The sequence below is a fragment of the Engystomops pustulosus genome, chromosome 5 (assembly GCF_040894005.1).
Source record: "Engystomops pustulosus chromosome 5, aEngPut4.maternal, whole genome shotgun sequence".
NCBI lineage: Eukaryota > Metazoa > Chordata > Amphibia > Anura > Leptodactylidae > Engystomops > Engystomops pustulosus.
The window spans coordinates 79,416,932-79,561,110 of record NC_092415.1 but is presented as its reverse complement, the minus strand read 5'-3'; the positions used below and the strand labels follow the sequence as shown (position 1 = coordinate 79,561,110).

The 144,179-nt window shown below is 43.6% G+C and overlaps 2 protein-coding genes and 1 long non-coding RNA gene across 5 annotated transcripts; 1 reads left to right on the top strand and 2 right to left on the bottom strand.

The window, feature by feature from the left end:
• Positions 1-31,414: 31,414 nt before the first annotated feature.
• Positions 31,415-90,264, bottom strand: MBOAT1 (membrane bound glycerophospholipid O-acyltransferase 1). 2 transcript variants are annotated; one of them, XM_072152460.1, is made up of 13 exons: positions 90,041-90,264; positions 67,218-67,363; positions 65,910-65,987; positions 56,777-56,872; positions 53,021-53,076; positions 51,429-51,483; positions 48,599-48,776; positions 46,218-46,410; positions 45,124-45,227; positions 40,138-40,202; positions 36,932-37,064; positions 33,867-34,018; positions 31,415-31,754 (listed from the first exon to the last, which is right to left on the bottom strand). In XM_072152460.1, exons 1-13 carry the CDS (start codon positions 90,047-90,049, stop codon positions 31,595-31,597), a joined length of 1,425 nt encoding a protein of 474 aa, XP_072008561.1. In that variant the 5' UTR covers positions 90,050-90,264; the 3' UTR covers positions 31,415-31,594. The 2 variants fall into 2 exon arrangements, with proteins under 2 accessions (XP_072008561.1, XP_072008560.1); XM_072152459.1 differs by lacking the exon at positions 90,041-90,264 and adding an exon at positions 89,519-89,835.
• LOC140132969 (uncharacterized) lies at positions 89,471-118,907 on the top strand. Its single transcript, XR_011855758.1, has 3 exons — positions 89,471-89,822; positions 114,171-114,262; positions 118,396-118,907. It is a non-coding gene; the product is annotated as an uncharacterized lncRNA (long non-coding RNA).
• Positions 118,908-123,400: 4,493 nt separating this feature from the next.
• On the bottom strand, positions 123,401-138,407 carry E2F3 (E2F transcription factor 3). 2 transcript variants are annotated; one of them, XM_072152457.1, is made up of 7 exons: positions 137,729-138,407; positions 132,746-132,857; positions 131,724-131,943; positions 130,334-130,492; positions 126,615-126,729; positions 124,474-124,609; positions 123,401-124,364 (listed from the first exon to the last, which is right to left on the bottom strand). In XM_072152457.1, exons 1-7 carry the CDS (start codon positions 138,032-138,034, stop codon positions 124,108-124,110), a joined length of 1,305 nt encoding a protein of 434 aa, XP_072008558.1. In that variant the 5' UTR covers positions 138,035-138,407; the 3' UTR covers positions 123,401-124,107. The 2 variants fall into 2 exon arrangements, with proteins under 2 accessions (XP_072008558.1, XP_072008559.1); XM_072152458.1 differs by lacking the exon at positions 137,729-138,407 and adding an exon at positions 134,706-135,344.
• Positions 138,408-144,179: the final 5,772 nt, after the last annotated feature.

The window sequence follows — 144,179 nt, the reverse complement described above, 5'->3', positions numbered from 1 at the left end:
GTAGTACAAGAAACCAAAGTGGTGATAAACCACCCCATTGTCTGGAAAAGTATATAATTACTGTGCTGTGTTTATTACCAAAATACAGTAGTAGTACACAGTAGCACAGTTTTAGTGAATATTTCACAATTCCATATAAAGTATTACTAATTGGTTTGGAAGAATAAATATAGTGACTTAATGAATAGAAGAGTGAATTATTCCTTTTGAGACATAAACTGTAATAAACTGATGGGATGATCATGCTCTTAGACACCAATTCACATTAGGATTGTAAGATGCACTTTGCACATCTCAGCCTGCTCCTCTATCATTGTAATAAGAACATGCTATGCTTCTACTGTGGAAAATCCGGTCAACAGTGACCAGAGGCTGAGTCAGTGTTTGTAAAGAAGAGTTTAATAAACTTTCCAGTCTTGATTTTACCTCATTTGATTTTACCTTTTATTGTAGAGGGTGATATTTCAGAGGTTGGAGTGAAAGCTGAAAGTCCCATGGTCCTGGCTTCCTTACCAACTTACACCCTGTGGTCTTTTTCTCAAGGAAGTTTCCCTCCTTGGAGCGCAATTATAATGTGGGCAACCCACAACTCCTGGCCATAAAATGGTAATTTGAGGAATAGAGACACTTCCTACAAGGAGCAAAACACCCAATTACAGTAATTACTGACCATAAGGATTTGTTGTATCTGGATAATGCAAAATATTATCTCCCAGGCAGCTTGTTGGGCATTGTTTTTTAGTCATTTTAAATTTTGTCATTACTTATCGTCCTGGCACTAAAAATTTGAAAGGCTGATGTCCTCTCTCACAGTTTTTCCTGCAATGACCAAGAGGTGGCTTCTGAAAAAATCTTTTCCCGTAGTGTTGTTGTTGCTGTTGCAACACCCTCGCCGATGCAATGGCGAGGGAGGGTTTGCGAATACGTCCCACCTGCATGTAATCACCTTACACTACATGGTCCTGATAGGACATAGGGGTATTGCAGTGGTGAATCCTGCCTGGCAAGGCAGAGGTTAAGTATTTTGTATGATGTAAGATTCTGTCATCCAATGATTTGTGTTACATCCTGTGCTCTGTAAGCTGAGATGTGATTGGAGGAGCAGCCACCACCTGACCAAAGGGAGGTAATAAAACCCCTGGCCAGGAATGTTCTGGAGGAATTGGGGATTCTAGTTGAGAGAAGTCCCAGATCTCAGAGCAGTCTCTCTCAGGAGAGAGGAGAAGAGGAGAAGATCTTGTAGACTTAGAGATCAGTGAGTGAGTGAGCGAGCAATCTCTGTCTAGCCCATACCAGAGCAGGAAGAGCCTAGCCCCTGCCTCTGAAGAGTGGAGTATTAGACTAGAGTTAGTGTAGTGAGGAAAAGGGGTATCATCTTACCTTTAAAGGTGATACCTGAAGCCCTACAGGACAAGCTGAAGCTTCCTACCAGGACACAGCTGCCTCCCAGCCTGCCCTCTACATCCAGGCTGGTGAACTATCTCCTGAGGCTCCCTCCAACTCACATCTCAGCACTCCATCTACCTGTTAAAGGCACGTTGCTGCGGTTCCTGCCGGTTCAAATAAAGAACTGTAAGTTGTTTTCTTCAACTTCTGTCTCCGTCTGGTCCCTGCTAATACGGCTGCCTTCATCACCGGCACCCTGTCCATCACCCAGAGACTCACACTCGGGACATTAAGGGGTTGCCCCAGGGAGATCCGCTATAGCAGCCTCTCCCTCATCATTTCTTGCCAACACCACCCTGCTGGAGACCTGCCAGGCTGTAGGACAGCCCTCCGGTTCCCCCGTACCAAGCACCGTGACAATAGCGTGCTTAGGCCGCAACCGCCAGCCACTCCGGTACTGCGGGCCCCGGCTGACTCCAGGCCTCACCTCAAGGGCTAGGCCCCGGTGGGGGATGTTGCAAGTGGCGTCACGAACAGGATTGATACTTCTGTGCCTTATTACGGCATTAAAGACTTTCCTTTATTGAAAAGACTGTGCTGCCTAACCCTGCTGCCATCCGGGTTTAGGCCCAAGTGATTTTGTGTTTCACATTGAACTGTTATACTGCTGCCACGTGCTGTCGAGCGCCGCTCCAGCACTCAAGAGGTTAATTCCTGCAAGAACTGTTTCAGCTCTGCTACATCCGGCGCTGCTGCGCCTGAAGTATTTACCTCAGAGGCGTGTGGCGCAGCAAGTATTTCCAGCCCGCCAAATCCTCACTGGCGGGAACTCCAGAGGCGTCACTAGGCTCCGCCCCCTGCGCGAGTGGCGTGAAGCACCGTGGAGGAGGAGCTGGAGCGTGTGCGGCTGGCAACGAAGAGGGTTAATCGGCCATCTTGGATTTCGGCGCAGACCGCGCCTGAAGCCTGCCAGCAGTGTGCGCCTCATCCGGAGTTCCGGCGCACGTGTCCTGCGACTGGAGAACACCGCGGAGCATCACTGAGCCCTGCTGCCTGCCGGACATCGGGAACGGAGACCTTCGTGTACCGGAGCTGTCCTGTCACCGCGGCTGATCCTGAGTGAGTACCGCTGGGGAAGTTAAAGGGGGGTAGAGATTGTTTCCGACGCTAGGTTATTGGCTCACCTCCCAGGGAATAGTGACTGTGTCTTAAAGTGCCCACGTCCCATTCTAGCCATCGCCCATAGCAACGGACATTGTGTAACCCTACAGACTTCCCTCAGCTAGGCCAGTCATGTCCGCCCAGGACGAAGATACGGGACTGGAGCAAATCCCGTCCCCTGGTCCCTCCTCAGGGTATCGGAGCATGTTAAGTCCTCCAGAGAGTCCCTTCAGCCCTGCTACAGCTAGTGTCCCTGGGACTCCCACCATGATGCCTCTGACTATGCCCTACTATCTGGGGGCCCCCTGGTTACCCTACTACGAGGGAGAATCACATACTCTCCCTGAATTCAGGGACAAGTTGTTAGCCACCTTCGCCTTGCTCCCATTCACAGAGGAACAGAAAGTGGGCATCCTCATCGGGCAGTTGAAAGGACCCGCTCTCCGGGAAGTCAAGTCTTGGCCCCGAGAACAGTGTCAGAATGTGGTCCAAATTCTTGATAGGCTACGCAACACCTTTGACAAGTGTACCGTCTCCGAGTTGAAGCAGAAATTCTTCGGGAAAAGACAGAAGCCCCAAGAGTCCCTCCGAGACTTTGCCCTCTCCCTACAGGAGACATGGAAGGCCATCACCTGCCTTGAGCCCAAAGACGCTGAAACCTCTGATCAAACCTTAAGGGAACAATTTATTAATGGACTTGTTGATAGAAATCAAAGGTGTCAACTAAAGATCATCTCTTCTCAACATGCCCAGGCCTCTTTCCTTGAGTTTAAGGAAATTGCCATTGACATATTAGGAGACCGACCACCTACTGGACCGCAGAAAGAGCCTGAATCCGTGGAAATGGAAGAATCTGCTCTCGCTTGCCATCCCACGCAGTCAGCATCACCTACTCCTGCGGCTATGGAAGCTACTGGCATAACAGGACCGGTTCCTAATCTGGCGGACACCCTGCATCAAATCCTCGACCGGTTGACCCAGTTGGAAGTAACTGTCTCCGCTATGAGGAGGAAACCTCCAGAGAACCCGGTACGGTCAGCTACTCCTCGTGAATCTCCGACTAAACAGCGCCCAAAAGAAGCGAAGTCGTTAAGCACCTGGAGTCAGAAGAAACCCCGCCAGCGGTGCAGCTACTGCCATAAATATGGGCATGAAGAGAATGATTGTCGTCAGTTAAACGACAAACCCTTGGAGCTAAGGGACGACCTCCAAGGGAAGAACTTGTAAGTCCCCGAGATGCCAACTGGATGCCCAGGTTCGTGGGGACTCGCCCCATGGTTCATGTAACCATCAATGGAGTTACCCTACCGGCCTTAATTGATACCAGCTCTCAAGTGACCACCCTCCGGAGTGCTGCCTTCGAGAAATGCCGAGGAAGAGCATCCTTAGTCCAGCCTCCAAAGGCTTACTTGAACATTATTGCTACGAACGGAAAACCCATTCCCATCCGCGGCTACTGGGAGCCCACACTAACCATTGGAGACACTGAGTTAACCAGACAGGGCGTAGTGGTGACACGAGTGCCCGAAAACGGTAACTTCTCCCTGGTACTGGGTACCAATGTCCTCCGCAACTGCTACCCTGAAGTGCTGAAGGCTCTCCACGACTCCCTGCCAACAGTGCCCAACGGTTCCCGGAAGGTAATTCAGGAGACTATGCAGGTTCTAGCGGCGCAACAGAAGTTTGCTGGCCCTAATGGTGAAATCTGCAGAGCCCGGATCAAGGATCCCCAACCTGTCCGCCTTCAACCTGGGACTGAGACGTTAGTATGGTGTCGAGCCTGCATGGGAGTCCAAGGTCAAGACTACCAGGCGATAGTAGAACCTCTACCAGCTGATGAAGACCTGCCCATTCTAGCCGCCAGGAGCCTAGTCACTGTATCCCGAGGACAAGTACCCATTCGATTACTAAATGTGGGAGACTCCCCAGTGGATCTGAGAAAGTACCAAGCCGTAGCCACTCTCTTCAGTGTCCATCCTGAAGACTTGGTGGAAACCTCTCTGTCTGCCTCCCAACAGTTGGAAGTGAAGCAAGGTGCTGAAGATGAGCCGGCCGAGCAATCCTGGTGGCTTGAGCTCAATATTGGAGACGACGATTTTACTCCTGCAGACCAAGTACAAGGTGTCCTGGATGTCGTTATGAAGCACCACCGGGCCTTCAGCAAACACCCACTGGATTTTGGGCAGACTACTCTGATCCAACACACCATCCCTACTGGCTCTCATCCTCCTATCAAGGAACGATACCGGCCCATACCTCCAGCCCGCTACCAAGAGGTGAAAAAGCTGGTACAAGAGATGAAGACAGCCAACGTTATCCGGGAGAGCCACAGCCCATGGGCTGCCCCGCTGGTCCTTGTGAAGAAGAAGGATGGAACCCTTCGATTCTGTGTTGACTATAGGAAAATCAACAATATCACCCACAAGGATGCCTATCCTCTGCCTCGAATCGAGGAATCCCTCGCAGCCCTAGGGTCAGCTGCCTACTTCTCTACCCTGGACCTGACCAGTGGCTACTGGCAAGTGGCCATGGCGCCGGAAGACAGAGAGAAGACGGCTTTCACCACCCCAATGGGCTCTTTCGAGTTCAACAACATGCCGTTTGGGCTATGCAACGCCCCAGGCACATTTCAACGGCTGATGGAGAGATGTTTGGGTCATCGCAACTTCGAGACCGTCCTGCTATATTTGGACGACATCATCATCTACTCCAAGACTTATGAAGACCACCTCCACCATCTGGCTGAAGTCTTCCAAATCCTGACCCAACATGGGTTGAAGGTCAAGCCATCCAAGTGCCACCTGCTACAACCTAGCGTCAAGTACCTGGGACATGTGGTGAGCGCTCATGGAATTGAGCCAGATCCAGAGAAGATTGCAGCTGTCTACGACTGGCCTACCCCATCCACCGTACGGGACATCAAAAGCTTCCTGGGATTTGCCAGTTATTACAGGCGTTTCATCCCGAAGTTTGCCCAGCTGGCGGCTCCCCTGCAAGAGCTTCTAAGGGGCCTGCCAAAAGAGAGCCAACGTTCCCGAGTATCCATTGAGTGGACGGCCGAACGAGAAGCTGCCTTCCAGATGCTCAAGCAACGGCTGACTGAACCTCCGGTGTTGGGATATCCAGACTATAGTCTGCCTTTCACCCTATACACTGATGCCAGCAAGCAAGGTCTAGGGGCGGTATTATCCCAGCTCCAAAACGGAACTGAAAGGGTCATAGCCTACGCCAGCCGTTCCCTCCGAGAACCGGAGCAAAACGACCAGAACTATAGTTCCTTCAAGTTGGAGTTTCTGGCGTTAGTCTGGGCTGTGACCGAAAAGTTCAAGGACTATCTAGCTGCATCATCTTTCACTGTCTTCACAGACAATAATCCTTTGGCGCATCTGAACACCGCACGTCTTGGAGCACTGGAACAACGGTGGGCCTCCAGACTTGCCAATTTCAACTTTACCATCAAGTACCGGGCTGGTAAGACCAATGACAACGCCGACGCTCTGTCCCGTCTCCCTGACCAGTTGGAGGGACCCTCCACGGATGCTCAGTGGGAAGATGTGGAAATGCCAGCGTTCTATGCCCGGTTTGTGCGTCAAGATGCCCAGAGAGTTTACTCCCTACCGACAGAGGCAGAGCCAGCTACTCCTCAAGAAGAGTCAGAGCCCCCTGCGGAAAAGGACCTCTGGATGAGTCTTCAGGCTGATAGCCGTGCCATAGGAGAAGTAATGGACTATCTCTCTAGTGGGCGAGTGCCTGAAAGAATCCAGCGCAGAAGAGCTGATGGAGAACTGTCTCAATTGTGGCGCCAGAGAAAGACTCTGAGCATGCACCAGGGTCTGCTAAAGAGAAGAACTCTGGACCCTATCACTTATGACCGGCTATACCAGATTGTGATTCCCAGGAGGGACGCCAAGATAGTACTGGAAATGTACCATGACCAGTCTGGACACTTTGGCGCTCAGAAGACTGAAGCCACCCTCCGAAGGCGATTCTTCTGGGTCAACATGAAGTCCGACATTGAAGCCTGGTGTCGAGAATGCCCAGCCTGCGCCATCGCTCGAGGAGAGCGACACAATCAAAGGGCCCCTCTGCGTCCCATTGTGAGCCAACGGCCCTTGGAGATCCTGGCATTGGACCACGTGAAGTTGGAGCCCAGCAGATCCGGGCACAGTTATGCTCTTACGATCATCGACCACTATACCAAATTTGTGGTTGCAGTACCTGTCAGAGATTTGTCTGCAAGGACTACCGCAGCGGCCCTGTGGAAGAGCTTCATCCTCCCCTATGGCTGTCCGGACCAGATCCTTACAGACCAAGGAACAGCATTTGAGTCCCAAGTCTTCACGGAGCTGTGCACTCTATATGGCTGCAAGAAGCTGAGGACCACAGCTTATCATCCCCAAGGCAACGGGCTTTGTGAAAAGATGAACCAGACTCTAATCAATATGCTGAGGACTCTGACCCCTGCAAAAAGGGCTGACTGGCCAAAACTATTGCCCGAATTAGTGTACCTGTACAACAATACCACTCATTGCTCCACAGGGTACACCCCATATTATCTGATGTTCGGGAGACATGGCCATCTCCCTGCTGATATGACCTGGGACATGGAGTCCCCTGATTCCCAGTCTTTACTCCCCCAAACTGACTGGGTTCACGAACACCAGAGGCGCCTGGCGGATGCCAGAGAAGTTGTGGATCTGCGGTTGGAAGAGGCCCGAGAGAAACAAAAACGAGACTTTGATCGTAATGCCTGTGCTGAGCCTTTTTCCCCAGGAGATCGAGTGTGGCTGCGCAACAACCATCCCACCAGTAAGCTAGATGGGCGTTGGGAGCGTGAGCCATACCTAGTTAGGGACAGTCTCTCCCCTGAAGTCTACGAGATTTCAAGAGGAGACCGTCCACTACTCCGGGTACATAGGAACCGGCTGAAGAGATGTCTTCGTCCTTTTGCCCCTATGTCCATACCTCTCACCTCGACCCCCAACTTACAGACCTCCTTGTGTTCACCTACCCCCAGTTTCTTGGAACTTGTGACTGTGCCTCAATTCTGTTTTGTTTCCACTCCAGTAAGAGGTACCTCGGAGAGACCATCATCCCCGCCGCAGTCTCCAATACTGCTGCCTGTGGAGGATGATCCGGCTCCAGTGTCTGCAACCCCTGAAGCATCAGAGGCAGCTGAGACTCCGACTCCAGCGCCTGACTCAGAGGAGGACGATGAGGAGGTTGTTATCTTCTCCAGGCCGGAACTTCGAAGGTCTCAAAGGGAGACAAAAGGTAAAGCTCCTGCGTACCTGCAGGAGTACCAACTGGTGTCACACAGAAGGAGGAGGCAAGTACGCTTTTCTGACACCGAAGTACTTACCACCGAAGAAGATGCAGGGTAACCCCTGAAGGGCTGTAGCCCACTTCAGGTACTGTACATATTGTATATTTCTGTCCTTACCCCAAAGAGCCAGAGACTTTCCTGAGACTCTTACCCTTATTTATCTCAGTCCAGAGATTATACACTGTCATGTGCTATGATAGCACCCCTTCCTCTGCCACAGCAGAGATTTCTTCAAAGGACTCTGTCCCACTCCAAATAGAGGAGACCCTTTGCTTCTCAGTGCACTTTTCCCCACATCAAGGGCTGTACCCAGAAGATGGACTTGGTTACTAGAGACCTTCTGAGAGACTTTTTGCCAACCTCAAGGAAAAGTTGCTATTTAATTTACTATCATTTTGCACTTAATGCCTTCCTTTCTAGGTATGGACATTCTGCTTGCACTTTTTATGCCTTTCCTTTGTAGGAAAAGAGACATTTACTATCGTGCTACCCTGAGTAGCCTATCTACTTCTGTAACGTTTGTAACGTTTAAGATGTGTACCCATTGGGCTCCTAAGCCAATGAGAATTTACCAAATGTTTGCACACTGTCATATATGCCAGTAGTCTGCATTAACCCTTTCATAGGCTTTTCAGGTTGTAGTGTGGCTGTGTCGGACCGTCTTTTTGTGTAAAACACTGACCGCTACCTGATCCCTCAAACTGAGGTTTGCACATGGGGGTAGTCCGTAAACTGCGGGTCTTTCGGGGACCGGGGGTGTTACACAGTGAGCACCTGGATGCCACCCATACATGGGTAAGGATGCCAGTCAGGAGGTACTCGTGTCGCATATGCTAACGCAATGCAGATGGACACCTTATATAATTGCCGCCAGGGAAGAAGCGTTGATATAACAAATATACAGGCCTTGGTGCAAGGAGTGGATTACAGTACATGACACCACACCTTTCCTACTGTACAGTTCGGTTTAATGGCGTCAGCGACCAACTGTCATACAGCTACATGTTTTGTCTTAGTCCGACACCAACCCAGGTGCCTGTCTCCAGGACCATGGGCGGTTTGTCCCTACACCTCACATAGCCTGCACTTCCTAGAAGTGCCCTTAGCCCCCTCTGTGCCCCAAACCATCTGTAGTCGAGCCGAGGGCGGCTCTTTCAATTGCCCCCGGGGTATGCAACACCCTCGCCGATGCAATGGCGAGGGAGGGTTTGCGAATACGTCCCACCTGCATGTAATCACCTTACACTACATGGTCCTGATAGGACATAGGGGTATTGCAGTGGTGAATCCTGCCTGGCAAGGCAGAGGTTAAGTATTTTGTATGATGTAAGATTCTGTCATCCAATGATTTGTGTTACATCCTGTGCTCTGTAAGCTGAGATGTGATTGGAGGAGCAGCCACCACCTGACCAAAGGGAGGTAATAAAACCCCTGGCCAGGAATGTTCTGGAGGAATTGGGGATTCTAGTTGAGAGAAGTCCCAGATCTCAGAGCAGTCTCTCTCAGGAGAGAGGAGAAGAGGAGAAGATCTTGTAGACTTAGAGATCAGTGAGTGAGTGAGCGAGCAATCTCTGTCTAGCCCATACCAGAGCAGGAAGAGCCTAGCCCCTGCCTCTGAAGAGTGGAGTATTAGACTAGAGTTAGTGTAGTGAGGAAAAGGGGTATCATCTTACCTTTAAAGGTGATACCTGAAGCCCTACAGGACAAGCTGAAGCTTCCTACCAGGACACAGCTGCCTCCCAGCCTGCCCTCTACATCCAGGCTGGTGAACTATCTCCTGAGGCTCCCTCCAACTCACATCTCAGCACTCCATCTACCTGTTAAAGGCACGTTGCTGCGGTTCCTGCCGGTTCAAATAAAGAACTGTAAGTTGTTTTCTTCAACTTCTGTCTCCGTCTGGTCCCTGCTAATACGGCTGCCTTCATCACCGGCACCCTGTCCATCACCCAGAGACTCACACTCGGGACATTAAGGGGTTGCCCCAGGGAGATCCGCTATAGCAGCCTCTCCCTCATCATTTCTTGCCAACACCACCCTGCTGGAGACCTGCCAGGCTGTAGGACAGCCCTCCGGTTCCCCCGTACCAAGCACCGTGACAATAGCGTGCTTAGGCCGCAACCGCCAGCCACTCCGGTACTGCGGGCCCCGGCTGACTCCAGGCCTCACCTCAAGGGCTAGGCCCCGGTGGGGGATGTTGCACTGTCATTCATCAGGATTTGGCCACATCTATTGCTAGTGCTTAGGGTTCAGCTTCTGAAAAAAAATTCCACCTGGAAGGTTATTTGTTCCACCCAGTCTTGGTCTTTGTGTACTTGTAGAAATACATTGTTCAGTGTTAGCAGGGCACCTGGGCACCTGGGTATCCACTGCCCAGGTCACGTGATGAAGCTTTGTCAAAGGTTTGAAGCTCACCAGAGGGATCCTCCATTCACTCCCTCTTCCTAACAAACTTGTACCCATATTTCAATCGACTTTATTATGACCTACCCGAATCCCAGGGTAAAACTGTTATTTGACCCATATATGACATTTTTTCTAAAATGTGCCAATTGATACCATTGAAGAAGCTCCCCAGTGCCAAGGTTTTAGACTCTTGGTTATTAATTGCATTTTGCATCTGCATGGTACTCGAGAAAATATTGTTGTACAATTTGTGTGAAGGAACTGGAAGGAGGTCTGGTGTCATGTGGGTATCTCCACTACTTTTTACCCAGAGACAAATGGACAAACAGAAAAACAAAAACAAACTCTGGATTCTTAAGGTGTTATGTTTCCAACGCTCCAGAAAATTGCAGACAAAACCTTGTTCCACCAAAATCGTGATGTTGTATTGTATTTATGGGTTTAACCCAAAATACTCACCTTGTAGGGACACTGACTCGCTAAACCCCTCCGCCGAATTTACATACCAACATCTGAGCTCAGTTTGGGCCCAAACTCTCTTGAATCTTGTTAAAGCCCAGGACAAACAACAACTTTAGGCTAACAAAGGAGGGTCATCATAAATCCTGTTGCAGTTAGATCGTACACTCAGTATCCATAATGTATTCCACAAGTCACTATTTAAAAATGCATCTCTCCTGTCTTGCCTAACTCTAAACCAACAAATTCTGTTGTTGTCCAGGGTGAATAAAAATTTAAAGTTGAAAAAATTCTTGATTCTCGCAGGGTTCAGAAAGCTGTTGGGCTTCTGGTAAAGACTTTCATGCCCGCGTCTCCTCAGGTTGAATCATCACCAGAAGCCTTCCAAACTTGGTGGTCCTAACGAGGGTCCAGTGGCCCCACTAAGAGGGGGGTACTGTTGCAGCTGTGTTGCTTTTTTCTACTGTTTGGCACTGAATTCTGTTCAGTGCATTTCAGTCAGCAGTCTGAACTGCACTCTACTGCTGGACAGCTGCAAAGCTGCAACCTCTGCTCTGGAACAATAAGGGTTAAGGCTTGCACACTCAGAGTCCTGCCTTCAACTGGTGAAACTTTATTTAAGATCTGTGTGCAGCCATTTTCCTTTGCTGGACTAACAATTAGTCTGTCCAGCTCTGTTATACTCTGCTTTTTTAATTCTGTTTCTCTTGCTCCTTCTGGTTTCTGAATATTTGCCACATCCTCAACAATTATACAGTCTTTTCGATTCGGTACTGTATTTGCCATCTAGTTGTGAATCAGATTGTTGACCTCCCCTCTATGTTATTTGTTTGTCTTTTTACATGTTCACACTTGGTGTAGGAAGGGACTGGCGCCCAGTTATTGACCACCGTTTAGGGTGGACCCAATAAACAACGTATCAGTTTGGAGGACTCAGTATGAGGGCTCACTGTCCTTGTTTGTGTCTTCGTCCATTACAATTAGAACATGACCTTAATAATCCAAGTGTGATAAAATATTGAACATAATAGAGAAGGAAATGATATGGCAAAAGTAAAAAATGGGCCTCTCCTCACAATCCAGATCTTATTATATCTATCTTTCACATTGGAACATTTCATGGGAGAGGTAAAAGAACAAGCAGACGAGAAATTCCCCTTAAAGTAAATCTACCAGCAAATTAGTTTGATAAAGCCTTAATGCTGCTGGGTAGCTCCCTTCCTTAGACTACCTTCTTCATTACCCCTCCTGGGTTTTCCATGAACCCTCAGTTTACAGTCGTCTCACAAACCATCGTCTGATGCTTCCTTGCTATCTTGGCTTCCCCCAGAGCCAGGTCCTCTACGATGCCATGGTTCCAGCTGCAAAGGACCTTTATTATGACATATGCAGTGTTCCGCTGAAAACAAGCCCTTATTCAGCTCTGTACACAGAAAAAAAAAGTCATGAATTCTTGCAGGTGAGGTTCAACGATTAGAAATGTAAAATGTAAAAAGTTCATTGGAAGAAAGGCCCTTAATATGCCCCCTTATACCTCTTGATAAAAAACTTTACAAAATAGAGTAATTCTTTGGGGAGAATGGGTTTATGGTACCTCATGGCACCTGAAAGTTAAAATCAAAATCTGTCCTACAAAAGCTCAATAGTGCTCCTTCCCTTCTGTGTCCCGCCGTGTGCCCAGACAGCGGGTTACATCCACATGAGGAGTTTCCTTGTACTCGGATGAAGCTGCACTATATATTTGTAGATGCATTTTCTACTTTTATTCAGCTTAGTTGGGTAAATTTTAGAGCTAAATTAGAGTATTAATAACGAAATTAGAAAATTCCAAATAAAACCTTCATTTTGTTTGAATACTGTAAAATACTTAAATGGTTAACAAGTAGAGATGAGCGAACATACCTGTCCGAGCTTGCTGCTCATTCGAGCATTAGCATACTCGCAACTGCTCGGTGCTCAGACGCGTATTTCGCTCGTTCGAGAAAATGTCATCTCGCGGCGTTTAGATTTTTGGCGGCCAGAAACAGAGCCAATCACGAGCCAGGAGACTCTGCACTACACCCAGCATCACGTGGTACACTTACATGTCGATAGCAGTGGTTGGCTGGCCTGATCAGGTGACCCTGGAATAGACTAGCCCCTGCCCGCGCTGCTCGGATCATTCTCTGTCTGGATGACGTTGGGGAGAGAGCTGCTGCTGGTCAGGGAAAGCGTTAGGGTGTTCTATTAGAATAGTGTTAGGCAGGAGTGATTCTACAAGAACCCAACAGCCCTTCTTAGGGCTACAATAGCATTATATATTTTATTTTTTTTTTATTTGCTTGTGGCTGGGCTTGCTGGCACTAGTAGTGAAGCTAGTACCATATTGTGACAAATTTGCAGGGAGACTTGCGAACTTTCTATTTAGCTCTTAGTGACACACATATCCATCTCAAACACCTAAGTGGGACAATTTATTAGGGGTTTGATTGAATTAGGCACAGTCTGACGATTTTTTATTTTTTTCAAAACAGAAAGTCACAGGCACAGCACAAAATCCTGTTGTGTGCTGTCAGAGTAGGTCACAAACTAGCCATAGCAATCATCTTTTGGTTGCTGTGTGATTTCTTCTGCACGTTCTGTTCTATAAAAAAATAAAAAAACACAAAAAAAATATTAAAAAAAACAAAAAACACAAAAAATTAAAAAACATTAAAAAAACACAAAAAAATGTACAGTTTATATTACTGTTTTGTCTATATAATAGACTTTAATTTTGAAAATGTTGAACCCGAGGGCTAGGGGTAGAGGAAGAGGGCGTGGGCTTCCAACTACTGCAGGGGTCAGAGGCCGTGGTCCTGGGCCGGGTGAGACACCACCTGCTGATGAGGGAGCAGGGGAACGCCGCAGAGCTACACTCCCTAGTGTCACGATACTGGTGATATATTGCTGGAATCCAATAGCAGGGACTAGACAGGACACTGGAAGCACCAAGGAGACAGGAGGACACAGGAGGTGCAGTGAGCAGGCTGGGAACTGTAGTACTACAACAAGCAGGTAATCAGAACTTGCAAAAGCCAGGAGAACAATCTGGGAGGAGTAGTTCAGCAAGCAGAAGGGAGGAACAATCCGGAGAAGGAGTTCCAAGCAAGAGGACTGTCCAAGCAGGAGCTAAACACAATACTCAAGCAATGTCTACTGAGCAGGACAGGAAATATATACCAAACAGGAAGTAAGATGGCACCCGGTTGAGACAACATCCACCATCTTAACTGAGGGCAAACTTAAGGGCAAGGCAAACTAGATGGGGAATAGCAGAGCCATGCCTGACATTACTCCCACCTCAACAGCGGCCTCTGGACGGCACTTGACTCGGCCTATTAGGATGTCTTTGATGAAACTGTTTGATCAGTCGAGGAGCATTAACATTATTCACAGGTTCCCAGGAATTCTCTTCAGGTCCATAACCTTGCCACTTAATGAGATATTGTAGGCGGTTCCTAAAAATTCTTGAGTCCAAGATTTTCTCCACCACAAACTGTTCTTCTCCGTCTATCTCCACAGTATTGGGAGGAGGAAGTTCTCGTTCCGGAAAAGGATTGGGTATGACGGGCTTTAAAAGAGATACATGGAAAACAGGATGAATCTTCATAGATTGCGGGAGCTTGAGTCGAACAGCTACTGGACTAATTATCCCCATAATCTTGTAAGGTCCGACAAATTTCTGTCCCAGTTTTGATGAAGGAACCTTAAGTTTCAGATTTTTGGTGGACAGCCATACCTTATCCCCAATCTTAAAAACTGGTGCTGGTCTACGGTGCTTATCTGCAGTCTTCTTGTAATTGTCTTGGGCGGTCTCTAGTGTTTTTTTCAATAACTCCAAATTTTGCTGTAGCATAGAAATCCTTTCCTCTACCGCAGGAATAGATGCCATGGTGGGAAATCTTGGAAGGATATTTGGATGATAACCTACATTTGCAAAAAAAGGAGTTTGCTTGGTGGAAGCGTTTTGAGTGTTATTATAGGAAAACTCAGCAATCGGGAGCAGATCTATCCAGTCATCTTGCAAGTGGCAAATATAACACTGGAGATATTGTTCAAGAGTCTGATTTGTGCGTTCTGTCTGCCCGTTAGACTGAGGATGAAATGCGGTTGATAAATTGATTCTGATATCAAGTGCCTTGCAGAAACTTCGCCAAAATTTTGATGTGAATTGCACTCCACGATCCGAGACAACTTCATCAGGGACTCCATGAAGACGGAACACATTATGGACTACTAAATCAGCGGTGTGTTTAGCAGAAGGTAGACCCGTACATGGAATGAAATGTGCAGCTTTGGTGAGCCGGTCCACTACTACCAGGAGAGTATCTTTACCTTTAGATGGGGGTAGATCTACAATGAAGTCCATAGATATAGAACCCCAGGGACGAGAGGGGACTGCCAAAGGCTGTAATAAGCCTGTGGGTGAGGAACGTGGTGTCTTGCATCTCGCGCAAATATCACAGGACTTGACATATTTTCTTACATCCCCTTTATAACTGGGCCACCAGAAGAAACGGGCTAAGAATTCTTGCGTCTTCTGTACTCCTCTGTGACCAGCTAATTTTGAATCGTGGACTAATTGTAGAATCTTTAATCTTACTGTTTCGGGTACATACAGCTGTTGCCCATGTGTCCACATCTTGTTTTTAAGCATTAGATGTAAGTCATCTGGTGGTCGAGATAACAAAGTGTCGGTGTCATAGGCTACTCGTATTTCTTCAAGCAAGTCTTTATTATGAATTACTCCAACAAAATTAGATTCAGGAAGGATGGTCTTTGGTGGAACTGTAGAAGAGTCATTGGAAAATATTCTGGACAAAGCATCAGCTTTACCATTACGGGAACCAGGTCTATATGAGATCACAAAATTAAATTGATTGAGAAACAGACTCCAACGCGCTTGACGAGGGGACAAACACTTGGCAGATCTCATGAATTCCAAGTTACGGTGGTCAGTCAGAACTATTATTTGCTGTGAGGCTCCCTGAAGAAGATGTCTCCATTCCTTAAAGGCTGCAATGATGGCTAGCAATTCTTTGTTCCCCACATCATAATTCTTCTCAGCAGGTGATAAGCGTTGGGAAAAATAAGCACAGGGGTGCAATAAGCTTTTCTCTCCTCTTCTCTGTGACAGAATAGCTCCTATGGCGCAGTCTGAAGCATCTACTTCTACGATGAAAGCAAGTTCTGGATCGGGATGAACTAATATAGGAGCTGTCGTAAATTTGGATTTTAGCCAAGAAAATGATTCCTGTGCTTCAGAAGACCATGCAAAAACATTCTTTTTCTTAGTCAGCTGTGTGATAGGGGCGATTACTTCTGAGAAATTTTTAATAAAACGTCTATAAAAATTGGCAAAACCTATAAAACGTTGTACATCCTTCAAGTTCTTAGGAGTAGGCCATTCAATAATTGCTTTGATCTTGCTGGGGTCCATCTGTAATCCGTGAGGCGAAATTATGTAGCCGAGGAACTGGATCTCAGTCTGATGAAATTCACATTTTTCAATCTTAATGTAGAGATGATTCTTTCTTAATCTTTCTAAAATGAGCATCACATGACGTTGATGTTCTTCCACCGAGTTGGAAAAGATCAAGATATCGTCTAGGTAGATAACTACAAACTGGTCCAGGAGATCTCTGAAAATATCATTGACAAGATGTTGGAAGGTGGCTGGGGCATTACATAGGCCAAAGGGCATAACGAGATATTCAAAGTGTCCATAACGTGATCTGAAAGCTGTCTTCCATTCATCCCCGGGTCTTATGCGGACTAAATTATAGGCGCCACGTAGGTCTAATTTGGTGAAGATTTTTGCATGTCGTACTCTCTCTAGAAGCTCGGGGATCAGTGGTAAAGGATAACGGTTTTTAATAGTAATTTTATTTAGCTCACGGTAGTCGATGCACGGTCTTAGTGATCCATCTTTTTTCTTTACAAAGAATATGGGAGCCCCTGCTGGCGAGGAAGATGGACGGATGAACCCTTTAGCTCGATTCTCTTCTATATAGTCCTTAAGGGCCTGTAGTTCTGGGCCTGCCAAAGGGTAGATGTTTCCAAAAGGTATAGAAGCACCATGAAGCAACTCTATGGGGCAATCATATGGTCGATGTGGAGGGAGCTTATCTGCATTTTGTTTATCACAGACATCTGCAAATTCCTTGTATACAAGAGGTAATTCTTTTGTCTTGACATCCTGTACTGACTTCTCACGACTTTGTTCAGACTGGACTGCCAGAGGAGCATCACCTGTTGGGAAACTTACTTCCTTAGTTTCCCAGTTGATAACAGGATTCTGTTCCTGTAACCAGGGCAAACCTAGGATAACCGGAAAATGTGGAGATGAAATTAATAAGAATGGTAGAACTTCACGGTGATGGGGTGTTATAATGACTTCAAGGGGCTCTGTTTCTTGATCCACTGGCCCTGAACTCAGTGGAGAACCATCCACAGTCTCCATTACCATGGGCGAAAGTTTTTTACAACATTTTACCCCATGCTTCAAAGCAAAAGAGAGGTCCATGAAGTTGCCACTAGCTCCGGAGTCCACCATAGCAGAGGTGGGTATCCACTGAGAATTAATCAGAAGCTTGATTCGTAGAAAGCAATGGGAGTCTTTATTTTCTTTCTTAATATGAGGAGCCACTGAAGAAATGGAATGAATTACTGTCTTCTCAGGTAATTCAGCTTCGGAAGCAGTTGATTCCACCTTAGAAAAGTCAGGATCCGCAAGGGCTGCTACAAACTTCCGTGGGCGGCTAGGGCAGTTGATAAGGAAGTGGTCCGACTTCCCACAGTAAAGGCACAAGTTCTCCCGCAGCCTACGCTCCCTTCGGTCGCTGCTTTCCCTTCGAGATACGGAATCCACTTGCATAGGCTCACTCACTGGTTCCCGGGAAATTTTCCTTTGGGGTTCCCTGAAGATAGAGACAGGGAAAGAGGAAGGTTGATTAATATCAGGATTCCAGGTAGCCCATTTCTCTTGTCTTCGTTCAGACAGTCGGGTGTCAATTCGAATGCAATGGTTAATAAAGGCATCCAATTCTACGGGGGCCTCTGCACGAGCAAGTTCATCTTTTAAGGAGCTAGAGAGCCCTTTTCTGAAAAAAGATAATTTTGCTGCATCATTCCAATCAGTGTCGACAGCCCACCTCTTGAAATCCATTGCATATTCAGTGACTGGGCGTCTGCCCTGGCGTAAGACTAGTAATGATGCTTCAGCTGTGGCAGCACGATTGGGGTCATCAAACATCTGACTCATGGCATCGATGAAGTCCTTCAAGTTGTTCAGCCGGGCATCTTCAGTCTCAATTAACGGATTTGCCCAAGCGATGGCTTTATGTGTCAACAACATAATTATACACAAGACTTTAGATTTGTCCGTAGGAAACAGAGTAGGATTTGCAGCAAAGTATAAGCGACACTGGTTGAGGAATCCCCGGAATTTGTCGCGGTCTCCACCAAATCTGAATGGTGGCAATTTAGGCACTGTTGTAGCTGCTGGGATCTGTGGTGTAGTCTGATTCTCCAAATGGGCTATCCGATCAGACAGCGTCTGCACAGTATTGCGTAGATCTTGAATTGCTTGTCCATAAACCTGGGTGTTGTGATTGGACTGTCCTTTAAAGGCTTCATATGCATTTTTGAAAGTCTGCATCTCAGTATGCATATTAGTCACAGTAGTTTGGAGTTGTTTAATATGAACCTCCAAGTTTCCAGTCCCGGCGGACTCCATCTTTAAGGCTTGAGTATCCTGTCACGATACTGGTGATATATTGCTGGAATCCAATAGCAGGGACTAGACAGGACACTGGAAGCACCAAGGAGACAGGAGGACACAGGAGGTGCAGTGAGCAGGCTGGGAACTGTAGTACTACAACAAGCAGGTAATCAGAACTTGCAAAAGCCAGGAGAACAATCTGGGAGGAGTAGTTCAGCAAGCAGAAGGGAGGAACAATCCGGAGAAGGAGTTCCAAGCAAGAGGACTGTCCAAGCAGGAGCTAAACACAATACTCAAGCAATGTCTACTGAGCAGGACAGGAAATATATACCAAACAGGAAGTAAGATGGCACCCGGTTGAGACAACATCCACCATCTTAACTGAGGGCAAACTTAAGGGCAAGGCAAACTAGATGGGGAATAGCAGAGCCATGCCTGACACCTAGCTTCATGTCTCAAGTTACTGAGACTCATGGTAGACCACTGTTGAGGCCAGAACAGTGCGAACAGGTGATGTTGTGGATTGCGGACAATGCTTCTAGCCATTTGTCCACCAGTCAGTCTTCCACGCAGTCCACCCATGTTACCCAAGTGAGTACTCCTCCACCTCAACCTCCTTCCCCCCAGTCTGCCCCCTCCCAGTAAAATTTGGCATTTGAGCCGGCATACTCTGAGGACCTGTTTTCTGGTCCCTTCCCAGAGTCACAAACCACTTGAAAGGTTGCTGCTGAGCTCTTTCCCGATGCCCAGGTTTTCCACCGGTCCCAGTCTGTGGGTCATGATGACCTTCTTGACGTAGTGGAAAAAGTGTGTAAGGAGGTGTCGGACGATGAGGAGACACGGTTGTCAGACAGTGGTGAAGTTGTTGTCAGGGCAGGAAGTCTGAAGGGGGAGCAGACTGAGGGATCAGAGGATGATGAGGTGACAGACCCAAGCTGGGTTTATAGGCCGGATGAACACAGTGCTTGTAAGACTGAGGCGAGTCCTATACGAGAACAGGTTGGAAGAGGCAGTGGTGGGGCCAGACGGAGAGGCAGGGCCAGAGCTGGTGCACCAGCGCCAAATGTTTCACGTAGTGAGACTTCCGTGGCGAGGGCTGGATTTTCTGAGGTCTGGAGGTTCTTTAAAGAAACATCGGATGACCGACGGACTGTGGTGTGCAACCTATGCCACACCAGTATCAGCAGGGGTTCCACAACTACTAGCTTAACCACCACCAGTATGCGCAGGCATATGAATGCTAAATACCCCACTCAATGGAACCAAGGCCGTTCACCTCCGGCCGGGTCCACCACTGCTCCTTCCCCTGTGTCATTTGCTGCCTCTGCTAGTCAGCCCCCTGCCCAGACGAAAACCACACCTTCGCCTCCACGATCGTCCACAGCGTCCACCAATGTCTCCATGCGCAGCATCCAGCTCTCTATACCCCAGATGCTGGAGCGCAAGAGGAAATACAATGCAACCCACCCACACGGCCAAGCCCTCAATGTCCACATCTCCAAATTACTCAGCCTGGAGATGCTGCCCTATAGGTTGGTGGAGACCAAGGCCTTTCGCAACCTCATGGCGGCAGCCGCCCCTCGGTATTCGATCCCCAGCCGCCACTACTTTTCCCGATGTGCCGCCCCAGCCCTGCACCAGCACGTGTCAGACAACATCACCCGTGCCCTGACCAACGCCGTTTCTGACAAGTTCCACCTGACCATGCACAATCCTCCACAGCATCCACCAATGTCTCCATGCGCAGCGTTCAACTGTCTATACCCCAGACGCTGGAGCGCAAGAGGAAATACATCACATCGTCCCCTTAGCAACGAGCTGTGTCAGGCAGAATTTTTGTGTGTTTCACCAGATACATAATGGAACTTGGCCCATCTGTCGCCGCCATGCTGGAGACCTGAAGTTTCAATCATAGCAGTGCAATATGGATACCCCATACTGTCGCTCTTAATCATGGAACCATGTCCAAAAAAATAAAAAATAGAACCGCTATGCTATTCCATTATTCCTAGATGCAATATTCAAACGAACCCGCCTGCTTTGAAAATTATAATTTTTTCAAAGTAAACACTTCTGGCCCCCAGGCCCATTTTGGGTGGGGAGGAGCCAAGAGACAGGGGCTTGGACTGGTGAAAGCTCGTCTGGTACCGGAACGCCAGCTCCATCCCAAGATCCAACTAACATCGTTTGAACTGCAGCAACCGTCAACCCACAACCTATAACCTTTTACCTCTAAAATCTTTTCACTCCTCTTTTCTGACTTCCTTACGTCCACCTCGGGTGCCATAACCGTCCCCATTGCCTTCACACGTCGTCTCTACAGCTGCCTCCACACGCCGTCTCCATAGCTGCCTCCACACGTTGGCTCCATAGCAGGACCCAGACGTCGTCTCCATAGCTGCCTCCACATGTCGTCCCCTTAGCAAACAAGCTGTGTCAGGCTCATTTTTCGGTTGTTTCACCAGATACGTTATGGAACTTGGTCACTCTGTCGCCGCCATGCTGTGTTATCGATTCAACCTTTTGTTCACATAGGGAATCATTTCAGCGCTTCTTGCTCACCTCCTTTGGTTCCTCTCTGCAGCCATAACCAGGCCAAATACTGATACATACAGTGCTACACGTTATCCTCGCCAAAAGGAATTTTTTTAATTTGTTTGAAGCCCGAGTTATCCTCGCCAAAAGGAATTTTTTTAATTTGTTTGAAGCCCGAGTCCATTTGGGGCATGTCGCCATGCCACTCTCTAGCCTGCCGCTGCTGCCTCCGCATGCCGTCCTCTATAGTGTCAGGGTCAATTATTGGGCGTTTAGATGCTATCTCGCCTCACTCGGTCACTCTGTCATCACCATGCTGTAGCCCTATAATGGTGTGATTAGGCAGCCTCAGAGGCATCAATGCATGCTGCCCCTGCTGTTTCCTGTCCATTTCCGTGGTGTTTCCATCATTTTCTGAGGTTTCTAGGTGTTTGGCCAAGCTTCCCTGTGCAGAGCCTTGGTCCCCTTGAAAAATGATCGAGTCTCCCATTGACTTCAATGGGGTTCGTTATTCGAAACGAGCACTCGAGCATCGGGAAAAGTTCGACTCGAGTAACGAGCACTCGAGCATTTTAGTACTCGCTCATCTCTATTAACAAGCTTTCTTTGTGCTGTTTTGAATAGTTTGATGGGTAACGTTATTAGAATGGAGTGATTTGTGGGGGTTTCTATTAATAGGACTTCAAAAACCCCTATAGACATGAAATGGTCCCTAAAATAATTCATTCTTAAATTTTCTTGAAAATTTCAAAAAATGCTGTTCGATTTTCAACTTTTCTAGCATTACAATAAAACTAAAGGACACTTATAAAATTATGCCAACACAATGTTAATTAGTAACTTATTTGGGTAGTACTGTAAGACTATCAGTTTGAAAAACTGAACATTTTGAATTTTGAAAATAGCTATTTTTTTCAAAATGTTTGGCAAATTCAAATATTCAAAATATATAAACCAAAATTTCTCAATAACGTGAAGTACAACATGTCATGAAAAAACATTCTAAGAACCGATTAGGTAAGTTAAAGTATGCTTAAGATATTACCATACAAAGTGATGTATGGCAGTTTTTTAAAATAGGGCTTGGTCATCACAGCACAAATGAGCTTGGTCACGAAGAGGTTAATATGAAAACAACACTTTTATATTTTCAGTAGTTCTAGTGAAAGCTCATTGAGACCAGCTAAATCTACAGCACCATCAGGGGTATATCTAAGGGCTTGTGGGCCCTGCTACAAGTTCAGCTTGGCCCACCCCACCCATCGCTGCTATGTCTTGTCCACTGAAATAACCAAGATTTGTGGTATCCCATCACACCCTACAGCCACTAAACCATATTAAGAAGGCAGAATTGGCTCAGTGACGCACATGCTGGGGATTGTCTCACAACTGTAGAAGCCATTCTGGTGCAACAGATACAAATCATCACAACAGTAACACCACAACAACACAACAGTCTGTGAGTAAAGACAGCTGCAGAATAATGGCCACATTTACTTACCCATCCCGTTGCGATCCCCAAGGTGCGTTGTCCGATGAGGATTCGGGTCTGCCGCGATTCACCAAGATCGTGTGTCCAATTTCCTGCATGTGCCGTTTCCCCACTGAGGTCCACTGGAGTTCACCTTCTTCTTCCCAGTGCATCTAAGTGCATGGCTTGCGACACAATTTTGAGTATTAGGACGTTTAGTCCGAATCAGCCGGTTGTCCGACGGTTGTCACATGCCCCAAAAACCCCGGTTAAATGCGCCGCAAAACGGAAAGAGTCCCGATGAAAATGCGGTGTGCGGACCCTTAGTAAATAAGCCCAATATGTTTGACAAAGATATCCTTTACATTATTACTAGTTTTAAGAAAAGTATACAATTTGTGGATGTATACAAATTGTTAAACTCCTGTTTTTAAATAATATTGATAAAACAATTAGTAATATTCTTAATAAGAAATACCGTAATAAGATTAATATGAAATGCATCCTATGACAGCCTGTTTACTTCTGCTTACTAGGTTGCACATTTGTTTTGACTACCACCTGAGATACCCAGGGATTTAACAGATTAACATGGTTTTCTATGGGGAGATCAAGTCCTCATCTGTATTTAAATAATCATTTCTGAATTACATCAAAAGTAAATATTTTAGTTTAAACACAGAACATGAGAACCCCCACAGAACAGAGTGTATTGTAGATGTAGAAAATGGATATTATCTACATAGTATACATTGGGATAAACATGGTTCTTATGTGTGAGATGATTTTTCTGCGGCAGTGCTAATAATAGTCATAACCTGGTGCCTGCTGTCTACCTGTTCCTATCTGTTGTCTTAAAGCTACTCTCCCTTTTTAATACTGCATACTATTAAACAGCTGGGTTCATACTGTGCATGTATCCTGTTGTCAATATCTGTATGTTTTTGTATCACAGGTTTCTCAATACATGAAATGCACCGATTGCAAACTATTACAGATGACCTCCAATTAAAACAGAACTATCCATCCCTGATTATATAACTCACTGTAAACCACATTCTGCAATTCTTTAATATTACTGCACTCTTTTTTTTTCTTTACAGCCTTTCCTCTGCCTAAAGAAAATCTCCCATCAAATTACAGTTTAATTAACCATTTAAAAAAATTTACAAAATATACCAGTATGCCACTTACTTATACATAGATCCAGGCACTGTGACAGTAATAATCTCATATTTGTTATCCATGGCCTCCTTCCTTCTAATATCAACATTTATAATTATGCCAGCCCTTCTATGCTGTAGCTACACAGGCTGTTACACTGTGCAGGAGTACTTCCCCCTCCCACTGTGTGCTTAATGAAAATCTACCATCAAATTCAAGCATGATAAATTAGGGACACTTACTCATGGATCCAGCAACTGTAACTGGAAATCTAGTTATCCATGGCCCCCTTGCTTTTATAATTTTAAAATTATGCTAATAACCCTGAAGGGCTATGTGGGGAGTTAAAAGAGACCCTTAATGCTGCAGATTCACAGGCTGTTACAATGAGCAGAAAATGACTCACCCTCCTATTGCTCTCACCCCCTTCCTCTGAAATGAAATCTAGCAGCAGCAGGAAGTGCAGGAGGAGGGGAGACCTGCTCTGTTCATTGTAACAGCCTGGGAAAATAGCAGTGAGGGGCTCTGAAAACACCCCCAGAGCCCTTCAGGCTTATAAGCATAATTTTAAAAGTTGAGTTTAGAAGGAAGGAGGCCATGGATTACAAACATAAGATTACCACAGTCACGGTGCCTGGATCTATAAGTAAGTTCCCTGGTTTATCACGAAGAATTTTGATGTAAAAAACTTCCTCTGAGATTACAGCAGGCAAAAAAAGGGGGAAGTACGGAGCTACATCACAGAGGGGCTCTAGTAGAGCCCTTCTGGCATATCAGTATAATTTTAAAAGTAGATTCAGTCACGTTCCTGGATCAAGGAGCAAGTCTCCTGCAACATCCCCCCACCGGGGCCTAGCCTTTTCTCGGGCCCTGGAGTCAGCCGGGGCCCGCAGTACCTGAGTGGCTGGCGGTTGCGGCCTAGGCACGCTAGTGTCACGGTGCTTGGTATGGGGAACCGGAGGGCTGTCCTACAGCCTGGCAGGTCTCCAGCAGGGTGGTGTTGGCAAGAAAGGATGGGGGAGAGGCTGCTATAGCGGATCTCCCTGGGGCAACCCTTTGGTGTCTAGAGTATGAGTCTCTGTGTGGTGGCCAGGGTGCCTGTGATGATGGCAGCCGTAGTAGCAGGGACCAGACGGAGGCAGAGGTTGAACAAAAACAACTTACAGTTCTTTATTGGAACCGACAGGAACTTCAGCAACGTGCCTTTAACAGAGTGATGGAGTGCTGAGATGCTTTTGGAGGGAGCCTCAGGAGGTAGATCGCCAGCCTGGATGCAGAGGGCAGGCTGGGAGGTAGCTGTGTCCTAATAGGAAGCTTCAGCTTGTCCTGGAGTGCTTCAGGTATCACCCTTGAAGGTAGGATGATACCCCTTTCCTCACTAACTCTAATCTATTAGCTCCACTCTTCAGAGGCAGGGGCTAGGCTCTTCCTGCTCTTATCTGGTATGCTGGCTGAATAGAGTCTGGACTGGGGTAACCCAGTCTGCTTCTTCTCATCTGAGCTAGGCTAAACTAGTCTCTAGCTGTTCTGATCTTGTGCCCTGCAGACCCAGAGGGTCTGACTGGACCTGGTCTCTTCTCCCTCCTGGGAGAGACTGCTCTCCAGAACATTCGTGGCCAGGGGTTTTGTAACTCCTCTGGTCAGGTGGTAGCTGCTCCTCCAATTACATCTCAGCTTACATTAGACAGAATGCAATACAAGTGATTGGATGACAGATCTTGCATCATACAAAACACTTAACTCCTGCCCTGCCAGGCAGGAGCTACCACTGCAATGTCCCCTGTGTGATGTGATGACATGCTGTGGGATGTATTCGCAAGCACTCCTTCGCCATTGCATCGGCGAGGGTGTTGCAATTGAAAGAGCCGCCCTCGGCTCGACTACGGATTGGGGCGCAGAGGTAGATAAGGGCACTTCTGGGAAGTGCAGGCTATGGGAGATGTAGGGACAAACCGCCCATGGTCCTGGAGACAGGCACCTGGGTTGGTGTCGGACTAAGACAAATACATGTAAATGCTAAGTATGACAGTTGGTCGCTAACGCCATTAAACCAAACTGTACAGTAGGAAAGGTGTGGTGTCATGTACTGTAATCCACTCCTTGCACCAAGGCCTGTATATTTGTTATGTAAACACTTCTTCCCTGGCGACAAATATATAGTGTGTGTATATGCATTACATTGGCATATGTGACACAATTAAGCATTATACAAAGTACAAGTACCTGCTAACTAACATTCTTACCCTTGTATGAGCGGCATCCAGGTGCTATCTCTGTAACACCCCCGGTGTTACAAAGACCCGTAGTTTACGGACTACCCCCACGTGCAAACCTCGGTTTGAGGGATAAGGTAGCGGTCAGGGTTTTACATAGAGACGGTCCGACACAGTCACGCTACAATCTGAAAAGCCTATCAAAGGTTAGTGCAAACTACTGACATCTATTGACAGTGTGCAAACATTTGGTAAATTCACATTGGCTTAGAAGCCCAATGGGTACACATCTTAAAACGTTACAACGTTACAGATAGATAGGCTACTCAGGGTAGCAAGATAGTAAATGTCTCTTTTCCTGCAAAGGAAAGGCATGGAAGTGCAAACATAATGTCCGTACCTAAAAGGAAAGGCATTAAGTGCAAAATAATAATAAATTACATGGCAACTTTTCCTGGTAGTATCCGGCGAAAGTCTCTCAGAAGGTCTCTAGTAACAAAGTCCATCTTCTGGGTACAGCTCTTGATGTGGGGAAAAGTGCACTAAGAAGCAAAGGGTCTCCTCTATATGTAGAGGGACAGAGTCCTTTGTAGGGAATCTCTGCGGTGGCAGAGGAAGGGGTGCTATCATAGCACATGACAGTGGAAAATCTCTTGACTGAGATAAATAAGGGTGAGCGGGCATTCAGCCCAAATGGGAGTAGCAGAAATAAATATACATATGTACAATATTCACAGTACCTGAAGTGGGCTACAGCCCATCAGGGGTTAATCTTGCTGCTCAAGAGCAATGGCTGCAGGCATGGAAGCAGGAACTGCAGCAGGGACATCATCAGCCTGGGTGAAGAAAGCACTGTTGAGATCTGTCACCTGAAGACATCTGGTGGTAGAAACTGGAACTGCTGACATGGGACACCCAGAAGCTGGAGCTGGAACAGCAGGGAGGTCACCTGCGACGGCAGGCATCTCAGCAAAGAAAGGAGACAGGCACTTCTTTGGGTGACCTTCTGTAGCTGGGGGCGCTGTGGAGCGTATGATGATGATCGCAGGAGCTGTAACTTCTCCATTGCTGACAGCTGAAGGATTGTTGTTCCTGGACTGACCTGTAGCTCTTGGGGGCGCTGTTACGCTGGCGGTGGTAACCTCTGCAGGGAGGCCGGACTGTACCCCAGCCGGGGCTAAGGGAGATATAGTAACAGTCACTGTGATATAGGCCCTGGGGGCCATGGTACTCACATCCGCGGTGGTCCTCAGGAGGTCCGCAATCGGAGGAGGCAGACGCTGTGGAGAATCCGCCATTGGAGACTGCGTACAGGAGACAGCAGTAAGCGGTGCAGCAGAGGAAGGGGCCCGAGGCTCGTGGGCAAGCCATGCGACACTTGTTTTTTCATCTCGGAGGCTGTGCGGCATGTCGGCAGGACAGGAGACAGCACGTGGAGAAATCCAAGATGGCCGATTAACCTCTTTGATGCTGGATGGCGGCTGCGCTGACTCTGAGGTACCTCGTGGGCTCTCACTGGCGTTGCAGCGCGGGAGAGTTTCGCGCCAGAGGGCGGAGCTTGAGTCTTTCCCGCCAGGAGCTGAGGCGGGCTGAATTTTCTGCTGCGCCACAGCGCGCTGAGGCAGGATTCGCGCCATACGCGCAGGGGGCGGAGCTTAGTGATGTCTCTGGGTTTCCCGCCAGTGAAAGTTTTGGCGGGCTGGAATTACTTGCTGCGCCACAGTTTCGTGAGGTAAAATGCTTCAGACGCGGCAGCGCCGGATGTAGCAGAGCTGACAAAGTTCTTTGCAGGGGTTAACCTCTTGAGTGCTGGAGCGGTGCTCAACAGCACGTGGCAGCAGTAATTCAGTTCAATGCAGAAACACACAATCACTTGGGCCTAAACCCGGATGGCAGCAGGGTTAGGCAGCACAGTCTTTTCAATAAAGGATAGTCCTTAATGCCGGAATAAGGCACAGAAGTATCAATCCTGTTCGTGACGCCACTTGCAACATCCCCCCACCGGGGCCTAGCCTTTTCTCGGGGCCTGGAGTCAGCCGGGGCCCGCAGTACCTGAGTGGCTGGCGGTTGCGGCCTAGGCACGCTAGTGTCACGGTGCTTGGTATGGGGAACCGGAGGGCTGTCCTACAGCCTGGCAGGTCTCCAGCAGGGTGGTGTTGGCAAGAAAGGATGGGGGAGAGGCTGCTATAGCGGATCTCCCTGGGGCAACCCTTTGGTGTCTAGAGTATGAGTCTCTGTGTGGTGGACAGGGTGCCTGTGATGATGGCACCCTGATGGAGGCAGAGGTTGAACAAAAACAACTTACAGTTCTTTATTGGAACTGACAGGAACTTCAGCAACGTGCCTTTAACAGAGTGATGGAGTGCTGAGATGCTTTTGGAGGGAGCCTCAGGAGGTAGATCGCCAGCCTGGATGCAGAGGGCAGGCTGGGAGGTAGCTGTGTCCTAATAGGAAGCTTCAGCTTGTCCTGGAGTGCTTCAGGTATCACCCTTGAAGGTAGGATGATACCCCTTTCCTCACTAACTCTAATCTATTAGCTCCACTCTTAAGAGGCAGGGGCTAGGCTCTTCCTGCTCTTATCTGGTATGCTGGCTGAATAGAGTCTGGACTGGGGTAACCCAGTCTGCTTCTTCTCATCTGAGCTAGGCTAAACTAGTCTCTAGCTGTTCTGATCTTGTGCCCTGCAGACCCAGAGGGTCTGACTGTACCTGGTCTCTTCTCCCTCCTGGGAGAGACTGCTCTCCAGAACATTCCTGGCCAGGGGTTTTGTAACTCCTCTGGTCAGGTGGTGGCTGCTCCTCCAATTACATCTCAGACAGAATGCAATACAAGTGATTGGATGACAGATCTTGCATCATACAAAACACTTAACTCCTGCCCTGCCAGGCAGGAGCTACCACTGCAATGTCCCCTGTGTGATGTGATGACATGCTGTGGGACGTATTCGCAAGCACTCCTTCGCCATTGCATCGGCGAGGGTGTTGCACTCCCAACTTTATCATGCTTGATTTTAATGGTACACTTCGTTTAGAAACAAACCTTGTACACAGCCCAGGGACTGCCTGTAAGTATAAACATCAGTGAGCTGTTAATTCTTTATCTAGGGACATAACTAGTAACTAGGGGGCAGCCATTACAACTTGACTAAGCACATTTCAAATGACATCATTGTCTATTATTAATTATGTAAACATAGAGAGAGAATAGTTGCTCTAATCCCATCCGACAGGTTCAGTTAAATTTACTCTTCACTGTGTATTCTAAGGTGAGAGGCTGGGAGGGAGCATTTTAGATGCTCATTACTTTAAATCTGTAGCTCATTGAGCCACAGATGAGAATCAAAATTTTTATACCATACCAGAGTCCTGATTTTATTTGCTATAGAAACGGAGATAAGAGCTGATACAGATACAGTTGGGAATGAGAGCATCACGTACAGCATCCACTCCCAACAGTACATTTGACTGCTATTATCTCCATATTCTCATCTTTAAAGGCCATCTACCTTCAGATTTACTCCGTGTCTCCGTCCACTCAAGTATTTAACCCATAATCAAAATTCATGCTCTGTCCCTCCTTGTACCACAGAAGACAGCCGGTCTCGTGCAGCTGGCTGGAGACCAGCAGGGTTTCCTTGCACAGCCGCACTGCTGCACAAGGTAAGAGTAGCAAAAAAATTTAACTTATTTTTGGTTGTGACTTTTACCTTTTGAGGGTTTTTTTGTATTTTGGTCATTTTGGCAGATAGGAAAGTTTAATCAAATTAGGTATCCTATCTTCTTTATAATTGTTTTCTTTTTTTTCAGGCCTTCAAGGGCGTCCCATTGCTCAACAATATACTGCGTCATGCCAGTTAATGACAGGTATCTGCTGTATAGTACAGCAAAAACCTGACCTGAATAAAAAAAGGCTCAACTTGTGATCTCTGTGCATACAAACTCAACAACACCGTGAAGTACAATTACATCATATGTATCCAAGGGATTAAAAGAATTGGTCTTCTACTGGTATATAGAGGTATAAATAACCTATTGTGTTTACACAAGGTGAACAAACCAAAGCGAAGACAATTAAAGAAGATAATGTAATAGAATCTTTATTAATGAAACATACAAATACAATATTAACAAACAAGGCATAAAAAATGTGCAGCCACCAGATGTTGTTGCGCGGACAGAGGAATCAACCCTTAGGGCACAACAGCAACCCAACCAATAAGTATTATTGTGTACAGGCTTAACCCACACTAGCGTTACGGTATGAATTGTACCAACTAAAGCAGTAGCTATTTCACTGTGTAAAGTGCGACAGAGTGGACAGCCTGAATGGAGCAAAACATGCTTTCTTACCCATATTGTGGATTGGATTGGTGTCTGTGCCGTACGGCAGGTATGTTTGCTGTAAACGGTCTGAGTCCGCCTCCGCCCCCTTCTATTACTCACATGTTCTCCTTCGTAGATGACAGCTGGAGCATGGGGCGGCAACTAGTACCGTCATTATCACATGACTCAATGACACTAATGCGCCGGCGCGCTAGTCCGGTCTCCATTCCCGACTACTACGCATGCGCCCAAATGCTGGCAACTATGCCGACGTAAAGTGCCGCGATCAAGTGTCATAATTCCATAATCTGATAGGCTGAACATACGTTTATATGTCCACCTGTGACCTGGATGACACCACCCTCAGACAAAGGCTCATTTGAGCCGAAACGCGCGTCGGGGCCGGAGTCACCCAGGGCACAGACACCAATCCAATCCACAATATGGGTAAGAAAGCATGTTTTGCTCCATTCAGGCTGTCCACTCTGTCGCACTTTACACAGTGAAATAGCTACTGCTTTAGTTGGTACAATTCATACCGTAACGCTAGTGTGGTTTAAGCCTGTACACAATAATACTTATTGGTTGGGTTGCTGTTGTGCCCTAAGGGTTGATTCCTCTGTCCGCGCAACAACATTTTTTTATGCCTTGTTTGTTAATATTGTATTTGTTTGTTTCATTAATAAAGATTCTATTAAATTATCTTCTTTAATTGTCTTCGCTTTGGTTTGTTCACCTTGTGTGAACACAATAGGTTATTTATGATTTGGTTCTGAACCATAGCAGCTTTGGTGTCTACATTTAGGAGGCCACATCAAGTTCAAAGCCACCTATAGGTGGGATGTGTTTACAGGATATGCCTCAGCAAGCAGTTTCACTATTAGTATTTATCTGGTATATACAGGTGTATATCCAAATCCAAGGGCAAGGTGCAATTTTCTAATAAACTATTTCTTTTTTTTTTGTTCTCTATTGATGTTTTTTTTAGATCTTACCTGTATTAGATGAGAATTTATTGGACAGAGCTTAAATATACACACAGTGTAGAAAAGTGTAACTCACAGAAGCATACTGTATCTTTACCAAAACACCTCTCTTATAGCTGTTTCCCCAGATCCTTTATATCAGTAAAAGTGGAGGAAATGGAATCGCCAGGTTACATTTTTATGGTATTTTTTGTGTTGTGGACAGATATAACCATGGAAATAGTTTTTGGACTTGCAGCAAACCTTTACAAAAACATACAAATGGCTTTATTCCAAAATACCATTAACTGAGAAATCAACAAAGTATTAAAAGCTTTACAATATATAACATAGTCTTTGAAATATAATAAAACTCCATAAGAAATAGTTATCTTGGTCCATGCTGTCTCTTTGGTAGGTAGCAGCAATTGCAAATTGTTCCTTCTCATGTTGAATGAAACTTTACATTCTCTATGTACTGAACATGGTTTGTAGATGATAAAACAGTCCTCTTGGAGAGTGTCCTCTGGTGGTCATCAGATGACGTTATTGACAGAAGAATAAGTGCAATGACCACAACAATATGAAAGTAGAAATATACGGACCTGAAATCACAAATTCACTACATTAGTAAGTACTTACTAAAATGTCAATAAATTTAGTTGTAATAAAATGTTAATGTCAATTTCATCAGTGGTTAAAGCATACTACCAAATCGATGTACAGACGGTCCCCTACTTAAGAACACTCGACTTACATACGACCCATAGTTACAAACGGACCTCTGGATATTGGTAATTTCTTGTACTTTAGTCCTAGGCTACAATAATCAGCTGTAACAGTTATCAATGGTGTCTACAATGAAGCTTTAGTGTTAATATTGATTCTTATGACAACCCAACATTTTTAAAATCCTATTGTCACAGAGACCAAAAAAGTTCTGTCTAGGATTACAATGATAAAATATACAGTTCCGACTTACATACAAACTCAACTTAAGAACAAACCTACAGACCCTATCTTGTATGTAACCCGGGGACTGCCTGTATTTATTTTATGTTATCAAAGTATTAAAATGAGAAATGCTTTACCAAGATGTACTGGTAAAGCCCAAGGAAAACATGTGGGATATATCCAGGCGCTCAGTCGAACTTCAAATCCACTAACTCGATAATGGTGTGAATCAAATAGTGGTATGTTAATTGAAAATATTGAAACATATGGACATGCTACGCGTTTCGGCTTGGGAAATGTGTAGCATGTCCATTTGTTTTAATATTTTCAATTAACATACCACTATTTGATTCACACCATTATCGAGTTAGTGGATTTGAAGTTTGACTGTGCGCCTGGATATATCCCACATGTTTTCCTTGGGCTTTACCAGTACTGCACTGCAACTCTGTTGACTGGAACGGGATTTGCTGATTATATGGGACCTCGGGCTGCTGGCAGAACTATTTTATTATATTACATGCGCTCAATGCTCATGTATCAAGGTGAGCTGTTTTTATCATTGTTTATATATTCCTTTTACTAGACGTACTTCATGAGGTCAGAGCACCTGTCTTTATCATTTGTTTACTTATATTTTCACATTGGATCTGGGGACCTTTCTGCATACCACAGATAACATCTTCCTTCTAGACCTTCACTTCTTTTACCAAGATGTGAACTGACCCTTCTTTACTAGAACTTGGTCCAGAGAAGTATTTTCCCACAGGTGTCATCCTGCTCCGTAATTTTTTAGTAGTTTTTCCCAATGTATATGTTATTATTGGGGCACATTGTACACAGTATCATGTACGCTACATTGGAAGATATATCGGAGAATGTAGAGGAAAATACTTTTTGCTGTTGCAGAAGTGCCTTATCACCATCAACAGAGGTGGGTAATTTGTCTCACATTCTGTCACCAACCGCAGCATTTTTAGGTCATGACCCATATTGCCCTTCATTGCGTATCTTAATAGTGTATCCCTTTATTTACTAACTGTCTTGGTGAAATATCTCTTTGGGAGGCTCCTATGTCTACCAATTAACGCTCTCTATCACAGCCTGCTGGAGACAGGCTATAATAAAAGATCTGTATACAAATACCGCTGTATTGCAGTATATTGCACAAGCAATCAGACCCTTAGCATTCAAACACCCAAGGGGACCTAAAACAGTAGTAAATGTAGTTACATGTCATGTATCACTGCAACCCAAAAATCCTGATCTATCAAAATATAAAAACAGTTGTTTCTGGCAGTGAATACAATAGTGGAAAATAGTGCCCAAATGTGTGAATCAACACTTTTACAACTCATAAAATTTTGAATAGAAAGTTGTACAGTCCCCAAAATGGTAGCAGTGAAAATGTCATCTCATCCCGCAAAAAGTGATACCTTACACAGCTCTGTATGGAAAAATTTTTGTACCATGTTTTTGCTACTATATGGCTTTGTGAAACTGCCCTATTTGCCTCTTGGTTAAAACAGCCCTGAGAACAGCTCACTTCTTTATGGTTCCACTTTTCACATGGAAAAGATCACTTAAGCCAATCACCAACTACAACAATGAGTTGCCTCATCCACAAATTTGGTAAGTGGTCATTTGTAAAAGACAAGATCGTGAACATATAATTGTGAGCACATGTTTTGCAAGCTGTGTCATGTCAGTAGAGGCTTAACTCCTACATACCCAATATAACAGGAAGAAAAGGGGATACTTACTTGTACAACTTGATGGTCGGTTCTGTTGCCAACAAGAAAAAGGGGGCAACAGTGTAGGAAATGGCCAATTGTGTTACAGTCCATGTGATAATGTCATAAACAACTTTTCTGAATTTTGTGGAAATAAAGAAATGCCGAAACCGTTTTCTCATCTAGTAACATGATAAAGAAAAAGTCCACAATTTTTAACTGTACAGTATATGGTGTTTAGGCAAGGGGAGACCATGTAGTTACACTGAACAAACAAAAGCAAACTTGAACATGAAGTATCTTCTGACCAACAGTCTACTTAACAAAATAAAAAAGCAAACTCATAGTTATGAATTCAGGGTGTTGATGAAGGAGCACGAATTTACCAAATTTTTATGCAATAGAAAGGATTGTGGGTTACTGAAAACAATCAATTTCTAGCAAACAAGCATATTACACATGAATGAGTGGACATCATCTAAAAATCCATTTCTCCTTCAACATGCATGGAGATTGCCCAGCAAGAAGCACCCAACATCACCTATACCAGTGATGGCGAACCTTTTAGAGACTGAGTGCCCAAACTACAACAAAGACCCACTTATTTATCGCAAAGTGCCAACACAGAAATTTAATTTGTGATTTATACTCCCTGCTCTGTCACAGTTTTCATTGATACCAGCACCTGAGGACACCAATAAAGCAGAAAATAGTCCCAGGTAGAGCTGTCACTTTAAAATAGCTCTGTGTACAGCAAGTCCTGGGCTGTCTGGGACTGCAGGAAGATACCTGGAGTCATCTCTGGTGATGGCCTGAGTGCCCACAGAAAGGGCTCTGAGTGCCACCTCTGGCACCAGTGCCATAGGTTAGCCATCACTGACCTATACCATTTCAATTTGGCTTTTGTTCAAAAAGCAGTTGCCAAAAGAAAGAGACGTTTACCGATATTGAAAAATGGACTTATGCTAGTATAACAGAAGTTACAGTAATAGACATTTTAATACTGTAATTCAATCATGGCGTCATATCATATTTTCTACCACTGCAGCCAAATTGTTTGTAAATTTGAATTAACTTCTCAGAAATAGATGATAAAATGGTCTTCAAGAAATTTGGTTGTCAGTTTCTAAGAATCTAAATAAAAAAAAAATATATATATATGCCCAAAAGACCTAAAATGCTGAAAATAACTAATAAAATGTGGGAATAATAAAAGTAAAATATAGTAAAATAACTGACTACATTCAAAAGGAAACAGGTAGTGTAAATTCCTTATAAATATACATGACCCTGCAGCCACCATAATTATAGTAACCATTCTCATAGGTAATCTTTTAGGTGTAAACTGCTTGCACAGGTATGTAAGAAGTGTCTGCACCACAAATGTGTTGCGCGCAACCGTTTTAAGTCATAGCTCCACTAGCCACCATACAACACAAATTAGGGGGCACTCAGTCGGACCGTGTGGCAGATTTAACATGCAAAGTCTGTTGCACGCCCTATGTTAAAGGTTCACCACAAAAAAGTTGGTGAACTCTCTAGGGCCAGTGCAGAGAAGCGAAAGATTCATGATTTGTGGTGCATGGGTTAAGGACGCAGGGTTTTTTCGCTCATTTCTCGCTCACCACCTTCAAAAATCCATAACTTTTTCATTTTTACATGTACAGACCTGTGTGAGGGCTTATTTTGTGCATAACAAATGTTACTTTCCCGTAATGTTATTTATTTTAATATGCCGTGTACTGCGAGGCTGAAAAAAAATTCAAAATGTGGAAAAACTGAAAAAAAAACGGCACGTGGGCTCAGTTTTTACGACTTTGCGCTCCAAATAACACCTCAGCTTTATTCTTTGTTTCGGTGCGATCGCGGTGATACCAAATTTATATAGGTTTTATTGTGTTTTAATACATTTTCAAAAATTAAACAAAGGTGTACAAAAAAGAAAAAAAAAATTTTGCCATCTTCTGAAGCTAATAACTTTTTCATACTTTGGCGCATGGAGCTGAGTGAGGTGTCATTTTTTGCTAAATGAGCCAACGTTTTCATTGCTACCATTTTGAAGTCTGTGCGACATTTTGATCATTTTTTATTCCATTTTTTATGTGATGTAAAAAGGTGTAAAAGTCGCATTTCGGACATTTGGGCGCCATTTCCCGTCTCGGAGGTCACCGCCGGCCGTAACCGTTTTTATATTTTGATAGATCGGGCATTTTGGGACGCAGCGATACCTAATGTGTCTGTGATTTTTACTGTTTATTATGTTTTATATCAGTTCTAGCAAAAGGGGGGTGATTTGAATTTTTTATATTTTATTAATTTTTTTTATTTTTTAAAAACTTTTTTTTCACTATATCTTAACATTAACACTAGATGGTCAGATCGTTCCTACCATATACTGCAATACTTCTGTATTGCAATATATGGCATTTTTGCAACTCATTCATTACAATGAGCCACTGGCTCATTGTAACAAATCTGCAGAAGCCATTAAGCCTCGGGTCAAACGAAGACCTGAGGCAACCATGGCAACCGATCGCCGCCCCCCCCCGATGACGTTTGGGGGCGCGGCGATCGGAATAAAGATGGCAGCGCCCGCGCGCCGCCGTCTTTTAAATGCCGCCGGCGACTTTGCCGGCGGCAACGGAAGGGTTAATAGCCGCGATCGGTGAGCCTGTGAGCCCTCTTCATACATTCCCTATACCTCTGCGCCGTAGAGCTACGGCGCAGAGCGTTAAGGGGTTAATGAATCTGGCGCACCGATCATTATACACAGGCAGAGCACTTTTAGTGCAGTTTCCTACATTCTTAGTAAATGTGCCCCAGTGTCTGTATAAATAACCATCACATGTTTACAGCTGCTTCAATCAGCAGTTTTATATGATAAAGTTATCTTTCCCCTCATCCTCTTCTTTGGCACACTGTGGATGTTCTCCGCATATTGTAAGTTAACTATATATTATATTAGATTACCTTTGGGAAAGGTTCCTACTGTACTATTATTTTTACTATTATTTTTTAGCTGTTTTTTTTTTTGCTATTAACACCTTTTCTTTTTTCCACTCTGTGTTGACTGCGCATAAAAAAGTAATACTTACTCCTCTTGCAACCCACCACACAGGAATCCCAGTAAGAAATGTGAAATAATATCCTGGATAAACACCATGCCAAATGGCCGAAAGAAGAAATGTTAAACCTGTGCAATACTTTGGTGCTCTGTCATAGGAAACTCTGTAAAGATACAAAAAAAATGTAATACAATAAACATGACATCTGTTAAAATTAGCCTAAGTATGGTAGAAAGTGGTAATCGATACAGAATTTATTCAGTTCTGGTGAACTGGTGTTTTTGTTCACTGAACTTATCTCTGAGTAGCTGCAGTAGTATTTAAACAGAAGCTTGCTATATTATACTTATGCTTATACTATACTATGCTTATACTAGAATCTATAAAAAAAAACAAAAAAACTCAATACTCACTATTCCGATGCCTCCCTGGAGGTCCTCTTCTTGATTGCTGTTGGCGGCTGGCAACAGGTCCTTGCACACTGACTTTAGCGGCTTGCATAGTGTGTATGCTGGCAGTGACAGGTCCCTGCGTGATGGCGGCGCATACATTTTGCCGTGCAAGGCCCACCAACAGCAATCAAAAAGAAGACCTGGGGAGGCCATCGGGAAGGTGAGTACTGAGTTTATTTTCTTTATGTGTTGGGCATACTGGGGGTACGGGCAAGCTTTATACTGAGGGCTGGCAATATTCTGGGGGAATGAGCTTGCTGGCTATATACTGGGGGGGCAGGGGACTGACTGTACACCAGGGGGGGCATTAGATGGTTGGCTATATACTGGGGACATGGGCTGGCTGGCTAAATACATGGGGGCAAGTGCTGGTTGGCTATGTACTGGGGGCATGGGCTGGCTACCTATATCCTGGAGTGCATGGGATGGCTTTATGCTGGAGGGCATGAGCTGGCTATATACCCTCACCGGCCACTTTAATCAGGTACACCATGCTAGTAACGGGTTGGACCCCCTTTTGCCTTCAGAACTGCCTCAATTCTTCGTGGTATAGATTCAACAAGGTGCTGGAAGCATTCCTCAGAGATTTTGGTCCACATTGACATGATGGCATCACACAGTTGCCGCAGATTTGTCGGCTGCACATCCATGATGCGAATCTCCCGTTCCACCACATCCCAAAGATGCTCTATTGGATTGAGATCTGGTGACTGTGGAGGCCATTTGAGTACAGTGAACTCATTGTCATGTTCAAGAAACCAGTCTGAGATGATTCCAGCTTTTTGACATGGCGCATTATCCTGCTGAAAGTAGCCATCAGATGTTGGGTACATTGTGGTCATAAAGGGATGGACATGGTCAACAACAATACTCAGGTAGGCAGTGGCATTGCAACGATGCTCAATTGGTACCAAGGGGCCCAAAGAGTGCCAAGAAAATATTCCCCACACCATGACACCACCACCACCAGCCTGAGCCGTTGATACAAGGCAGGATGGATCCATGCTTTCATGTTGTTGACGCCAAATTCTGACCCTACCATCCGAATGTCGCAGCAGAAATCGAGACTCATCAGAACAGGCAACGTTTTTCCAATCTTCTACTGTCCAATTTCGATGAGCTTGTGCAAATTGTAGCCTCAGTTTCCTGTTCTTAGCTGAAAGGAGTGGCACCCGGTGTGGTCTTCTGCTGCTGTAGCCCATCTGCCTCAAAGTTCGACGTACTGTGCGTTCAGAGATGCTCTTCTGCCTACCTTGGTTGTAACGGGTGGCGATTTGAGTCACTGTTGCCTTTCTATCAGCTCGAACCAGTCTGCCCATTCTCCTGTGACCTCTGGCATCAACAAGGCATTTCCACCCACAGAACTGCCGCTCACTGGATGTTTTTTCTTTTTCGGACCATTCTCTGTAAATCCTAGAGATGGTTGTGCGTGAAAATCCCAGTAGATCAGCCGTTTCTGAAATACTCAGACCAGCCCTTCTGGCACCAACAACCATGCCACGTTCAAAGGCACTCAAATCACCTTTCTTCCCCATACTGATGCTCGGTTTGAACTGCAGGAGATTGTCTTGACCATGTCTACATGCCTAAATGCACTGAGTTGCCACCATGTGATTGGCTGATTAGAAATTAAGTGTTAACGAGCAGTTGGACAGGTGTACCTAATAAAGTGGCCGGTGAGTGTATATTGGCAAGCTATATACTGGGTGGAGGCTGTGATCATAGCAATTCCCACCCTAGGCTTATACTCGAAATTTGGTACCTTGGCTTCTGTCGGTTTATACTCAAGTATGTACAGTAAATGCATTTCTCAAAGTTCATCTTCTACTGACATACAAATAGGTATGGTTACACATCTCTACTGGGCTGTTGCCAAACACTGTATCCAGCTTTCATCCACCATTTAATACTTTTAGCATTCTGCCATTGTAAGGTGGAGTCTTTATAGAATGTCTCTCCCACCCAACCTTAGCTCCCTGACAGCCAACAAATCATGAAAACATTAAACTATTGACTCACACCATTGGCCCCATTCTCAGCTACTAATTTTTGTTCTCCAAACATAACAAACCTTCAAACCTATAAAAACTGTCTGCCAACAGTATATGGGCTGACATTTCCTTATGTATAGCAAATGAATCAATTCAAAATGTAGTCAAACAAGAATAGCTTTCTTTATTTTGGGTACTTTAAAATACCCTGTTTCTCCAAAAAGAGGACATCCCTCGAAAATAAGAGAAAATAATAAGTATTAGCAAATCATTTAGATACTGGAAGAGGTTGTGACATGGGTGAAGAATTTATGGGATAAAATCATTGACTGTTGCACAAGCTACAAGCAACTACCCGGACAAGAAGGGGTCATTTAAGGAAATTGCTAAACATGAGAGATCAGGGCCAATGATTCCAATATAAATGGAGTCACAAGAAATGCAGCTTGAAATTCAGAGTTTGGAGCGTTATACGGATGTTAGAGAAGTTGATTTTATGTTCAATAAATGTAAATTCTTTTTCACTGAAAAATAAGACATCCCCTGAAAATAAGACCTAGTGTCTCTTTGGGAGAAAAAATGAATATAAGACACTGTCTAATTTTTGGGGAAACACGGTGATATACTTTGGAAAACAGCAATTGACTTTCACCAATGCAACAGAATTAATGATTAACTCATCATTATGTTATCAGATTATTGCTATGAATAAAAACAGATCATTAACATATTTGTGATGGTGAAAAGAATGTAAAATAGTTTACCAAAGATTTTTACTAAATTAATAATTTACCTCTTTAACCAAGCAGCAGTCTGGATATTCCAATTGTCAATATACATTTTAAAACTTGTAGCCATCTAAAAGAATAAGAAACGACTTACACATTAATTATTGCCAGAAGCCCTTAAAATTCAATTATGTAGTGAGGTTTTCAGTGCACATAACCATGCCTTAAGGCAGTCTCAAAGACTTAGTAGATAAGTAGATTTAGTAGATAAGGACATTCTTGGTTATAAACTTGCGGCATTTAGCCTACTCACAGAAATTTTCACGCTCCAGTTACCATATTAAATGAATAAAGAGCATGAATCAAAATGAATCAAAATACAGGCGGTCCCCTACTTAAGAACACTCGACTTACATACGACCCCTAGTTACAAACGGACCTCTGGATATTGGTAATTTACTGTACTTTAGTCCTAGGCTACAATAAACAGCTATAACAGTTATCACAGGTGTCTGTAATGAAGCTTTATTGTTAATATTGATTCTTATGACAACCCAACATTTTTAAAATCCAATTGTCACAGAGACCAAAAAAGTTCAGTCTGGGATTACAATGATAAAATCTACAGTTCCGACTTGCATACAAATTCAACTTAAGAACAAACCTTCAGACCCTGTCTTGTATGTAACCCGGGGACTGCCTGTACAGTGACATTCTCTTTTTTAAAGTTTTTTACTTATTTTATTTATAACAATATTTTAATTTTCATTCATAAATTATAAAATGTGATTCCAAAACCAGGAGGAGGAGATGAAATTAAAATAAAGTAAAAAACTGATTTGTCACAAAGCTTTTTTGGAAATCTGCTGTATTTTGTATATGTTTTGACATAGAAACGGTACATGCTGGTGGATTCTATAATCCATAATTTTTTATTTTTTCATTTATGTAGTAGTTTCCAATCTTGTTTTTATGCAGGATAAGTCATATTTCATATTTTAATGGCCAGAATAATTAGCTAGACACACCCACAATGGCAGCTAATGGCATTTTCTGTAGAAAAGGGCCTTATAGTGTAGACCAGTGGTGGCGAACCTATGGCACGGGTGCCAGAGGTGGCACTCAGAGCCCTTTCTGTGGGCACTCAGGCCATTGACCCCAAGACAGAGCTCACCAAACAGGACCAAATTCACCAAATCTTCCTGCAGACCCAGGCAATTTAAGAGATGGTGCAATCAGCGCTACATCAAAGGCTGTTTGAAACTGCAGTAAAAGTGAGAGTGTTGATAGAACTGCAGTTTCTTTGTAGGTCATCCTACTGGACCCTACATTCTTACTGTACAGAGAGACCCTGTGAGAAGCTACAATGATTGTCTGAATGTGCCCTCCTTCTTTCAACTGTATTAGTGGCCTCAAGGGGCTGATATGATTGATAGATGTTGAAGAGAAGGTAGCGATAAGTTACTGCTTAAAATGCAATGTTGGCACTTTGCGGTAAATAAGTGGATTTTGGTTATAGTTCAGGCACTCGGTCTCTAAAAGGTTTGTCATCACTGGTGTAGACCATAAGATGACATTGACAAAAAGAAACATTTGGTCAGTTCACTTCCTGGGTGCATGTCTCCTTTTTCTTTGTAGTAAGAGCAAACTTGATGTAATGGTCAGATTTATTCATACAAATAACAGCACAGTAAAAAGAGCAAATAAATCTCAGTGAGTTTGATCTGATTTTGACCCTTGTTGTGTTTAGTCATATCTAGGTCAGAAATGCATCAGATGAATTAGGGAACATTTATCAAGGTTTGTAAGCAGGATCGGACTGGCTCACCGGTGTGCAGGTGAAACCACCATTGGGCCCAATGTCATTTGGCCCAGCCCCCTGTTGATGACCCCGCCCCTGTCATTGCAAATTTTGCCCCCTGCTGGCCGTGCCGGGACGTCAACTCTGTCTCCCTTGGACATAGGTAGAATTGAATATCATGATGTTACAGAGAACAATCAGCACTTGCCATCATCATTGTTCCCCTGTGACTGTGATGCTGGCTGACGCCATAAGATGATGTCATCACGTTTGGCTGCATTACAGCAAAGAGAAAGACGAGAAAAGAAGAGCTGCTGCCAAACAGGGAGAGGTAAGTAATATTTTTTAAAATTGATTTAAAAACAAGGAAAGGAGGAGGTGTGGGATCCACAAAAATGAGCGTCTAACAAATGAGAGGGAGATGAATGGGGCCACAATATGAGGGGAGATTGATAAGGGCCACAAGATGAATGGATATGGGAGGCCAAATGATAAGGAGATGAGAGGGGCCCCTATATGAGGAAAGATTAGAGGCCACAATATGAGGGGGAAGTGAGAGGCCACAATATGAAGAGAATATGAGAGGCCACAATAAGAGAAGGAGATGAGGATCCACAGTATGAGGAGGAGAAGAGAGGCCCCAATATGAGAAGATGAAACGGCCACAATATGAGGGGGAAAAGAAAAAGGCCACAATATGAGGGGAGATGGAAAAGGCCATAATATGAGGGGGAGATGGAAGGGGCGTCATTATGAGGGGGGAGATGAAGGGTCACAATATAAGAAGGAGATGAGGGGCCACAATATGAGCTAGAGATGAAGAGCGACAATATGAGGATATGATGGTTCCACAATATGTGGAGGAGATGATGGGGCCACAATATGAAGGGGAGATAAAAACAAACACAGTATGAGGGAGAGATGAAAACGGTCACAATATGAGGGGGAGGTGAGAGGGACCACAATATATGAAGGAGATGAGAGGGGCCCCATTATGCGGGGCAGATGAAAGGGGCCACATTATGAGGGGGAGATGAGGGGCCACAATATAAGGTCGTAGATGAAGGGTCACAATATGAGGAGGGGGAGATGTGAGGGGCCACAATATTAGCTAGGGATGAATATGAGGGGGAGCCAAAATATGAGGTGGAGATAATGGTTCCCCAATATGAGGAGGAGATGATGGGGTCATAATATGAGGAAGAGATGAAGGGGCCACAATATGAGGGGGAGATGAAAACGGCCACAATATAAGGGGGAGATGGAAAAAGGACGCCATATTAGGGGGAGATGAAAATGGCCACAATATGAAGGGGAGATAAAAACAGCCACAACATGAAGGGTAGATGAGGGCCACAATATGAAGGGGAGATGAGGGGCCACAAAATGAGGAGATGAGGGGGCAGAATATGAGAAAAGATGAGAGGGTCTACAATATGAGGGGGTAAATGAAGGGTCACAATATAATGGGGAGATGAGAGGCCACAATATAAGGGGGTGATAACAGGCCACAATATAACAGAGAGATGATAGTCTATAATATGAGGGGGAGATGAGAGACAATATGCGGAGGATATTAAAGGACACCTGTCATTGGGTCTGTGTCACTTGTCCTGTCACTACTACCTGTTGGAGCAGCTCACAAGGATCCCATCCCAGCCTTTATCTAGTTATTTCATACATTAATCATTATAAAATCATCTATTTTTTATCATGTAAATGAGGCTGGTCACATGGTCAGAGGCAGTGATGTCACCCCTGTAACCCCTTCCCTCTCCTCCCCCTGCTCATGTCTGTGTGTAATGTATAGTAAAGTATTGCTAGTGTGTGCTGCATCTGCTGACATGCTGCATCCTCCTAATATACATGTGAGAGACACAGACATCAGCTACACATGAATCTGACATGTTCTGCTGTAACATGGCTGCCTGGAGCTGCTGTATCTCTCCTAAACACACACACACATGCACACACAGGCCGCAGGGGGCGTGGCCACCAGCACCAGGAAGCACATCAATATACAGCCTCACATCATTATACAGGCTGTCAGTCATGCACTGGGGGTGTGGCTGTGCCTGCCACTCATGAATAGAGTGGACAGCTTGAATATGCTAATGCTTCATTGGACATTTCACAGGTCATTTGCATACAGCTTTAGGACCTCATTGCTTAGGTTTACAGGCATGTAGAGGGACAATGAAGGGATAGAGGCAATGCTCTCTAATGGCAGTTTATGAAAATATATTTAGTTTAGGGGGTTATTTTGCATGACGGGTTCTCTTTAAAGGGGTCACAATATGAGACAGAGTTTATGGGGCCACAATATGAGGAGATGAGTGAGGTCACAATATGAGGGGAAGCACTTTGTTCATACTGCAGATTTGCAGTGCAGACAGAATTGTTGCGCACATCAGTAATAAATGGGGTGCAAACTCCTAAACCTTTAGGTGCACATTTTTTCTTACTTGTCGGACATAAACCTGGCACATACACTTTATAAATACATGTGCATTCTTTTCAGTACAAAGTCAGACAGAAAACTGGCGCAAACACTTTAATAAATATGTTTGAACCTCAAAATACATCTGCATTTTCAACATCTGCATTAAGACTGATGTGATGTGTTTTTGCCTGATGGGTTTGCTGTGCCTTTCAAAATGAAAATGAAAATGCATTATTTAAACACGGCCTCAGAATGAATATTTCCATGTAGTGTTAGGTGGGCCCCCAGAATCAATTTCATCGGTGGGCCCTAGCCCCCCCAGCTCAACCCTGCTTGTATGCCAGTTTTGTTTGCCTCATCTGGTGTCAAAATAACAGCACAGAATGGAGATGGGAGTCCTGCGCACTCAGTACTTTGTGTAGTGGCTGACCACAGGAACTTCATCCTATTGTACCATAATCAACATCATGAACTTGGAAATCCTTGCCACATGGCTAAATACATCCTAACTGCACAAATTCCACGCAAATAGCACATGTACAGACATCATGGCAGTGGTCTGCTTCAAACAGCTATAACTTGAACAACAACTAGAAGCACAGTTCTGGTATCATATTAAAGAGGTGAAAGTTTAAACAACTGAATTGTCACAGAATCGGAGATATGCACAAATATCAAGCTAGCGCACTGTGTATCAATCTGCTTATTTCTTCCTGCTCTATAATTATAACATGCTAACTAACAGACAACACTGCATTTTAAAGTTGTACAAATGATAAATTTCTTTAAATTTAATTGCAAACTCACCTCTATGTTCCATATATTAAGATTACTTATTTGATCCCATCGATAGTTACCATCTTCATCTATTCCATTAAATCCATATCCTGCTGCGTTATTAATTGCATCAGCTATGCAAAAAAAGAAAACAAACATTATCAGGTATCATAATACAAATAAGAAAAATACAGGTTGCAGCTCCTATGCTTATTGAGACCCCACTAGCATTCACTTTCATGTCTCAATACACCAGAAATGGCCAGTACACAGGAACTGAAGCGCATTGGAAAATGGAAGTGATATCCCCTGGTTCGAGGAGGCCATTCATTGACTGACGTGTGTCCTGTGACCCCCCACACCGGATTATGTAGGAACAGGGGGCTATGGGCAAGTAAGTACCGTATTTTTCGGACTATAAGGCGCACAAAAAATCCTTTGATTTTCTCAGAAATCAAAGGTGCGCCTTATAGTCCAGTGCGCCTTGTATATGAAACGTGCTTACAGACAACAGCTGCCTTTAACAGTGCACAGGTCTGCCACCTGTTGGTCATTCACTTATAATCAGGTGTAACTTATAATCCGGAGCGCCTTATATATGAACCTAGACATTTTAGCAGGCATTTATTGATGGTGCGCCTTATACTCCGATGCGCCTTATAGTCCGAAAAATACTGTATGCATTCTTTTTTTACGACCCAGGTCTGAACCATTAGGTATTCCAAAATACTGAAAGTTCGAAGGCTGCAGCGCAATTCTTGTTTTGTAGGATTGTATGCCAGCATAGCTGCCCCGATGAATACAAGGTCTCCTGATGTAACCGCCACCAAATGAGGGCCAGCATATGATAAATGTCCCCTTTTTATCTCGAGATATCTTACACAGTGTACATAATCCTCAGTGCCACAGCTGTTTCTCATGCTCTACTTTATAAATGCTTACTATCATAACATTTTGTTAATATACCACAAACTCATAAGTGTTTGAGTTTTGGTTGTGAATTACCACTATGGTTCTGTTATTGAGGAAGTTTCCTCATCATTGTGCAGAGCAAAGTCTATATATTTACTACTGTATGAAGGGAGAGTTTTATTACATTATTTCTAGACCTAAAAGTAACTCACCTAACGTCCAAGCAAAGTAATATTTAGGTTTACAAGCCATTGTAGAAATATAGAGGTAAACAAGTTTCCAAAGCAAAGAGGACTCATCAATAAATTTATCATCCAACATATCTGCAAGTGGGAATGCCTTGCATATTGTAAGGAAGACAGTAAGTGACACCACACAAATCACAAGCTTGGTTATCACAGCTTTCTGGAGAGAAGAAAAAAACAAAAAAACCTGATAAGTACTGATAAATACACTGCTATGGTGCTACTATTTTATAAGGCAGGATATGTGGAGGTTATGAGGTATTGGACCCATTTGTCATGCTTTGTGCAGCGCTACGTAATCTGTGTGCGCTATATAAATAAAGAATTATTATTATTATTATTGTATGACATCTACAAACTTTGCAGGTTCTTAATAAGTTTGTATTATTATGTGACTACTTGTAAGCACCAGAAATGGTGCCTAGAAATGATTACTCAATGATGTACACATTATATGCTACTATTATTTGGGAACTGTATAGCAGTATTAGTAATTAAGGTATTACAAATTTAGTGTGTGTATGACCTATATGGCAATAGCAGGGTTACATTTTTGGAGATTACTCATACTTCTAGCCTAGGAAAGCAATCACTCTACCCTGCTGCCATCCTGTTATGAAGCATAAGGAGATGAGAACAGATAGTCTTTAATGAAACTTCCATTTTCTTATAGAGTTCAATGGGCCTTCTTTTAAACAAGTGTTAATAATAGTAGAAAAAACACAGGGCTGCTGATATGAATACCAAAATTCTGATATGAATAACAAAATATGTAATGGAAAGTAGTAAACTTTACTTTACAAACCTCACTTTACAAATTCTGTAGGTGTTTTCTATGTAGAAGTCAGCTAATTTACATCATATACTTACAGAATTACAATAACAATAATAACAATAACAACTCTACTGAAAACTTTGTTCTACCACTAACAATAGATACACCACTGCTTATTTGCTCCCATCTGCAAAAGGCATGCCAGGAAAACTCTTTGTAGACCTCAATGAGTCAGCACCAGACTATTCCTGTCTATGGCCTATAATTAAATGCTGTTACTAGAGCTCAGGAAAGATGGCAGCCCTGAAAATCTCTACAACTGAAAAAAAATTTATCAAACAGGCAACTATAATGTGTATGAAACAATTAATTTTATTAAGTATTCTTTAAAGGGGTTTTCCCGTGAAACAAGTTAGGCCCTATCCCCAGGGAACTTGCTGACTGGTGGGGGTCTCAGTAATGGGACCCCCACATATCACTGCCTGGCTTCATCTCTATGCCTGGTTTATCTGCCCAGTTCATCTCTATGGAGCTGACAGAGATTGCCGAATTCGGTTTTCAGCAATCTCCGTCAGATCCATAGAGTAATGAAATAAGGCAAATCACCTCTCCTCAGCTGTTGTAATTAGTTTCAAAATGCATTAAAAATGAAACACGTTAAATACCAAATTAACAGTAGTGTCCACTCCTGCATATAACTCCCTCACGTGGCTTGTGTCCATGTGGATTTGAGACATTTGCAACAAAAGTCTCAAAAAGAAGCCAAAATTTGCGCCTGCCAGGATAGGAAAAACTGAACATGTATCACAAGTAAAAAGATAGGATCATACTTAAGGTGCAAAAACTAGCCGCCAAATGTCTCTAAAATTCACCTCAGAGAGACAAAACTATGATACATGTGCCCTATAGAGCCCTAAACATTTTGGTCAGAAAATAGAAGTACATAATCTACAATCAGAAAATAAAAACAGATTAGAACAAAAGTGAAACTTTTTGTTACCCAATTTTAATTTTTATCAGAATCAAAATACAAATTGAGACACTTTGGCCCAGATATATTATTGTGTGTGCGTCTGTTTTTTGTCTAAGTTTGCAAGAAAAAAGTGTCTTTGGAACTTGCACATGTATTTATTATGTGTTTGAGCCACAATTGTGCCGCAGTTGTGTTTTTTCTGACACTTTTGAAAACTGTGCACCTAGAGGGATGTGGTAGTGCTTATTTGCAGTTTGCAACACATTTATGTCTAGGATCCAACAGAATTGTGTTGCAATAGCATGAAGCAAAGTGCACCAAGGAAAAAAAAATGTGCAACTATGTCAAATCCTGAAAACACACCAGATTAGCCAACAACCTGTAACACTTTTACGTAATGTGGCGCAACTTGCACAAAAAAAGGAAAACTGCACCAGTTTCCATATATCTGGACGATCTAATTCATCTGTCCGCCATAATTGGGAATGAAATAATGAGGCATTATTTTACAATTCTTTGCACTGTGGAGTGCATTGCTAGCTGTTTATTATGTGCGGTCTTCTATGCACAGGACTAAAATATGTAAAATGAAGGTCTTACATTAGGAGAAGGCTCAATCAATGTGTTGTCATCCTTTATTTTGACTTTTGTCAACTTTGTTTGTATATGTCTTCCTTCAATAAATCCAATGTACTCATTGAAATTACTACATGGCCCAGCCAAGATACTCATAAAATTGAGATGGTAGCTTATGTACTCGAGAAAATTTGGCTTTCCTCTGCAAATATAATAAAAGAATGATCAGTAAATACATTCTACAAATAAATGTATCAACAGCCCCAACCCCTAATCACCATGCATCCTGTGGGAGCCATGGTAAACTGACTCTATACATTCTTTTCTCTGCAGTCAAATAGCAACAATTATTGCATAAGAAAACAGATTCCATCAAAATCCATCATGATAAACCAGGGACACTATTTGTTATCATTGGTCTCCTCCTTTCTAAAATCAACTTTTAATTAGCCTCAGCACTGAGATTACGCAGAAAGTACTCAAAAGTGATGAGGGAGTGGGGGGAATGGGGGGATGGGCTGTTTAGACAGTGCTGTAAAGCCAGATCACAGAGGGGTTAGAGTAGCACTTTAGACACTACAGATAATAAATACAAGTATCTTCAGCCCTGAAATGGGTACTATGGGTGCTAGCTCTTGACACATGTGTTGCAAGAAGGGGCCGATTAAGACTGCCTTGGCCCTTGAGTGTATGAATGTTATAGTCCGTGCAAATTCAGAATTCACTACACATGGTACAAGAATAAAGTTTCTTGTCCCTTTAGCCTGCTTTCAATCTGTAATTTCAGGACCTTTGGGGGACCTTGACAGTTCCTAATAAGGATCTTGTGTACACAGGGCAACATCTGCCATGAGGCAGGGTGAATCCCCCACCTTCGCTAGAAAAATCAATGACCATGACAACCCCCTTTAAGGCGCCAATGTAATTGACAGAGAGCGGTGCAGCACATCGCGCCTATGTGCACTGCTCTGCAAGACAGGACACAGGCTGCCGTGTGCGTGATGATGTCATCAGACATCATGGCTGGCAGCGCCGGCGGGAGAAGAGGACAAGTAGCTGCGGGGAAACGCCAGGGCGTGAAGGTCCTTCTGAGTATAAAATTTGGTGGGTAGTTTGGGTGGCCATGGGCCCTCTAGATGGCTTGGCCCCCGGCTATTGCTCAAACCACCTATATTATAATCCACTAGTGTACAAGAGTCCTCCCATGATCTTCAAAGGTCCCCAAGGAATTCTTAACCACTTCGCGACCGCCCGCCGTGTATTCACGGCGGCGGTCGGGTCGCACTGCATGGAGAGGGCTCACGGGCTGAGCTCTCTCCATAGCCGGTAAGTCTTTGCTGCATATTGCAGCAAAGGCTTACCGGTAACACCCGCGGTCGGTGCTAGCACCGATCGCCGGCGTTTTCACAGCGATGGCTTCCGGCAAAGCTGCCGGCAGCCTCAAAAAGATAGCGGCGCATGGCCGCCGCCATCTTACCTGGGATCGCCGCTCCCCGTGACGTCATCGGGGGGCAGCGATCCGTCTCCATGGTAGCTTCGGGTCTTCCGAAGACCCAAGGCTATTTCGTTTTAACCCCTTCATTACAATGTGCTGATAGCACATTGTAATGAATGAGGAGGAAAATCCCCATATACTGCCATACTGTAGTATGGCAGTATATGATAGGATCGATCAGACAACCTAGGGTTAAAGTACCCCGGGGAGTCTGAAAAATAGTAAAAATAAAATTAAAAAAAGTTAAAAAAAAAAATTATAATAAAAAAAACAAAAATTTCAAATCACCCCCCTTTCCCTAGAACTGACATAAATATAAATAAACAGTAAAAATCATAAACACATCAGGTATCGACGCGTCCGAAAATGCCCGATCTATCAATATATGATAACGGTTTTTCAATGCGTTTAACCCCGTAACGGAAAATAGCGCCCAAATTCGAAAATGGGACTTTTTTTGCCATTTTGAAAAATATAAAAAAATCTATAAAAAGTGATCAAAAGGTCGTTCAGTCCTAAAAATGATATCATTGAAAATATTATAAAATTTCGGAAAAAATGACACCACCCACAGCTCCATATACCAAAGTCTAAAAAAGTTATTAGCGCCAGAAGTTGGCAAAATCAAAAAAATTATTTTTGTACAGGTTTTAATTTTTGTAAATGTATGAAAACATTATAAAACCTATACAAATTTGGTATCCCCTTAATCGTACCGACCCAAAGAATAAAGTAGACATGTTGTTTGGAGCGCTCAGTGAAAGACGTAATATCCAAGCCTACAAGAAAATGGCGCAAATGCGTTTTTTCACCATTTTCACTGTATTTGGAATTTTTTTCCCGCTTCCGAGTACATGGCATGGAATATTTAATACCATCACTATGAAGTGCAATTTGTTACGCAGCAAACAAGCCATCACACAGCTCTTTACGTGTAAAAATAAAAAAGTTATAGATTTTTGAAGGTGGGGAGTGAAAAATGGACATGAAAAAACAGGAAAGGGCCCGGTCCTTAACCGGTTAAACTACAGAACTCATATCTATAAAAGAAACTTGGTTCTTGCACAAAACCACTTTTTTCACCCCAATTGGTGTCTTTGGAGTGCTGCTTTATTCTAGTCTAGATACATAGATCTCAGGCTGCTTAGTTACACCTTTCTACCTGCTGTGTAACATGTAGTTTTTGAAATTATTTTCTAATGTTAAAGGTTCAATTTCATATTTTACTGAAGCTATATTTTCATATGTGTTTGGATATTTTTCCTGTCTACATCTGCAATAGAATATGAATTTTAGCAATTCTCTGGTCTAGTTATAACACACTACAGCTGTAAAATACAATATTAAAAAAACTCTTACTTTATCGACTCATTCAGCTGTTGCTTACTGAGCGTACCTGGATTTTTGCACATTCCTACAAAAAATACAAGATCAGTAAAAAATGCATTTTCATTACTTGACATTGTCTAGTTTTGCTGTATATTTTCTTTATGTAAATATAAATTCTTGGATTTCCTCCACCCTGAAGGATGATGTGTGCAAATCCTAACAGTTTTCCAAAGGATATTTCCTGTATTTAGCTGGTTTCTCAGTTGACAGGCAGCTGCATTCATAACATTCCCATGGACAAACTTGTTCACTTCACACCAATGAAATTCATATATTTTTGAGAATTAAAATGGGTTAAAATATTTTTTTTAAAAATAGGTAATTGTTATAACCAGATATTTTTGAAACTGAAGATATGTATATTTCACATTTTAACTCAATTGCATGGAATAATCAACTGAAAACACACACATGTGACTTTGGTCACCAAAATGTACAATAATTGTCGTTAAAAGTAGCCTATCTGCAGTGTATCATCTGTCTGGTCGCACTGCAGACACAACTTCACTCACCTTTTTGGTCACACCACCATATTAGGTCATTAGTTGTATAGAAGCACAGAAAAAGTTCTATATACATTCTTACATACGTCTTTCGTGGCCCCAAACAACAAATTTGTGATACGTTTTCTGCAGTCCATATGTCTCTTACGAGACAATAACTATTTACCTGTAGACTTTTATAAAGTATATCAGTAGAACATGATGTCCCATAGACTCAAAGGGGGTATTTATTATACGTCGGCTTCGGCCTCTTGATGTATCCGGCGGAGGCCTGCCCAGCATATATTATCACACCTCTTCACACCCCCTGGCATGGAGGTAGTAGAAAGGGGAAAATAACTGCAAGTGCTAGCTATAAGCTAGCATTTGCAATTATTTCAGGGAGTCTACTCTACTAGTGTGGCACAGAAGCCCTGGTAAATACCTCCTACAGATCTGAAATAAAACAAACAGAATAATTGATTGCCAGCTCTTCAGACCTTTTTTCTATGGAATGGTGGGGGTTGACACAATTATTGCAAAGCCTACCATTATACTATAGCTTACTAACATTTTAAAGCGGTTTTGTCACTAATTCTTAGCATTGCCTATGTTCATACTTACCAAATTCCATTTGGTAATAAATGCTAAATTTGTTTTGTCCCTTGGCTACCTTGAGCCTTTCTAAAATACCCCACGGCAGGCCAGGAGCAAATAAGTGGAGTGGGCCAGAGGGGGTTTTCCGTGGGGTTCCTGCCCAGCACATGTGCACTGCCTATGTGCCTATGCCTATGTGCAATGCAGATTATGCATTGGAGCCCAGTCCCATTATAAGTTATTACATATTTTTATAGTCTTCAGCCTGGCATGGTTTGAAGCTCTACCTGCATAATAAAAGTGACCTTTAAAATAGAAAGAAAGTTGCCAATGTACCCGTATGTCAAAAATGATACATTTTACATAACATTATAATAATAATGTATAAAAAATTTCTTATAGCCAAAAAGCATGTTTCTAAATGTTAAAAAAAATAGTAATTTAATGTTTGATCCACATTATTCTTCCAATAAAATATCTTACCGTCATGTAGCTGGAAGGCCAAAGTTGTGATCTTCTGTGTCACAATCATCAAGGGACTACAATGTAGACAATTAATACCAAAAGAAAAAGTAAACCAAAAAGAAAAAGTATTTCTACTGATGCTACAGCCAAATGAATATCCAAAATATGTGAAATATGTATAGAGCAATTAAACCAAAACATTTATTCCACCCATAAACAATCATGTAGAATAAAAGATCAATGTTTATTATAAATAATCATAAAATACAATTTATATTGGACACCAATGCACAGGAGAAATTCACCTGGCACAATACGGTGTCATGTAGTTACAGATCGTGAAAAGACATTAGGGCAGATTTATCAAGTGTCTGAAAGTCAGAATATTTCTAGTTGCCCATAGCAACCAATCACAGCTTCCCTTTAAAGTATTCATGAGCACTGCTAAAATCAAAGCTGAGCTGTGATTGGTTGCCATGGGCAACTAGAAATATTCTGACTTTCAGACACTTGACAAATCTGCCCCATTATGTTCACAAAAGTATGGTAATAATATTACAACCAATGAGCAGCAATAAGATATAATGAAAAAAGTATTTTATACTAAAACATCCTGCAGGCAATGTAGCTAATATCACATCATGATGTTAATATCAAAATCAACTAAAAGAACATATGCCCTTACCCATGGAAAGAAGCCACCCACCAACCCCGACGCACGTTTAAGCTGTCAAGCCTTCATCTGGGGGTGATGCAAGACTGACCCGGTCGTATGCACCATTGGTAAAATACCTGCCAGGTGGTTTTCATCATGCTCATTGTAAAACAACACGACTGATTTGTGGCGCATGCGAACCAGGACAAGATCCGGCTCCGAGAACCAGAAGTGAGGCACACGTCCGAGATCTCGCGAGCATGTAGTAGCTCCATGGTTACGAGATGCCAGACAATTGGCAACACCTCCGGTCTGTTGGCCGCACAGCCTGCGCATGCGCAGTCAGTGCACAAAGCCTCTTATGTAGAACACACATCAGAGAATGTAATCCAAGACCCACAGAGCCTGACAGAACATGAGAACCTACTAGAAAAACATCTTATATTAAAGCGATGAAACATAAACAGAAACATAAGTACACATATTAAAATTATTATACATATGCATGTCCACCAAATGGATATAATGTCAATGTGACAATATGTGAATTGATGAATAATAGATAATGAAAAATTCATTCATCCCCTGTATAAATCAGGGTGTGTGTGATTGTGCAAAATAAATATTATAAATATTATACGTGAGCATATAATAATACTATATAAAGATATGTGTATTTTATTGAGCCTACTAAATGTCAGAATTACAATAGGGTTGCTAAAAGGCAAGAAGCAGAGAGAAATACACTAGTACTTTGCCAAAAGTACAAAATGTGGACACTAAAACATGTGTGAAATAACATCTTTAATACACGTGATATATAATCAAAGGTTGGATAGATTTGGAAGGAACGACCATAATGAGTAAATACCATGTGTGCTGATGTTTGTACCAGGGTATCTACTGGTTGAAAATTTAAATGTTATATAAAGATAACACAGCACCACTTATGGAGTCATGGCAAAAACAACCTTTTTATTATACAGAAAATTCTTAAAAATTAATCAATAAAATAAATTTTAAAAAATAAATAAATTTGCAACAAATTAATTATGGAGAAGAGATGTTATTCAATACAGTTTTTGGACCATGCAATACTACTGGAACTATGAGATATAATCGGGACTGTGAATAAAACAACTTGTGGTTACTGACTGTCCTGGATATACTATTTTATGCCGTTTCTATTCGATGCAGCGGTAATTCTTGTCTGAAAAAGGGTGATAACATTTCATTATCTACAAATACATCTCATTACTTAGAATACACCTGTTGGACTGATGAAAATCAACAAGTTCCTGTATTATCTCTTCTCAACAGTTCTTGTGGCAAAATTTTGCATTATATAGGTATTGGTTGATACAACCAACATAATTTTGTTTATGCTTGTTTTATTGCAAATGTATTGCAAATGCATTTATTTTTTTAATTATTTTGAAATAATGTATTTTATTTAGTAATTTTTAAGAATTTTCTGTATAATAAAAAGGTTGTTTTTGCCATGACTCCGTAAGTGGTGCTGTGTTATCTTTATATATCATATATTCAAAGGTAGATGTAGACATTGGCCTGCCTATATTTGTGTGCTGTTAAATGATATCATATAAGAATATGTACCACAGTCAACAAACACTGAACACAATTTATGGGGCTCTAAGCCTAAAATAAAGCTAGTCCCATCTTTGTTACTATTGCATTGTGACCACCAGAGGTGTAGCTAAGGCGGACAAAACCTAGGTGTCCCAATATTCCACTATATAGTGACTCCTTAACCCTCTTTATAAATAATTAGAGGACATAAGATAGTGACTTACAAGAAACATCATAAATAGCCCCCAGGGTAACATAGTGCACGCTCATACCTAAGAGCTTGTGCAGTTAAGCTAGGGTGTCCTACTCCAACTTCACTAGCAGCATTGAGAGCCCCGGACGGAGGCGAGTATAATTTTTAAATGCAGCCATGGACAGTAATCATACAGTATGATTTGGAACACTAAAGGTCCCCTGACAGGTTCCCTTTAATTACAGAGCTGTCCATGTAGACAAATATGAAAGGAAAATCTTCAATTTATAGCCATCAACCAGGCTTTTACAATACTGAGTTGTGCCCATATATACAGAACATGAGTAGTAGTACTGAGCTGTGCCCATATAAACAGGATAGGAGTAGTAGTAATGAGCTGTGCCCAGCTATATAGGATAGGGGTAGTAGTACTGATCTATGCACAGACATAAAGTATAGAAGTAATAGTACTGATCTATGTCCATATAAACAGGATAAGTGTAGTAGCACTTTGCTATGTCCATATATACAGAATGAGTAGAAGTACTGATCTATGCCCAGATATACAGGATAAGTGTAGTAGTACTGATCTATGCCCAGATATACAGGATAATAGTAGTAGTACTGTGCTGTGTCCATATATACAGGATAATAGTAGTAGTACTGTGCTGTGTCCATAAATACAGGATAAGAGTAGTAGTGCAATGCTAATATTCTCACACATCTGCTCTGTCCTCCCTCAGAAGTGCTGCAGTTACAGGACCGCTAGATGACTCATCTCACAGGTCCCGAAAGGTCAATAGTAATACATGTGTGTCGGGTTCCAGCACACATGTATTACCATAGACCATACTACTGCTTGCCTGCGCTAGTCCCTGTGAATAACTCCATCTGTGTCCCTACGCTGTAAGCTCCTCAGTGGGTCCCTCAAGGTCCAAGTGCCTCGGAGCCACCACTTACCCTGCTCCCCTGGTTGCTACGCCTCAGGTGACCACCGAAGGACTTGCAGCCGGCTCTAGTTCGAGAGCGGTGGGAGCAGACTCCCGTCAGTGAGCCGATGGCTCACTTAACCTTGCCCCTAACCGCCTCACCATCCCCCTTTAACCTGATACAATCGGGTAAAAAGTGGAGTGGTGTGGGGTGATTGACTGGCCTGCGACTCCATTTTATATATTTAATAGGGAGCTGTTCAGCTAGAAAATATTACTGCAGCATCGTACACATTAGAGGGATGGCCAATGGAGCGGATTAGGAGGACAATTATCTAAAGTCTATGCTCTGATTAAGACAACCCTTCACTAGTATATATACTCATGGGCAGACAACGTTTACTCACCCAGAAAAATCTGTTGTGAGGATACCATAGTTGAATATATATACTCGGTTAATCTGGCACAGCGTTAGGTATCCTATAGCAAGAACAAAAGAGTATCTGAAAAACAAAACATAAATCACAGTGCACTCAGTATTCTCTACATCTCATCCACCATTAACATTTAATACGAGTATTATCACATATATATCGCAAAAGAATACAGGTTACTTACAAGATGGGTTCCATGGGTTTGTACTTAAGTTGAATTTGTATTTAAGTCGTAACTGTATATTTTGTAATTGTAGCTCCAGACAAAAAATTTTTTTGTCCCAGTGACAATTGAATTTTCTAAATTTTTTGCTGTAATGGGACCAAGGATTATCAATAAAACTTCATTACAGACACCGTACAGCTGATCATTGCAGTCTGGGACTAATGTAAAGCTTCCAGAGAGGTCACCAGTGGGCAGAGGGGTCTGTCTGTAACTAGGGGTCATCTGTAAGTCAGGTGTCCTTAAGTAGCGGACCACCTGTATGTCACTTATAGAGTATTTAAAGTTGAAGTTTTTTTGTATACATTAGCTCCACCCAAAGTATCTGCAAAATATGGCAGAACAAGTTTAAACCGAAATGTCCCACATATTAAAATAAAGATCCATGTTTCTATTTTATATAAAATTCTGTTTATATCCTTCAAAATATGCCTTAGAGTTGTGTTATCCTTCCAAAAGTAACCTTAAATCTCATCTATTTTGGCACTCACCAATAAACAAACAACTCTTGCCTGACCTGGTGACAGGGGTTTATATTTTAACTTATATATGTTGGCAAGTGGTCTTATACTAAGGTACAACAGCTGTTTCCCTGGCCCTGTGTGCTAGGCATCTGTCCGAGATGCAAATTCCTGCCCATGTTTGAGGCCCAAACCAGTATTTATTGTGGTCATCAGCTTGTGATTGGTCCGCACACACTGATGACACATGGGCCACAAACTCCAGACCATGGATCTGTTGTTTGTGACCTGTGATATTGATGTGTAAACCTGCAGCTATTTTCAGTAGTGGCATAGTAAAAGATTTACGGTATATGAATCCTATCCACATTTTTAACCCCTTCAGGACTAAAAGCTGTAACTTTATTTTTCTGTTTACAGAGACCCATAAAGGCTTGTTATCTGCAGGACAAATGCTACTTTTTAGTACCATCATTTAATATTCCATGCAATGTACTGGATAGCTAGAAAAAAAATTCGTAGTGCGGTGAAACTGCCAAAAAAGCATTTGTGGCATTCTGTTGTGGGCTTCTTTCACTTTGCGCTCCAAAAGACACATCCCCTTTATTTTTTGGGTGGGTAAGATCACAGGGATACCAATTTATATAAGTTTTATTATATTTTAGTAGATTTTAAAAAAATTCAATCTTTGTAGAAAAAAATAAATTGCTATTTTGCCAAATTCTGAGGTCAATAACTTTTTCATACTTCAGTGTACAGACCTGTGTTAAGCATCTTTTTTGTGGTACACTCTGGTATTTTAATTACCATATTTTTCGGCCTATAAGGCGCACCAAAAATCCTTTAATTTTCTCAGAAATTAAAGGTGCGCCTTATAGGCCAGTGCGCCTTTATATGAACTTAAACAGAAATGTACTACAGACAAGATGTACTGTACATTTACCAGTGTTTAATAGCTCCATCCCCAGAAATGTCCTGCACCTTCCCACACAGTATACAGGGTCCCTAGCTCCTGAAGTGCCCTGGCACCACAACTAACATTGTGCCCATCCTGCCCTCCCCTAGCACGGAGAGACCGGAGCTGCCATAGTGCCGACCACGAGGCAATCATCATCATCAGTAAACAATCCCCCATACCTGACAGCCCTGTAACAGGGGAAAGAGAAGGAGCCACAGGGAACCCCACAGGAATAACACCCTGGCTGAGGAGGGAAGGAGAAGGGGCAGAGGGAGACCGCTTAACCCCTGCTGCATCACCCTGCATTAACCCCCAGCAGCCCATACCTCTGAGATCAGAGCTCTCTGACACGCTGAAGACAAGTTTCCCGGGAAGTGTAGCTGGCTTGAACTGTGCACAGGTCATTTTTAGGTACTGCATTTGATCCTGCGCCTTATACTCCAGTGCGCCTTATATATGAACCTAGATGTCTTAGCAGGCATTTATTAGAGGTGTGCCTTATAGTCCTGTGCGCCTTATAGGCCGAAAAATACGGTAATATCATTTGGGGGCCTATATGGCTGTTTGATCATTTTTTAATCCAATATTTATGGCTGGTACAATGGCAACAAAGTGGCAATTTGGACATTTGGACACTATTTTCTGATACGGTGTTCATGACCGGGAATAGTCTTTTTTATACTTTAATTGAATGGGGATTTTGGGATGTAGCGATACTCTATGATATTTACTCTATTTTTATAGGTGTTCTGGAGAAAGGGGGATGATTTAAACTATTACATATTTTTTTAAAAAATTCATTTTGCTACTATTAAAGGATCCTAAAGGTATTTTAACCACGGGGGAGGTCTGATAACTCATACAATGTATTGCAATACTACTGTATTGCAGTATAATGTCATTTTACTGCTGATCAGATCAGTATCCATGACAGGCCTACAAGTCTCTATCACACATGCCTCTATGGACTTCTACTTCTCCCCATGAACAACTACATGTATTTGTGAAAAATGTGGTGATTAGTTCCCTTATAATTTCCTTTAAAAAATTTCTTTAATGGAGTTGTGTTTCCAAAATCATTCAGATTCTGTTTACACATTTACAAAGAACCAGAGTGGTGTGTAACAAATGTCCACATACTGTCCAATATATAGCAGATTATGTTTACAAACTACAAATTTTATTATTGGCAGACTAATTTTTACACATGACAAATCAATTGATATCACCATATTTTAATATCCATAACTTTTATAAACTTCAGTGAACTTCAGCCGAACTCCAGCTTTCATGGAAAGTCTCTGAGTGACTTACAGACCACCGGGTGACGTCATCGGAAATCTGAGTGATATGGGAATGGACCTGGCTACAATTAAAATATACAGGGCGTGAATAAATTATCGGCCATCGGAGCTAGGAGGTGTTCAGTTAACGTAAGCCAGAGCACCTCCGGCTCATTAACATATAGGATATAAGTTTATATTTCAACATAGACAATACTCTATGGAGTAATAAAATATGTTTTAGAAAATGCAGAAGACGGCGACTGGTGAGTTATAGGTGTCTACCATCACTATTCCTGGTAGATGCCCTTTAAAACCAAAGGCACTGTATAATACATCTGGCCAATTCCTACTCCAGCTCCTATGCCCTCTACCAACAGACTTAACAAAGCAGCACCATACTCTTTCGGCATATACAGTGCCTACAAGTAGTATTCAACCCCCTGCAGATTTAGCGGGTTTGATAAGAAGCAAATAAGTTAGAGCCTTCAAACTTCAAACAAGAGCAGGATTTATTAACAGATGCATAAATCTTACAAACCAAAAAGTTATGTTGCTCAGTTATATTTTAATAAATTTTAAACATAAAAGTGTGGGTCAATTATTATTCAACCCCTAGGTTTAATATTTTGTGGAATAACCCTTGTTTGCAATTACAGCTAATAATCGTCTTTTATAAGACCTGATCAGGCCGGCACAGGTCTCTGGAGTTATCTTGGCCCACTTCTCCATGCAGATCTTCTCCAAGTTATCTAGGTTCTTTGGGTGTCTCATGTGGACTTTATTCTTGAGCTCCTTCCACAAGTTTTCAATTGGGTTAAGGTCAGGAGACTGACTAGGCCACTGCAACACCTTGATTTTTCCCTCTTGAACCAGGCCTTGGTTTTCTTGGCTGTGTGCTTTGGGTCGTTGTCTTGTTGGAAGATGAAATGACGGTGCATCTTAAGATCATTGATGGAGGAGCGGAGGTTCTTGGCCAAAATCTCCAAGTAGGCCGTGCTATCCATCTTCCCATGGATGCGGACCAGATGGCCAGGCCCCTTGGATGAGAAGCAGCCCCACAGCATGATGCTGCCCCCACCATGCTTGACTGTAGGGATGGTATTCTTGGGGTTGTATGCAGTGCCATCCAGTCTCCAAACGTCACGTGTGTGGTTGGCACCAAAGATCTCGATCTTGGTCTCATTAGACCAGAGAACCTTGAACCAGTCTGTCTCAGAGTCCTCCAAGTGATCATGAGCAAACTGTACACAAGTCTTGACATGACGCTTTGAAAGTAAAGGTACCTTATGTGCTCGTCTGGAACGGAGACCATTGCGGTGGAGTACGTTACTTATGGTATTGACTGAAACCAATGTCCCCAATGCCATGAGATCTTCCCGGAGCTCCTTCCTTGTTGTCCTTGGGTTAAGCCTTGGGTTTAGCCTTGACTCTTCGGACAAGCCTGGCCTCAGCACGGGAGGAAACTTTCAAAGGCTGTCCAGGCCGTGGAAGGCTAACAGTAGTTCCATAAGCCTTCCACTTCCGGATGATGCTCCCAACAGTGGAGACAGGTAGGCCCAACTCCTTGGAAAGGGTTTTGTACCCCTTGCCAGCCTTGTGACCCTCCACGATCTTGTCTCTAATGGCCTTGGAATGCTCCTTTGTCTTTCCCATGTTGACCATGTATGAGTGCTGTTCACAAGTTTGGGGAGGGTCTTAAATAGTCAGAAAAGGCTGGAAAAACAGATAATTAAACATGTGAAGCTCATTGTTCTTTGTGCCTGAACTACTTCTTAATACTTTAGGGCAGAGGTCCCCAACCTTTTTTGCACCAGGGACCGGCTTTAAGCTAGACCAGTTTTCCATGGCCCGGTGGGGGTGGGGGCGGGGCTTTGGTCATATGGGGTGGGGTTATGGAGGGTGGAGCTTAGTGCATACTTATCATATAATTATGACATTTATAATGAGAATGTGATTCAACTTCCCATAGGTTCAGAATGAGTGGGAGCACCAGGCTTGTTTCCCTTAATCAGTGGGAGCACTGGGCTTGTTTTCCTGCAACAAGATGGTCCCATCTAGGGGTGATGGGAGACAGTGAAACCCGAAGTGTGTTCCTTACGTCCAGTCTACTCCTTAATCTCGTTTTTGCTGTTGCCATGGCAGAAAACCCAGTTTCACAAAGATAGGATGTTGGAAAAGGAAGCAGAGTTTTCAGTGCTTTGGTGGCGATCCCAGGATATTCAGCCTGGACTTTAATCCAGAATGTTGGGAGATTTGAAGTCTCAAACATACTTTTAAGGCTACCATCATTTGCAATCTCAAGCAATTGGTCTTCTTCAAGCACGGACAAGGTCGATTCACCTGGCTTGTTCACAAATGGGTTGCGAATCCATTCCTTCCTAGTTCGTGGGTCTTTTGTGGTCGGAAAATAGCGCTCAAACTCTTCTGAAAGCTGAGATAGGTGATCATGTACCAGCTGGGAGAATGAAGGCTCAGGCTCGGTCTCTTCCAAAATTCCTGCTAATGTTTGAAACATGTCAAATATCCCTGTTCTCACTCGCAGTCCCCACACTTCCAGTTTGGCTTTAAATGCAGCAACTTTATCTGCCAACTTGAAGGCAGTTGTCATTCTCCCCTGAAGTGACAGATTAAGTTCGTTCAAAAAGTTGAATATGTCACATAAGTAAGCAAGTTTTGTGACCCATTCCTTACTACTGAAATGTGCTGCAAGTGGCGATTCTTTTTCTAAAAGAAATCTATAAAGCGGGTCTCGTAACTCAAAAACTCTGGCCAGTGCTTTACCTTTAGAAAGCCATCTGACTTCTGTGTGTAGGAGAAGACGTTTGTGCTCCGCGTCCATCTCCTCACAGAGCTGCTCGAACAGATGTGAGTTAAGGGCATGTGCTTTTATGTGATTAATAACTTTAATCACATCTTGCAAAACGCTGTTAAGTTCAGGTGACATTTTTCGGCTTGCCAGCATTTCTCTATGGATGACACAGTGCGTAGAGTCGCATTCAGACGCAACCTCTTTGACCCGGGTAGTTAAACCTGAAAGCCGTCCAGTCATGGCAGCTGCTCCGTCTGTGCATATACCGACACAAAATGACCAGTTTAGGTTTCCTGATATGTAATCATCCAAAGACTTGAACAGTTCTGCACCTGTGGTGTTGGCTGGCAACAATAATGCACATAACATATCCTCATGCACATCCTCTTGAAAAATATATTGCACATAAACAAGCATCATTGCCTTGTTGTCAACGTCAGTAGACTCGTCAACCTGGATTGCGTACCATGGTGACGCATTAATCCTTTCCAACAATTGTACCTCCATGTCTTCTGCTATTTCATTAATTCGTCTACTGACAGTGCTCGCTGAAAGAGGAACCTGTGCCACTTTTTTAACCGTAGCCTCTCCTAAAAGTTCCTGGCAAATGTCCTTAGCGGCAGGCAGGATCAACTCTTCACCTATAGTGAAGGGCTTCTTAGCCTTGGCAATGCGGTTAGCCACTAAGAATGATGCTCTCAGAGCAGACACATTTGTTGATGTGGTGGCCTTCAATAATTGCTTCTTTCCCTCGTGTTCGCGTTTTTTTCTTTCAAAAAACTCCAAAGGTTTGTCTTTTGATGCAGGGTGCTTGGTCTGTAAGTGGCGAACCAGTTTTGAAGGCTTCATGGCCTCGTTGGATAGCCGGTCGCCACATATCAGACAGAGTGGGCTTGGGGCATGTGAATCGCCAGCTGCAATGAACCCATAATTTAAGTAGGACTCATTGTATTTTCTTTTAAATGCAGCTTTCTTTTTTTTAGCAGTCATGGAGTCTTCATCTGTCTCATTGGATCTTTCTTCCTTTTCAAAGAACCTATTCAGTGATGTTTGTTTTTTACTCATTTTACAAGGGTTAGAGGTGAAGGCGTAGTGGGCCCCTAACACAGAAAGATGGCTATTGCTACTGGAGACAGGCACTGATGATGATGATGACTACTACTGCTGCTACTGGAGACGGGCACTGATGATGATGATGACCACTACTGCTGCTACTGGAGATGGGCACTGATGATGATGGCCACTACGCTGCTACTGGAGACGGGCACTGATGATGATGACCACTACGCTGCTAATGGAGACGGGCACTGATGATGGTGATGACCACTACGCTGCTACTGGAGACAGGCACTGATGATGATGACCACTACTGCTGCAACTGGAGATGGCACTCATGATGATGACCACTACTGCTGCTACTGGAGACGGGCACTGATGATGATGACCACTACGCTGCTACTGGAGACAGGCACTGATGATGATGACCACTACAGCTGCTAATGGAGACGGGCACTGATGATGATGATGACCACTACTGCTGCTACTGGAGACGGGCACTGATGATGATGACCACTACGCTGCTACTGGAGACAGGCACTGATGATGATGACCACTACTGCTGCTACTGGAGACGGGCACTGATGATGATGATGACCACTACGCTGCTACTGGAGACAGGCACTGATGATGATGACCACTACTGCTGCTACTGGAGACGGGCACTGATGATGATGACCACTACTGCTGCTACTGGAGACGGGCACTGATGATGATGATGACCACTACTGCTGCTACTGGAGACGGGCACTGATGATGATGATGACCACTACTGCTGCTACTGGAGACAGGCACTGATGATGATGACCACTGCTGCTGCTACTGGAGACAGGCACTGATGATGATGACCACTAATGCTGCTACTGGAGACGGGCACTGATGATGATGACCACTACTGCTGCTGCTACTGGAGACGGGCACTGATGATGATGATGACCACTACTGCTGCTACTGGAGACGGGCACTGATGATGATGACCACTACTGCTGCTACTGGACACAGCCACTGCTGCTATGAATTTTCACTGTTATTTGCTTACTAGAAAATCTGCTGCTGGGCCGCACGACAACAGACCACAGCTACAGTAATAAGTCATAAGGGTGAAACATCTGACATCATATCCATTAGCATCCAGAGCTCCTCCCCCTCCAACTCGCAGCTAGCAGGAGGGGAAGGAGCGCTGGACACACGTGACCTGGTTGTCCCTTCTCCTGCCGGAGCACATTCTGTAATCGGCAGCAGTTTACACTGAGTGTCAGTGTGTAGCTACACACTGAACACCGGTACTGGGAGCCCCGCGGACCGGCTGTTAATCTCCAACGGCCCGGTCCTGGTCCGCGGACCGGCGGTTGGGGACCTCTGCTTTAGGGGAACCAAACAGAATTCTGGTGGTTTGAGGGGTTTGAATAATAATTGACCCATACTTTTATGTTTATGGTTTGTAAGATTTATGCATCTGTTAATAAATTCTTCTCTTGTTTGAAGTTTGAAGGCTCTAACTTATTTGCTTCTTATCAAACCTGCTAAATCTGCAGGGGGTTGAATACTACTTGTATCAAACTTCAAAAAGTCGCACGGCCAGCGACCAATACTACTTGTAGGCACTGTATAGTCAAGGGGTTAATGGATAGAGTCGCTGCTAGGCCTCTGACAATGGCTTTTCCCCCATGAACAAAATATGAATACCCACTTACTTGAATCCCAGTAACTTCCAGGGGGGGAAATGTGTCGGCTTCATACATATTACATAGTCGGCTGATGCTACAGTAGTTGGCAGGTTAGATTAAAGGGAGCATGTCATCAGCAATTCGCCTTATAAGCCAATAATAGAATACTATGAAGCTGCATAACACCTTCTAGGTTTTGTTTCTTTCATTGTTCATTGTGGTGGCATCATCTAGAAAATCAATGTTGAAGTGAGCTGTGAATTGGTTATTTAAAGTCTAGGAGGAGGAGAGTTTAACACTAAAATCAAAGTGGGAAGCTCTGAACGCCTAATCTTCTGGGTTTGAAATCATGCATCTGGCTTCAGAAGGATCTGGTTAGTGATGTCTCTGGATGCAGGACTATAATTACAGTGGAGGGGGCTTTCTTAGGAAGAGAAAGCTTGACTTCAGTGTTAAAATCTCAGCCTCCTAGACTTTACATCGCACTTCATTGTAGAATTTCTGGATAATGCCACTATACTGAAAGAAACATGATGTGGAAGGTGTTCAGCTGCTTGACAACATACTGGTAGTGGATTATTAGGTCAATTTCTGCTCGCAGGTTCCCTTTATGGAACACATGTTTTGCATTATGTGCTTTTCTTACCTGTGAACTTTTTCAGTACTTGCATATATCATGACACAGTAGCTCAAAAGAATCAATGAAAAAATGTGCAGTGAGTACCTAAAATTGAAAGGATAATACATTTGTCTTCACAATAGATTAAAGGTAGTATGCATATTATACTTTGTCTCCAGAGCAGACAATATAAGATGTCCTGAAAATCTCTGAAAAAAAACATTTATGTCCCAGAATCATAGCTGGACTTGGAGATCTAAAGGAAACCTATCATCAGGAATACATTAACTGAGGTATTCCTGATGCTAGACACCTTTGTATCTACTAAGCCCTACACTGTCTTTATCTAAATTTTTAACCATACCTAGCTAACTAAAAATTTTATCTATCCTTTATGCAGATTAAATTCAGAGGCTACTAGGGCATGGAATAGCCTGGCCAAGCGCCAGGGGTTAAGGTTACACCACGCCACTGTAGCCTCTAAATTCTTACCTCCCCATGCGTCATCACAGTTCTCTTTGGTATTCAGCCGTGCATTCGCAGTAACTTGGCTCACTGCCGAAAAGAGGAAGGAGTTACTGTGCATGCGTGGGCAATGCCTGAAGCGTAAGAGCGTAGTGTAGCCTTAGCCCGTGACAGGCTACTCCACGCCCCAGCCTCTGAAGTTAATCTGCATAAAGGATAGATAATGTTTTAGTTAGTTAGGTAAGGTTACAAATTTAGTTAAAGGCAGTGTAGTGCTCAGTAGATAGAATGGCATCTACCATCCAGAATACCTCATTTAGTGTATTCCTGATGGTAGGTTTCCTTTAAGGGAATCCCTTCAAACTCTCTGATCTCTGCATTCACACTGCCACTGCTCCCTAGCCAATCTGCTCCCATAGGAGGGAACTGCAGTGCTCCATATCCAGCTACCATCCGGAAATATAAATCCATTTTTCACAGTCCCACTGCTACTTACATCACACACAAAGATATGGTTACACAAATCTACACACACAGCTTTGTACAATTCAAGATGCTGGTAGTCTCTTTGTAAATACACAGCTTATGGGCTTTCAATTATGTCCTGTTATTTTTTTATACCCACATTATGCTACACTGTACTTTCCAGTAAAAAATTAAAAGGAAACCTAATAAACCAATTATATGTCACGAGGATCGGTCACAAAACAGATCCCTTATACTTTTTCTCCACAAAACAGAAGGATATTCTTTTTTGAGCTCCAGGTCCATTTAGTGAGCCCAAAAATATATGTCTTGACTATAATAGATATTTTTACACAAAATCAAGTTATGGGTGAAAAAATACATATATATGCATTTACAACTCACCATCCAAAGCAAAATACTGCAAGGTAAACACCTATAATTGTGGCGATGCCATGGCGGATGAAAGTATGTGCTTTTCTAGGATTCAGGTAGGTACGGAACCACACAGCAATGACAAGAGCAAGCAGCTGACATGTCACAAAGTTGACCTAAAATAAAATAGATTTTTTTTTAACTGAAGAACCCTATAATACATCCAAGCCTCAAGGTATATTCATGAAGGGTTTTCCCAAAAAAAAAAATGGAGTACAAGGTACACAGTCTTAAAAACAATGGGGCTCATTTGCTAAGGGTCACGCTGCTCATTTTTGTCTGACTGCGCGCCTTTTTCAGGGATTACACAGCTTGCACAGGTATTAAACGAGTGTCAGCGCTGAGATTTTGGCGCACGCGAACCTTTTTTAGCGCAGCTGGTCTGGCTTCCATGCGAAACAGTTGAGGGGGCGTGCCGTCTCATCTGGACTGAGCGTGGGATTTAACTTTCAAATTATGTGGCAAGCACAAGCACTTACATGCACCACTAAAAAGATGGTGAACTCTGTCGGAACTGAGCGGGGAAGCGACACATGCAGGATATTGGGCGCACAATCTTAGTCTTTATTGTATTATCTAAAAGTCAATGTACAAAAAGCATCTCAAGATTCCAAAAAAAGCCATTAGGCAGATGCATCACAAACATGGGCAGAAGTATAAGAGTACAAGAACAATTGCAACCAAGCTTACATGTACCACTGTAATCCCCTTTAATTCTTGCTAAGCACCTTATTCTCACATAGTAGCAGTGGTGTAACAACAGCAGTAGCAGCCATAGCGGTTGCTACGGGGCTCGGACTGCATGGGGGCCCGGGACGGATGGCGGTACCAAAATTTGTCAAATCCGTTCTCCGTACCTCTCTGCCCACCCCCCACCCTTCCCACATCAGTTTGCGTAGTGTGCACCTTCCTGCAGCTAGGGCTCCCACTGGCGCACATCATCTTCTGGCCGGCGCCCAGCCGACACACCTTGTCTTCCTCTGTGCACTTGCCGGCTCACCTCATCCATGGGTCGCCGGCCTGTTCACCGGCGCACCGCATTCTGCGACTACCGGCCTGTCCATTGGCGAACCTCATCCTCCGCCGACCCACCGGCGCTCCTGATCCTCCGGCCGCCCCCCGGCACTCCTCATCTATGGTCCGCTGGCCCGTCTACCGGCGCACCCCATCCTCCGGCCGCCCGCCAGCACTCCTCATGCCCGTCCACCCCGCGCCTGCTCCTCATGCCAGTCCACCGGAGCACCTCATCCTCTGCCCACCCACCGGCGCTCCTCATCCTTAGGACCCCGGCCTACCCGCTGGTATATCTCATCCTCCGCCTGCCAGAGCGCCCTGTTTTTGGGGCGAAGGCCCACCTCATCTTCATGCTGCTGGCCAACCTGCAGGAACACCACATCATCCCCCCACCAAGCGGGGCTTATCTTCCAAAATGCATGTAACTAGCTGTAGATGAGTTTACATATATGTTTAGATGTGATGCATGTATCCATCTTTATGCGCATATATATTAAATTCTGTATGTGTGTGTGTATATACCGTATGTGTATTTATGTATATGCTGTATGAGTCCATAGGGTGTGTATATACTGTATATACTGTATGTATTAGTGTATAAATGTTTATCCTAGTACATATATGTGTGCATATGAATTTATATCTATATGCTGTATGTGTAAGACTATATAAAAGTGTGTGCATAAGTTTCTGTGGTGTATGTAAATGTGTGTATATATGAGCGTAAAAATGTGTGTGAGCGTAAATATATATATGTATATAAATATATATATTTTTAAGGGTGTATTGACGCATGCGTTTTGATGTTACTATGAGTTTTCCAGATTTGAAAGTGTTTTTTCATCATTGCTGGAAGTGTAATCAGCTGTGTTCACATTGGGACACAGCTGCTTACACTTCAGCAATGAAGAAAAACGCTTTCAAAGCTGGAAACTGTATAGGAATATGAAAAGGCATGCCTTTTAACAAATTTCCTCAGGGGAAGGGGGGCCGCATTCAGAAATCTGATATGGGGCCAGTCGCTCCTAGTTAAGCCCCTGCATAGTAGGTTACATGCATGGCAGAAAAATAACATCCTACCCATGTTAAATGACAGCAGCTCCAGGCACCTCTGACACGTTTCGCAGATTGGTTCCTCAAGGGGTGTATCAAAATGTCTACCGCTCGCGAAATTTAAGCTAAATCTCGATCATGTCCCCATCAAAAAACATGGCCAAGCAGCCGGAAGTTGGGCATGTCTCACTTCCGCACGGACTCCACCGCACCGCAACAACCAGACGTCCCTCAAGTGTATGAGGACATCCTCCGTGCGCACACGTTGCCAAACCTCTGCTCCCGGAGCATGCACATATCAGTTAAATAACCACTCATGGGCAAAATATTAACAAAAGCCAGGGTATAAATACCGGGGGACCGGAGGGAAAGGATGGGCCAAAAAGAAGAAGAGGAAAAAGAGAGGAAAATAGGGGAGGGGAGGAGTTTTTCTGTATATATATATGTTTTTGATGATTTTTAGAGGCACAATATATAAATCGTGATGCTTACACACAAATGATATTAGTGGTTAGTCAAAAAATATTATAAAAACTGCTAGACATCAAAATCTATTATGCTATAGTTTGATCTATTATGCTACTTGTGGCTGCAACAAACTTCATGTTGGTTTAACATCAAGGGAGTTGAGAATAAGAGTTAGGGAACATGTCCGGGACATTGTTAAAGCCTGTGATGTAGAAAATTTAACAACTCTAAAAACTTTTCCAAGGTATATTAAAATCCTTCACCAATGTGATCTTAGGACGTTTAAGGTCATATGTATTGATAGAATTCACTGCAGAGAGGGAGATGTTATAAGGACTTTGTTACAGAGAAAAACCAAGTGGATTGTGACGTTAGGAACAATGGACCCTGATGGACTCAACAAGTAATTTCGGTTTTCCCCTCCTACAATTGGTCATAAATGTTTTTAATTGCCATTTGTTAGTCATTAATTTTTATATTTCAGTACAGGCAGTCCCCGGGTTACATACAAGATAGGGTCTGTAGGTTTGTTCTTAAGTTGAGTTTGTATGTAAGTCAGAACTGTATATTTTATCATTGTAATCCCAGCCAGAACCTTTTTGGTCTCTGTGACAACTGGATGTTAAAAATGTTGGGTTGTCATAAGAATCAATATTAACACTAAAGCTTCACATTTGATAACTGTTACAGCTGATCATTGTAGCCTAGGACTAAAGTACAATAAATTACCAATATCCAAGGGTTCGTTTGTAACTAGGGGTCGTATGTAAGTCGAGTGTTCTTAAGTAGGGGACCGCCTGTATAGTGTTTGATCGATAAAACGATCTGAGTAAATGGGAGATCGGAGTCTCGTTGATGAAAGAAAACTGAAAGGAGAATTTCTATGATCTATAGTGGAGAACATGAGGAAGGCGAACACTTTAAAGGGGAAATAATAGGTGTTCTATGGACTGATTTTCCATGGATGTATGCACATTATTAACACCTATTTTTATAATACACTAATAATTCTGTATTGTATTCGGCAATTTGGGGAGTATTTGTTTATTATATATTTTACAATATTTTATTTGCACTTTTCAGGCTGCAATTCTTGCACTTTTGCACTTTATGGATGCATGTTAATATTGCAAAGTATAATGGTTTATATATGTACTTTAGCACTTTAATTCACTGGGATACTTAAGTTAGTGTACTGATTATTGTACACTTTATGTAATATATATATATACATATATATATATATATATATATATATACACACATATATATTGCCAATACAGTAATATTAATAATAATCACTAATATCATGTGTGTGTAAGCATCACTATTTATATATTGTGCCACTAAAAATCATCACAGACATATATTTACTGAAATATCACATGGTCATAAGTATTCAGACCCTTTGCTGTGACACTCACATTTAACTCACATGCTGTCCATTACCTTCTGACCCTCCTTGATATGGTTCTACTGCTTCATTGGAGTCCAGCTGTGTTTAATTAAACTGATTGGACTTGATTAGGAAAGGCACACACCTGTCTATACAAGAGCTCCCAGAGAACATGAGAATGCTGCAAAAATTCTTTTGTAACCTTGGCCAGATATGTGCCTTGCCACAATTCTGTCTCTGGGCTCCTTTGGCCGTTCCATAGACCTTATGATTCTCATGTGCTCTCATAAAGATCCCATTTACCAAACTTACATTGATAGGGATTTTATGCAGGGCCCCAACAGCCCTCTTGACTTTTGTAAGGTGAGTCCTAATTAACCCTTTCATGGTTGTCCTGGTACCAGGAACTTGAACATAAAAACTAAGACACACTTCAGTCTCTTAGTGTATGTAAAGATCTTCTCTTCCGTTTAATATCCCAAATGCATAATATCCCAAATGCAGTTCTCAGGGACCTTGTACACAGATATTGTTTATACTAATTTCCTGAGAAGGAGATAAGCGGACTCCAGAATCATAATATTGAACTAAAGATGAAGGACAGACTGGCTTCTCATTAAATGTCAAAGGGAATTAGTGGCCAGGCCAGAAAACAGGTTACATAAAATGAAGTTTGAATTATGAATTTAACTGGACAGTGGTCAGCGAACATGTCTGCTGTATCTAAGATGGAGGACAGTAGTCAAGATGGCGTCCGAAACCAGTGCGATCTCCTTAACATACTGTACATGCTGGATGATAAACCTTTGAACACATTGGGGGAATTGATTAAAGGGGTATTCCCATGAAGAGAAATTTCTTATATGTACTCAGGATAGCAAAATGACACATTCTCTAATTCACTGTTATTAACAAAAATACAGCATTTCACAGATCCAACCTGTCTCTATCAGACTGGTGTTTTATACTGCACTGCACTGCAGCCAGTACCTACTAAGTACAGGCGGTCCCCTACTTAAGGACACCCGACTAACAGACGACCCCTAGTTAAAGACGGACCCCTCTGCCCCCTGTGACCTCTGGTGAAGCTCTCTGGATGCTTTACTACAGTCTCAGACTACAGGCGGTCCCCTACTTAAGGAAACCCGACTTACAGACAACCCATAGTTACAGATGGACCCCTCTGCCCCATGTGACCTCTGGTAAAGCTCTCTGGATGCTTTACTATAGTCCCAGACTGCAATGATCAGCTGTAAGATGTCTGTAATGAAGCTTTATTGATAATTCTTGGTCCAATTACACCAAAAATTTTGAAACTCCAATTGTCACTGGGACAAAAGAAAAAAGATTGTCTAGAACTTCCATTATAAAATATACAGTTTCGACTTACATACAAATTCAACTTAAGAACAAACCTCCAGACCCTATCTTGTATGTAACCCGGGGACTGCCTGTACAATGATCAGCTGTTATGTGTCTGGCTTTTCTGGCTTTATGAATTCCGCCCATTGTGGTGACTATACACAGATGTGTACTTATACAGGTAAACAAATCTGTATTGCCACTAGTTCCCAGGGTTTTTCACCTGTTTAATAAACATCCTTCATCGGATAAATTAAGTGACTGCACCTAAAACCACATCACAAATGAATGGATTTCTTTGTGTTGTAGTTGTGATGGGAGTCTTTGAGTTCTAATAAATGGATAGGTAATAATAATACTGTAAGTTGATAATTGTTACTACAATCTGTAAGGCAGTGGCTGGAAAGGTCATCCATGGCATCTATATTCCAGCTAGGTTTTTCTCCTATGCTTGGTAAAGGGATGGCCAATGATGATTAATCCAGGTTCTGGGGCAGCCTTAAATGCAGCTCGTTAGCCCGCATCTGGACAAGGGGTTTAGAAACCCTAGCTGCACCATGGGAGGGGTCTTTCTGAACAGAGCTAGAGGTGATGCTGTGAGTGAAGCAAGCCTGGAGGTTAAGACTGCCATTGCCTTTGTTTTGTTTCATTAGCTAGAGAGGGGAAAAAGCTATTGTGTTAGCTAGCACTCGGACGGGCAGGTCTTTTGTTTTGTTTCTGTTAGTTATGAGCCTGTACATGTTAAGCCTGTAACCACAACTGACAATAAAGACTGGAAGTCAAATCAGTTTTTGTAACTAAAAGTCTGTTGTCTTGGCTCTCACCAGTGAGCTGAACCCCTACAAATCATATTTGCTATACAAATATTATGAGGGGAGTCACCTAATGCTCACTAGCCCCTTCTCTTATGTATGGTTTTTTTATGGGGAAAGACCTGTAGTTTACATTTGTGCTATTTTATTAATGCTTTTTAATATTTACTGCAGTTCCACTCTGAATGCTTACAATGCCATAAAAAACCTGATAAATCACCCCATTAAGGAAACTACACCATTCAATGTATGAAAAAACACTTTTAAGAAGTTTGTTAACAATATGGGTTTTTACAGGGCTTAAAACAAAATGGATGTGTGATTTAGAAATTTTGGAAAAACATTAATTTTGTGCCAAAAATTAAACATTCACAATAGAATAAATGGCAAAAAGTACAACATAGTTTGACAACCAATTTCTCCCATATGTGTTGGTAAACTGCGGTATGGGCACAATGCGAAGCTTAGAATGGAAGAAGCGCCATTCAGATCAGATTTGCATTGTCACATTGTGAAGGCTATACTTTATTTATGTGGACATATGAGGGCTTCTTTTTTGGCGGATGAGATGCACTTTGCTTCATTTTGGGGCCTCTATAGTTAATTGATTAGACTTTATTAACTTTTTCTTGATGAAAGAAATGAAAAGCATCAATCTTTTAAATATTTTTTAGCTTTTTTTGTTTTAGCTGTTCACTATACCATAAAAATGTTATTTTTATTCTGTGTGTCAATTCATTTATATAGCTTTTTTTACATAATTTGGAGAAAACAAGATAAGAAACTAAGATTATAAATTACTATATATACTCGACTATGAGTAGACCCGAGTATAAGCTGAGTATATAGCCTGCCAGCCCCCTGTAGCGTATAGCCTGTCAGCCCCCTGTAGCAAATAGTCTGCCAGCCCCCTGTAGCATATAGTCTGCCAGCCCCCTGTAGCATATAGCCTGCCAGCCCCCTGTAGCGTATAGCCTGCCCGTAAAAAAAAAAAATAAACTGAGTACTCACCATTCCGACGGCCTGAGCAGCACCTCTCCTTTCTTCATACCAGTGCCAGGTGGACCCGGGGCCGGAATGAAGAAAGAAAAGGAGCTACTCACGGAGCTGTCGCGGACCTGCCGCATCACAGTTTTTTATATACCAGAGCATAAGCCGAGTGGGGAATTTTCAGCACAAAAATTGTGCTGAAAAGCTCGGCTTATACTCGAGTGTATACGGTACTTCAACAATTTCTGGCCTCATCGGAGTCTTCCAGTGAAATGCTATTGTTTTTCTGGCACACACAATTAATCTTAGTGCTGTCCATTTGAATGCAGATGGTATATCATCTGTGTTCAGGTTGAGAAGGGATACCTCTTAGCCTCCTTCTCGATATTCCATATTGTCTCCCCAAATATTGTAAAAAGATTTTATTATACATTGAGTTTTCTTGACATATTTCTTGAAGTGGCATTAATTTATTTTCTTCAATTACCTGCTCTAGCGATTCAACTCCCAGTTTATTCCACAGAGTAGGCTCAATGGATAAACCAATTCCTTTTAGATATAACAACTTAATATCTTTGTATTAAACATTGATTCTAAAATTTTCTTTTGTTTTTTTTATCCACTGTATGTAATAGATCTCTCGTTGTTCTTAAAAGACACTCCACTCTCAGTGGAACCAGATATTTCAGTATAAAAGCCCCTTTTACAGAGAGAGGACTCGTATGTGCATCTTCTATAGTTGCCCACACATTTTTGTTATTTTTTTTATCCCATAATCCCTTAATAGGTTTGATGATCATTGCCTTATGATATAACAGGATGTTAGGAACACCCATGCCACCTTTCTCTATCAGAGTGCACATTGTTGTTCTATAAGCCCTCGATTTTTTATTAGCTCATATAAACTGTAGGATCATTTTTGCAAGTTTCTAATAAACTCATGTGGCTATCGAAGGGGAATAAATCTCATCATATATAATATATGGGGCATGATATACATCTTAGTTATATTTATTCTCATTAACCAAGATAGTGCCAATCTTATGTACTTTCTATTTCCTCTTTTATCTTGATTACAAGTTTTCCCATATTTATCTTTAACACTATCAAAAGTTTTATCAATTAAGATGCCCATATAGTCTATGCCCTTATCAGGCCATTTAAATACGTATTTGTCGTGTAATACTGCTTTCTCTTGTTTGGAGACATGTAATAGGATAATTTGTGAATTTCCCTCAGTTTAGACAAAGATGCCAGAGGCTCATGACATGTGATGACAATATCATCTGCGTATAACCCAATAACAAACCTCCCAGCTTTTGCCTTGATTCCTTTAATATCCATGTCTAATATAATTGCCTGTGAGAGAGACATACAAACTAAAAAATCAATGGGGACAAAGGGCAACCTTGTCTTGTACCATTTGCAAGATGAAAAATTGACAAATGAAATCCTCCACTTGATACTCTGGTCGTTTGTTCACTGTACAGTGACATTATTACCTGGAGGTAAAGACCTCCAAATCCAAATAGTTTTAAAGACGTGTAGAGAAATCTCCAGTGCACCCTGTCAAAGGCTTTATCTGCATCCAGTGACAGGACTGCACTGGGGACCCCTGAATTATCTGAATTAAATCCAATAATCTCCTAGTGGCGTCTCGAGTTTTTTTCCCTCGTAAGAAGCCCACCTAATCTGAAGAAAGTAATTTTATTAAGACTTCTGACATTCTGTTTGCCAAGTTCGATGAAGTCTGCATTCAATAATGATATTGGTCTATAATTTTCTGGATAAAAGGGATCTTTACCGTATTTGTGAATCATAACTATCTTGGGTTCCTGCATTTCTCTCAGTATCGGAGCCCCCTGTTAAATCATTTTGTTAAACGTGGTATTAATATTTTGCTAAACAGTATATAATGCTTAATTAGTAGACCATCTGGACCTCGGGTTTTAACTTTTTTTTAACAATCCAATTACATTTCTGACTTCATCTTCAGTGATCAGTTTATCTAACTGTTTACTTATTTTAGACTCTAACTTAGGGAGGAATGCGGAGTAAAGAAAATCCTTTATATTTGCCTCTGTAGGGGCCTTGTAGCCCTGAGCTACAATGAGGAATAGTAGTTACTGAAAACCTCTAGTATCTGTTGCAAACCTGTTACATAGGTTTGTGCTTTAGTTTAAGATGAGTAGCATAATCCTTTATTAATGTTTTTAATTTTATATTGCGTATCCTGTAATTGTTCCAGAGAATTACTATCAAGATCTATTTTATGTTTAGATTCTAAACTTTAAGGTTGTTCTATTAACATTTTCAAATTGTTCAATTTGAAAATAATCAATTCTGGAGTAGGATTTATACGGTCTTGAGCAGAACGTAAAGCCCTTCCCAGGACCATTTTTATACCTTCAGATGTCATGAAGATGATATTCCATAACCAGTTTTACGATCACTGTTCTGCTTTTTTTTACTATATACACAAGATACAGATAACTTCCTATTCATGATAACATTAAAATCTCCGCCCACAATTAAAGTTTCTATATTTCTTAATTTTTTCAAAAAAGTTTTTTAAAAATTTATGTTGCCCCTTATTTAGCCCATACACATTAACCAACGTGCATGTGTGACCTTGTAGTTTACAATTCAGGATTATGTACCTCCCTTAAGGATCTATCTCCAACTGTTCCAGGGAGAAACCCACTGCTCCATGTATTCCAATTAGAACACCTGACTGATTACTAGAGGCCGTGGCGTGAAAGATATGAGGAAAGTTTCTATTATTAAAGCACCAAGTGTCCTGTATCAACATGTGGGTTTCTTGGAGGAAAACAATCTGACTACTAGCTGTGGTAATTTTGCGGCATACATAATGGAGCTCATTTACTAAGGGTCCGAACGCCGCACTTTCGTCGGGTTTCCCGAATATTTCTCTTTTGCCCAGAATTGCCCCAGGTTTTTGGCACACGCGATCGGATTATGGCGCATCGAGCCGGCTGGCATGTGACAGAAATCGGTGGGCATGGCCGTTGGACAACCCTACGGATTTGGACAAACCACGGAATTTAAAAAAGGTAATGTGTCACAAGATCAAGCACTCACATGCACCAGGAAGAAGCAGGTGAACTCCGGCGGACCTCGGCGCAGAAGCGACACATGCAGGAACTCGGATGCACAATCTTAATGAATTGCGCCGGACAACGCACCGCAGGATCGCAACGGGACCGGGTAAGTATATATGTTTAATGTTTATTTATACTTATATCAGTTCTAGGGAATAGGGGGAGATTTGAATTTTTAGATTTTTTTATTATAATTTTTTTTAACTCTTTTTATTTTTACTGTTTTTCAGACTCCCTAGGGTACTTTAACCCTAGGTTGTCTGATCGATCCTATCATATACTGCCATACTATTGTATGGCAATACATGGGGATTTTCCGCCTTATTCATTACAATGTGCTGATTGCACATTGTAATGAAAGGGTTAAAACAAGACAGCCACGGGTCTTTGGAAGACCCGAGGCTGTCATGGTGACGTATCGCCGCTCTCCGATGATGTCACAGGGAGTGATGATCCTCGTCAACATGGTGGCACCCATGCGCCGCCATTTTTTTTTAACAGCCAGCAAAGCTGTCTAGCCCTGACTTCAGTTGTTACACTTAAGCAATATGCAGCACAAACATACCGGCTATGGAGAGGGCTCTCCCCATGCAGCCACACCCGGCATGTGACGTACTATTATGTCACATGTCGGTAAGGGGTTAAAGTCATTGCTCTTCTGATATAAATTTATAAGTGGCCACAGTTGTATCCAAAGTATGTAATATGCAACCACGAAACACAATAAACCAAAAAGGAAAAAGAGATTTTTTTTTATGTTTTTCATTTTTTGTAAACTTATTTTACTTTATACAAACTTGGACTTGAATCAGTGATGCTCTGATCGCTGGTTCAAGTTCAAGATACTGCACTGCAATACTAATGTATTGTAGTGTGGTGTAAACGCATATGTATGCGCAGAAAGTTTACAGTTCGATCTGACTGCCGGAGACGTCAGGCCACTAGTCAGACCTCGGGGCTTGCCCGAAGAAGATCCATCGGGGAAAGACCTTTCTGCCTGACCGCGGCATGTAAGTGGTTAACACCCGCGATCAGCGAAAGCTCAGTCATATACTGTTGACAACCCCTGCTGCTGGCGCCAACTCCACTCGTGAGGCGGTGCTAGAAGCTGGACGTAATACTACTTCTGCAAAAATTAGCTTCCCGCTTGAACTTACTATTACATCCAAGTGTGCGTAGGGGTTAAAGCGATCTCACCATGACAGGCTCTGAAAGGCTGTCATGGCAACTGATCACCACCTCAGGTTGAAAAACTTTTTTCAAAAACAGCGCCACACCTGACTATAGTTTTTGCCAGTATTACAACTCAGCTCGATGCAACTGAGTTGCAATATTGTCAGAAACCATGGTCAGCCATGTTTTTCAACCTCCGGAATAACCCTTTAAAGGAAAGCTACCATCAAAATCAAACATTATAAACCAGGGGCACTTACTCATAGACCATAACTGTGATAATCTTCTTATATTTGTTATCCATGGCCTCGTACCTGTTACAGTGTGCAAAGAGCACGGGGGGAATCCTGTGAATTTGCAGCATAGAGGGGCTCTGTGAACCTCCCAAGTAGCTTTTCAGGCTCATAAACAACATTTTAAAAGTTTATTTTAAAAGGAAGGAGGCTACGGATGACAAATATAAGAAGAATCTATGAGTAACTGTCCCTGATTTATCATGCTTGATTTTGATGATAGATTTCCTTTAAGTTACATGAGAATGAAGCATATTAACTACTTGGAAGTATAGTAGGCTACTAGAGTCTTTCATTTAGTCCCTTTAGGTATATAATTTTATGGGTTGGCTGTAATTATTCTGAAAGCGGAATCATGTATTATTTTTGAGTTTGGTTCGGGCTACACTCTATGATCTTGGCAGATGTTAGTATTTTTCCATCCAAAAATAATAAAATAATCCTGCACAACCAAACCCCTAATAAAAAGCAGTCATCATTCTCAATCCTCAGTCTCAAATATGGATGACAGATGGAAAGCCACATACATGTCCGTCCTTGTTTGAGTGGATGAGGAAAGCAGATCAGCTGTTTCCTCCTGGTAGTTTGTGGTCAATAGCCGCTTGAAGTACAAAACGTCAATGTAGTTTTTCCCTTATTAGGAAATAAGAACATCTAGATGCCAAGTTTCCAGCATTTAGATCTGATAAAGTGGTATATTTTTATTAAGCCTCACAGCACACAACCAACATTAACCAAACAGAAACATTTAATGTACACACCTCTATTTTACATTTTGAAGTTTTTTTTCCATCTGTACAGATCATAATACCAGTTTTAGCTGAATTTTGTACTTTTTAACTCTCTTTAAAAATATTTTTCTAAGGGCTTATTCACACAAACCAGATTAGATCATGTTTGTTATGCATCATTTGCATTTCTTTTTCTTTCTAAAGTGTAGTTGATTTATTTGTGAAACCCTCTTGCACCCATTAGCTAATCATCTTTTCAAGTTTTCCCAATCTGTGAAATACGAATCTGATAGTGGCTGAATTTCACTCCAGGCTCTACGGCATCATAGTTAGGCACGGTTCAGACCTCGCTTTTTTTTCATATACTGAGTGTATACGCCCAGCGTACCCATAGACTTATATTGGCGCATAGAGGCATCGTATTTGCCTCTTTCTCCCCAGTATGCTTCAGATACTGTAGAAAAATCAGGATGGAAAGACATAGCTAGCTAAATCTTTCTATCCTGCTCCCTCTTGCTGAGAAACCCCCCTAACCCCACTGAGCACAAACGTTGCTGAACTGGAGGGAAGACTCCACTGAAGTCACTGTCCATAAAATTACAAAGGCTGTTGCTGATATTCTCTTCTTTCCACTGATTTAGAAAGGAGGAGACATTGGGTGACCTATCCCACTATATGAGCCTACAATGGAATACATGTGCACTGTACATTATAAAGATATACACTGCCATTACAAAGTACAGTTGGTACGGAAAGCATTATAAAAGCTTTAAATTTTTCAGTAGAGAAAATCCCTTTTGTAAGGATTCTTCATAGCTCAGCCAATTGCCATACACAGATGAATCCCATTGATTTTCGTCAGAGCTCGGAGACCAGGTTGCCTGGACCACAGCCACAAAACTTCACAGGCGAATTGAAAAAGGATTGGTCCCAGCTCCGTAATTAAAAATAGTAACTTCCTTTGTTATTACATATGTTAAAAAAAACTATGTTGTCGCTGTAGTAAAGAAAGTTACTATCTTTAATTATGGAGCTGGGACCGATCCTTTTTCAATTTGCCTTTACATTTTTCACTGTTGCTTCATTACTGTCAACTGGTAAGATCAAGAAAGTTCTTTTTTTGCTCATTAATATACACTCTGCAACCCATCTTTAGAGAAAAAAACTAATGTAAACATTTTTGCAAATTTACTAACAAAAAATTCTGAAAAATAATATGGGGAGACCGCATGAAATTACTGAAAAGGAGAGAGTTGGAGTGGATCCACATACTCAACACTTTGAAACCATAAGGTCTTAATGTAGATTTTAAAACTAGTGGTATATTTTAGGTTTTACCTTAGGACTGACTTGCCTCCAGATTCCCACAGGCTCTCCGTGTCTCCTCGACCTCCGTTAGGTATTGGTGTTACATTTAATACCATGAGATACTAATACTTTTTTCTTTTTCTCCTAGATCACATATCACTATGCATCACTATTGCACTTTGTCCGCACTTTGAATCACTCAGAAAATGGATGATGGACCCCTCCTGACAACAATAATCTTCCGATTTGCTTTTTGATTGGTTGTTACAGTATGTTAACGTAGGAGCATAGGTGGTTTATACTATGTATTCATACTCGCTTTGGAAACTGGCTTGCAGTACAATTCTCTTATAGGTAGTCACTAGGGCTTATTTCTAGGTGCCGCTAATGGGTTGAGGATTGCCCTGCACGTCTGGAGGGTATTCTTCCGGATGTGCAGAATTTATCCCACACTTGTGCCATTTTTTTCTTGATTGATAATTTGGCACGTAGTGTCCCATAACTTTTGTGGACCCTTTTTTTATCTCGTAGCCCAACTCTCTGTGCCTACTTAAAACTGCCTTTAGATGTCACTTGAACACCATTGTTTTGCCTTTATAGCTGGTCCTTGCCTCTTACTTACCGTAAGTTGAGCTCTGCTATGCTCCACTGTAGTATGCCACATTTTGTCTTACTCCGTGACGATCAAGTTATCGTAATAGCACATAATTAGGTTTTTACCCTTTCCAAGATGGCCGCTACGGAGTGGATTCAGACAGTGCGCATGCGCACCACAATCTGGACACAAGATGACGCAGCTGGGAATGAGTATAGCATCTGCGCATGCGCACAGCTCCGTTACCATAACGCCAACATATGGAGTCGCGCTCTACTGACACGACGCAATACTTTGCTCTTTGGTTGGTCAAGAGGGTGTCTACACATCTACCTACACAGGTGATCATATAAACTAATCAACTTGTATTAGGATATTTTCACTACCTTACATATTTTTTACTGGTAATCGTTTATGCCTAATTACAATACCTCATTAACGCCACGTGATATATGTAATGTATCAATTTATACTGTGCATTAGTGTGTTTTTCTTACTATTGTGAATTGATGATGTCACTATGTTGTGCCTTTATATACTTGGATGTAACACTATGTATGATGCTTGACAAAGGCTGGGATATAGCTGAAACGTTGCACAGGTTGGAATAAAACACTGTTTTTTCACTGAACTGGAGTGCTGCCGTTTTCGATTTCATATGAAAAATAATATGGTTATAAGTCTTCAGACCCTTTGCTGTGACACTAATTATTAACTGTGTTTAATTAATTAAACTAATTGGAGTTGATTAGGAAAAGCACACATTTGTCTATATAACAGCTCACAGCTCATAGTGTATGTCAGAGCACATGAGAATTATAAGAAACTGTCCAAGGAGCTGAGAGACAGAATTGTGGCAATTTCTGTAGCACTCAAGGTTATGGCCTCCATAATCCTTATAAGGAAGAAGTTTGGGACGACCACAACTCTTACTCGACCTGGCCGTCCAGCCAAACTCATGGGAGAATAGCCCTGGTGAGAGAGGTAAAGAAGAACCCCAAGATCACTGTGGCTGAGCTACAGAGATGCAGTAGGGAGATGGGAAAAAGTTTCATAAAGTCAACTATCACTGCAGCCCTCCACCAGCCCAGGCTTTATGGCAGAGTGTGTTGACAAAAGTGTGCCTGCATACAATTTAAAAAAAACAAAAAACATGAAGACTCCCGGACTATGAGAAAAAAGATTCTCTAGTGTGATGACAAAGATTGAACTTTTTGGTGTTAATTCTAAGCAGTATGCCTGGAGAAAACAAGGCAATGCTCATCACCTGGGACCTCAGACTGGGTTGTAAGTTCATCTTTCAACAAGACAATGACCCCAAGCACACAGTTAAAATAACAAAGCAGTGGCTTCAGAACTCTGTGACCATTCTTGACTGGCCCAGCCAAAACCCTGACCTAAACTCAAATAAGCATCTCTGGAGAGACTTGAAAATGGCTGTCCACCAAAGTTCACCATCCACCGTGAAAGAACTGGAGAGGATCTGCTAGGAAGAATGGCAGAGGATCCCCAAATCCAAGTGTGGAAAACTTGTTGCATCATTCCCAAGAAGACTCATGGCTGTACTTGCTTACAAGGTGCTTCTACTCAATACTGAGCCGTATGACCATGTGATATTAAAATTTTTCTTGTTTAATAAATTAGCAAAAATATCCTGTTATGCATTAATGAGAAAAAAAAAAAAATAACTTTTTTGATCTCACCAATTGACTGCAATGAAACAAAGAGTGCAAAATGTAAAGAAGGGTCTGTATGTTAAAAATTAGATATGAACCTAGCCTCAGGGGTGAACCTAGCCTCTCAGCTGCCTAAGGCGAACTATAGAAAAACGACCCCCCCCCCCCCCACACACACATGTATTATATGAGAACGCCGGATATAGCAGAGCGCACACATATCTCAACAGTATGTTCTGAGTCAGCTGCTGAGGTGTATATAATGTAACCGTTTGAGGTGGAGAGATGTAGCAGAGCTAACACTTTGACTCCTGTCTATTTCTGTCCCCCTCTCAGCACTGCTATATCATCTGATCCTCTACTCTGCTATAATCTAACAGGGTTGAGGGGGCAGATCATGACCAGCAGACAGCAGGGCTTGGGCTTCAAGGCTCAGGGGTTACATGAGCAGCTGCAGTGCTTTACTGCCCTGGCTGCACTGGTGATGCTGCTCGACAACAACAATGCTGGGCCTGGACACTTCAGGCCGAGCAGTGGGCAGGCGACTGACTCGACTGCCACTAGTGACAATGTATACCTGTGCAGGGATGGACTGGGAAAATAAATCTTAAAGTGGCCCCACGTTGTACAACTGAAGTGTACAACTGAAGTGGGTGGAACCAGTACATGTGTGCCAAGTCCGCAAGACAATAACCAAAAATAATAACCAGACACCCCTGTATACAGCCAGCCTGCCCCCCCCCCATTTCTGTATACAGCCAGTAGACCCTGCCTGGCACATTAAAATAATAAAAATGTACTCACCCGACCGACGCTCCCACGCAGCTCCGCTGATGCAGTTCGCCGGCAGTGACAGCTCCGTGCGCGGCAGCGGCTCACAAACTGTGACATCAGCCGTTTGGCGACATCACAGTCTGTGCGCCCCGCTGGTGAGCACGGAAGTGTCACTGCCGAACAGACTGCATCAGCGAAGCTGCGGGGGAGTGTCAGTTGGGTGAGTACATTGTTTATTATTTTAACACCAGCCCCAGTACCATCGGCTATCAGCAGCCCCGCCCTGCCGACCACCTATCGCCAGCCCGCCCCACTCAACACCTATCGCCGGCCCGCCGAACCATCCACCGCCTATCGCCAGCCCACCCGCCCCACCCACCGTCTATTCACCATGGGGTAATATTACTTGACCAAAGCACATTAACACAGTGTTAGTCAGGCAACGAAATTTTTGCAGATAAATATAACTTTTTGAATCTAAAAGAGGGAATGCTAAATAGCATATTTCATACACTAACTTAGGGTACTGTTAATCAGTAGTGGATTATAATATAGGCGGTTCCCTTCTAGGGGGACCATGGCCACCCATCAAATTTTACCCATGAAATCCTCATACATGTGTTCCTGCTCTAAATACATATGTACACAAGAGAGTATTCAGGACCTTTGAAGGTCCTCCAAGGTCCTGAAACCGCAGATTGAAAACTAGGAGAAGGGGCACATCCTCCATTCCCCAAGAAGCTTGATTCTACTACCATATGTAGGAAGTGATTTTTGGACTTAATATCAATATAGCCCAGGGCCCATGGCAGTCTTAATCCACCCCTTCTATTAACCCCTTTCTGCACGTAGTGGCGATCGCCCGGGCTCAGAAGCTGAGCCCGTGCGACTGCCGCAGGATCCCGGCTGTGCGCGGTCGCCGGGATCCCGCAGTAACAGCCGCAATCGCAATAGTTGCGATCCTGGCTGTTTAACCCTATAGACACCGCGGTCATAGCGACCGCGGCGTCTAAGGTGCATAGGCACGACGATCGGCACCCTCCGAGCAGGGCACGGAGGTGCCGATCATTACCATGGTCACCCGAAGGTCCGATAAGGACCCCAGGGCTGCCCACAGTAGCTGCCTGCTAGGATTGTGCACTGTGCACGATCTAACAGTGCAGCTGTCAGCCAATGCAGAATGCATAGGCTGACTATGTAATATGCTGCAATACATTAGTATTGCAGTATATTACAATGAACAAGTGATCAATAGAATTTCAATTTTTTTCATGACTAAACACAAAAGATATCATCAAAATGTTTCTATTACTTTGAAGTACAATGTGTGACGGGAAAACAATCTCAATCTTATGCTGTACAATGTGATAATAATATGTACTAATATTAATATGTATATAATGATGCGCATCCCCCACTCTTTAGTGTGTCAGGTCAGATGACGGGGCCCCCCAACACAACGGGCCCCATAGCAGCTGCTATGGCTGCTACCACTGTAGTTACACATCTGGTTCCCTTTAAGGCTGAGGACACACAGATCATGGCTGCTGCAGAATTACTACAGCAGACATTCACCATGTGGACCCAGGTGTGAAAAACAGCAGCAGAAAACAGCTTCCATTGCTGCTTTCCATGCAATTTCATTTTCGCTACCGAGGCTTTCACGGCCACTGCCTTAACTGACACACCACAGATTCAGAATCCTATACATCTCCATGGAATACCTCAAGAGATATCACAGCAGCTTAGGCTCTAGTACAGGAATTTTCAGCCTAATATCAAAAAAGATGAAGTTGCAAATCTAAGAAATTCTGCTGCTGATCTGACTGAAGGAGCTATCACTGTCTCTTATAGTCATGTATCTTCATGCCTTCCATCTTCATGGTAACCGAGGGGCAAGGCATTACAGCTTCCTCCCTTTTACCGGCCCGTGAAGAAACTGCGATACAACATACAACTACTACAATGTTGATAGCAAACATGTAGATTTAGCAATGTAAGTTTTTAAATGGGCGCAATGCTCTTGTCAAGGCATTCTCAGTTCAGTGGAGGATCTGAAAACTTAGAATCAGTAAGATTACTCAGCTATAGTAACTTTACTAGGGGATACAATGTGAAGCAGCATAAAACTTCACATACTGATTAAAAGCAACATTAAGGTTACATTCAGACGATGTATGCCCGCCGTATCGTAGTACTGTGGGCATACATCGGCGCTGCGGAGAGGAACAGGGGATGAGCACAGCTCATCCCCTCTCCATAGGCATATACAGCGCCGTATCACGTAGAAAGATAGGACATGTCCTATCTTTCTACGGGCTACGGAGCGGTACGGTGCAGCTCCCGTACAGGGTTGTCAGCCCATACTTGTGTGTATGCAGCCTGAATCTGTATTCACACGACCGTTGGGGGGACGTATGTATGGCCACAAGCTTGCGGACATACATACGTTCTCCATAGACGGCAATGAGCGCACGGAGCAATATGGAGCATCACATGTGCGGCACTGTACCGCTCCGTACATGGGGAAAACATAGGAAATGTCTCATCTTTCCCCGTGTTATGGCGCTGTGCACCATGCATCGCAATGGAGAGGGTAGGGGTGACGACTCCTCTTCTCCATTGCGGCTGGAAGTATGCCTGCAGCATACAGTCGTGTGAATGTAGCCTAAAAGACTGAAAACAGCCATTCGTAGGGAGAGACCTCTGAAGCATTGTAAGCTGGGTGACAGCCAGCCAGTGGACAATACTTGTGCATGAGGTCAGCACATAACACAAGACACAAACCGCTTTTATTTACGCAAACATTACAGAGCTTTACAGTAAAGCTTATTCAATTGGACCAAGAGACCTGTAACTAAATCGGACTGCTGATGATCAAAGCTGCTTGATTTTGCCGACAGGCTTATTTTTATGGTATGTAACACTGGCTTTCTGCATTAGCGGCCACACAGGTATTATTAAATAATATTATTAATTTAATAATAATAATGTACTATTATATAAATCGCTGCGATGCAAAAGCATTAGAAATAGGATTAATGGACATACATTCTATGGTCAGAGTTTACCAGCAGCAGATACAGTACAATCAGGGAAGCTTTCTGCATTACAACACAGCAGCTTATCTTAATAACGTACATTATTTGACCAACTTGTGAGAAGAACGTATCTTGAAAATGCAGTTAGATAACATTGTTTGGTTATACTACTTTATACTTCATTCCAGTCACATAAGAAAGAAATCGCAATAGACAGACCTAAACTAAAGGGAAATACAGATAGGAAAGAAGAGAAGCTGGAGAGTGACTAACATCTTCTATAATCAGTGATATTCTACTTTCACATTGTATACTCATTGCCTTTCCTCTACATTCCTAGATGTTTACATCAGCCCTGGCCAGGTGCAGGGTGTTACTTCCCAACTGGAAGAAAGGTTTCTCTTTATTCCTAGTGCTAGGTGGTGCCAGCCTGGTACAGGTACCCAGACTACCTAGATATCAGAGGAACAAAATGTGAATCCCACCACAAGGACTATTAAATATTGAGATCAGAGATGATTAGTGAGACTGTGAACATCTGCGCTACAACAAATATTTATAACAGTAAAATCTACATAAATACACATGATCATTCTCCCACAAACAAGAGATCTAACAAATGCCAACCCATAAAATAAGGAACTAACGCTCACAGATCTCTAACTAAACTAAAAGAAGGAAGTTTATACACAATATATGATTCCTATAGTGAACTTTCCACCTCTCCTCCTCCTTACCAACTGCTGCCATTACCATTAGTCATAGTTATAAGTCACTTAGATATATAGAAAGAATTGAAGATTCTTAAAGGAGTTTTCTGCACACTGTAACTGCTTAAGAGCTTTCCATAGGATAGTTCATCAGAGGTTGATGAAAACCCCAGAATCCCCACCACTCACCTGCAAGCAGCAGAGCCAGCACACCGCTATACCAGGGATGCGGCAGGAGATCACACATGGCTCCGTCCATGGTCTATCTACCAGATAGTGGTGCAGAAAACATCTTTAAATGAAGGGAATCCTTCTAAAATCTAATTATTACATTTCCGCTGGAGAGATGACAACTGGGAGGGTTTCTTAGATTTCATGTGAATGGAGTGTTCGTTTGGCCAAATACAGCAAAGCACTGTACTTATGTCGCTAGTGATTATTATTAGTGGGGGTCCCGAGATAACACTTATTCCTTTCACTCAAATCCTACTGTTATTTAGAACTTAAATTGGCATCTTTCTTCCAAAAATAGCACAACACCTGACCATGGTTTGTAATAAACACTTCAGCATATCCTGCAAAAAACTAATATATTACCAAGCTCTGTATCGAATTATAAAAAAATATTTTCAAAAAGAGGAAAAAGAAAACAGAAATGCAAAAGTGGTATTAAAAGTCAAACAGATGTACCTGAGGACATGTCTCTGTGTGCCTGGCTGACAGGTCCCAGTAATATGTACAGTTCTCGTGTGCCTGGCTGACATGTCCCAGTAATATGTACAGTCCTCGTGTGCCTGGCTGACATGTCCCAGTAATATGTACAGTCCCCGTGTGCCTGGCTGACATGCCCCAGTAATATGTACAGTCCTCGTGTGCCTGGCTGACATGCCCCAGTAATATGTACAGTCCTCGTGTACCAGGCTGACATGTCCCAGTAATATGTACAGTCCTCGTGTGCCTGGCTGACATGTCCCAGTAATATGTACAGTCCTCGTGTGCCTGGCTGACATGTCCCAGTAATATGTACAGTCCTCGTGTGCCTGGCTGACATGTCCCAGTAATATGTACAGTCCTCGTGTGCCTGGCTGACATGTCCCAGTAATATGTACAGTCCTCGTGTGCCTGGCTGACATGTCCCAGTAATATGTACAGTCCTCGTGTGCCAGGCTGACATGTCCCAGTAATATGTACAGTCCTCGTGTGCCTGGCTGACATGTCCCAGTAATATGTACAGTCCTCGTGTGCCTGGCTGACATGTCCCAGTAATATGTACAGTCCTTGTGTGCCAGGCTGACATGCCCCAGTAATATGTACAGTCCTCGTGTGCCTGGCTGACATGTCCCAGTAATATGTACAGTCCTCGTGTGCCTGGCTGACATGTCCCAGTAATATGTACAGTCCTCGTGTGCCTGGCTGACATGTCCCAGTAATATGTACAGTCCTCGTGTGCCTGGCTGACATGTCCCAGTAATATGTACAGCCCTTGTGTGCCTGGCTGACATGTCCCAGTAATATGTACAGTCCTTGTGTGCCTGGCTGACATGTCCCAGTAATATGTACAGTCCTTGTGTGCCTGGCTGACATGTCCCAGTAATATGTACAGTCCTTGTGTGCCTGGCTGACATGTCCCAGTAATATGTATAGTGCACATTACACAAGCCACACTCACACATCAGACTATGGTGACATAGAAATGCCATCCTGCACAATGCAGAAGAGTAGCAGAGTGGAGCCAGTGACAAGCTATTCTCACCTGCTCCAGGGGCATGTGCAGGAAATCGCTGATCGGCTGCAGGACTGTGGATCCTGTCGTCCGAGAAAACCTGTTGCCTGGAGCCTCCATCACTTCGTCAGCACCGCAGTGCCTCACCCTGGCAGGAGAGCGGGCTCCCGGGACATGAGCACGCACCACACACCCAGGAAACCAAACACTCCGTATCTGTGGCAGCCACAAGGAGCCGCCCATAAACTGGGACCCAATCGCAAGTATCTCGCCTGCCCCGGGTGGGGCCCTCACGCCCGGCACCCTCCGACCACCACCGGGCTTGACTAACCGGGTGAGTGAGTAACTGCAAGTGACTGGACTGACCGGTCTGCGGAGTGCTGAGGAGGGGTGTACGCATCCAGCGCCCGCTGCTGTGCATCCCCGGCCGGTCACATCAGTCCTGGTGCTCTCCAGCAGCCATATGCTCACACTGAGGGCTGCTCACCCAGCTCTCCCGCATTCCTGAGCAGCAGGGCTGTGTACCAACTTACTGAGGTGATAGGGACTGACCTGCTGCATTATTCACTACCAGTCCTGAGGGGCAGTCTCCACCACTCTCCATGCACAGTTTCTGTAAGCAGCCATCAAAGGGGTTTTCCCACGAAACATACTGATCGGTGGGGGTCTCAGTGATTTATCGGACCCCCGTTTAGTATCTCTGGGGTCCCATTAATAAAACCCCACCAAAGAGCAAGTTAGGCCCTATCCTGTGGACAGGACCTACGTGTTTTGTGGGAAAACCCCTTTAAAATCGGTCCTGACCAGGGCGTAACTTGAAGCTGAAGGGTCAGAGTGCAATGTGTCTGCCAGGCCCTGACTATAATCTCTGATTTATAGTACAAGTCTTCTCATATGGGAAGGTGACATCTGATGGGCAGGGCCAATTTTAAGTGGGGTCCTAGGAAAAAAACTATGAGCCCCCATAATAAAACTTTTTAAAGAGCCGTCAGATTTAGTAAGCGTGCTCCTTTTAGGCCTGCACAATAATAGCACTGTGCAGTTCCCACGCAGTACGATCAGTGTCATACGCTGTTGTTTGGATTGAACTCCTTACATGATATTAATCTATGGTGTAAGGAGGTCCTGCTTTTTTATTAAACAGCAGGGGCCAAGGAACGGCAGCGCTAAAAACCCGGCTTACACACAAATATATACGGTATATAAAAATTACAAAACAGGAAGCAGCACATGCGAAAATTGGTACAAGGCCCGGGACCTGGACTTAGTCCATCAAATGAATAACTGTAAGGATTCAGGGGTAGTGGACACACTGTACCACCGTAAGCGATGACAGGTGCGATTTTGCTTGCGGTGGCAGCCAAGGCAAAGTACATCATCGTAAAAACAGAATTTTAGGCCACATTAACACAAACGTATGTGGCGGGCATACAGTTGGCGCGATGGAGAGGAAGAAGGGGTGACCCCTCCCCTCTCCATATGGAGTATGGAGTGGCTCCGTGCGGCCATTGCCGGCCTATGAGGAACGTCCAGCTGTAAATATGTCCCCCAACAGTCATTTAGGTGTAGCCTTATATATATGTGTGTGTGTGTATGCGTTACTGGGGGGGGGCTGTGTATATATTCATGTGTTACTGGGGGGGAGGCTGTTATCTGTGTTGTTGGGGGATCTGTGTATATATCTGGGAAGATAGATATCTATGTGTTACGGGGGGTTTTTTGTATCTATGTTTATTTCTATATTATTTTTCTTAATATTATTTTATTTCTATATTTATATCTAAATATAAAGTGGGATCGGCAATGTGTATATAAATGTGATACCAGGGATGACGCAGTGTATATAAAGTATATATTGTGTATATATTACTAGGAACATTTACTTTAGTGAGAGAAATTGTGGGGAGGGCCCACCAGTTTGCGTCCAGGATATCCCACCACCCTTAACCCCTTCACACTCCGTGGCGGATATATCCGCCATCGAGCACAGTGAGTTAGCGCTCGATGGCGGATATATCCGCCAGCGGCGCGACATGTCAAAATTCGGTCATGACCGACCACCGAGACCGGGCGGGATCGCGAGGGGACATCCCCCCTCTGACATCACAGGACCTGTCATGTCGGTCCTGTGATGTCGATCGCTGCGATTGGCCCGTCTTTACAAACAGCCAATTGCAGCGATCGGAGGCTGTAGGCTGGCGGCTCCGGGGTTAATGACGTCATCCCGTCGCGAGACGGGATGACATACTCCCAGAGCATGCTGGGATCGAGAGGGGACGTCCCCCTCTGACATCACAGGACCGATCTGATTGGTCCTGTGATGTAGATCGCTGTGATTGGCCCGTCTGTACAGACTGGCCAATCACAGCGATCAGTGACTGTGGAGGGCAGACCCTCCATGCTCTCCAACGCCGCCATTCTGCGTTTGGTAGTGTTGGAGAGCAGAGGGTTTTAGGATCTGTCCTGTGAAAGTTAAAAAATACCTACTACACCCATCCTCCATCCCCTCCCAGTGTAATCCCACTTCCCTGTACTATCCCCCCCATCATCTGTATTCCCTTTCCCCCCAAACCGCACTTTTAAGTGCGAAGCGTGTGGAGTAGGAGTTTAGTGGAGGAGAAGGCATGTGGTGGAGAAGGCGTTTAGTGGAGGAGAAGGCGTGTGTGGTGGAGAAGGCGTGTGTGGTGGAGAAGGCGCTTAGTGGAGGAGAAGGCGTTTAGTGGAGGAGAAGGCGTGTGTGGTGGAGAAGGCGTTTAGTGGAGGAGAATGCGTTTAGTGGAGGAGAATGCGTTTAGTGGAGGAGAAGGCGTTTAGTGGTGGAGAAGGCGTTTAGTGGAGGAGAAGGCGTGTGTGGTGGAGAAGGCGTGTTTAGTGGAGGAGAAGGCGTGTGTGGTGGAGAAGGCGTTTAGTGGAGGAGAAGGCGTTTACTGGTGGAGAAGGCGTTTAGTGGAGGAGAAGGCGTGTGTGGTGGAGAAGGCGTGTTTGGTGGAGAAGGCGTTTAGTGGAGGAGAAGGCGTGTGTGGAGGAGAAGGCGTGTGTGGTGGAGAAAGCGTTTAGTGGAGGAGAAGGCGTTTAGTGGAGGAGAAGGCGTTGTGAGGAGGAGAAGGCGTTTAGTGGTGGAGAAGGCATGTTTAGTGGAGGAGAAGGCGTGTGTTGTGGAGAAGGCGTGTGTTGTGGAGAAGGCGTTTAGTGGAGGAGAAGGCGTTTAGTGGTGGAGAAGGAGTTTAGTGGAGGATAAGGCGTTTAGTGGTGGAGAAGACGTTTAGTGGAGGAGAAGGCGTGTGTGGTGGAGAAGGCGTTTAGTGGAGGAGAAGGCGTGTGTGGTGGAGAAGGCGTTTAGTGGAGGAGAAGGCGTGTGGTGGAGAAGGCGTGTGTGGTGGAGAAGGCGTTTAGTGGAGGAGAAGGCGTTGTGAGTAGGAGAAGGCGTTGTGAGGAGGAGAAGGCGTTTAGTGGTGGAGAAGGCGTTTAGTGGAGGAGAAAGCGTTTAGTGGTGGAGAAGGCGTGTGTGGAGGAGAAGGCATTGTGTGGAGGAGAAGGCGTTGTGAGGAGGAGAAGGCGTTGTGAGGAGGAGAAGGCGTTGTGAGGAGGAGAAGGCGTTTGTGGTGGAGAAGGCGTTGTGAGGAGGAGAAGGCGTTGTGAGGAGGAGAAGGCGTGTGTGGTGGAGAAGGTGTTAGTGGAGGAGAAGGCGTTGTGAGGAGGAGAAGGCGTTAGTGGAGGAGAAGGCGGTGTAGTAGTGGAGTGGAGTAGTTGTAGTGTAGGTTGCATACTATCCCCCCCATCATGTCCCAGAAGACGTATACTGATTTGGAGGTCTATAGTTTTATGGCCTCCGATACGGAGTCAGCTAGTGGGGACGAGTTTTATTTGTCTTCCTCGTCCTCACAAAGCGACTCAGAGGAACCCCCGAGAAGGCGCTTACGCAGTAGTGCTGGAGTGCTCAGGACTTCTGCTGGAGTGCCCGGGACTTCTGCTGGAGTGCCCGGGACTTCTGCTGGAGTGTCCGGGACTGCTCCTGGAGTGCCCGGGACTTCTCCTGGAGTGCCCGGGACTTCTCCTGGAGTGCCCGAGACTTCTGACCCCACATGGGTGACCCCCAGTAGTTATGCCCCTCAGGTCCCTGATTTTACGGCCAGCCCTGGGATACACAGAGACACGGCAGGGCTCGGACCAGTGGACTACTTTAAGTTTTTTTTTACTGAGGAGCTTATTAGTTTGATGGTGTCCCAGACTAATCTCTACGCTGCACAATACATTGCCCACAAACCCACTTCGTTTTATGCGCAACCCCATAGGTGGACCCCTGTTAGTGCAGCAGAGATGGAGAAGTATTGTGGCATAGTACTTCTTATGGGACTCGTCAAAAAGCCCTCTATTAGGGATTATTGGAGCACAAACATTTTGTACCACACCCCGATGTTCCGCATGGCAATGAATAGGATGCGCTTTGAAGCCATCCATAGGTTTCTGCATTTTGCTGACAATTCTCAGTGCCCACCCAGAGATGACCCCAGTTATGATAGGCTATATAAGGTCCGACCCATATTAGACTACCTGAGTGCCCAATTTATGGATGTGTATACTCCAAAGAGGCACATATCAGTGGACGAGTCCCTGGTACATTTCAAAGAGAGACTTCAGTTCCGCCAGTACCTGCCCAATAAGAGGGCACGGTATGGCGTGAAGATGTATAAGCTGTGTGAGAGTGCATCAGGGTACACTTTTAGGTTCAGGGTATATGAAGGGAAGGACTCTAGGATAGTGCCCCCTGAATGCCCCTGCTTCCTGGGAATAGCTGGAAAGATAGTGTGGGATTTGGTGCACCCACTATTGGACCAGGGCTACCACCTCTACCTGGATAATTTTTATACGAGTATTACCCTGTTCAAGTGCCTCGCTTCCAGACAAACTGCGGCATGTGGCACTGTTAGGAAAAATCAGAGAGGTCTCCCTAAGTCGCTGCTAGGGGAAAAGCTCAGAAGGCATGAGAGCCGAGCACTAAGCAGCGACTCAGTATTGTGTGTTAGGTACAAGGACAAGAGGGATGTCCTTGTACTAACAACAATACATGGGCACAGCATCACCCCTGCCCCTGTACGAAGTACCAGTGGAGAAGCCCCCAGGCCGGACTGTATTTTGGAATATAATAAGTACATAGGAGGGGTAGATTTGTCGGACCAGGTGCTTCAGCCGTACAATGCCATGCGGAAGTCGAGGGTGTGGTACAAGAAGCTGGCCGTGCACATCATGCAGATGGCATTGTATAATGCTTTTGTGCTGCATCGATATGCCGGCCAGAGGGGAACTTTCCTGGAATTTCAAGAGGTGGTAGTCAAGAAGCTGATTTTTAGAGACCAGGAAGGGGAGAGTGCTAGCACGTCTGGAAGCGAGGCCACATCACGGATTGTACCAGGGCAGCACTTTCCAGGAGAAGTTCCCCAAACAGCCAGCAAGGGAAGGAACCAAAAAAGGTGCAGGGTGTGCTCCAAAAGGGGCATAAGGAGGGAAACCATATATCAGTGTGACACATGCCCCGACAAACCATGGTTATGCATGAAGGAGTGTTTTAGGATATATCACACACCCCTGGATGTATAATTGTACCCTGATGCACACAGCTCACACAGCTTATACATCATGCCGCATGCCGCACCTTCCCTGCTGAGCTCTTCCGTGTGCCCAGCCTGTAGATTATTGCCACATATGGGGTATTGCCGTACCCGGGAGAACCCACATCATGATTTTTGGGGTGTTTGTTTCCCGTGGCAGGAGCTGGGCACAAGATGACTTAATGGATAATTTGTACTATGCACTATCCATTATGCATCGTCCTTGGGGTCCAAAATAGGGTCAGCTTCTAGGGGTTTCTACTGTACTGATCCCTAAGGGCATCTACAAATGTTTTTTGATGTAAAAAAAAAATTAAATGTCTGTGCTCCAAATACCATTCTATTCCGAGCCCTGCCGTGTCTCCACCTTGTAGCCTATTGCCATACATGGGGTATTGCCATACCCGTAATCACCCGCAGAAAGATTTTTGGGGTGTTTATCCACAGTGGCATGAGTTGGGCTGTTTTCATTTGTCACTACAATGGCACATTTGAGAAAACAATGCTATTTCTACACTGAACCATTCACTTTGTATTACATTTGGGCCAGCATCTCAGGGGTTAAAATGCTCATACAACCCTAGATCAATTCTTTGAGGTGTGCCCTTTCCATAAACGGGGTCAATACTCGGGGGATTCTATTGCACTGGTACCTCAGGGGCACCCCAATAACATTCTAGTGAAAAGGGTGCTCCAAAAGCTAAATATTGCTTGTCTCTTCTCAGCCCGGCCGTGTCCCCAGCCTGTAGACTATTGCCACACATGGGGTATTGCCATACCCGTAAACACCCGCAGAAAGATTTTTGTGGTGTTTATCCACAGTGGCATGAGTTGGGCTGTTTTCATTTGTCACTACAATGGCACATTTGAAAAAACAATGCTATTTCTACATTGACCCATTCACTTTGTATGACATTTGGGCCAGCATTTCAGGGGTTAAAATGCTCATACAACCCCAGATAAATTCTTTGAGGTGTGCCCTTTCCATAAACGGGGTCAATACTCGGGGGATTCTATTGCACTGGTACCTCAGGGGCACCCCAATAACATTCTAGTGAAAAGGGTGCTCCAAAAGCAAAATCTTATTCCATTCCTTCTCAGGCCTTCCGTGTGCCCAGCCTGTCAATTATTGGCACATGTGTGATATTGCCGTACTCGGGACAACCCACAGAATTATTTTTGGGGTGTTTGTCTAAATTGCTATGGGTTGGGCACAATATATTAGGCACTAAAATGACATATTTGAGATAAAAACACAATTTTTACTATGCACCATTTACTTTGCATTCAATTTTGACCTGCATGTTGGGGGTTAAAATTCTCACCACAACCACCGATAAATTCTTTGAGGGGTCTTGTTTCCAAAATGGTATAAATTATCGGGGGTTTCTATTGCACTGGTACCTCATGGGCCCTGCCAACATGACATGGCACTCCGAATCCAAACGTGTGAAAAAGGAGCTGGAAAAGCTAAATTTCACTCCTTTCCTTCTCAGGCCTACTGTATGCCCAGCCTGTCAATTATTGGCACATGTGTGATATTGCCGTACTCGGGACAACCCGCAGAATCATTTTTGGGGTGTTTGTCTAAATTGCCATGGGTTGGGCACAATATATTAGGCACTAAACTGACATTTTTGCAATAAAAACGCAATTTTTACTATGCACCATTTACTGTGCATTCAATTTTGACCTGCTTGTTGGGGGTTAAAATTCTCACCACAACCCCAGATGAATACTTTGAGGGGTCTTGTTTCCAAAATGGTATAATTTCTCGGGGGTTTCTATTGCACTGGTACCTTACGGACCCTGCAAACATGACATGGCACTCCGAATCCAAATGTGTGAAAAAGGAGGCGAAAAATCAAAATTTCACTCCTTTCCTTCTCAGGCCTACTGTATGCCCAGCCTGTCAATTATTGGCACATGTGTGATATTGCCGTACTCGGGACAACCCGCAGAATGATTTTTGGGGTGTTTGTCTAAATTGCTATGGGTTGGGCACAATATATTAGGCACTAAAATGACATTTTTGAGATAAAAACACAATTTTTACTATGCACCATTTACTTTGCATTCAATTTTGACCTGCATGTTGGGGGTTAAAATTCTCACCACAACCCCAGATGAATTCTTTGAGGGGTCTAGTTTCCAAAATGGTATAAATTATTGGGGGTTTCTATTGTACTGGTACCTCACGGGCCCTGCCAACATGACATGGCACTCTGAATCCAAACGTGTGAAACAGGAGCTGGAAAAGCTAAATTTCACTCCTTCCCTTCTCAGGCCTGCCGTTTGCCCAGCCTGTCAATTATTGGCACATGTGTGGTATTGCCGTACTCGGGACAACCCGCAGAATGATTTTTGGGGTGATTGTCTAAAGTGGCATGGGTTGGGCACAGTATATGAGGCACTAAAATTACATTTTTGAGATAAAAAAGCATTTTTTTACTCTGCACCATTTACTTTGCATTAGATTTTGACCAGCGTGTTGGGAGTTAAAATGCTCACCACAACCTCAGAAGTGGTGACATCTTTGGGGGTTTTCTATTGTACTGTTACTTCAGGGGCTCTTAAAGTACACTGTGGCACCACAAAACATTTGCAGCCAAATTGGCCTTCCAAAAACGCAATAGTACGAACTCTGTTCTGGACATCGCTGTGCGACAAAGGAGCACTTGACATCCACATGTCTGGTATTGTCGTACTCGGAGGAAGCAGGGCAATAATTTTGGGATGTATATTTACCTCAAATTTCTAATGAATGTGTCCATTTTAGGGCTAAATGAGAAAAATCGTAATCAAAAATTGAAATTTCAGAATTTCAAATCCATTTTTGTTTGCTTCTGGAAAAATAATAAAAGGGTTAACAGACTTCCTAAATGCTGATTTGAATAGGTTGAGATGTTAGGTTCATAAAATGGTGTTATATGGTATATATATTGTGGGGGTATATAGTACAAAAGCCTTTATAGAGCACTTCCAAACTGCATTGATCACCACAAATTTTACATTTTTCAAATTTTAAAAAAATTGGAGAATTTGCTACTAACACTTGAAACCTTCTCACATCCATAAAAAAAATGGAAACGTAAAACAAATAATGGAAATAAAAAGAAGACTAATGGCAAAAGGTTTCTACCCAAAAAAAATTGTGGTGTGACTTTTTGTCTAAAAAGTATAACATTTGAAACTTTGAAAATTGTAATTTTTTTCAAATTTTTCCTAAATTTGTGAATTTTTACCCCCCCAAAAAGGAACGGATCACCGAAATGATACTACTAACATAAACTACATTGTCTCACGAGAAAACAATCTCAAAATCACAAGGCTATCTTAAAGCGTTGAAAAGTTACTACCACAGGAAGAGACACTGGTCAAATTTCTGAAAAAAGGGCCGAGCCTTAACCTACAAACAGGCTACGTCCTTAAGGGGTTAATCCGGTCCTGGATATAAATAAACAGTAAAAATCACAAACATACTAGGTATTGCCGCATCCCAAAATGTCCATGCTATCAAAATATAATAGTGGTTATTTCCGGAGTTTAACCCTGTAACGGAAAATAGCGCCCAAAGTAAAAAATGACAATTATTTGCCATTTTGCAACATATAAAAATGTAATAAAAATTTATTTTTAAAAATAATTAAAATAAACAATTTTCTAAAAACTAAGCGATCGTGGGAGAAGAGCCTTGGTGAGAAAGTTAAAGAAGAACACAAGATGCAGCAGGGAGATGGAAGTAAGTTCCACAAAGTCAACTGCAACTATCACTGCAGCCCTCCATTAGTCTCCTCAGTGCAAGACATATGAAAGCCTGTATACAATTTGCAAAAACACATGAAGGACTCACAGACTATGAGAAATTAGATTCTCTGGTTTGATGAGACAAAGACTGAACTTTTTGTGGTATGTGTGGAGAAAACCAGGCATTGCTCATCATTTGCTAAATACATTCCCAACAGTGGTAGTAGCATAATGATATGGGGGTGTTTTTCAGCTGCAGGGACTAGAATACTGGTAACAGTTGAAGAAAAGATGCAGGCGGCCAAGTACAGAGAGATCCTGAATGAAAACCTCTTTTAGAGTGCTCGTGACCTAAGACTGGGCCGGAGGTTCACCTTCCAACAAAACAATGACCCTAAGCACACAGCTATAATAGCAAAGTAGTTGCTTTAGAACAACCCTGTGACCATCCTTGACTTGACCAGCCAGAGCCCTTACCTTAACCCAATTGAGCATCTCCGGAGAGACTTGAAAATGGCCGCCCATCAACTGGAGAGGATCTTCAGAGAAGAATGGCAGAGGACCCCCAAATCCCAGTGTGAAAGACTTGTTTCAACATTCCCAAGAAGACTCACGGTTGTACTAGGTCAAAGGATGCTTCTACTCAATACTGAGCAAAGGGTCTGAATACTTATGACCATGTGATATTTCAGTTTTTCTTGTTTAATAAATTAGCCAAAACATCTACATCTCAGTTTTTTTCTGTCAAGATTCTGTGCTGAGTGTACATTAATGTGCAAAAAAAAAAATAATTAGCTGTAATTAAGCAACAAGTTAAAAATTTAAAGGGGTCTGAATATTTCCGTACCCACTGTATTGTATGTATTGTAAAAGTTGTCCTGTTAATGTAATATGTATAATTTAGGGCTCATTCAGATTGGCAATTTTCATGTCCGTATGCTATCAGTTTTTTTGAATACGGCCCCTTGATTTTGATCGTTCTGTTCACATGTCTGTTTTTTTTTTTGCGGATGCGCAGAGGACACCCCCCATCTGAACGAGCCCTTATTTTGTGTCTTAGGCCCCATGCACACTTCTGCATGGTGGCAGCTGTGAGCTAGACGCAAAACCAGCAGCTAGTCCTTGGCTGCCATAGACATGCATTGCATGCGACACAGTGTGATGAGCACACTTTTGGGTCATTACGCCATGTCGGAACCAGGCCGTAGGGCAGGTCCTATTCCTGCCCAGGTTACGGAACTACCGCTCAGTTTCCCTATGAGCTCACCACCTGCTTCACAGTAAGTCCATATTCTAGTGCAGGGCCAGGCATTTTACAACCTGTGGGCCAAATCCGGCCCACTACGGATTTTTGCTGTGGTCATGTTGGGCAGTTACAGGTGCCGGGAAAAGATACTTAGACAGGAGAGCGGTACCTGCAGTAGCACACAAGCCAGATGCAGCGGTATTGCACCTGGCTCATGCGCTGCTGGCACTAAGTGCTTGTGCTGTGGCAGAGCAGGGAGAAAAACACCAGTATGCACTGCTCCAAGTGGTGGCAGCACCATGACTTCACTGCGTTACAGCCACTGGGCGCTTTACTGCAGGAAAGAAGATTAGAGAGACTAGGAAGGTGAGTTTTGTGTTTTTTTCACTTGAACAGTTATAAGAAGGGTAGGATAAAATAGGTGGCATAATGAAAAGGGGCGCTATTAAGAAACACTATGAGAGTGGTACTATAAATGGGGCTGAATGGAGGGGGCATAATATAATATATACTATAAATTGGGGGCATAATGAGAGAAGCACTATAAAGGAGACACTATGAGTGGGGGAACTATTAAAGAGACACTATGAGAGGGGGCACTATAAATGGGGGCATAATAAGAGTGGGCATAAGGAGACGGGGCACTATTAATGGACGGAGCATAATAAAAGGGGGCATTATGAGACAGCAGAATAAATGAGGGCAAATGGAGGGAGCTCTATAAAAGGGAGCATAAGGAGAGAGGCACTATAAATAGGGTCATAATAAGAGGGAGCTGTGAAGGAAACCGCGACGCTTCGGACCCCTGAAGGGTTCGCAAGGTCACTTAATTATCCTTTTTAGACACTCCCAGAACGCCCGGGTTCTGAGAGGCATAGGAAGGGATTAATATCTGTCCACACAACCTCCGGATTTGGCACAACAATAAATCACAACCCTGAATGGCTATAAGATCCCTTTCACTAGCCTCAATGAAACTGAATCTTTTCAAACCAAATAAGCTGCCACTAGTTCTCCTTTAATATAAGCCCGGACCGTAACAGGATTATATAGGGTGAGGAACCAACCAGGTAGCATGTATATAACTGAGAAACATGGACATTGGGGTTCGTGGATCGAGATAAAAGAGCAACAGGATAAGTTTTATAGACAATACAGTACAATAGATATGTATACAGTTAAACAGAGAACAAAATACAAAGGTAGCACTACAAGTAACAGCAATTCAGTAAGTTAGTTACCATGTTTGTGGGCCTAATGGAACCTCATAGTCCACGCCTTAAGATCTTCCTCTGCACTTGATGGTAAAATGGATTCCCAGACAAAGACAATGGGGATTCAGAGTTGTCTGATTATATCAGGTGGAGACACCTCTGTCTACCCCTAGGAGGGGTCATGGATCCCTCCTATCTGGTATCAAGTCCAGAACCTTGGAGAAGTCAAAGCTTCTCAAGGTGGAAGTCGTAGGGTCAGGGTTCTGGTATAATTGGATCCGGGTGAATCCCTGGATCGCATTGATACTAAACCTGACCCATTTGCTATGTACCCAGCCAGAGATATCTCTGGACCCAAGGATGCTAGAGCCCGGGAATTGGGCCACTGTGATTTTCTGACGATAAGAAATTCAAAAATGTAGTTGCCCTTGGGCTGAGATGGACCATAACTCCATAACTGTCCCTAATCAACGTATTGGTTTAAGAGTTTTTATGACTCTTTGTCTCTTGTTTGAAAATAGGGGAAGATCCATGGCTGCGTTAGGTACACTCTAGCAAGATCCATTAGGCTAATTATGCTGAGGCTGGGGGGAGGTCAGGGATATGGGTGGCTTGATGAACAGGACAATATCTGTGAATTTCCCTTGTTCATCACACCTCCTTACTATAGAGGGCCTTAAGCGGTAGCACTTTTGTGTTTCCCTGTGCGCCCACTCACTACCTCTCTATGCCTGAGAGATACCCAGCTTCAGCACCTCACGGGAGACCCGGTATGCTGAAAACAGGGATGGGGTTTGGTCCCTGGGGTCCATTTGATGGACTGCCAATGGGTTCCTCCTGGGTTGGTTGCTGAGAAACTCCCGGAAGGGGTGAAGGGTTGCCCACAGCTGCCCAAGGGGCTACAACACTCTGACTGTGCTGGTCGCTGTGACCGCAGGTAGTGTCCACTTCCTCTCCTCCTCTGACCTAGTCGCCAAGGCAGGCAGACAGGCCCTGTCCTGAGGGTCAACTCTGCGCGGAGTCCTTACCTGAACTTCACTAGTCAAGTTATTTTCCCGCCCTCCGTTGCAAGCCCTTCCCCGCAGCTCTTAGCCCCATGCCTCTCCCTACACTAGGAGTCTCAGAGAACAACAGGTAGCCATAGACTGACAGGCCACTCCCTATAGAAGCCTGACCCTCTGCTTGTATGGTCCCCTCCCCCTTGGGCAAAGTGGCACCCATGACCCTACCCACCCCCACATTCCTGGCAGTAGGTATGTCACACACATTAATATCATTGACAATATCAACATCACTGTCATAACCACCAATCACTGTATCAGCTACAGCGGCAGGCTGGATATTGCCGTGTGAGGAATCAGTCCTGGATAATTCTGGGGTCACATACTGTGACACTAGTCGAGCCAAGTCTGTTTCCAGCAGAAAATTCACAGGAATGTCAGATGACACCCCTACCTCCCTCACGACCCTCCCCGTGCCCCAGTCCAAATATACTTTGGCAACAGGTAGTGTTGGTACAGTTCCAACAGTAACGGTTTACGCTGGCATCATATCCTGTGGGGACACCAGTTCAGGCTGTACTAGGGTCAACCCAGCCCCAATGTCTCTCAGTCCCATGGCCATGGCCTGGCCTATGGTGACGGGCTGCAAATTATCATGGGACCTCCCACCACCCACAAACAAAACAGGAGATAGTGTCAGGGATGGTCCTGGGTCTTTCTGGTGCTGTGAACACATGGCCTTGAAGTGTTCTGGCTGTCTGCAAAGATGGCACAAATGGAGTTCACCCACTGATGTAGAGAGGGTAACATGGGCAGCGCCCCCTCGGTGTAAGGGGTAACAGGGATGGTGTTTGTCTTACCCCCTCTCCAACCAGCAGCTTTCCTGACCTCCAAAGTCCAATTATTGCTGTACTCATCAGCCAGGCCAGCTGATTCCAAAGTCTCTTTCGGCTTCCGCTCACAAATGTGCTGATGTTATTCCGACCGGCAATTCCACAAAAACTGCTCTATGGCGATTTGCTCATTTAGTTGCTGGAAGGTGGTAAAACCCAGACCTGAAGTCCACATGTCAGCAGACTCCCGCTGCAAACTCCGGAACCTTTTCCGGTAGAACTAAGGGGCCAGGCTCTACTGATGGATGGACTAGAGCCTGCTTGATATCCTCAGGGTGGTCTCTCTAGAGAGATACCCAAATATTTCCAGGGCCTTCCCTCTGAGACGAGGTGTGAGGTATCAAACCCATTGGTCCGCAGGTACATGGTACTGTCGAAAAGTTTTTTCAAAATCCAGCAAAAAAGTCATTATCTTTATCCAGTAGGGGAAAGTCCTCGATCCGCAGCTTTGGGACATGGTTCTCAGGCAGCACTGTACTAGCAGGAGCAGACTGTTGCAATCCCGTTGCTTTTCTGCAGCCTCTGCTTCTGCTTGCTATCGTCAGCAGCAGTCATGAGGGTCTAGTATGCAGCCTGGTTGTAAACTGGTCAAGGCAGCTTGCAAGATGCTCGCCAAGCCCATCAGACCAGGTGGGTGGGCGGTCCAGTGTGGGACTGACCACTGGCGACTGGCTCCTTGGAGAGTCTGGGCAGAGCTCTATTATCTCGATCCCACACCGCTTGCCACCAATGTGAAGGAAACTGTGAAGTTTCTGACCCCCGAAGGGTAGGCTAGGTCACTTATTTATACTTTTTAGACCCTCCCAGAACGCACAGGTTCTGAGAGGTGCAGGAAGTGATTTTAAGTTGTCCACACAACCTCCAGATATGGCATAACAATACTGTAGGTAAGCCCAACTACCACTAGCTTGGGATTGGGTCTGACACCACAGACTAAGCAAGATATCTGCACTTATGAGTGTAATCAGTTATTCTATTAATATATTTTTTATGTGCAATTTGTTATCAATAGTAATTTATATACATATGAATTCTGTGTATTATTATGTACTATTAATATGAATATTACCTCTAATTTTGTCTCCATATTTCTACATCCATTAATTTTTAATTAATTTTAGCTCTCTCTCTCTCTCTATATATATATATATACCGTATATACTCGAGTATAAGCCGACCCGAGTATAAGTCGAGACCCCTAATTTCAACACAAAAAACTAGGAAAACATATTGACTTGAGTATAAGCCGAGGGTGGGAAATGCATTGGTTACAGCCTCCCAGTATATAGTCTGCCAGCCCCTGTAGCACACAGCCTGCCCAGCCCCTGTAGTAGGAAAAAAAATAACACTGTACTCATCTTTCCGAAATCCCCCATAGGTCCTCTTCTGTCTCAGACAGAAGAGGATCTACGGGTGACATCAGAAAGGTGAGTTTTTTCTTTATTTTTTTAGTTGACTCGAGTATAAGCCGAGTTAGGGTTTTTGAGCACAAATTTTGTGCTGAAAAACTAGGCTTATACTCAAGTATATAAGGTATATATATATATATATATATATATATATATATATATATATATATATATATATAACTGTTCCATAGCATCCGACAGATTATCTTTTACATTTTATTTATTTATCTAATATTTTCTCCCACACGCCAATTCATTGAAACGTAACCCCATAGCAACACAGATACATCATAGCTCTTGTCATGGGTGCCCCTGAGACCCCTGTGTGTCATGGGCACCCGTGTTCCTCTGTATGCCCCGCTGCGCTTCTCACCTAGCCAGGTTCCAGCGGTGTCTCCCGCGGCTCCTCGCACACGCTGGCTCTGTTAAATTTAAAAGGTCAGCGCACCGATAATTCTCGCTGGCCACCTGCCGTACCTGATAAATTCTTAGCCCCTTCCTGTATTCCATGCAGTGCATTGAGCCTATGCCATAGAGAAAGCTCCCCTGCGATATTCCTGAGTATTCCTGCGTTCCTGGTTGTTCCTGTGTGTTCCTGCATTTCTGTTCCCGTGCTCCTGTGTGTTCCAGTCCGTTCCTGTGTTCCTGGTTCCCTTCTGTCTGGACCTCCCATTGCTGACCCCGGATTGGACTTGACCTTGCATCTCTGCCGCCTACCCTGACCTTGTGCCTGAACCTGACTACGAGACTGTCTCCTGCAAAGGTACCTCGACCTTGGCTGCCACCGTGGGCTAGTCGCACCTGGTGGTACCCCGCCGCAGCAAGACAATCCCGCTTTGCGGCGGGCTCTGGTTAAGACCAGTTGTCGCTTGGATTCCGGTCCCAGGTGTCGGCTAGTACCACCTCCCGCGGTGGCGCAGAGGATCAGCTGATCCCGAATCCTAACAGTTATCAACAAATATCAATCCCTATCTTAACCTATTATTATTTATGCATTTTATTAGACCTGATGAAGCACTTTGTCAACTGAATAAAGAAACCTCTTTTTATCGACTACCTGCACCCAACGAACGTCTCTTTTTTTTAACAGGGGGGTTACAGCCTGCAACCTACCCTTCCTATTCATATATAACCGAGAAAAACGGACGTTGGGGTTTGTGGATCGAGATAAAAGAGCAACACAGGTTAAGTTTTATATTTAATTGCCTTAAGGGCACATTAGACAATACAGTACACACAATAGATATATATATATATATATATATATATACAGTTAAACCGAGAACAAAATATAAAGGTAGCACTACAAGTAACACCAGTTCAGTAAGTTAGTTTCCTTGTGTGTGGGCCTAATGGAACCTGATAGTCCACGCCTTAAGATCTTCCTCTGCACTTAAGTCCAGAACCTTAGAGAAGTCATAGCTTCTCAAGGTGGAAGTCGTAGGGTCAGGGTTCTGGTATCATTGGATCCAAGTGAATCCCTGGATCGCATTGATACCAAACCTGACCCATTTGCTATGTACCCATCCAGAGATATTTATATCTCTGGACCCAAGGATGCTAAAGCCCCGGGAATTGGGCCACTGTGATTTCCTGACAATAAGGGATCCAAAAATATAGTTGACCTTCGACTGAAATGGACCATAACTCCATAACTGTCCCTAATCAACTTATTGTTTTAAGAGTTTTTATGACTCTTTGTCTCCTCTTGGAAAATGGGGGGAGATCCATTGTACCTATATGTACCTATATGTTCATCACAGGAGTATTAGGTATTCAGTAGAACGCAGTTAATTATATTAGTCCGGCCCTCTAAAACCATTAAAATTTTTCAATTTTAGGAAAATAAATTGCCCACCCCTGGTCTAGTGGATAAAGACACTGGGGCACATTTACTAAGGGCTATTTGCCAGTTTTCTGTCAGACTTTGCAAGTTCTTTTAGGTGCAAACTGCTTCTACAGGTGTTTAAGAAGGGTCCCCACCACATTTGATACAAATTTCTACACTGAAGGGGGCGTTTTGGTGTTCATTCGGACTTCACGTCAGATTTAACATGCAAAGTCTGACAGAAATGTGTTGCCTGACCCATAAAAAGTGGTGCATTCTATCGGACCTGTGAAAAGGGTGCCAAATTCATGAAGTACTGCTGCCAGAAATCCTGAATCTGACGCTCTCTGCACACTATACATGCAAGATGCACATAGTGCAGTTTGCATAGTTCTTAATAAATGTGCCTCACTGTATCTCTCTGGCATGGTAGATAGTTAAGGTTGTGAGTTCAAATCCCTGTCTGGCCAAAAAATGTTTGATAACATGAAATTATGTTATCCTCGTTTCACAGGAAGCCTTGGGAGATGTAGAGACCACCTTTATGATCATATTTCCCTGTTGACGTGGTCCCTGCTCTGCTGCTGGCCTGAAACATATATGCAAAAGGATTCCATGCCGTATGTTTCCTCTGAGGATTCCACTGCAGACAGCTACTACCGTTTTCCCAAAAATAAGACAGTGGGGCTTATTTACTAAGGGTCCATAGATGCACTTTTGTCGTTTTTTCCAATGTTTTCGGGATTTGCACCGATGTGACAGGTATTTAACTGGGGATTGTGTCACGGCTGCGCTGGCTTTCATGCGACAGAAATCGGGGGCGTGCCGCCGGACGATCCAACATCCACCCGGAAGAAGAAAGTGAACTCCGGCGGACATGATTGGGGAAGCGACACATGCAGGAAATCGGGTGCGCAATCGTAGCGAATCACGGCAGAGTGCATTCCGGTCAGACAATGCAGTTTCAGGGAACTCCGCAGACCGGGTAAGTAAATGTGCCCCAGTGTCGTATATTAATATTTGCTCCTAAAGACACCCTAGCTCTTATTTTTAGGGGATGTCTTATTTTTTAATGAACAAAAACTTACATTTATTAATAAACTGTAGTCATGTCACTATAACCAGCCAAATTTCTTGTTTCTCTAATTCCATGTACAACAATCTAAGGTACATTTGCCGACCCTGGTATTTCAAGTCATATCATAATTTCCTGAACCAAATAATTACTCCAAACCCTGAATTTCATGCTGAATTTCTTTTACAATCTTTGGCCCCAATATCCAATGTTTAGTGATAACCCTTTCCATAAATAATCAATTCTTTCCCAGGAAGCTGTTTCTAGCACAATTTCAACGCAGCTGCAAACGATTTTACCCAATTAATTCTTCACCCATGTCACAACTTCTTGGCGTATATAAATTATACACAATTACTTATGTATGGTGTGGGGGGAACTTATTTTCAGAGGAGGCCTTATATTTCAAAGGTTGGAAAAAATTGCACAAGGTCTTACTTTAGGGGGGTAGATGTCACATTTTTTGGGGAAACAGAGTAGGAGTCTGTAGAATGGCAGAAGTCATTGATTATCGAAAATGACAGAAACCCAATACTGAACTGAGTATGAAAGTATTGAACAAGTACTGAGGTTTGGATAATCCTGTGGCTCCCATCATTCCCCACCGTATCTTCAAGCCATTCTTGTGAAGTGAAAGCCCCGCTGTTTTCCTGCGTTCCTGCTCCTGCTCCTGTGTTTCCATTCCTGTGTTCCGGTCCGTTCTTGTGTTCCCGTTCCTGTCTTCTGGTCCATTCCTGTGTTCCTGTTCCCGTCTGTGTTCCAGTCTGTTGCTTTGTTTCTGTTCACGTGTTCCAGTCTGTTCCTGCATTCCTGTTCCGTGTTCCTCCTGAGTTCCAGTGTTCCTTCCAGCGCTGTTCTCCCGCTGTCACCCCGGGCTTGGACTGTGTTCTGCATATCTACCTTGGTTGCCACCGCAGGCTAGTCGCACCTGCGAAACGACCTGGTGGCACCCCGCTCAGAACCCTGATAGTGCCTTTTGAGTCATAGTTTGTTTCCTGTAAAACCATGTCAGCTCTACTCCGCTTAAGCTCTCTTAGTGCTTGGTTGGGGAATTCCAACCCTTAACGCTAAGCGTAATTATCTTGACCATGTTGTGAAGGTGTAAGCAGCTTACCAGGGATCTGATGCTGTGGATCTTCTGTTAGCCCTGAGTTCCCTTCCTCAGGTATTAATAAGGTGGTTAGGGAACCTTCTAGTGAGAGAAGTAACAAATAGAGAGACTGGAGAGGGAGGGGCAGGGGGGGTTAGGGAGGGAAAGGGAAACACAAGACAAAAAGATAAATAGTATTCTACCACCTCAGTAGTATTACCCAGGTAAGGAGGCCTATCTCACCTCCTTCTGGGTGGGGTAAAGACAAATCTACTTTCCCTATAAACTAGAGAGGCAAAACCGTTGTCGTGAGCTCTCTCTTAAAAGCATGAGTTCAAATGAGACCCCAAGGTTGAGGTGATCATAATCATACACCTTCCAAGAGTAATACTAAAATATCAGAAAAGTTATCTACAACAAACAACAGTACAACTCCGATCCCCAGTGCCATTTGGGATGAGAAAAAACACTATCATAATGTCCTTGGCACAACAGGGGTAGGAGCAAAAGGATACCATCCTTAGGAAGAGGGCATGTTCAGGACCAGGGATCTTTGGGGAATCCTTTAGAGGGCTGTCCCCTTTTCTTCTGAGCTGCATTCCATTCAGGTGCCATTGTGGGAGAAGGATAGTCCAGTTCTCAATCACGGATAGGTGGAATTGGTATCTCCCAGGTGCTGCAAAAGGATTCAAGATCCCAGTAGGAGGTTAGTGTAGCTGATCTGCCATCCTTGGTGGCAGAAAGGGCAAACGGTAAACCCCATCTGCTTAAAATGTATATTGGAGAATCTGTATATTGGAGAATATCTAATAGGGGGTGCAGATGCCTTCTCTTTTGCAGCATCAGCCAGGATAGATTTTGATACAGTTGGACCATGACTCCTTCATAGTCAACTTCACCACACTTCCTGGTTGTATTCATAATTCGCTCTTTCAGTTTGAAGTCTTGTAGGCAACATATAATATCTCTGGGGATTGTAGCTGAGGACTTCGGGCGCTGTTAGTGATCTTATCCTCCATCTACATGCGCAGGGGGGGGGGGTTGCTCTTCTCCGGTGCCTGCTGATGGCCTGCGTCCCTGCTGCCCCATATTCACTGTATTCTGTGGCAGCTTACTCCCTAAGAACACACCCCTGGTTGCCTTTTGAGGCTGAGAGGAGCGCTTCACTGGTGCCATAGGCGCCATTGCTCCACCACACTCCACACTGTTCTCCTTCTGCCCCTGCTCAGCACAATGGCGCCAGCTGGTGCGCGGAGGGGATTGCCGAAGACTTGTTGGAGCATTTTGAACAGACCGTTGTTGTGTTCCGGTACGGTTCCAGGAGTCTCATGGCTTTCCTCCTTCCTGGAGGATTAGGGACCAAGTCCGCATATATGTTGACAGACAGAGGCAGATCTGGTAGTGGAGACATATTGCAAGCTGCCAACAAGATGGGTTCACAGACCTCAGGATAGTGTTGCTTCAAGATGACATCTCTTGGCTGGTCTATGATTTTTTGGCCACATCAGAGCCCTATAAATGCGGTCCATACTGAACTGGTCACTAACTGTTTTAGGCAGCAATGAAAGAGTTTGAGCATTTTGTCCGATATCTCAGAAAATGATTCTGGCAATCCTCTAAAGCAGAGCTTTGCCTCCTGAAGCTGTTTCCCAGATCCTCCAACTTAAATTCCAGAAGGATGAGTTTGAAAGCATGGTCAGCTATACCTTTACACCCGTCTAATCTGTGTCAGCAATCTCATCTGTCTTAACCCCTTCCTGATGCAGGATATAATAGTCAGGCACGAGCCGAGGTAACTTACCGACCTGCGCCATACTGCTTGCGAGTGTCAGCTGTCCATTACAACCTGCCTGAGGGGGTGTTAACCCCTTACACGCTGCATGTAAGGGGCTTCCAATGTAAATTGGACCCCCTGTGCTGCTTACCGGGGAGTCCAATCCTCCGATGACAGCCCAGGGGTCTAACAAGGGCTACACATTGGGGCACATTTACTTACCCGGTCCAGTCGCGATCCAGTGGCGCGTTCTCTGCTCTGGATTCGGGTCCGGCCGGGATTTATGAATGTAGTTCTTCCGCCGTCCACCAGGTGGCGATGCTGCGCTGAAAGTCATCTCATCGCGCCGGAATGCACCACCTCGGACCAGGTGAAGGTAAGCGCTCCCCAAGCGACACTTTTTCGGTTTTTAAATGCGGCGGTTTTTCCGAATACGTCGGTTTTCGTTCGGCCACGCCCCCCGATTTCCGTCGCGCGCATGCCGGCGCCGATGCGCCACAATCCGATCGCGTGCGCCACAATCCCGGGGCAATTCAGGTACAATCAGCGCAAATCGGAAATATTCGGGTAACACGTCGGGAAAACGCGAATCGGGCCCTTAGTAAATGACCCCCATTGTCTGTGAACACCAGAACCCTGCCTCCAGACAGGACGTGGCTGTAACCTACTGAGCATGCGCAGCTCAATATGAACTTGACAAGTGATCAGAGGATTGATTGTTCAATCCAACCTGTAAAAAAAAATATTAAAACAATTAATAAAGTTTTTTTCAATAAAATATTAAAATTAAAGTGAAAGCACCCTAAATCACAATCTGTACAATAAATCAGAACATTATTGGACTTGCTCGGTGAATACTATAAAAAATATATATATATAAACTTGCCAAATTGTCAATTTTTTATTAAATCCCTTCATTAAAAAGTGATCAAAAAAGTTATGTGAACTAAAATTTTACTACTGAAAAGAACAACTTCTTACACAAAACCAGCTTTATCAACTGAAAAATACTAAAGACATGCCTCTGAACTGCTGGAGGTACTAAAACAAATGAGATTGTCTCCATATTAGTTTTTCTCCAGTAAAATTGTAAAAATATATTAAAAAACTATAATTGTAGTGATCGATAGAATAAAGATAACATATAACGACCCCCCAAAAATGCTAAAAAAAACTTTGTTCAGTGTTTTGGTATTTTTCATTGACAATTTTTTGAAAAATACATTCATTTAGCCAAAAAGAAACGTGAATAGTGACACCTAAAATTCTAAGCATCATAGCAGTTCACAAAAATAAGAGGACGCATAAAAAACCTTGTCAACATAAAGCAGACATAATGTAAGTTATCAAGTTATTTTGTTGTTATAACAATTTGTTAGAGAAGGAGAAAATTTTGAAATATGAAAATTAGTATTTTCAATTTTCGCCAAATATCTGTTTTTTTTTCATAAATAAACTCAAAACTTATCACCAAAATTTTTCAACTAACGCGAAGTACAATGGGGGGGATGTATTAATGCACTTGGGCCACAATTCTTGTGGTTTTGCGCCTAAAACACTGTCTAAAATGCACCACAGTTATCAAGTTTTTAGACCACTTTTTGGCAGCTTTCCGACTTGTCCGAATAAGGGGCGTGACCTTTGGGGAAACGGACGTGGTCTTGCGAGGAAGGGGCGTGGCTTATGGAAAACCGTCCGTGCGCCCAAAATTCTGGCGCACAGTTTATACCAACTAAAAGTAGGTCTAAAGTAGGAACCTACAGTCTTATCCTGCACCAGGATTCATCAACATTGTGATAAATTTGGCGCAGCAAAAGAGTAGTGTTTTCCAGCTAGAAACTGGCGGAACCTGAGACACATTGTTAAATCCCCCCCAATGTGTCACAAGAAAACATTCTCAAAATCAGCTGGATATGTTAAAGCATTCCAAAGTTATAACCATTTATGGTGACATATGTCAGATTTGAAAAGACGGACCATGTCAGGAAGGTGCGAGTCATGTAACTGAAGACCTCAGAGGGCACAAGAACCAGTGCCATGTCGGCTTGTCGATCGGCAGCTGACCCTGTCTGTCCTTCTGCTTGGACTTCGGTGGCATCTTTCCCAACAGTGTGGCAAATTTCTCTGCTGTGGAGCTACTAGCGATGTTGAGCAAGGCTTAGTTTGTTGAGGTTGGCATGGAGTTCACATCACCAGCGTCCTACACGGTGAGCCTGTTATTCCAATTTCTACACAGATCTGTCATTACCAGGCAAAAGGTAATCGCTGCCTCATTTTCATAATATCAGTGTTGGAAAAGACACTAGTTCTCATGCAGCAGGAGACAGTGGGGGAAGAGGATCTCCAGACAAATCTTTCTTCGCACTCTGATCCTGTTACAAAAGTCTATATAAAATTTATATGAAAGGAAACCTGTCACCAGGGACCTAATTTGCACTAAAGACAGGTTGAAAAAGCCAATCTGCATAGCAAATATGCCTTTCTGCCATCTCTAAGCATTTGTGTTACAATATAACTGTGTGTTATAACGTACCTGGCTTTCAGACAAAATCCTCTGTCTAGTCTCATGGGTTGCTTTGGTTTGGATGTACTTCAAAAACTACACGTGGCTTGTCTGTGATGCTCACTCCACAGCTCTTATCTCACCCTGGTGAACTGACATCAGTGGGGGTGGAAGGAGCTGTACAGGAGCACAAAGATGGGGGCTGAGAGCTGAGGAGTGAACAGCATAGACAAGTCACATGTTGTTTTTTGAAATGCATGCAACCTGTCTTTAGTGAAAATGAGGTTCCCTTTATAGGCTGTGTACTGTTACTGTAGCTCTTGGTATGGCTGTGTATTGCAGCTTAAGCCCTATAGTTAAAATGAGTTACAAATAGTTTCCATATAGGCCCACCTCCCCTCATAGGAGGAATAGCAGAGCATCAAAGCACAGATCCTGCTGTACTATGCGTTCATAAGAAATACAAGGACTTATTATCTCTTTCATTTGCAACTGGCTGTCAGGGGACCCACTGAACCACCGTGGACGATGACGTGGACTTGCTGCAGCGTGCTACCACCAGGTTGCTCCACAGACACGACTTTGTGCAGAATCATGAGGCGGAGCTCAGGACAGGTGACACAGGAGCAATGTCAGGAATTGAATCGAGGTCACAATGGGAAATCACTGTAAACAGCTTTTTCTAAGTTCTAATGGTCAAAGATCCATCAGGGGACACAGGAAGGGGCCAGGAATTTCTAAAGGAAATCCGTCCGGCCAGGCGTGCACCCTCTGAGGCACATGCCGGGGCGAGGAGACCACCGGTGGAATGAGGAGAGGTAAGCAGGGCTGCTGCAGGTGAGAGGGGGAACAGAGAGGTACGCGGGTGCGCCTGCGACATGGTTCGCAGGAGCACCCATAACACAGGCCCACAATGTCAGCTTCTTCCTGCCATGATTTTTTAACAGTAATCTTAGATTCATCACATTATCATCATCTGCTCCATCTTATTATTACAAACTTAATAATTTTCACTGTGTACTGTGGCTCTTGGTATGACTGTGTATTGCTGTTTAAGCCCTATAGTTAAAATGAATTACAAATAGTCTCCATGTAGGTCCCTCTCCCCTCAGAAGATCTATGACTAAGGACCTAATGGTCTGAAATGCATCAGATGTAGATGTGAACAGCACCTTATCCTTGTATCTGCCTTCACTTGTATTGTACCTACGATGGATGAATAAAGCTGCCAAAGAATTTTAACGGACTTTGTGAGTGCAAATCAACGTCTTTTTCTTTCTATTGTTATGGGAGTAGAGACCCTCTCCGGATTGCGCACCTGGTGGTGAGCGGGCCTGATTTTCTTCTTGTCTACGGTGTTTCCATTACAAGGCATCACATTGGTTATGGTAAATTACCCCCATTATGTTTATCTAGAACTTATTTTATTATTAACTTTGCTCCAATAATTCCTACAGGGCTCTGACTTTTCTGTCTCTTTCCTGGGGCACCCAAAGGACCTTTTGCCAACTTACTACTCCTTCTGTGACAGGTTGGAGTCCCTATAAAGTAGGGCTATTCATAACATACATCAAGGTGACTTTTGAGATGAAAATAGAAATATGGCATACATGTTGTATCATATAGGAAGTAGCCGCACTGGCAACATTTAATCATATAGTAAAAGATATAATATTCATGACATAACATTTTAAAGGAAATCTACCACTGAATAACAGTAAAAAAAAATACACCTACTTAACTGTCCCCCTCTTCATCTTGATCCTGGCGCTAGTCTGCTTTAATCTTGACATGCTGGAATCACCTTAAAAAAAACTTATTTGAAGCAGCCTGGAGCACAGTGAATCACAACAAACCCCCAACATTTTGTATTGCAGCCTATGTAACAATCTGTACAATAAGTCAGTAACATTATTGGACCCGCTTAGTGAACGCCGTAAAAACTAAATCTGAAAAGCTTGCCAGAAATGGACATTTTTCATAAAATCCCATTACAAAAAGTGATAAAAAAAAGTTATGTGCACCAAAATGGTACTACTTAAAAGGAATACCCAACACATAAAAAAGCCCTAAACCAGCACTGCCAACCAAAAAATATTTTGTTAAAAGTTACGTCTCCGAAAAGATGGCGATACAAAAATAAATGAGATTTTCCCTATATTGGTTTTTCTAAAATAATGTTGTGAAAATATATAAAAACTATATAAATGAGGTACACAAATAGAGGATAAATCCCCACTGCCAGTTCAATCAACAGCCTTCCACACAGCGTGTGCACGATAGGCTCACCGGAGCAGCCTGCCCACCCAGTATATAGCCAGCCCCCTATATATAGCCAGGTGCCCCCCCCAGGATAGAGCCAGCCAACCCCCTCCCCCAGGTACATAGTCAGCCTCCCCCATACATACAGCCATTCTGCCCCCCTGTATACAGCCAGTCAGCCTCCCCCTATATACAGCCAGCCACCCCCCCCCCCGGTATACAGCCAGCCACCCCCTGTATACAGCCAGCCAACCCCCCCGGTATACAGCCAGCCACCCCCTGTATACAGCCAACCACCCCCCATGTATACAGCCTGCCAGCCAGTCTCCCACCCCAGTACATACAAATAAAAAACAATATACTCATCTTTCCGAAGTTCCCCCGCAGCGCCGATTCTTGAAGCAGTATGGCTAGTGGTGTGGGGGATCATCGGAAAAGTGAGTACATGGTTTATTTATATTTCCACCGGTCCCACCAGGAGCCCAGTCCACGAGCCAGATGCAGCCATCAAAAGAGCTTCAGAGGCTCCTCGAGGGGACCACAGGGAAGTGATGCTTGGAGACCAGAGCAGCATCAACAAAGTTTGCTGCAGAACCCAAGAAGGCAGAAACTGGCTACCTGTGCCAGAGCTGAGCAGAACGGGAATGTTCAGATGTGGAGAAGCTTTGCTTGGCTGAAGTGGTCGTTGGAAGGCAGAAGCCAAGCAGGGAAAACGTTGAACCCGGACTTGCACTTGTATGATACGTTGTTTCCCAGAGCGCTGCATAAACCAGATATCAATCCGAGTGGCCAGAGAGATGAGATAATTCAGAGGAGACTGCAGGTCACGTGCAGACAGAGTGCCTTTAACTTGTCTTGAAAGTCCCTTTTTAAAGGTTGCAATCAGGGCTGCATTGTTCCAGACTAGCTCAGAGGCCAGAGTACGTAACCAAACCGCATAGCCACCAACAGATGAGTCCCCTTGATGCAGGTTCAGAAGTGCAGTCTCAGCTGAAGATGCCTGGAACTCAGTGAAGAAGGTTATGTCAGCTTAATAGGGTCTTTTGTGTCCCAGAGAGGAGTAGACCTGGCTAGGGCCTTCCCGGAGAGGAGGCTGACGATGATGCCACCTTAGATCATTCCGTGACGAAGTGAATCGGCATAAGCTTAAAAATGTGTAGGGAGAACTGGGTGATAAAGCCTCTGCACAACTTCATACTTTGAAGGCATGGAAATTCTCAGCAAACCGGAGACGCAAGAGAAGCTCCAGGAATCTGGTGCTGAGTAGCCATCAACTGCTGAAACATGGCGTGGCTATCTGCTGGAACTGGTAAGATCAGCCAGTGGGTAATGGAACCTTGGCGGGAACTATGCTCAGATCTTACTGTCAGGCTTCAGGCATAGTGGACCTACTGGACCACCACGGACGATGGCATAAGCCGACACCTTTGACCGGAATCTAAGTGGTATCCGGTACCAGAGCCCGCTGCAAAGCAGGTTGGACTTGCTGCGGCGTGGTACCACCAGGTTGTTCCACAGGTTGTCATTTTCATCTTCCCCCCCCCCCCCCGCCTCCACAGCGGCACACAAGGAAAAATAACATAGTATTCAGGGGGGTGCACTCTGTGGCCAAAAGATAAATCCTGATCTGTTGAGAGATCTAATTTATTGCACTTAAAAAAGTATTTGGGCTAGCCCAGGTGGCTGCTCTACAAATCTGTAACAAGCACACACCAGCATGCTCTGCCATAGACCTTGTAGAATGAGCTTTCAGTCCATATGGCACAGGAATATCTTTCTCTTCATAACATAAGGAAATGGCCATCTTAATCTAGCGGGCAATCCTAGATTTGCTTGCCGATTTACCCTTGTTAGGCCCCTGGAACTGTACAAGGAGTTGGTCAGAGCCCCTAAATTCCTCTGTCCACTGCAAGCATATTAAAATACACTTACGTACATCTAATGTATAAAATTCCCGTTTCTCTGAGGTAGGGTTAGGGCAGAACGAAAGGAATTATGACACAACCTTGGGCAAAAAAGATGGATGATGTTTTAACATAATATCGTCTTCTAATATTTTACAGTAACGAGCCTTAGAGAAAAAAGCTTGAATTTTCCCCACCCTTCTAGCAGTAAATATGGCTAGTAAGAAGGCCGTTTTGAAACTGAGAAAACCAAGAGAAACCTGGGAAAGGGGCTCAAATGGGTTATTAACCAGTATTGATAAAACTATATTAAGGTCCCTGGGAGGAACAGAAGACTGCACAGGAGGACTGACTCTATAGGCCCCCTTGATGAACCACTGGTAAAAAAGGTTAATCTGCTAACTTAAAGGACACCTGTCATCAGGTCTGTGTCACTTGTCCTGTCACTACTACCTGTTGCAGCAGCTCACAAGGATCCCATCCAAGCCTTTATCTAGTTATTTCATACATTATTCATTGTAAAATCATCTATTCTTTATCATGTAAATGAGGCTGGTCACATGGTCAGAGGCAGTGATGTCACCCCTGTTCCCCCTCCCCTCTCCTCCCCTCCCCCTGCTCATGTCTGTGTGTAATGTATAGTAAAGTATTGCTGGTATCTGTGCTGCATCTGCTGACATGCTGCATCCTCCTAATATACAGGTGAGAGACACAGAAATCAGCTACACATGAATCTGACATGTTCTGCTGTAACATGGCTGCCTGGAGCTGCTGTATCTCTCCTAAACACACACACATGCACACACAGGCTGCAGGGGGCGTGGCCACCAGCAACAGGAAGCACATCATTATACAGCCTCACATCATTATACAGGCTGTCCGTCATGAACTGGGGGTGTGGCTGTGCCTCCCACTCATGAATAGAGTGGACAGCTTGAATATGCTAATGCTTCATTGGACATTTCACAGGTCATTTGCATACAGCTTTAGGACCTCATTGCTTAGGTTTACAGGCATGTAGAGGGACAATGAAGGGATAGAGGCAATGCTCTCTAATGGCAGTTTCTGAAAATATATTTAGTTTAGGGGGGTTATTTTGCATGACGGGTTCTCTTTAAGATCCAAGAAGGCACTAAGTGCAGAGATCTGGACTTTTAAGGTAGAGTTATTTATCAAGGTCGTTCTGTAAAAAGTCCAACAAAAGAGCAAGGTCCGGCATAGAGGCTTCGTCCCATCTATCCTTGGAGAACTTAAGGAATAAGTTCCAAATTCTATTATATATTTTAGAGTTTACAATCTTACGACTTGATAAGAGGGTAAGCAATTACCTTCTCTGATAGTGCTTTGTTCTTTAGCAGGCTAAATTCATTCCCCACGCTGTCAGAAGTAGTTGATGGACTGCTGGATGAAATACCGGACCCTGGAATAGAAGGTCTTTGAAAACTGGTAGTTCCATGTAATCGCCTTTTGCCATCTCCATCAGAAGTGGAAACCAGGATCTTCTTTGCCAGAATGGAGCCACCAGGATCACCTGAGACCGGGACTTCTTTAGTCTCGAGATCACCCTGGAGAGGAGAGAAAAAGGGGGAATGCATACAAAAGGCTGTGAGGCCACAGTTGTCCCAGACCATCTACCCCACATGAGGAGTTTGCTTGAGATAGGGAGAAAAATGAAGGCACTTGATTATTCTTTTCTGAAGCAAAAAGGTCCATGATAGGGATACCCCATCTTGCCATTGAAGTCTGAAAAACGTCTTTCTTTAACAACGATTCTCCTTCGCTTAGGGATTTTCTGTTCAAAAAAATATGCTACTACATTGTCTTTTCTCTTCAATTGTACAGCTGAGATTAAAGATAAATTCTTCTCTGCCCAACAAAAAAGTTGACTTGCAATCTGTATTAAGGTTTTGCTTTCTTGTTTATGTACACGACTGCTGCCATATTGTCTGAAAGAATTTTCACATGGCCACCCAGTACTGTAGATTCTATTGCTATTAGGGCTTGGAGATTGGACAAGGGAGGGAGTCGAACACCACAGTTTGACCAGCTTCCCCTCTGAGTGTGCCCCCCAACCATACCTGCTGGCATCCGTTGTGATGGTTATCTGGGGTGCCGGTCTCCAATATACTCCAACCTGAATATTTCTGTGGATTCTCCACCAAGTCAGGGATACTTTCACACTTTGGGGTATGACAACTAACTTGTCCAAAGACTGACTTGACTTGTCCCAGGAGGATAGGAGGAACTCGTGAAGTGCTCAGGGGTGAGCCTGAGCCCACTGGAATGGTGGATGTTAGAAGTCCTAGCAGCTTCATAACTTCGCAGTATGAGGCAGAAGTTCTGTAAGCAAAAGTAGAAACATATTCTAAGATTGAAATAACCTTTTCTAGAGGTAAAAAGGATTTAATCTTGACAGTGTCTAGCAGAACCCCTAAAAAGACTTTCTTCTGATCGGGTACAAAACTATTTCTCGTAATTGATGATCCAACTCAGCTCCGTTAATGTTTCCGATATCTGCTGGATATGAGACAAAAGCTTTTCTTCTGAGGAAGCAGCAATCAGTAGATCGGCCAAATATGGTACTATTTGGATACCTTTCAAATGGAAGAATTACGTAATTCTGCCATAATCTTCGTGAATATTCTGGGGGCCGATGACAATCCAAAAGGCAATGCCTGAAACTGAAAATGTTTTATACAGCCATCTATAACTGTGGTTCTTCAGTACCTCTGGGAACTTCTGTGGATTGGCAGATGATAATATGCGTGGCTGAGATAAACTCAGCGACTAAAGTCGCCAAATAGTGATGTTCCGGAAGCACATTCACGGTCACCCAGATCGCCTCCATTTTGAACTTCTTGTATATAAACAGTCAAAACCATCCAAAGCATATTTGCAAATTATTAATTTTCATTCTTCAAATGCAGTAGAATATCAATACATTAGTACATCCCCAGTCTTCTCTTTACTGGAAAATAATCGTCCATTGTTTAAAGTTCACACTGGGCTCTCGGCTCCACTGAGACCACGAACGTAAAGCACAGGCGTCCTGGGCTGCCCCCTGTTGCGAGGGCTTAAGCCAAGAAGATTGGGACAGGGTGCGTCCCCATGTGTGTCCGTGCCCTCCCGATCTTGGCCCAGCCTCCCAACTTTACCGACAGGATACGTGCGCCAGAATGCCAGCGATACACCGACAGCAATCTCCAGCGTCCCCAAAGTACAGGAAACAAAAACTGAAGGTAAGAGGAGGGTCCTGAAATTTAAAGGGCATTCTTCAGATTTGTTTCCTGTCCTGGGGGGAATCCTTGTGTGCTGCTGTGGAGGAGGGGGAGGAAGAGAAGGGAATTTAGTATTTCCCCTGTAGGTTTTTTTTTTTTTTTCTCTTAAATGTGTCAAGTTCCCCTACCACTACCCTATCACTGACTCGTCCGTTTCAAAAGGACATCACATTTACGGATCCTTCAATTGTGCTAAACTCTTTGCAGACAAATAACCTGTTTTCTGGTCCTTTCCATTCCCGACGGATTAAATCTTTCCATGATTCCTTTACTGAGTGAAAAAAATAAATAAATAAAGGATTCTTAGCTTTAAGCCCCCCTCCCCCCAACAACTACCGTATGTCCTGTATGGATTTAGGCCGCAGATCTCACTTCCAGTCTGTAACAAAGCGCCCTCTGAGCCGATGCTGCACACTCTCCTGGAAGAAAGGGGAAGTGTTGGTGCCCCGAACCTCCACACCATCCAACAAGCGTTCGGTCCCCTGCATTAACCCCCGAGGGGCTGCTGGAAGGGAACCCGCTGGAGAGCCCTTCCAAGGACCCTGATGTGGCCGAGGGAAGGGGGGGGGGGACATACTGCTCCCCCATTACCTGGAGGAGCCCTCTCTCACACCTATCCTCTAAAGGGACAGAAAGACACTGATGAGGGGTTGCTATAGGACCAGCTAACCTCTTAACTTCTTGTCCCTACAGAGAACAGGAGCAACCTCCAGGTGGGCTGTCATGGAAGACACAGTTGGGGGGCAGGGGAGATGTACATGTCCTTAGAGAGGGTTAATGGACACAATTATGTTTGTACAGAGAGAAGCAGTTAGTGTAACACTACAGGGGGTCCTGAACAGTTCTCATGACAGTCAGTAGCCTCCCCAGGGTACTAAGGCCAGTCATTCAGCAATCTTTAATAGTGGATGTCTTCTCAATAAAATACTCTGCAACCGCAGGGTCGCTTATCAGACCTTCCCAGTCAAGCTCCCACATAACAAGGATACATCGATCTTCTGCAGGAGTTGGTTCCAGAAATGGAGGTCTAGATTCATCATTCGTCTTTCATACTGCAAAGGCTTCCTATGGATAGGAACCGTCTTCCACATGGATACAATAGCCAGAAACCACCTTGACCTCGCCTCCTACAGACTGCTCCACCAGCTCCCCTTCCATATGTGATCTCTCCACTCAAAGCCTTCTCCAGTTGCACATGAGGTACAGGTGTGTCCCTTTGCCGCAAGACCAGAGCATGCTCCCATTTGAGCTCTTAAAAAGCCCAAACTAACCCCAGGCCCCAAGCACTCAACTTCTCCCAAACCGCCTCAAAAGAAGCTGCTCAACAAAAACCCAGAGGAGATGACCCGGGGCAACCTCCGCTTCTGTGTGTTGGTATGGGTTATGGTTTTACATTTATGTTTTGAGTGGGTTACCATGAAAAACATAACATCCTCTAAAATGCCAGTTATAGACTTTACACAGTATTTAGAAAACAAACATTTATTGGTTACTTTACAAACTTGTATGTAAAGAACATAATGGCTACATCACAGGACATCCTGTAAGTGATCTATTTACATAATTTGTTTTTTTTTACATTATTTTACAATCTATTAAGCCAAAACCACACAGCTCAAGCTTTATTGAATTGTTCTTGTCCATGCACTAAAGCCCAAACTCACATGGAGAAAGAAAACACACACATCCCTCACCCAAAAAACCCAAGTCATTAAGACTCACTCACATTTTCTGTTATTAAAACTAATGTTAAATAACATTTAATTTAAGTTTTCCAAATTAAATACAATATCTTATAATAGGAACTCCAATCACAATTTCTCTGGTCTCAAGTCTGAATAAATTTAAATGTACAATATGCTAAAATGGTGCTCAAATCACTTGTGCATAACACTGTACCTATTCATTTTCTCCAATATTTAATTTACTTAGGACCTGGATAGCAGCTAAAATGATGCAATACATAAGACACAGATCAAACAATTTACTCACAGTACCTAAAAGTGCCAATCCATAATAGAAATTATCTGAAACCAATTTCAGTGCGGTGAGTCAGCCACCTGATGTATTATGTATGTTTCCTGACTTCAAATTTCAATAAAAATGCATGGAAGCATCTCATGGTCTTGCATATAGAAGGGGAAAAGAATTTGGCCTATTGTCAGCTCCAGATGTGGCAACTGATATTTGAGTGGTCTGAAAGTGGCCCTGTAGAAATTTCACAATTTAGTGCAAACCAAGTTTGTAGGGTGTGCCCTATTAAGACATATTTCAGCCCCTCACTGCATATTCACATTTTAGTTATTTTATACTTTTTTTTAATTTTGCATTAGTTATTGTGAGCAAAACCAAGGAGTAGTCAAATACAAAGCACAGTGACAAGTTAATATCTAATCTGTGTAGTCTATTCCAGAATTAGGCTGAAAATGACTGATGCTGACAACTTTTAAAAACAGAGTGAACTGGCCTTTAGCCATAAAATAGCTACTTACAAAGTGCTTCACACTATCATGTAAACACCTGAAGTGTGGCCAAAAGAAACCTTGTTGTTCTGGCCTATGGAAGCCTCAGTAGCTGAGCAGCCAGAATAATAAATAGAAATCTGTGGCAGATATTTCTAAATTGTTCTTTTAAGTGAAAAGTTTGGCCAAGTCACCTAGGAAATAAAAATCTGGTATAAATTTATTGTCAAGGTGACCAGATATAAACCTCTTATTTGTGCCAGTATTTGAGAGATTGGGGTGCATGGAAGTCTTAAGCCACATCTTATTTCCATTAAATTGGTCCCCATGGAAAAGGGTTGTACAGTATGCAAGCTTGATTTTTTTGGTTCAATTACCTTGGTATATCCTCACTCATACGTTAGCTGGGACACGTAGCAAAGAAATTCAAGTGGCAAGCATGCAAATAGATGTTTATGACAAAATAGAAGGTACAAAACCTGAGTATGCACCATTAGCTATATAAAAAAAAATTCTACACTTTTAGGTGACAAGAATAAAGCGTACGTATAGCAAGACAATTTTTCTGAAAGACTTGCTAAATAAAATTAAAGAAAAAAAACCACACATCACACGATAACAATTGTCAAATTCCTGTAGAAAACCCCCTTTTGTAAACTTCTTAATTTACCCATAATTTAATGGAAGGATTGGTCACACCAAAGTACACAGAACAAAATACTTATTACATAGGTCAGGATTTAACTTAAAACTAAAACAGTGTAGTACAATAGATGTATTAGAAAGTCTCCCTTCTAGCACATTAAATAGGCACTTTATACCCCAGTTTAGAGCAAGCACTATAGAATATTGTGAGCCAGGGCACCATGAAGTATATGTACATGTAACATGCAAAGCGGCTCCAAAAATCTTTGGGCTCTTCAACGTCTCGATTGTGAGGTGGCCTAAAAATGGAAAAAAAATGCACACAGCATATGCAAACCAGTTCATATTTATTGTGGAGATTTTCCACATAGGCTAGGGAGAACAAAGTACAGGAAGGCACAGACTGACTTCACCAGACCATGTATTCAGATACACTGAGAAAGCTAAATTAATTCAAGTTATTCATTTGTGCCTTCAGCAACTCCAAAGCATCATCCTAGTCCTGTCCATTTGCATAGTCTCAAGACTATTTCATCATATAACTGCACTTTTTGCAGCCATTGCTGCACATGATTAACACATGCCTTTTAACGAAGAGGCAAAAAGGTGTCAAGTAGGGGATGCCAACTCTGGTTCCAATTGCATTCTTTATAAAACAATCCATGCTGGCAAATAATAAGGATCAACTGCACATGAAGTCTTCTAGAGATGGCAATTTCTCTAATTCATATGCATCAAAGAGATCACTGATGCCCTCCTCCTCACCAAGACTTAGCAAATAATCCTCATGAATGAGAGGGGGCAGCAAGTTTACAAAAGGACTGTCAAGATTCAAAGGTATTTGATCTTCTGTTTGCTGTAGTAGGTTGGCTGGAGAGGTCAAAGGAGAAATGGGTTCCACTTTACAATTTCCATTTTCTATGTTAGGTGACAGAAAATCTGCAAAAGAAACAAATGGGTTAAAACAAGGCCAAGTTATCCACTGTAAATCCAAAGTTCAAGCAAATCCCACTCAATGTGCATATTATAAACAAATGTCTGCAGTTACCTTTGGAATTTGGCTTTGCAAGATTCCCATTCTGGTCAGGATTACTTTGTTTTACTGGACTACTGGTTTCACTTTCCTCAGGGCACAAGTAAACTTCAATAGCTCCTTGAGAACTAGATAAGTGTATCTGTAAACTCTGAGACAAAAAAAAAAAAAAGTTATCCTACTATTTTGCATGCAAATGGTCTACTGTGCAAAAAAAATATGGTGTTGATTTAAGTACAGATAAAATCTTATAAAATTTATCTTCCTTAACCTTATTTAACCTCTTGGTGGATATATCGGACGCTGAGCTTGGTGACTTAGCGTTCAACTAACCAATAGCCGACCCCCCCAGTGTAACAACTGCGGTTGGAGTGGCATTTAACATGCCTTTGGGGGGCTTCTTTTCCCCATGACCACACCCCAGCCCCCCCCCCAGTTTGCTATGGCAACTGTGGTCCGATCAGGACCCCAGAGCTCCCTGTAGGCACTGCCTGAAAGTTGCCATCTGTGACGTCATCTTAGAGGCAGTGTGTCAGCCTATGCATGTGCATAGGCTGACACTGCTAATACCCTGCAATACATTAGTATTGCAGAATGCTTGTTCATGTCCCACGGTGGAAATAGTCAAAAAGTAAAAAAAGGTTATTCAATAAAAGTAATAAATCAAAAATGCCCATAACACATAAAAAGTCTAAATCATAACAAACCCCACATATATAGTATCACCACATATATAGTATCACCACATATATAGTATCACCACATATATAGTATCACCGCATCCGTAACAACCCGTAAACTAAAAGAATAAAAGTAATTATTGAGCCCACACAACACTTAAAAACCCAGCAAAATTTTTACCTATTGAATCCCACACAAAAAAAAAAAAAATGCAATAAAAAGTAGCCATGCTGTACTGTTGCAAAGTACAACATGTCCCGCAAAAAAAAAGCCATCAACCAGCTCTAGCCAAAAAATTTAAAATGTTATGCCACTTGGAAGATGGCAATGCAAAAATGATAGATTTTTCCCCACAATAAGTTTTATTTGGCAAATTTAGTAAAATGTAAGAAAAAAAATTCATATATGGTATCCCCGTAATCGTAATGACTCATAGAATAACATGTTTATTAGGCTATATGGTGAACACGATAAAAAACAAAAAAAAAAAAACAGAATCCAGTACAGAATTGATGCTTTTCTACCCCTGCCCTCAACAATACTGGATATCAACCCCAAAATGGTAACACTGGAAAAAGCATCTCATCCCACAAAAGAAAAAATAAAAGCCGTCACATGGCTCCAAAAAAGAAAAATTTTATAGCCTACAAAAGGGGCCAATGAGGAAACAAAAATCCTGGCAGCTGCAGGGCGCTCCGTCCCTTCTGCGCTCTGTACTTGGGAAAAATTGCATTACAAATTGTAATGCATTTTCTCCCGAGTTCGCTCTATCTTTTGGAAATGTCTAAATTTTAGGGCTAAATGAAAATATAACCGACACAATTTGACCATTCTAAATTTCACCTCCATTTTTAATTACTATAAAGATCTCGAAGGGTTAACAATCTTCCTTAAAGCCGTTTCTGATAGTTTGAGAGGGTGCAGATTTGAAAATGGGTTATATAGGGGGTTTTGATGTTAAATATGTAAAATTTAATGCAAAACTATATTCATCCCCAAAATGGTCAATTCTGAAAATACGGAAAACAGATATTCGATTTGTAAGCTGCATGACATCAAAATAAATTATCCAGACATTTAAAAAATAATGACAATGTAAAGTAGACATATGGGAAATGTTATTCAGCAACTTATTCAGGTGGTAAATCTTTCTGCCTGAAAACGCAATGATTTTGACTTTCGAAAAATGGCAAGTTTTTTAAAAAAAAAAAATCATCATTTTTTCTTTTTTTGTAAATAAAACGTAAAACTTATTAGCCAAAATTTACCACTAAAATGAAGTACAACATGTGGGGAAAAAAAACAATCTCAGAATCGCTTTGATAAGTAACAGTGTTCAAAAGTTATAACCATGTAAAGCGACGCAGGTCAGAATACAAAAAAATGGGACTGAGCCATAAGCTACAAAATGGCTGCATCCTTAAGGAGTTAAACCAAAGCCCCAAACACAAAAGTGGAAATGTGATCATACATACCTCAACTGGATCAGGCACTTCAAGTCTAGTCTCTGGAGGAGCTCTCACCACAATAACAGTTTGATCCATAAGGCCACTAATTTTTCGAATATCTTGATAGGTTACATAAGCCAATGTGGATTAAGTTAAGGATATAAAACAAAACCATGTTCCCTCAACTTAAATGAGTATTCTCATTTTGGCAAATATAGTTCCTCACAATTTTCTGGATTTCCGATTGCTGTCCCTCTATAGAAAGCTTCTACGTTTACTTCCATGGTCACACAGATTCAGCGGATCCTCTGGCACTCATAACTAACAGAAATAACCCTTTAACCCATTGCTGCAAACCAATGTAATACATAGGTGGGCAGAGGGGAGTGTATAGAGGGCTCACAGGCCAAGTCCTCTCCATAAAGGGTATTTTCTGGATGCACTGATCGGGGGTCTTAACCCATTAAATGCTGCTAGAGGTATTTAAAAATCCGGGAGAATGTTGGTGCCATCAAATCTCAGATCAGCACTCCCCATGACTATCAAGGAGCGTCTATCAGTAACCATGACAGCATGGAGTCTTACGCAGAAATATGCATAGCAAAACTTCAATGCAGAAACTTTGCCAATAAAGGCCACCTTGGGAGGCATGTGGAGAATTACAGGCGGTCCCCTACTTAACACCGGACTTACAAACTACCCCTAGATGTTGGTAATTTATCGTACTTTAGCTTTAGGCTACAATTAACAGCTGTAACAGGTGTCTGCAATTAAGCTTTATCGTTAATCCTGGTTACAGCCCAACATTTTTAAAATCCAATTGTCATAGAGACCAAAACATTTTTGGCTGGGGTTAATACAGTTCCAAATTCAACAAACCTACAGAACTTATCTTATACGTAACTCAGGGACTGCCTGTACTGCGATTGAAGTTCCAGAAGGGAGTTCAGTGAAATAGACAAATACGTTTTACAGGACCGGACAATGAAAACGTTGCCTCCTAGCTACCTTATAAGGCAACCACTCAACCATCACTTTCAAAAAGCCCAACAACAAGATTGTCAAAGAAAGCCATTAAGGCTTAATTCACACGCCCATTGGGGAAACTCATATTGGTAATGGGTGCACGACGCCATACGGTGAAGCACACACGCGGCCTGTACCGTTCTTTACCCGGGAAAAGATAGGACATGTCCCATCTTTTCCCAGAATACGGTGCCATGTTTCTCTATGGAGAGGGGTGGGGGTGAGCAGCGCACCCTCTCCCGTGCACTGACGCGTGCCCGCCATGCTACGGTACGGCATACACATGTTCGTGTGAATTTAGCCTAACTGCATGCTGTGGTTAACATTCTTACCTCGCACATGGAACACTACCAATAATGGCAAAGTAAAATAGCATATTCACAGATACAGAATCACTGTGACCAGACCCAAACTTGTGGGACTTTTTATCAAGTAAATGGGGCCCATTTTACATAAAGATCAGTTTTTCTTCCCTTTTCTTAACGGACACCAAGATGAAGACAAGGACAGTCTGGTAGTTAAAGCAATCCCTCACGGACCAGACCAATTTGAGTTTTTGCATTTCTATTTTTCATATTCCAAAAGCTGTAAATTTTTTACAGAAACGCACAAGAGCTAGTTATCCATGAGACAATCATTTAGCTTTCAGTCAAATCTACTGGGAAGCTTGCAAATAAATGCAGAGGATGAAAAAGCAAAAGCTGTTTTGTAGCATCCTTTGCATTTAAAGAGAACCCGTCACCAGGGACCTCATTTTTACTAAAGAGATTGTAAAAGCCAATGACACCTGCAGTGCAAAAATGCCTCTGCCTTTTCTAAGCATTTGCATTACAATATAATTTTGTTATAACTTACTCTTGCATCCTGACGAAATCCTGGGGTAGTCATAGGGGCTGAACTTTGGTTTGAATGCATTTCAAAAAACAACTTGTGGCTTGTCTGAGCTGAAGGCTGCCTCCATCTTTGTGCTCCTGTGCAGCTCTGTCCCTCCCCAACTGAAGTCCTCTCAACAGGCTGTGACCTCTAAGGAGGAGGAGCTGTACAGGAGCACAAAGGTGGGGGCCAAGCTCCGAGGAGTAACACAGACAAGGCACATTGAAATGCACATTTTCTGAAATGCATCCAAACCAAAGCCCAGCCCCTGTGACTACCTCAGGAGTTTGCCAGGGTGCAAGGAAAGTTATAACACACAATTATATTGTAATGCAAATGCTTAAAGCCAGCGCATATTTGCACTGCAGGTGTCATGGGCTTCTGCAAACTGTCTTTAGTGAAAATTAGGTCCCATGTGACAGGTTCCCTTTAAGGTTTAAGGAAATTCTACCATCAAAATCAAGCATGATAAAGTAGGATCACTTGTCCATAGATCCAGGCACAGCAACCATTATATTTTTCTGTCCTAAAAATCTAATTTTAAAATATGCTAATGCTAGGGGGAGTTACCAGAGCTCCTCACATCTCACCCTACCTGTGTTACCTAGCAGCAGGAAATGCAGGAGGGGGTTGAGACCTGCTCTGGAAACACCCACCAAAGCCTTTCGGTCTCATAAGCATCATTTTAAAAGTTGATTTTTAGAAGGCAGGAGCTCACTGATAAAGATTACCACATTCATGGTGCCTGGATCTATGAGCAAGTGTCCCTGGTTCATAAGGCTTGATTTTGATGAGAGATTTCATTTAAACTACGCAGTACAGATAACAGCTCCCTTTTATTCTACAGGTCGGTATGATCACAGGGATAGCAAGTTTTTTTATCCTTTTTCTTTTTGTTCATTTATCCCTAATATTGTCGTCATTGTTTGTACTGCACTCTATTCTCTCTGCTGCTGTAACGCTGTCAATTTTCCCACTGTGGGACTAAAAGGATTATCTTTATATACCATAGTTTTATTGTGTCCGATTACCTCATTTTTAATTTTTTTAAACTTGGCAAAATAAAATTATTTGTCGTATTACGACAAGAGGGATGGATTATTATTTTGTAAGTTTTCTTCATTTTTTAAATTACTACAGGATGCGAGTGTTACTTGGCAGCCATACGCGGCGCCCCAGTTGTCACGCAACCTTTGATATCGCAAGGGTACGCATTGAAATGGTTAGCCTAGTCCAGTGGTGGCGAACCTATGACACGGGTGCCAGAGGTGGCACTCATAGCCCTCTCTATGGGCACCCGCCCCATCACCCCAGCGCAGAGTTTGCCCGACATTACTCAAGGCCTCTTGCGGTTCCAGGACCCTAGAATGAAGCTACAATTATAATTTCTCCTTTCTACTGTATTGGTGTCCTCAGGTGCCTATACAATTTAAACATGTGACAGAGCAGGGAGTAATAAGCTACTGTTTGAATTATCGCATCGGCACTTTGTGAAAAATATGTGGGTTTTGGACGTAGTTTGGGCACTCGGCGTCTATAAGGTTTGCCATCACTGGCTTGGACCATGGCAACATGGTAGCTCCAATAGCAGCACAAGGATGGCTTATAAATACAAGGCAGGTATCTGCTGTATTATAAGGCACACCAAACACTATGGGCAGCGACTCCCCCCCCCCCCCCCCAAGGAAAAACACTGTTACAACTTTCCATCTTTGTTTTGCAAAGTCAACCAAAGCCACATTTCTTTCATGCTGTACAGTTTTTGACTTGGAATTCCAGGTAATTTTTCTCAATTTCCCTATTGTTCCTTCAGGCAATAGCAGTAAACAATTACTGTTAAAGGATATCTTTGGTTCTCCGAATCTTCAGTTAGAAGTTTCAGATCTAATGTACAACTTTGTATTAACTCATCCAATTTCTTCTCTTCTTGACTGAGCTCAGAAAGTTCTTTGGATAGTCCTTGACATCGTGCCACATTACATCCATCATCAGGAAGAGTGCAGCCCCTAAGTTTAAAAAAAATCTTTACTTTTACCTTGTTTACCTAATTACTAGTTTCAACAAAATATAGAAGGGAGGGGGAAGGAGAGAGGGGTGGAAAACAAAAACACATGGTACCTACAAAGCTTTAATTGTTGCAATCAGAGTATACCAAAATAACAGCAATATATATTATAAGTAACAAAACCCAGGCAGGTCTGTGCAGAAACTGGAAAAGCAGATTATAATTTATATATTTCACACACAGTATTGGTGGAAGGGATGACAACTAGCAAGTTAAAACCCATCTATACATGTTTAAGGGGGGGGGGGGGGGGGGGGGGATTTGCGTCAAGGGCATACTTTCTCAACTGCTTTGCCACCTGCATGAGCCAAATCATAAAGAGTGAAATCCCAAGGCTTTATAATACCTCATGAGATCCCTTCTCCCATTCCCCAATATAGTAGGGGCTGGTAGGTGCAGGCATTTACTACTTAATCCCAAGGGGGGGGGGGGGGGGGTGTTCTAGGAATTCAGGACAGCTCTGTGGAGGTTGCAGCAGGGAGTGGGGGGGAGGGTGTTGGCAGTACACACCCTGCTACCATCTATTCCTCCTGTTATCTACCAATACTGCGGGCTGTGCCAGAAGTGTCAGCTGTTCCAACACTACTGATACTGCTGGGAATAACCAAGAAAAAGCAACAAGAACTACACTGGGAGCTGAAGTGGGGCAAGTGCACCATTTTCTTTTTCTCTTGACCCGGACAACTTAAAAGAACTTAGTTATCAGGAAAATATATTTTTAAGCTGTGTGTAAAACGCAGCATATGAAATTGTAACCCAGATCTGGAGCCCATTCAAGAAAATAGCCTGATCTTGTAGGTTTTCTGGTGGTGGATGGATGCATGCCGAACATCAACAAGAGAGACAATTACCCCTTACCACCAATGGCCCATAAAGTAAAAGCCCCGATTCATGACACACCCTTTGAGTAGTCATCTGCCAAAATGGTTCCCATTATAAAGGGAGCATGCAAGGTGACTATAAAATCACCTTGCATGCTGTAGCCACCTCATCACAAGTTCCATTAGTTATGCAGAGCAGAGTTGCCCATTGCAGACTAAGGTAGGGGGAGCTACAAATGACAGCTAGAAAACCCACGTTTGCATGGAAAGATACATCTACTTAACCTAATTTGCTGGGAGAGAAATGTTAAACGGTATTGTTGACATTTGGGTAATTTCAATTATACTTACATCCATTGAATATTGTTTTTAGATTTCTTTTTAATTAGATGAATGCCTTCTAATACATTAGTAATATCATAGATTCTTCTCTTCTGCACCTTGAGAACTTCAGCAGCTCTATTCAAATCCACCACACCATCAGAGGATTGACTAAGCAGCTGAATAAACTTCTTAGTCAAAAGGCCAAGCGAGGTATCATAACGTGTCTTTTCCATTGGGGATTTTGGAGCTAAAGGAAAAAAATAAAGAATGTAAATCAACATCAAAAAAGCCCATTAAAATAAACAATAAGTATCTTTCAAGTCCATGGAATCAATGCCACATGCTAGGTAGCAGTTTATGCATTTTAAAAGCAGCAAGAATATGTAAGCAGGGTTACGCGCTGCCGATGGTTAACACTCTTGCTGTAGTCATATCTTCCCTTTATACTTTAGTCAGAATGAACCTATTGCACAGGTTATTGGAAACTAGTTGGGATATAAAACCTTGTTTAGCTATTACAATTTTTCAATCCACAGGGCAAATTTATTCCCTACATGCACAAAACCGTTTGGAACCAGACAGCCCGTTGTATTTCAATAGGCTCACACACAGAAGTGGTTTCCACAGTCCTGTGTATGAGCAGACAGCATGCCACAAAGTTTAGAGCAGGTCCTATTTTTTCCTACTGTGATCAGTCCCTCACATGGACCAAAAGTCCATTGTTTCCTGCCCAAAAAAAGCACATCTTCATGTGATAGTAGGCTCAAGCCATGTTCACAGTCACTTGCAGAATGGCAAACTAAATCTACTGCGTTCAACGCAGATAAACCTGGTGAAGTAAAGTTCTGAGTTTAGGTTGGTTAAACAAGGGTTCCCAATCCAAATTGGGCCAATATCAAAATAGCTTTAGTATTTATAGAAATATTTCTTTGGATAATAACTGGGCTACATGAACTTTTTCTTTCACATGCTTGCTGTAAAGAGTAACAGATTTGGACTTTTCTTTACATAAAGCACATTTTAGGAACAGGCCTTTTATTGTTACCAACTTTTTGGACTCTCCGGACAAAGTACAGAAGCTCTTCCTTTGCCTTTTGGCGTTTTTAGTCCTTCAGAGAGATACTGTTGACTTCCATCACCAAGTTCCAATCGTCGCTTTGCCTGAAAGACACATATGAAAGATCATAAATAAAATAAAAGGCAAAAAAAAACTTTTAGTCACCCCATGTATTTGGTAAAGGAACACAATGAATCACTGCTATACTACATGACATGTTTTACCCCTCCAAAATGAACCAATTTCTGATGACAGGTTCACTTTAAGTTGTATGCTTCCATCTTCCAGTTTAATTGTTTACAAGCTACTATTGCACTGTAGGATGGATCCAAAATTACAATACCATTGGTCTAAACCAGTGATGGCCAACCTATGACACGCGTGTCAGTGCTGACACGCATAGCCATTTTCAGTGACACGCGGCTGCTGGAGAGTTAAGTTTCTTCTTTGGCTCCTGCACGGCCAGGTGCAGTAGCCGTGAGGCTGAGAGATTGTCCAGCACATTGTAATAAATAGATGTGGAAAATCCCCATATACTGCCATACTGTAGTATGGCAGTACATGGTAGGATCAATCACACAACCTAAGAATTAAGTACCCTAGAAGTTAAATAATTATACATATTTGTTAAAACCTCTGTGGAAGACATTTAGTAATGGTTCTGACTCATTCACATTTCTAAAATTGCACACAATGCTAGGAGACTTGTACTGCCTTAAATATATGTTCCACAAATATGAAAAGTTTGGGCAGAGAGCTGGTATAGCCTGTCTGCATTTAAAACAAACAATATGGAGAATAGCTTAAAGAAACAGTAAATGTGACTAGGAATACAGATGGGACCAGTATAGACCAATTTCTCAAACTGATTTTTCAGTGATATTCTGGATGATAAACAGATAAACCTGGTTCAGTGCAAGTCCTCATGCAGATGGCCATGCGCTTCCCCAGGCTGGATTATGAGCAGAGCACACGGAAGGGGAACGGGAGGAGAGGGCGCTCCTCACCCCACCGATTTGCAGCATGGCTGTCTGGCTCTTACAACGCAGAGTGTGCCTACCACACCATAGGCGTATGTGGGGCCAGTAAGCTTGATGAGGACCAAAATAAGGAGATTTATCCAAAGTGCCTGGATTCCATGAGAAACTAGAACATGTTTGCTTAAAAGCAGAGCTCAGCTTTTATTTCTGAAAGCGCTTTGGGAAAATAAAAGGTGAACTGACTAGCTGACATAAGCAACTATAACTTCTGATACACCTACCCTTAATAGCCTAACTAAATGTGCTGTGATTATCCAGCATATCTTTATTAATTTGGTCTATGACAGTTAAGATATTCCCACTTCAAACCAGATGTCAATAAGGCAGTTTGTGAACAAAGGTAATGTCCTCACCAGAAGCAATGCTATTCTCCTGTTTAAATAACTTTCCTTTCGTTGTTGCCCAATGCTTTTCACAAGACAAATTTTAGGTTTTCCAGTTAACAAATTTTAACAAGTGCATGGACTGTACCAAACAAGGGCCATAGAAGATTAAACAGTACAGATTTCACATTCTGTTGACTCATGGCTGGTCTTCCTCAAGTGGTGGTTCACATCAATTATGCACAATTAGACACCTAAACCTCTTCAATACAGTAATAATGAAGTTGCCAGAGTCAGATGTGCAACATGCCCCCCACTAAAACAAGAAATTACTACACCAATTGTAAAAATAAAAATAAATACATTTGTTGGACGTGGGATCGGTCCGTGACTGAGGTAGCTCCCAATAGGGTGTAGTGTGCAACTCAGAATATTTTGATTTGTACTACACCAACTGGTAGCTGCCATGAGCAGGCAAAAGTCAGCAGTGGCATGTCAGCCTGGCACCTTGTGTATGACAGCCACCCTTGTTAATCATGACACCCTTGTCCACACATGCATAACCCAGCTTTGCTTCCCAAACACTCACCAGTAGATTCTGCATTCACATTTGGCAGGTTATATCTGTCATAGTAGATGCAGCTATCAGTTCCTTGAAAGCCAGACCATTTCCATTTGTCCAACAGAGATGAAGATGGTGGGATATGGCAGCTCAGAGCACAGTTATATACCGGAAATGAGAACACAGCGCAACACCAGGCAGTTTTTCAGCATGCCAGAGATCACTTACAGCACAGGGAAGCTTCTGTAACTATGCTGGCCACAGCTACATTTTAGAATAACATTTTTTTTCCCAGACTTGGAACCCTGCACGTCCAGTAAAAAGGTCCAGAGAAACACTGCTTTACTGCAGTTTTGAGTACACAACTTCCTGGAAAACTGACTTTACAAGCCTCAGATAAAAAAGTTGGAAGAAAGGGCTGTTTGACATTTTACATAGTCTATATATGGATGTGCAATTGGGGCAATACAGGAAACTAATGAAAATGTTATGGATTTGTCCAAAGTAACCATTTTCATTTGTCAAAATGACTTCTAAAGAATGGGAGACAACTTTTACTATAGGTACAAGGAACTCATTGGCTTACAGACCACAACACTTTAAAGGGGTATTCCCACGAGGCAAGCAAGGCCCTATCCACAGGAGAGGGCCTAACTTGCTGATCAGTGGGGTCTCAGGGATGAGACCCCCGCAGATCACAAGAACAAGTGGTCCGACCAACCCCTCGCGGCTCCTCAATGGAGCAGACGGCTGCGCATGACAGTTCTGCTCCATTGATCTCCAGGTAGCTTACAGATCGCTGTCAATAAGGGGGATATCATAGGTAAGGATCCAATTGTGTAAGGAGACTTGCATTGTAACTTGCACAGTAACCAAAACTGAAGATTAGGAGTGTACAGCTCCCAGAGGTTTGCAGCTTGCAATATTGATGGGCTTAAGACACTGCATCAAAATCAGATCTGTTCAAATCCAAATGCTTGTCAGCATTTAGTGAACTAGACCTATGGGGACTGCCGTCACCATTTTCCCCAATAACATCTGCCAGATAATTCTAACACGCCTATGGGTATTGGTTTGGCTGAACCCAACCTCTAAGCACCACTACAAAGTCCAAAGGCTAGTTGAATTCGTGAAAACATGTGCTTTTGCCTGTCAGATATGGCAGAAATCCACCTTACGGATAGAAAATGCAGACTGAGTCAGTCTGTGAATCATGGACTATGCCGTATCCCGTTTCCCAGACTAACCATATCGCAGGGGTGAAGAGGTTTTCCCACAAAGTAAAGTTAGGCCTTATCCATGGGATAACTTTCTGAGACACCCACAGATCAAAAACCGAGGGACAGACATGCAGCACCAGGCAATTTCCATAATCTTCACAGACATTAACGGTCGCGTGCAGCCGTCTGCTCCATTAGTCTGACAGAGGTATGTGGGACCCCACCAGACCCCTCGATTTTGTGATCTGTGGGTCTCAGTACTGAGTCCCACTGATCAGCAAGTTAAACCCTATCCTGTGGGTAGGGCCTAATTTTTCTTTGTGGGAAAACCCGTGAAAATCCTTTATTAGTGCCAGTGGGGAAAACAGCGTTGGGAGAGTCATGACCTTCATAGACATCGGTGCACCGAAGGTTTCCATTTATTGTGGAACATACGCTAGCCGCTGCTTAAAATTTTCCCACTATTAATAGACCTTTCACTACCATACTACTAAAAGTAGCTGTGAGCTTAGACTTTGGTGGATGGCTGGAAGTCTTTCATGTATACTTTTTTTTTTATTGTTGTTGGGCACACAGTACCAAGCACAATTCGGTCTGCTTTCACATGTGAAACTGTCGGGAAGTGCCATCCTTTAGAGGGCTTGTCAAAAACGCATGTGCCAGGCTGGGGAGGACTCTTGGGGGAAAAAAAAAAAAAAAAAACAGCATGTACTGTACTCACCTTCTGCGATGCACCCAGTGTCATGCACCACGGTCCTTGGAAGCTCTGCCATTTTCTGGCGGCCTAGCACACCAGAAGCTGTTGGAGCAGAGCTGTGCCTCAAACTGGTGCATGGCCCCAATGGACCGCGGTGTGGGACATCAGGAGCGCTGGAGAAGGTGAATACAGGTTTATTTTAAAAAACCCTCCCCAGCCAGCACATTTTTTTTATTACATTAGGACAACCTCCTTAACCCTCTCACTATATTATTATTTTGGCATACATTTATATTGAATTCCAGTTGCAGCATTACAACCACTGGGAATCCCATCAATTTAGACCTTCTAATTCTTGCATGTTCAACTCAGATTAGAAGCCACTAAATGTTTGCCCTGGAACACAGTATGGGTGTCAGGCAGTGGATCCAGGTCCAACTACATGCCCTCTAAATAATTCACATAGGCAGGAGGAGGCCTCAAAACACCATAAGCTTTGCATGCGTAACAAGTCAAACACCCATTAAAGATAAGGTGTCAACCCTCCACTAACGAACAAGAGCAGAGGTTACACATGGATAGTAGTAGACTAATCACCACAGTGTACATGAGCCCCCAGCCAATATACATGGCCCTTATCTATACATATGAGTAGGCTGCAGGCCTAAGATACAGAGGATTGGCTTATGTCCATGGGACCTGCTCCTCACCCTTGACCACCTAGTCAAATAAATCATGGGATCCGTTAGTGATCAACATAGGGGCAACAAGATCACCCCCTAACCCGAACTCTGCTACATATTAATAAAATGTATTAGTTGGACTAGCTGCCTGTTCACACTGCAGCTACCCCCAGCCTGTAAACTACCCCCACCTCCTCCCCATAGTGACAGATGCAAAAACAGCTCCTACACAGGTGACCTTTCCCCTGCCCCCACCATCCGGGGCGTGAACCTGCAGGAGCCCAACTATGGCCCCCCGAATACCACGTCGCCCTAGGAAGTGGCCACCTACCTCCTGCGTGCGTACACACCTGAAGAGACAAATACATGTACACACAGTCTAAATATAGTCTGCAGACGAGCACATATGTTGTGGGGGATGGGGTGGGGGAAGGGGTGCACTGCTATTACCGGAGGGCGCCCCAGTGTAGGCTGCAGTAGGCCGGCTCTGGCGGCGGGTCCATGCGGGGTGGAGTAGATGAAGCTTGCGGCTGCCTGGTGCTGCTGCTCGGGAGCGCACAGTCCGTGCTGGGGATGGTGCACCGGGCCGGGGGAAGCCAGGATCTGCAGGTATCCACCGCCGCCTCCTCCTGTAGCCACCACACCGGCAGCGCCACCCCCGGCCATGAACCCCCCAGAGAACGCGGAGCTCTTGTCCGAGCCCTGGAGCCCGGTGAGCAGCAGCTTGTCGTGCCCGGGATGGCCTCCTTTCCTCATCCTATGGAGCAGCAGCCTCCTCCTCCCTGCGCGCCGCTCTTTCCCCGGGTCCGCTCGCTCGCCTCCTTTGGACCCCGGTAATCCGTACGGCCCGGCCCGCACCCTGGAAATAGCCGGGGCTATGGTTACAGGAGGTCCCCGCGGTGCATCGGGTGAGCTCGTCTCAGGGTTATTGAGCACCGGGAAAGGCAGATGGAAGCGGATTGTACGGCTGTTTATGATAGGGCCCCAGATCCGACCTCCCTGCCACCGTCGCGGCTGAAAAATGGCTCCAGGAAGCTGACAATGAATGAAGGGATGCGGTTTACGCGCGAAGGTCCTCCCGCGAAACTCAGATTTCCCGCCGTCTTTTTCAAACTAGATTTGCATATCCCCGCCCTACATGTCTTTGAAGTCTGTGATTGGTCGGGGAAACGGTGGCATTCAGAACGCAGCGTCGCATCAGATTTCCGCCCGCCTGTAATTGGCTGTCATAGTGCACAGCACGTCATTGGTCTGTGAGGCTGAGCGCGGGTAGTGGGCGGGGCATTTCGAAGTCATCGCGATTTGTTCATCTCCACCCGGAGAGCGTGTTACTAACGGACATCAACTCTGTGCAATTGTGTGTGAAGTGTGTGTATGATGCGGTGTCCGGGGTTATGTGCTCGTTCACGTAGCATTTTTGTCCAAACTAAACATAAGTAATTTGCACTATTGATGTGACCATAGTAGTGATGGAGCGACAAGGGAATCTACCTAATAAGGTAAAATAGGTAGGTTCCTCCTAACCATAAACAATTTGTCTCTAATCCTTTTATATATCCAGGGCCGGTTTTAGACTAAGTGGGGCCCCAAAATAAAATTATTTTAAGAACGGTCGCAGTAAGTAAGATGCTTCTTTAGAAAATTTAAATTATCTGTAATATGGGAGAATTTTATAGGTTATAGATGATGGGTGGCTCCGTGGTTAGCATACAGCCTTGCAGCACCGGGTCCTGGGTTAAAGTCCCAGGGTCAACATCTGCAAAGAGTTTGTATGTTCTCTCCGTGTTTCCTCCGGGTACTCTGGTTTCCTCCCACACTCCAAAACATACTGGTAGGATGATTAGATTGTGAACTCCTTTGGGAACAGGGACTGATCTGGCAAGCTCTGTGAAGTGCTGCGTAATCTGTGTGCACTATATAAATAAAGGAATTATTATATTATTATTATGATAGAACATAAATATGAAAGATGTTATAGATTTCTACATGCAGAACTTCAAAGTAGCATATATATATATATATATATATATATATATATATATATATATATATACAGTAAATACCATATATACTGGGGTATAAGCTATAAGTTTTACAGCACAAAAAATAAAAAAATGAGCTGAAAAATCTTCGGCTTATACTGGAGTTGAGAAAAAAAACTGTACTCACCTTCTGACGCCCCCCGGCAGTTCCTCTTCTATGCGGTGGTGCTCCGGCCTCTGTTCCGTGTCCCCACGCTGTCCGTCGCAGGGATAGTGACTCAGCCGCACGCTGACATTCTACTATGTGCGCCGGCATCGGCACACACTATGTCGTCAGCAAGCGGCTGACTTCATAGTGCCTGCATCGGTCGGTGCAGGGACACAGAGCCGATGCCAGAGCCACAATATATTAAAGGGGACCTGCTGGGGGGGGGGGCTGACGGAAGGCGAGTACACAGTTTTTTTTTCTTACAGGCATTATATTGGGGGCAGTGGCTGCAGGCTATATACTACAGGGGGCTGGCTGGTGAGCTATATACTACAGGGGGCTGCAGGCTGTATACTACAGGGAGCTGGCAGGCTATACACTACAGAGGATGGCAGGCTATATACCACAGGCGGCTGCCAGGCTATATACTACAGGCAGCTGGCAAGCTATATACTACAAGGCTGTGACCAATGCATTTCCCACCCTCGGCTTATATTTGAGTCAATGGGACTTATTTACTAAGGGTCTCGCGGTCGCATTTTTGTCGGGTTTCCCGACTTTTTTGGGATTGCGATTGTGTCGCATGCAATTGGATTGTGTCGCACTGTTAGACGTCTTGTATCCTATTTCTTGTTTCTAATTTTCCTTTGCTCTTCAAACTCCTGGAACGCCTGGTCTATTCTCGACTAAGATGCTATCACTCAGCTAACTCCCTCCTTGACCCTTTATAACAGGGATAGGGAACCTATGGCTCGGGAGCCAGATATGGCTCTTTTGTTACTGCATCTAGCTCTCAGACAGATCTTTAATAAATAGTGATGGCTGCTGTGTCTCTAAGACTGATCACTGGACACAGCCACCGATGTTACCGCTGCCTACGTCCTTTCTATGATCCAGGCACCATCGCTGCCATCGTCTAAGCCTGGCTCAAAGAGAAGAGCGTGGGATTGATGAGGAGCTGGCTGCAGGGAGCGCAGTTAAGTGAATATTCATTTTTGTTTTGCGGTGGCTACCTATCTACTGGGGGTATGTGCGGTGGCTACCTATCTACTGGGGGTATGTGCGGTGGCTACTTATCTACTGGGGGTATGTTCTGGGGCTACCTATATACTGGGAGGTATGTGATGTGCTGGGACTATCTATCTACTGGGAGGCATGTGATGTGCTGGGACTACCTATCTACTGGGAGGCATGTGGTGGGTGTCAGGATATGGAGTAGTGAATCCCCTGGACCACCGCGGACGATGATGTAAGCCGACACCTGGGACTGGAATCTAAGCGGCACCTGGTCGCAAAGCAGGATGGTCTTGCTGCAGCGTGGTACCACCGGGTCATTCCACAAGCGCGACTTCTCACGACTTGCCACGGCATGACTTGACACGGTGGCAGCCAAAGTCGAGGTAACGGATCACAAGGCAGTCTCATTTTAGCACCTTACAAGACTAGTTTGCCACATTGGCTTTTTCTTTTTCCTCTTATGCTTTTTCCCATATGGTATGTGATTCTCACATTTATATTTATAGAATGTATGAAAAAAATTCCCATTTTTTGGGGTGGCTATATTGTCCCAGTCTATGCCTATAAGGTCTTCCTATAGTTGCTGGAAATTTGCCCTCCTGTAAGTTTAGAGTGTTGGTTGCCCCTCCACTAACGCTCTTCGTAAAGCCTAAATCAAAATCAATGATATTATGATCACTATTACCGAGGTTCCCCCCAACTTGTAATTTTGATACCCTATCAGGTCTGTTGTTTTGGATAAGGTCCAGCAGTGCCCTTCCCCCCTTCTTGTTGGCTCCAGGACTAGTTGCGACAGGTAATTGTCTTTGGTTGTTGACAAAAACTTGCTACCTTTGAAGGACCTGCAGGTTTCTGCCCCCCAGTCAATATCTGGGTAATTGAAGTCCCCCATGATAAGTACTTCACCATGCATCCATTTCACTTATCAGCATTTCGCGACCGATAATTGATGCTGGCTTGATAGAAATTCCTCCCCCTTCCTGTGACCCTTACTGGATCTTCAAGAGAAAGCTCCCCTGTGATTACTGTGTATCCTGTGATTCCTGTGTCAGTCCGTTCCTGTGTACCTGCGTTCCTAACCTGCGTTCCAGCTCCTGCGATTCTTGACGTGAGTCCTAGTGTACCTTCCTGTGCTTTTCTCCTGCCGTCACCCCGGGTGCTGTATTACTACCTTGGCAGCCTCCGAGGGCTAGTCGCACCTGTGGAACGACCTGGTGGTATCCCGCCACAGCAAGCCCATCCCGCTTAGCGATGGGCTCTGGTGGAAACCGTATTCGACTTAGACTCCGGTCCCAGGTCGGCTAGTACCATCTCCCGCGTTGGTCCAGAGCAGGGCCGGCTCCAGGAATCAGTGGGCCCTTGGGCGACAGAGCCTCAGTGCGCCGCTTAGCAGTAAACTCATGTGGCGGCATTAAAAACACACAAATTAATGAATAAATAGTCCGCTGGTCCAAGAATTAACCTCTTAGCGCTCTACACCGTACATGTACACATTGTAACGAATCCTATGTAAAAATGCCATATACTGCAATACAGTAGCATTGCAGTATGTGGTGGGAGTGATCAGGCCATCTAGGGTTAATTTATCTACAACTGATATATAACTGAGTAAACAGTAAAAATCCTAAAAACAGGCATCACTGTGTCTCAAAATGTCTGATCGAAATATAAAAACGGTTATTCCTGACAGTAAACCCCATAATGGAAGATAGTGCCTAAGTATCCAAAACGCCACTTTTACACCATTTTACATCACATAAAAATTTTTACAAAAAGTGATCAAAAAGTGGCACAGTCCTCAAAATGGTAGCGATGAAAACGTCAGCTCATCTCGTAAAAGATGACACCACACACAGCTCCTACACCATAGTATGAAAAAGTTTTCATTTTTGACAATGTATTAAAATACAATAAAACCTATAAAAACTGAACACACAATAAAGTGACACAAATGCATTTTTTCATACAGTTGCTCCATGAATTAATATACAGCCCCACAAACTTGTGTCAACTGTGACAGCCAGGCTCCGTTAATTAAGAATATACATCCCCCTGCCCCATGAATTAATGAAATGCACATAAAGTACCATATTAAGGGCGGTAGAAAAATAATAAACATTAACTCACCTCATGCACGCAGGTCCAGGGCTCCATTCCGCGATCCACTTCACCTCTTCTGGGGCCACCGTCTTCAGCGCAGCTTCTACTGTGCGGCAACAGGGACGCTGGCGGCGTGAGGTCATCACGTCGCCGGCCGGCGTCCTGCACAGTGAGCAGAGACGCTTTGCCTGTCGGTGCCCCTGCGATCACCTTGCAGCGCCGCTCCCTGTCACCTGCGCCAGCACGCCGGCTCTCAATTACATCGGCAACACAAGGATGCCGATGTAATTGAGTTTTGTGATCGGGCCAGCGTGTGCCGTGGGCCCCACTGGGAGCTCCGGGGCCCCGACACTTGCCCGGGTACGCCGGGTGCTGACGCCGGCCATGGTCCAGAGGGTCCACAGACTCCCAGCCCTGACAACCAGTCATAGTTACTGTCCAGCCATGTCTCGCTGATACCCACTATATCATAATTCCACTCCAACATCAAGAGTTCCAGTTCCTCCATTTTGTTTGTGAGGCTTCTGGCATTTGTGTACATACACTTTATATGCTTTTCCCTAGCCCTATTCCTTTTGTTCTTATTCCCCAATCTCATTCCAGCCCCCCTTCCTCCCCCATGAACTATGACTCTTCCCACACCTTTATCTACACTGTCTATTTGCCCTGCACATGCACATTGAGGTGCAGCCCATCCCTACTGTAGAGCCTGTAGCCAAAAGAAAAGTCAGCCCAGTTCTCCATGAACCCAAAGCCCTCCTTCCTACACCAACTTTTGAGCCACTTATTTACCTCCCTGATCTCCCGCTGCCTTTCTGATGTGGCACGTGGTACAGTTAGTATTACGGAGAAAACTACCTTTGAGGTCCTTGCCCTGAGCTTATGGCCTAAATCCCTGAAATCATTTTTAAGGACCTCCCACCTACCTCTGTCACAAGTGCCAATGTGGACCATGACTGCTGGTTCCTCACCAGCCCCTCCCAGTAATCTGTCAACCCGATCCGCAACATGCCGAACCCGAGCACCCGGCAAACAACACACTGTTCGGTATGCACGGTCTTTGTTACAGATTGCCCTGTCTGTTCCCCTAATAATCGAATTTCCCACTACCAGCACCTGTCTGACCTTGCCTGTGCTCCCATTACGCTTCTTACTGGAGCAAACAGTCCCCTGGTTGCTAGAGGCCACATCTTGCTGCAGCATTGGTACCCCAGAGCTGATATCCCCCTCATCCTCCAGCCTGACAAACTTATTGGGGTGCACCAGATCAGCACTAGACTCCCTGAAACTCTTCCCTCTACCCTCTTCTCTAGAGACTGCTAGTCTACTCTCAAGCTCAGTCCATTGCTCTTTAACAATATCCTTAAAAGGGACCTGTCACCCTTGTAATATATCTAGGAGCTGCTTACTAAAGTAAGCAGCTTCCTAGCCCTATCCCAGGTGTAGCAGTGTTAAATTGCTAGCTTTATTGGAACCTTCCACTAAAGCAAGCAAACACTGTACTACATAGTGCTACGAATGCTGGACCAAGCTTACAGCGGTCTGGCGTATTCATGAGGGGGTGGTCTGAGGTGCTCCCCTCTCCTGTGCTTCT

Coding starts and splice junctions, on each gene's coding strand:
- E2F3 (XM_072152457.1), bottom strand. CDS start 138,034: ATGAGGAAAGGAGGCCATCCCGGGCACGACAAGCTGCTGCTCACCGGG. Junction 131,944..132,745: donor TTGTCCGGAGAGTCCAAAAA/GTTGGTAACAAT, acceptor TTTTTCCTTTAG/CTCCAAAATCCCCAATGGAA. Junction 124,610..126,614: donor AAGTGCCTGATCCAGTTGAG/GTATGTATGATC, acceptor TTTTTGTCTCAG/AGTTTACAGATACACTTATC.
- MBOAT1 (XM_072152459.1), bottom strand. CDS start 89,731: ATGGGCGGCTCCTTGTGGCTGCCACAGATACGGAGTGTTTGGTTTCCT. Junction 56,873..65,909: donor AGTACTGAAAAAGTTCACAG/GTAAGAAAAGCA, acceptor TTTGTTTTTCAG/ATACTCTTTTGTTCTTGCTA. Junction 40,203..45,123: donor TTAATATATGGAACATAGAG/GTGAGTTTGCAA, acceptor TTATTCTTTTAG/ATGGCTACAAGTTTTAAAAT.